The sequence below is a fragment of the Pogona vitticeps genome, chromosome 4 (assembly GCF_051106095.1).
Source record: "Pogona vitticeps strain Pit_001003342236 chromosome 4, PviZW2.1, whole genome shotgun sequence".
NCBI classification, from domain to species: domain Eukaryota; kingdom Metazoa; phylum Chordata; class Lepidosauria; order Squamata; family Agamidae; genus Pogona; species Pogona vitticeps.
This window is the reverse complement of record NC_135786.1, coordinates 18,734,956-18,879,134: the sequence shown is the minus strand read 5'-3', so window position 1 is coordinate 18,879,134 and position 144,179 is coordinate 18,734,956. Positions and strand designations below refer to the sequence as shown.

Sequence of the window (144,179 nt, the reverse complement as noted above, 5' to 3'; positions counted from 1 at the left end):
GAGGCTTCTGCGGTTTAGCCCACAGCGCCACCACATCCCTGGGGTGGGTGGGTACCAAGTTGCAAGTCTGAGTCATTGAAAAAAAAAACTTGACTCGAATCTGATTTGGATCACTGGTGCGACTTAAATTTGACTTGGCAGCAAGTCCCATGACTCAAGTTGCCATCCCTGGTGATTATGATGGTCACAATCAACAATGTGTGAAGTTTTTTATTCCTTGTCGCATAGAAAGGTGTTTTTTTAATTTTTAAAATTCTGACAAGCCCCCAGAACTATAGAATTCTGTAATCACGTTGGCAAACAAACTAGGGATTGTCCCTTGTCGTTGTTCCTCTTCTGCCAGACACTGGACATGATCAAGGGTATATTAACTTTGGATGTCACAACTCTAAACAATAGTATTGTGTAGCATCCAAGCAAATCTCCAAGGTTCTTCAGCCAGGAAATTCTTTTCCTTCTTTTGCCTTTTATTTTACCTGGATTGATCTACGGTAACAAAATATACTTTTTGTTTCTCATTACATGATAAATATATTTTAGCTTTCTGCACCACGTGTGTTATGATTTCTTCATCTTTATGCATGCTTTTCAGTACTTCTTTGTTGTTCACCTTCTCGACCCCTCCAAAATTCTTATTGTCATTAAATAAATCTACATTATGAATGCTTTAAAAAAAAAAAGTAGCTGTATTGAAGTCCATGACTCCATGCCATCAAACAGAACCAAGAACATGCATGGCATTCTACAATGTGCATGCTTAGAACCAGCTTTAATTTTTTGTTTTGTTTCATATTACGTACATTTCTCATTTTAAGAAAGCTGTTCTGAGTCATCTCTGGTCTGACTTTTAGTGCATAGTTCTGATCCTAATGTTCATGCGACCAAATTCCAAGGTATTTCTATTTATTGAAATGTTCCATAGTTTCATTTTGTATGTTTTAACTGCATGACTTTGGCTGCTTGCTTTTTACTGATTACCAGGAAGCTGCCTGTCCATGATTACATCACTGTCCTCAATTTAAAAGGAGAACAGCCCTGCAGTGCAGGAAGTTGACAGAAGTGCATCTTTTTCTTCAAATTTCCTGATTAATTTACTGTTTTGAAATGTTCAGCAATGCCATCTTCTCCTTTCTCCAGGAAAAAAAAAGGTTGACATGTTGTTTCATTTCAGAAACTTGTCAGTGATCAGCAAAGAAAATTTCATGGCAGCATAAGGAGGAAATGAAGGAAAAATAATGTTTTAAAAAGCATGGTGGAAGCTTCTTAGTGTGATATACTCCTGGCCTACTTTTGACCCCTCATATAGCCTAATAATGGAAGATTCTTGGTAGAAAAGTCTATGGTTATATCAAATTAATTTCTTTCAGTGTCATACACATTTAATATATCCATCTAACTTTATACTGTAATGTGCTTCTGGGCATTAGTGACGGCAGTGGTGAAGCCTTTGATACTGACTTGGTTCCTCCAGATGTTTTAGACTACCGCTCCCATCATGCTTTCTGTTGATGAGGCTGATGTATGCTATTGACCAGGGGGTGCATCCCCATCCCTGGATTATTCACTGTCCGGTACAGTTTGGAGCTATGTGGCTAAAGCAAAGCAAAATGTGCTGCTTATATACCATCCCATAGAACTTAAGGCACTCTCTGGGTGGTCTGCAATTTAATAATACGGGTTACACCTTGCCTCCTCCTTCCTCCTCCTCCCCCCACAAGTTGGATACTGAAGTTTCTGACCTCGGAAGGATGGAAGGCTGAGTCAACCTTAAGCCGGCTACTTGAGCCCGTTGGGACTGAAGTTCTAGGAGCCACATTTTGTCGCCCATGTAGATGGTTAGATCACACCAAAATAGAGCTGTGGGCAGTGTTATTTGAGGTGACAACCCTGTGATGTATTTGGTGGGTTGTACCTCTTCTATTATTTTAACGTGTGTGTGTTTTTCAAAATATATATTTTCTATTGATGCAACAATATTCTAGATAAACCAGCTGCGTTGGCAGTATTATGTGTACCATGCTAGGTAGATGCATTGCTTTTTCACTATGTCACTTGGTTTATTTAACAACCAACAAAGGAAAGTTGCCGTGGCCCACTGAATGAATGCTGTGGAAAAACAGCACAGAAAGGGGTGAGTAGGGCCGTGACATTAATCAAAATGGGGATGAATTGGGGCAATCCAAAGACCTGTCTGGACCTTTCTCAATGGAGAAAAAATATGTTGATCAGTGTGAATGGAAGGCTCACTCAAGTGAGAGATAAAATAGATTGCACTAAAGTTGCTGGATGCTTCTCCTCAGAAGATGAATTAAATGACATTGAACTGAAATATGCATCCACAGTTTGAAATGATACAGATTGAATTCACCCTCCTCTTCACTACCCCAGCCACTACGTTTCAGCTCATTTACATTCCATGTAGTTCTCAAGTGCAAAAGCTCATTACTTAATTGTTATTACTGACAGGTACAGTATGTTCACCTGGTGAGGAAGTTCTCTGGAAGAGCTGACTGGCAGTCATCATTTCACCCATCTGAACTAGAACGTGATCCTTGCTATTATTACTGCATAATTGTGTGCATTAGATGTCATCAGTCATTGAAGTGGGGATTAAAGAAAGGAGAAAAGAAAGTATTTTAGAAATAGTAATCAGGACTCCTTAGGAGGATCACAGAGAGGTAGGAGAGTTTAATACCTTGGACTGGTATCAGCATTAGTCAATCTTGGGCAACACAGCCAGGAAAAGTTACTTTTTTGGACAACAATAGGCACTTTTTTTTTCATAGCTGCTTGAGCATAACTTGATGTAATATCAGCGGTAGCTATAATAGTGCCAAGGTAGAAGTGCTGTCCATGAAGAACTTCTGTTGGCATATTGCTCCACCCTTGCAATGGGAATTGCATGCCCAATTGAGCAATCAAATTGACAATACCTTGTTGCAAGTCATAGTGCCTGGCACACATCTGGGCATAATTTTACATTATGCCTGCATGAACAGGATTTTGCCCATTGGAGGAAGAAGGGCACAATAAATAATGAGTATTCCAGCATGATGATTATAAGGATATGGAAGAAATATGTTGGGGAAAAAAATACCGTAGTTAAATTTTCATCACTTTTACAATATGACACCAAAAAGACACTCCCAATAAAGAGAGGGAGATTGAACTTTATTTTAAAAAACAAGCTGTTTCCAAATATGTACACTCTAAAGAAAATAACCGTATACAGCTAAAAATATCAGAGAAACAGAAAATTGAAGAGTTGGAAGGAATCCATAGGGTCATTTATTCCCCCTCATTTACAGTATTTAGGAAGTCTAAAGCAAAAAGATCCCAGATAGTTGAAAACTCAAATTCAGAAAACTTAAGTCCTTTGCATCTACCTATAGGCAGGATAGCAAGAATGTTAATATAATCAACATTTTGAATGTTCATTGACTGTGTTAATCATGCCATAGTCACCTTGGACGTTCATTACCAGCTGTCATCTTCTATTTCCAATTCCACTTGGTCCCATTTCCATCTCTGCACCATATCGATGACCTTAGCACAAACACTTCCTGAAAATTCAAGACCTGAGAACTCAAGTCATCTGCTTCTACTTGTTCCAAGGTTTTCCAGGACATTAATGATATCAACACCTTGAATGCTCATGACTTATATTAATTATAATGCTATTGACACCTTGGAAGCTCACTACCGAGTATTAAAATGCAATTGACGTTTTCTGTTTTCTGTTCCACTTAGCCCCACTCCTATTCCTACACCATGTGCAGTGTCTATTTCCCTCTTACCCAAACCTACATTTGAAAAACTGGACTGTATTCCACAAAAAGTCACACTGCAATACATGCTTGTCCACTGTTTTTTTGGTTATGTAGTTTTGGTTATGTAGTTTGGTTATGTAGTTTTTTGGCGGTGGGGGTAGAACATGCCCGCGTAAGAGAAGAGAGGTTAGATATCTTACATCTATCCCCTCTTCTAGTTCTACCCCCAACCAGATGGTATCAGGTGACCATATCAGCAAACCCGCGGGCCACACGGTGCTGTTGATGAACGCCAGGTCAGTACAAAATAAAACTGCCCTCATCCATGATGTAATTCTGGATGAGGGGGCTGACCTGGCGTGCATTACTGAGACCTGGGTGGGAGAGGAGGGTGGTGTTCCCCTCTCCCAGCTGTGTCCGCCTGAGTACTCAGTCCAGCACCAAGGTCGCTCGGAGGGTCGGGGAGGGGGAGTTGCTATAGTCTATAGGAGTTCTATCTCCTTGACCAGGCTTCCTATCTCTTTGAGAGGAGGTCTCGAGGGCCTGTATTGTGTGTTGGGCTCGCGAGACAGGTTAGGGATTCTGTTGGTGTACCACCCACCCTGCTGCGTACCAACAGTCTCCCTGCCTGAGCTGACGGAGGTAGTCTCGGACCTGGTGTTGAGGACTCCCAGGCTGTTGGTGCTGGGGGACCTCAACATTCATGCCGGGGCTCCCTTGACTGGGGCAGCTCAGGACTTCATGGCTGCCATGACAACCATGGGGCTGTCTCAACGTGTCATCGGCCCAACGCATGAGAAGGGCCATACCTTGGACCTGGTTTTCTCAACAGGACTGGAAGATGGTGGTTTGGATGTGGAGGGGCTGGTCGTGACCCCATTGTCATGGTCAGACCACTTCCTGGTCAAGTTTAGTCTATTAGCTTCTTCTTCCCTCTGCAAGGGTGGGGGATCTATTAAGATGATCCGCCCTCGGAGACTAATGGATCCAGATGGATTCCTGAATGCTCTGGGGGATTATCCGTCTGATATGGTCGGCGCTCCTGTCGAAGCTCAGGTCACCCTATGGAATAAGGAGATGACCCGGGCTGTTGACACGATTGCGCCTAAGCGCCCTCTCCCTGCTCGCCGAGCCCAGACAGCCCCTTGGTATACTTCTGAACTGCGGGCGATGAAGCGAGAGGGGAGACGGCTGGAGCGCAGCTGGGAGTCCGACCGAACACGACTTAGAGCCCATTATCGGGCCTATTTCGTGGCAATATGGCTGGCGAAACGGCAATATTTCTCCAGCCGTATTGCTTCCTCAGAATGTCGTCCAGCCGAGCTGTTTCGGGTGGTCCAGGATATTCTTCAACCGGGAAATCCGGTGGAGGTCCTGGACTGCTCATCAGCTCGTTGTGATGAGTTTGCCATCCATTTTGAGGAAAAAATCGCTCAGATTCGCAGTGGGTTGGACTCCACAGTTACTGCAGAGTCAGAGGATGTATCCAGCGCACCGTGCTTTGGTCAGGTATTAATGGATGAGTTTCAATTGTTGAGACCTGAGGATGTGGACAGGGTGCTTGGATCTGTCCGTTCTACCACAACTCCGCTCGACCCTTGCCCATCCTGGCTAATTAGAAGATCAGCCAGGGGGGTTCGCACCTGGGTCCAGGAGGCCGTGAACGCCTCTTTGAGAGAGGGAGTGGTCCCTACCACCTTGAAAGAGGCGGTAATTCGACCACTCCTTTAAAAGCCAAACCTGGACCCAAGGCTGGTGGCTAACTACCGACCAGTAGCGAACCTCCCTTATTTGGGCAAAGTGTTGGAGCGGGTTGTGGCTGGGCAACTCCAGGCGCTGCTGGATGAAACTGATTTTCTAGATCCATTTCAATCGTGTTTCAGGCCGGGTTTTGGTACAGAGACTGCCTTGGTCGCCCTGTATGATGACCTTTGCCGGGAGAGAGACAGGGGGAGTGTGACCCTGTTGATACTCCTGGACCTCTCAGCGACTTTCGACACCATCGACCATGGTGTCCTTCTGGATAGGCTGGCTGGGTTGGGAGTTGGGGGCACTGTTTTACAGTGGTTCCGCTCCTTCCTGGCTGACCGTGTCCAGAGAGTGGTGCTGGGGGACAGTTGCTCTGCCCCATGGCATTCATGTCATGGGGTTCCTCAGGGCTCGATACTGTCCCCCATGCTGTTTAACATCTACATGAAACCGCTGGGAGAGGTCATCAGGAGGTTTGGGCTGAGGAGTCAGCAATATGCTGACGACACTCAGCTCTACCTCTCGTTTTCCACCAATCCAGGTGAGGCGGTTTCTGTGCTGAACTCGTGTCTGGACCTGATAATGGACTGGATGAGGGTCAATAAATTGAAACTCAATCCAGACAAGACGGAAGTGCTGTTAGTGGGTGCTTCGCCAGACAGGCTGAAGGGCCATCTCCCTGCCCTGAATGGGGTTACACTCCCCCTAAGGGACAGGGTCCACAGCTTGGGGGTGCTCCTGGACCCCAGTCTAACACTGGAAGCCCAGGTGGACTCAGTGGCCAGGGGCACCTTCCTCCAGCTGCGGAAACTATACCAGCTACGGCCCTACCTGGAAGAGCGGAGTCTCATGACAGTTACACATGCACTGGTAACATCCCGTATAGATTACTGCAATGCGCTTTACGTGGGGCTGCCTTTGAAGATGGTCCGGCGACTGCAGCTGGTCCAGAATCGAGCGGCGCAGCTGGTGAGTGGTGTGGCCGCCAGGGAACATATCAAGCCGATTCTGTATAAGTTACATTGGCTACCAGTTGCTGCCCGGGCCCAATTCAAAGTGCTTGTTTTGACATATAAAGCCCTAAGCGGCTTGGGCCCTGGATACCTGAAGGACCGCCTCCTTCCATATGAGCCTACCCGGCAGTTAAGATCTAGCCAGGGGGCCCTTTTGAAAGAGCCGTCCCTCAAGGAGGTAAGAGGGACGGCTTGTAGACAAAGGGCCTTTTCAGCAGCTGCCCCCAGACTATGGAATGCCCTCCCGACTGAGATTCGTCTGGCGCCGACACTGATGACATTTCGGCGCCAGGTCAAAACCTTCCTGTTCCAGAAGGCTTTTAACTGAAATAATATTAGCTGTGGGTCCGATGGCAATTTTATATATATTTTAATTGTATTTTAATTGCTACATAACTTTATTGTATTTTAAATGCTGTAAGCCGCCCAGAGACCTTTGGGTAGTGTGGGCGGCATATAAATTAAATAAATAAATAAATAAAATAAATAAATTTCAAAACTCTGCATGTAGTACACCATAAGATAAAATTTATTAGTGTTCTAGAGACATGATTCAAGCAGTCCTTCGAAACAGCCTGTGTTTATTTCCTGATGATCCAACACAAAGAAAACAAACACATTTGCAGTTCTGAAAAGCTCCTGCCATGATAATCAGGCATCTCAAATCTCTGAGAATCCCCTCTTGCAGCGATGCAGTACTGCAACATCTAGTTTGACCCTGAATTTCTTTCTTTCTATTTACATTCCAGATTCCTGTTTAAAAAGGCGGGAAATCCCCACCTGAGACACTATTGACTTAAAATGCCAGAACAGTTTTTACCTGAAAAGCCATTGATGTAAATGCTGGCTGTAGCAAAGCAGAATGGGATACCATCACAGAAAAAAACCATTCCCCAGAACCTATATGCTTGATGTGGACAACTAGAAGAAACTTGCCATCAGCCACGTCTGTAGCCATAAAGGACAGTCAGGGTCATGCACGGAGTTTAGAAGAATTATCTTTTTTGGAAGAAAACTCCAAGAATCCTCTTGCCAGTTATGTTTATCAGATGACCAAACAGGAGCACAGAAACGTATTATGTATGAAAGCTGTATTAGGGCCATACTTACTATGCTGGTTAAGGGTAATGGTCTGCTAGCTATAATCCAAAAAAAGTAACTTTCCAAGCCCTGTAATTTCAGAGGTAACGAATCCTTGAAGTATCTTTCTCCTAAGCAGAACCTGGAATATCAACTTGTCGAAAGTCCTTTTCTGGGCTGCGTAATAATAAAAATGAGGATTTGGTGTCAAGTCAGTTCTGACACATGGTAGTCCTTCTCAGGCTTCTCTAGGTACAGTATATCACAGAAGTGAGTACACCCCCTCACTTCATTTTTACTGTATCTTTTCATGTGACAACACTGAAGAAATGACACTTGGCTACAGTGTAAAGCAGTGAGTATACAGCTTGTATAACAATGTAAATGTGCTGTCCCCTTAAAATAACACACAGCCATTAATGTCTAAACCGCTGGCAACAAAAGTGAGTACACCCCTAAGTGACAATGTCCAAATTGGACCCAAGTAGCCATTTTCCCTCCCTGGTGTCATTAGACCTGTTAGTGTCACAAGTCTCAGGTGTGAAGGGGGAGCAGATGTTATCACTCTCACTCTCTCAGACTGGTCACTGCAAGTTCCGCATGGCACCTCATGGTAATGATCTATCTGAGGATCTGAAAAAAAGAATTGTTGCTCTGCATAAAGATGGGCTAAACTATAAGAAGTTTGCCAAAAACCTGAAACTGAGCTGCAGCACAGTGGCCAAGACCATAGAGCAGTTTAACAGGACAAGTTCCACTAAGAACAGGCCTCGCCATGGTCGACCAAAAAAGTTGAGTGCCCGTGCTCAGCATCATATCCAGAGGTTGGCTTTGGGAAATAGACGTATGAGTGCTGTCAGCATTGCTGCAGAGGTTGAGGGGAGGGGGTCAGCCTGTCACTGCTCAGACCATACACTGCACACTGCATCAAATTGGTCTCCAGGGCTGTCATCCCAGAAGGACGCCTCTTCTAAAGATGATGCACAAGAAAGCCCGCATACAGTTTGCTGCGGACAAACTAAGGACATGGATTTCTGGATCCGATGTCCCCCAGTGAGGGTCCTTTGAATATCATAGTGATTATGGGTAGAGGGAGATATGGTGTTCACACAGCCCCTACTCATTGCAGAAGAACGGTGAACAGATGTTTGAAGGCTGTTCACTGTTCTGGCACTGTGAACAACTGTCAGACTCGAGGTAGTCAGACCAGCTGTCCCTCCACTCTAAATCTGGTGCTGCTTAACACCAGGTCTGTATCCAATAAATTCCAAATTATTCAAGACCTTATCCTGGAGGAGGATGCAGACCTGGCATGCATGACTGAGACGGATGGGCGGGGAAAGGGGGTGTTTCCCTGTCCTTCGCCTGCCCTCCAGCTTCTGCAGTCCAGCACCAGGGTAGACTGGAGGGGCGGGCAGGGGAGTAGCCATTGTATATAAAAACACTCTAGAGTTTGTTAGGTGCTCCGCGGTGGTGACACCAGGTCTTTTGGTGTTGATTGTTAACGCCAGGTCTGTAGTCAACAAATTGTCGATTGGGGCCAGGAATGGTATTGGTATCTTGCTGGGTTACCGCGCTTCCCACAACCTAGCCATTTCCTTACCGAAGCTGGTGGACTTTGTCTCCACAGCACTGTTGGAATCCCCGAGGCTTTTGGTCTTGGGTGATTTCAACAACCATGTGGAGGCAATAGTTTCCAGTCCGGCTTCCTTGGACATGTCCCAACATGACAATGGCCCCACCCATGTGGGCGGCCACACCTTAGACCTGGTGTTCTCCCCTGAGCGGAGAGAGTGTGGTCTGATGGTGACTGACCTTGTGTCAGTCCCCTTGTCATGTTCAGTTCATCACCTAATTAAATGTAACCTTTCTGTGGCTCTCCCTCCCTGCAGGGAGCAAGGACCTATAACCCTCGAAGACTACTGGATCCTATAGAATTCTAGGATTCTATGAGAGGGATTTCAGCTGACCTGACTGGCGCTCCTGTTGAGGCTCTGGTTGATGGCTGGCTCGCCGCTGCTACCAGGGCTGTTGACATGATTGCAGCTAAATGCCCTCTCCATTGCAGAGCTCGTCCAGTGCCCTGGTTTAACCAGTGAGCTATGAAGTAGAACAGGAGAAGGCTAGAGTGCAATTGGAGACGGAACCTGATGGAATATAATTGGAAAGCTGTCAGGATTGCAACTAACCATTACCTTACTAAGGTGAGGGCTGCCAGTTGAGCTCACTTCACTGTCCAGATAAGCGAAGCTTCAAATCAGTTCATTGAGAGAACCATGAATGTCAACATGTACTGTGACATACTGAAGCAGAGTATGATCCCCTCCCTTCAGAGACTGGCCACAGGGCAGTATTCCAACATGATAACAACCCCAAACACACCTCCAAAATGACCACTGCATTGCTAAAGAAGCTGAGGGTAAAGGTGATGGACTGGCCAAGCATGTCTCCAGACCTAAACCCTATTGAGCATCTGTGGGGCATCCTGAAATGGAAGGTGGAGGTGCGCAAGGTCTCTAACATCCACCAGCTCTGTGATGCTGTCATGGAGGAGTGGAAGAGGACTCCAGTGGCAACCTATGAAGCTCTGGGGAAATCTAAGCTCAAGAGGGTTAAGGCAGTGCTGGAAAATAATGGTGGCCAGACAAAATATTTACATGGTTGTTCTCTGTCCTCTGAAGATGCCGGCCACAGAGACTGGCGAAACGTCAGGAAGAACAACCTTCAGAACACGGCCAAAGAGCCCGAAAAACCCAGAACAACCATTAGATCCCGGCCGTGAAAGCCTTCGTGAAAATATTTACACTTTCTGCCCAATTTGGACATTGTCACTTAAAGGTGTACTCACTTTTGTTACCAGCGGTTTAGACATTAACGGCTGTATTGCGATATTTTGAGCACATTTACACTGTTATACAAGCTATATACTCCCTGCTTTATATTGTAGCCAAGTGTCGTTTCTTCAGTGTTGTCACATGAAAAGATATACTAAAATATTTATGAAATGTGAGGGGGTGTACTCACTTCTGTGATATATATGTGTATATAATGTATGAAGTACTCCGAAGCAGAGACGTGCCATTCAGATTATTTTGATTTCAGACCCACAGCTACAACTACTTACACATGGCTTACCTACAAAAAGGTCTAGCTGGAAGACTTCATGGCCTGTCTTCATGGCCTAGCTTCCTAGTAAAAGAGGAAGCTGCCCCTATGCTTGCTGGGAGAAGCATTTTTTTTTTCAACAGGAAGAGTCTGTATTGTGGGTCCTTTAGGTGGAAAATCCCGGATGGAGAATTTTGAGAAGTGAAGTACCAACAGCCTGAATATCACATCCCTATTCAGTAGCAGTTTTTATCAGTGCCTTATTCTAGGCCACGATGGGACCGTGTAGCTTGCCCAAAACTACACAGGTCCTAGGAGGCACAGTGGGGAGGTGAAATCTTGACCCCCTTCTTCTTACTAAGTTATCCAGTTAGAGCTGCACAGAGCTCAATAGATAACAAATACGTTTGTGACCCCGTTTTCTTATCATCCTCAATCCCTCTGAAATGGAGGCTGAAGCATAGAAGACCCACACCGTCACATTTAGAAGTTGATAATCCCTCCAAAGGCAAATGCCAGGCCAATGCAAAGCCTGTGTTTGCTTTCTTATGAGAAAGAAAGCAAAATACAGTGTTGCCTCGCAAGACAAATTTAATTCGTTCCACGAGTAGCGCTGTCTTGTGAAAAAAATGTCTTGCAAAAAGCGGTTTCCCAATGGGAACCTCGCAAGACTAATGAATTTTTTTCATCTTGCAAGGCATCGCTCTCGGGGGGGGGAACCCGTCTTGCGAAGCACGGCCATAGAAGAAGCCATCTTGCGAGGCACCATAGCGATCGCAAAAACCAATAGTCTTGCGGGTTTTTCATCTCGCGAGGCATTCATCATGCAAGGCACCACTGTACAGGGAATGTATAAAGTGTAGGAGCATGACAAGCTTGAGCTAAGATGGAGAACCACCTTCTACCCCTTGAGGGATGTTTTCCTTCTAATGATATTGTGTAGCTTGGCCCTGATGCACTTGAAGATATCAGGTCAAAAGATGGCCTTGAAGAAAAGGGAAAGAAAACCATTCATTCAATTGTTTTTGCACTATTGTAATTATTATTTTTTTCTGATTGCAGGACAAATGCCTTAACTCCCCCCCTCCCCAGCCCTCCTCCCTGGACTGAACCTCTTGAGCCCTCTTTCATCCGCTTCTGACATTGAACTCCCAACAACCCGGACCGAGAAGACTGCTGAAAGAATAATAAAAATCTCCAGCTATTCTTCTTCATCCTCACTAACAATTTGGTAATGAAGTATTGATTTCCACTCCCCTGCTTATGGACGATATTAGATTTTCATTGATAAACTGCACTGAGACTTTCTGGTCTCCACTGTCCCTTTTTGCTGTCACTAAAACAAAGTACCGCTGAAGTAGGATAATGACTGAAAACATTGATGTACTTATTTTGTCAATTTGTAACACTTGACAGGAAAGGGGGTGGGGAAGAATAATTCTTCATAGTTTAATGTCCAGGCGTGTTCCACAAGATGCAGTCACACTGGAAGCTTTGCTTTTTCATGGTAATGTCTGTTTCCTATTTATAACCCCTTTGGGATAGTTTGTCTAAAGGAAATGTTTCAACTCAGTGCAGCTATTACTGATGCACCTGGGTTGCCCAATCCACTCATTGCACTAGGGATCAATACATCACAGTAAGTAGAAGAATTATTAAGTTAAAACAGATTCAGAGCCAAAAAAACTCAGAACAGTGTTAATCTTCCCAAGCAAGTTGTTCAAATAGTTATGTGTTGCTGCCAAAGATTTGTTAAAAATGGATTGTTTTCCGGGTCTTATCATTCATGTTTCTTTCTATTCCTTCTTTCCTTTCCTTTCCTTTTAATTTAAAATCTCCACACCTCTGTATTTCGATATGTATGCGATGGAGTGATTTTTCAAACAAACAAAAGCAAAAAAAAATCATCATCATGACATGTTTTTAACATGTTTATTAAGAGTTAAAACTGCACATCACATTTGTTGAGAAAATGATGCTAAAGTTCCACTCCGTAATATGACCAAGCACATTAGATATACCTGAAGTTGCTTCTTACCTTCAAGTTAGTTTTAAAAGGAGCAGAGTTGTCTTGACATGGGGGCAAAAGCAAGCTGCTGTTTAAAAATGGTCCTTTTAACTTTTTTTCTCCATTAAAACTTCTAAGTTTCCAATTTTAATTTGTGGAATATTCACGTTAATAATGAGACCTAATTAAGACATCCATTAAAAGCCCGTTAAAGTTGATTTAACGTAAAAATTCCAATAGAACTGTATTAGATTTTCTCCATTAAATTAACGTTATGGATTTTTAACGGATGTCTTAATTATATGTTATTATTAACAGGAATACTGTATTACGCAGATTAAAATCAGGTTCTAAGTCAACTCAGAAAAGCTTCCAAGACGTTTTGATGGCGAAAATTTCCCATTGCCGATGTGCTGTTGTAGGGGTTAAGTACAGGCACAACCTTCTTTTCACCATGAAGCATTTTTAGTACAAAAACGCCACCCCATAAAACTTAATCCACCTGTAAATTTCCAGAACAAGTTTCCTTAGCCTTAAAGGAAAAATAAGAGTGCATCAAATAATAAAATATTACTTGAACAACAAATGACATGTTTAAGGTAAGCTAGGCATAAAGCCAAAAATATTTTAGAAGAAATAACTAGAGAACAAAATAAGGCTAAACTAAACATAAAGCTGGACACAGGATTTTGTGTGTGTGTGTCTGTGTGTGTGTGTGTGTGCGTGCATGCGCGCGCATGTGCTCACAAACACACACACAAGGTCATATCCATTTAGTATTTCTTCCAGTTTTCAGGAGCAGAAAAATCCTCCCTCAGAATTGTCTGAGGAATTTTGACATGATCCCTAAACTCAACATGGCGAGTGGAGGGGAGGGGGGGGCATACGAATCCTCTCCTTATTTACCTCCTAGGGAAAGTGTTGCCCTTATGCCACATATAATAGCAAATTGCTTTTTTTATGGCATGCATAACCTAGATGGGAAAAAATATGGCGCTTGAGGGAAGGAGGGGAAAAGTAAATGAAGTTCCAGGAATGTCATTCTGAAGTAATGAGGCATGGACGGAAAGTATACCCCTCACATCATCGGATTGAGATGGCAGTCGAAATAGCTTCATTGAAGTGTCAGCACTCATCCATCAATCAATCATCCACAAGGAAAAAGAACGACAGTACAACGGGGCAGCTTTTATGGGATTTACTCATGGGCATAGGGAATCGCAGCTCAAATGTAGTTCTGACATGAAAAGCAAGGTGCTGATATTATTTTTTATGATGGGAGGATCATAAAGTGAATTGAGAACAGTGAGGTCTGTCTTTGCTTAACCTATTCAACTGGAAACAAACAGAACTCAACTGGAAACGAGCAGAGCCTTCGGATGGGTTAAGATTGAAGCAGGCATGCGATGCGGCAGGGGCGGGCCACTGGCCATTGACAGCAGACATTCTATTAAAGCCAAATCAATGCATTAGCATTGGGTTTCCTCTGAAGCTGTTAAATTGCACTACGCCAAGGCCAGGATTATTAAATGCAGTTATGTAACGCAAATTTTTGCCGCATGAGCTGTGAGTCGGCAGGGAGTGGGAGCGATGCCAGAGCGGCCCATTTCACTTTGGGGAAACATGGTGTCGATTCTCCGTGCAAAAAGCAAAACAAAACAAAAAAACCAACAAAAAACAAAAAAAAACCCACACTATTTGTAGTCTCCATCTTCCCTTTCTCTAGAAGCAAATTTTATAGCTTAAAACAGATTTTGCAAGGATTGTGGGCCTGTTTTTCAATCATGCAGCAGGTACAAATTTCTTCTGGCTTGACATTGCAAAAGTATAGAGTTTTTGTGTAGAGTTCAGAATCCATCTCACTGGGAAGGTCTGGAGCGCAAGGAAGGGCCATTGAAAGACTGAGTGGTTAGCTGTTGTTAGGTGTCCTCAGGTTGCTCCTGACTCTATTGTGAGCCCTATGAGTGAGTGATCTCCAAAATATCCTGTCCTCAACAGCTCTGCTAAGTTCTTGCAAGACTGTGGCTTCCTTTGAGTTAACCCATCTCATATTTGGTTTGAGGCCTTTAATTTTTCCTAGCATTATCGTCTTTTGTAGTTCTCTGGTTCAGTTTTCCCTCCCTAAAATCAGCCAGTGGCGCGAAGTTAATTTGCCTTCTTCCAGCCTCAGTCTCCACATCAGCAAAATGTGGGCAATACAGACTTGCTTTATAGGTTTGTTGTAAAGGTTCCAGCAGGGTAACATATGGTAAGGCAGTATATAAATGCTGAAGAATTATTTATTACTAACGTGCTGTTGTGCAGTTCTTGTTCATTTCAAAGGAGTGCATGCATAATAAGTTCCTAGAGCATTATGTCCTAAATATGCAAACTGGTGTGTTTTACAGTATGTTGGTAATTTATATGCTGTTTGGTATCAGCAGAACATTTTGTAAGTTCATTCAGGAGACTGATTAAATGCATCAGATTCTGCCATTTGGAACATGGTCAATGCAGAAAGCCATTGTCCTTGGGGGAAAACTGCTATATTGCTTTCAGTGGTTATGAATCTGTCCCAGCAAAAAGAAGATATGAATCAAAGGAAGCCAGAAGCAGAATTCTCTGAAATCAAAGGACAGTCTTTTTAAGGATCTGCAAGCTTAGAGGGTGATCTAACATAATCTTTGGGTACAATTGTGTTACTAAGCGACTGAGCTGGGAGCTAGGCCTTCAATTTTCACTATTGCTACAGACTCAAAAGGATGAAATCCTGTTGCTTAGCATAGTAGATTGCAGTGGGGATTGAATCAGTGGGGATTTGGTAAGTCAGCTTCTCTGTAGATTCCTTTGAGTCAAATGGCCTACTCTAATTGTGACTTACTTTAGGACGGTAAATCACACTAGAGCAGGCCCATTTGAACAGATGGAATTTCCAAAAGAGCTGACTCACAAAATCCCCGCTGGTTCATCGGGACCACTCTACTATGACTTATTATGCGAAGTAATAGGATCTAAGACAGTAAGTAACCATAGGATAGTTTCTGTCTCCCAACTCTGAAATATAATAATAATAATATTTAGCTTAGATATCTGGGCTGGGAAGCCAGAGTTTGGGAGTTCTATTCTCCACTGTGCCTCCTTGATAGGGGTGAGACTCAATGATCCATAGGGTCCCGTCCAGCTCTGCAATTCCAAAATGATGATTCCCTTACACTCTAACTATGTGTTCTAGTCAATGCGCAGTGTTGTTGTTTTCCTTCATACAAAAAGAGGTGTGTGGAAACTTGGTCCAGTTCAGGACCACAGCACACCAAGATGGTAGGTTTCACCCTTCCCTCTTGAATGACACCCACCCGATCCTGCCTCACCAGTTAGATGGCAACACGGGAAACACTCCCAGTGACACCAATGGGAGCTATGCTTCCCTCAGCCAGGTTTTTGCTTGCTTGTTTGTTTGTATTTAACTACTGCACTGGGAAGAAAATAGCGGATGGAAGGGAATAAAACCTTGTTCCCTGTGTGGTGTAATACCAGTTTGTATCGGTGCCCTACTTCAATTATTTTAAACAAAGAGAAAACACAAAAGGAGATACATACTATGTACAATGGTTTGCATTCTAGGTTCCTGTAATTGTTTCACGCACCATTTTTAGTGAGGTAGAAAGACGGCGACATAGAATCCATACCTAAATGCTTTTTACATTTACTACCACATGGGTGGGGCTGTAGCTGTGGAGAGAAGCATTAAACCACTCCCATTTGCCTATTTCCATCCTGACAACCTCACATGAACATTATTTTCAAAGCAAAACATTTTGGACTACAGCTCCCAGAATTCCCCACTCAAGTCACCTGGTTACCGTCTACCCCTACTTGCAAAGCTATTTAGGACCACAGCTCCCACAAATCCTCAACTAGTATAACTAGTGGCCAAGCTGGCTGGGCATTCTGGGACCTGTAGTTCATTCCCCCCCCACCTTTCCAATCTCTGACAAAACGCTAGCATGATAATTAACCATCCTTTGAGTGGCTCTTGGCAGCACCAGCTATTTTACATCCCCCCTCCCTCAGCTAGAGGACCAAGTAAGAACCTTAACTTTGCATCTAACATCTAAGAAGAACAAGCATAGACAGAATAAAACTCTAAATTTCTTTTGAAAAGTTACCTATAAATGACAATATCACCTTATTAAAACTCTGCTTGTTTTGTCTGCACTTGCTCTCCTTTGGGAACATTTTAGATGCACATTTGAATTAAGTGGTCTTGTTTGAGACAATATGTTCTTAAAAATAAAATAAAAATATTGCCTCTCTTTCACACTTATTTCTTTTCTTTCTTGGTATAAACCTGGATGAGCTGATGGTTTATTTGTCATATAAATCAGGGAAGAATAGAGGGGGGGAATATTGTTGCCTCTTTTCTGTGTCACCTCCACTCAATATTATCTCGACTTTTATTCTTATTGGAGATCATGAAAACATTAATTAAAAAAACTGGTGATCAAACAAGCTAGATATTTATGATTTGCATTCCTCCTTATTAACAGGTGGCACGTTGATATACCATACATCCAAGCTGCTTATTCTCTCGTGCTGCAATAAAGCAAGAGAAATTGTCACCATCACCTACAGCTAGAAAAGATTTACTCAGAAATGTGGGCTCCTTTTTTTGTTGTTTACTGTCAGCATATGACACTCTTAAAAATGGGAAAGGGGAGATTTAGATTATGCCCTTCATATTGTTTCACATCCCACTTGACCAGCTTACCATGGACATGATGTTATTGTAGCTACAAGGGGTCAGCCTACATCCCAAATATGTTTTGTTCGTAGTGTCAAAGTCATCCGACCTACCTAACCAGTACTGATGGACAAACGCAAGCTTACATCACACATCTGTTAACAGCTTCCTCTAGAAAAAGCACACATCCTCCATAACTTGGAAAGAAGGCAGATCAGGAGAACATCTCTACAGAACTCTGGTCAATTTTTAAGGGCCTTTGCTGCATTGCATTTGCATGTACCTTTTCTTTCTTGGAATAACTCTGAAAACAATCACATATACCTCTATTTTCGGTAGTTCTGTAAATTTGTGGTGCCTTCTGACTGTGGATGGTGCTGATTGGCTAGCAACAATTCCTTCAAAATACTTCCCCTCAAACATGGGAACAATTTTTGCACGCTCTCTCTCCTCTCTCTTGTTACAGACAGAAAGCAAGCATGCAAGTTGAACCCCCCAAAAATCACCTACCTGATGTATGAGGAAGATGTTTAATGCTGTTTACTGTATTAGGCTTTGATGTGCTAAAATGGATGCCTGTGTGAGAAGAATTTCAGAATGACCACGCTGGATTATACCAAAGACCTTCCTAGTCCAACATTCTGTTTCCACAATAGTGAATGTGTTGTCCAGGGGAAGCCTGTAGAGCATGACCAACAGCAGCCTCTTGTTCATGCACCCAGAAACTAATTTATAGAGGCATGTTGCTTCTGATACTCTGGGAGGGCCCAAACTCCCCTGCTGCTTCGAGTGGGAAACAATGTGCCACTTTACTCCCACTGCCAGCTGGACACCTTGCAGGATAGAAAGGCACTTTCCTACCCCTTATCAGAGAGGGAAAAAAGGGATTTCTAAGAGCAACGACAATGCCTCCCAGTGCAGGGCATTGAGGGAGAAAGAAGCAGAACCATGCCACGCAGGAGAAAGATCAGGAGGGATTGCAAAAGAAAATGCCTTGCTTTGGAGAAAAGATGGATGGCAAGCAGCAGGGGACCAGTTTTATCTTATAAGCCACATCCCAAAGTTGTTCCTTAATGAGATCAAAGGCTGCTGGCAGGAGTGGCTGAAGATGTGTCGCTGAACTCCCGCTGCCTGAAAAGAAGGAATGGGCTTCCGTTGTGGCATCTTCCCCACTAAGAGCCAGCTTTATTCAGAACATGTGATCTCCACAATTCCAGGCCATTAGGTGTCCTCCTTGAATGCAAGGCCATGTAGGAGGATTGATTAGGAAAATCGCCTGCTGGGACACTCAAGAGATGCTCTTCCTAATTCCTTTTCTGTCAGAGCCACCACACACAAAGCAGCTCACGTCCATTATAAGCTGCTCCATATAAACATGGGGAAAAGCTTAGAACGCAGGAACAAAAAAGAAAAGCAAAAACCCAAATAAAGCAAACAAATCAGTTTACTCGAAAAAGCCTGTCGGCCTAATGCAACTTCCCTTTCTATTACTCCACTATAATTCCTTGTCCAACTTTCATACGAGATTTTTGGATAGGAAAAAAAACATCATGGCTCTGTATATGTTCCTTCCTTTGGCATTACTCCTTTCCTTCAAAAATAAGAACATCCATTCTCATTAGCTTTCGGGTTCCTTTTACTGTCTGATATAAAATAAATGTATAGATGGGTTCTTTTCAACCCAAATAGCAAAAGGAGCAGAACATCTGAATGGACTGTCCCTCTCCCTCCCTCTCTGTATATATTCTCAAGCCATTAAACCCTAAACCCAATATCAGGTTATGTCTTGCCTACTACAAAAAAATCACAAAGCTCTGCTTATATGAGATGGTATTCTTTGCATTAAATGCTTGTTCAAGATTAACTCATCTTGTTTCCTTTGAAATCTTAAAGGACATTCAAAAAATCAATAAGTTACATATTAATGCCTCTCCAAAAGCGTTTGCAGGGGAATGCTTCTCGTCAAAGATACTTCCAACAATATAAATGAAGCAGCGCTGGCTTCTTTCTTTATTACTTAACAATAAATAAAGCACCATATGTACTGTGATATAAATACACTAAGCAGAATTAGACTTTTACAGCAAATGTTAATTTCACCTTCCCACACAAAGGGATAAAAACAAATCCATCAACAAGAAAAATGTAGACATAAGTAAAGTCATGAACTATCTGCTTTAAAACTTATTTCTCTTCTTTAAAACAGAAAAGTAAAAACACACATCATTCGTGGATGTAAAGACATTTGCAATTTTAAATTTTTGACACATAATGTTGACCGTTTACATTTTGGCATCATAATAAACCTTTTACCCTTTTAGAGTTCCAGCACCTACTGCCATTAAATAATTTTTGCCTGACCTCTTAATTTTGCAGACTGGTAAAATTTTCAGTAGATTTTTTTTAAAGGAAAGGAAAGCTCTAAAAAGCTGTAATTTTCTGACAACGGGAGAACTGAAATTAATATGTATTAGGGAGACTGATTAAAATAATCATCAATATGATTTCTGGGAATTTTGTTTGGGGGAAAACCCTCCAAGTTTGTGGTGAATCAGAAGCCACTGGCAATGGTGCGGCTAAAAAATATTGTAAATAAATAAATAAATAAATAATAAAAATTAGTAGCTGCAAAAAGATGAATTAGAATCAAATAAATTATTGGTTATTTCTCTGGAGATCTCATCAGGAGAGCAGGGATGAGTAAACTGTGGCTTGAGTTCCATGTGTCAACCCCCTATAGTCCCCAGTACAGTCACCCCAGATGTTCCCCATGCCTGGTTCCACTGTTATTCCCCCATAAAAACTTTTCTCTCTGTGTAAAAATAGCTTATCATATGAGGTCCCCAAATGAGAGAGGAAAATAGATCAAACAAACCAGAGATATCCATATGGTCCTTAACACAATCCAAATGTAGAAGAGGTGGTACCTTTATTTATTAATTAAATGTTTGACTTTTAGTGGACTAAATCAGTGGTTTCCAACCTTGGGAAACCCAGGTGTTACAATCATAGGATCATGCAATAATTGAATCATTGAGTTGGAAGGGGCCTATAAGGCCATCAAGTCCAACTCTCTGCTCAGTACAGAAATCCAAGTCAAAGCAGATCTGACAGATAGTTGCCCAATTTTCTCTTGAATGCCTCCATTGTTGGAATGCTCACTACCTCCCGTGGTTCCATTGTTGTACTGCTCTAACAGTTATGAAGTTTTTCTTGATATTCAGTCTAACTAGCTTCCTGTAGCTTGAGTGCATTATTATGTGTCCTGCACTCTGGAATTACTGAGAACAGATGCTGCCCCTCCTCTGTATACTTTCAAGTATTTGAAAAGTGCTGTCATATCTCCCCTCAGTCTTCTTTTCTCAAGGCTAAACATGACCAGTTCTTTCCGTCTTTCCTCATAGATTTTGGCATCCATCTTTAAATGTGGTGTCCAGAACCAGATACAGTACTCTAGATGGCTCCTAACTGGTGCTGAACAGAGGGGAGCTAGTACGTACCTCATGGGATTTGGAGACCAAAATAGCATTTGCTTTTTTTACAGCCACATCACACTGTTGACTGCTATGTATTTGGCTTTTGATCTACAACAATTCCAAGATCCTTCTCACTTGTAGTATTACTGAGCCAAGTATCTCCCCTCCTGTAACTGTGGTCTGTGCAACTCCAAGAAACCCCAGCCAGCACAGCTGGTGGTTAAAGGTTCTGGGAATTGCAATCCATGAACACGCTGAGTTACCCGAAGTTGGAAACCATAGATCTAAATAAAGGTATCACCTATCCTACATTTGGATATAGATTTGTTATGGCCAACATTTCAAAGCGATCCTTAAACCTTCTTACGAGTGAGAACGTCAACATTTAGAGGCCATGATGTTGTTGATGATCTTTCTCCAAAGCTACACCAATCTCTCCTTATGCCAACCTTCTTCAACTAAAACTTCTCCCCCTTTACCATGCTTTACTTCAATGGGTGGCAGAGAGCAGTTACAATGGAGAAGCACCATGTTCCATTCGGTATATGAGGGCTCATCCACACAAAGCATAGGTCCTTTGATAAGTACATGATTGGTCAATGAGATTCTCATTTTTTTACATGTTGTTCAGATGACACAAGCGTTGTGTTGGTATCATCTGAGACTTTCTAAATTTCTTTGTTTCCTCTGCAAAGCATTGTTTTTTTTAAAACTCACATCGTCCTGGAGAGAGTGGACTTTAGAGCTATAGCAATTCCTTGTTTATTTCCATGGGTAGAGATTCCTGGTCTGTAGCTTCCGATAATTGGAGTCAAAAAGCCAAAAACAAACATGCAAACAAACAATTTTTAGATTCCAAGGATTCCAAGTTGTTCTTCTCAGGGAATATTTCAGTTTATTTTATTTTATTTTTATTTTTTTAGACGAGAGAAGCAGAAATTGATGAACCTGGAAATGTAGTTCCAGATACTATTAAAAAAACCAAATGCTATGGTGGGACTCTTTTGTTACTTGCAACACAGTGGGGGGGGGGGGGAAGTTGAGGAAAAGCAACAAGAAAGTGAAAATTAAACTTGTGGTTTAAACAAACAAGCAAACAAACAAACCGTGTCCCAATTCAAACCATATGAAAGTACATGGGAGTTTTGCACCAGGATTTATGGCTTCTGTAGTGGCAAACTGCCTCTATGGCAGCCTATGGAATGATTCACTGAGTGATAAGTTCCACCAATGGGGAGAGCAACAAGATAAGCAGGGATATCAGCCACTGTTCTAAGGAAGGAGATGGCGCAGTGTGCATGTACTGGCCCGCCTCCCCTCCTTATTTCAGTGACCCATGAGCATGCTTAGGGTTACTGGTTATGGATGCTATTACTGTCTTCTCTATCCTCTGTTGCCTCTCCGTGTTTGCTGGTAATAAGGAAATGTGTTTTCCCTCTCTGCGTGTGCCTCTTAGCAGCAGCTGAATATACCTACCCAATATCAAGAGCGTGAGAAAGTTACTTGTGTGTATTACAAATGCCGGTGTATTTTTGTGTATTACACATCCCTCAGGATTCGGGATTCCAGGGAATGTAAAGCACTTCTTGGTGAACATATAAAAAGAGCTCTCCTTGCCACTAGACATTAAGATGAAGGTTTTTTGTTTGGTTTTGTTTTTTGTCAATCAGAGAGAATTTGCTCACTTGCAGGATTGATTTTTGCACATGTGGAAGGTTTGAAACTTTGACCTTCTTGTGTGGATTTTTAAAAGCATTGAATGGTTTTTTCTTATCCCTGTGAGCAATCAGCCTGTCCCTCTGTGCTTGCTGTTGTGTGTGCTTAGGTTTGCAGGGGGAAAAGATGCTCAGGATACAAATTGGAGTCTCACTCTTATGCTGTAGGTGAAATCTCTCCAGGGAGCTTGAGACATCTCAAACAGCACAGCCCGTTTAAAAAGATAGCTCTAAACACTGGAGAAATTTCTTGACATCCCTTGCCCGCAGTACAAAACATACATTTTCTAAGCATTAGCCCATACACAGCAATGCTCCCTTCAGATTTACTTGTACCCTGGTACCTTTGCATGTATGCAATTCTTCCTTCTACCGAAGTGAAAGCCATAGCTGGTGTGGTAGTGGCACAGCAAGCAGCTCCCTGGATTGGCATAATTGGAGTTTGTGCATGGAGAAGGCACTGCATTGCAATATACCCAATAGGGGAGAAAGGAGGGATCAAAAATCAAATCAAATCAATGGACTGAATAATCAATACACTCACCCGCATATTCCATGATTCTGCCAAACTGCACCCTAATCCCCCTTTTAATGTTGATTGGCTATTCGAAGAGCTGATAATATTTTTATTTAATTTATTTATTCTGTTTAGGCTTTTATTTATGAAGGATAAGTAGCAGAGGTACCCAGTGCAAATGAGATTGTATAGGAGTATAATGCTTTTCATTCGACACACCTCTGTCCAGCCCATTCTTGCTAAAGAACTTTCTATTAGCAAAGTTGGTTTTCAGTTATTCATTAGTGGAGAATTATGAAATGAAGTCAGAGGCTCATTCTGGCTTTGGAAATATCCGCAAGCACTTGTAAGAATGTCTGCATGAAGAAGCAAATTAAGCAGCACTGTTAGTCTTGCTTCTCTTTATGTTCTTAACTGTGCCAACTATTCTTAGTGGTATCTAGAAAGAAACCAACGGGAGCAAAAAAAAATCACAATAGAAAATCACTTTAAATTGTTGAGGGTGAAGGTAATAAGATCTCTTTCCCCCTCCAACTTCACTGCATTGTGCATGAGTCATGAGCACGCTGAAATCACCTTTAATCAGCTGGGATTTGCCCTAATTGCAGGCAATTTGATGCCACTACTATCATTCCTATTGCACATGTGGAACTGTGCAACAGGATTTCAGCCACTATCTGTAATGTATATGTGGCCACCAATGGTTCATAATGCATGATGGGAGGTATTTATGAATGGATAGGTTCCTGTATTGTCTCCAAATTTATAAGCAAATTTTAACTGAGATTAGGCAAAGTATTGTCTTTGCTTATACAGAAAAGATTCTCTGACTTCTAAACTAACAAACAAGCAGCACAGTGTAATGGAAGGAAATCCCACAATTCTCTGTAGGGTTTGCATCTCGTGCCCTTACTTCTGCCCGATCACTCACACACTGTTTTGAGACCTTCACCATAAGAATAGGAAGGCATCCGAAAACACAAACGTTGATCAATTTTATCCAGCACTCAACAAAAATTTTGGTACCTATTTCATTCTGCTGTATAGATTCAAATGATGAAACCTGAATAATTTCCATTCTATGCAGAGTTCTTATCAAATAATCTCTTGTGCAATGCAGCTTTTTGTCATCCATGATGTCTTCTGAGTCATTCTGCCTCACCCCCCAAATACACAGGCAGTTTTCTTCCCTGTGTTACATATTGATAACAGAAATTTCTTTCTGTTTTATACAAAAGAATCGTGGCAATGTGGAGACTAGCAAAAATGGTCAGCTGTTTGTAAAGCTGATGGTTTTGGTGCAGTAACAGATGAAAGAGCAGCACCACAGTTAGAAGCTGGGCTGTCTTAAGAAGAAAAGTATGTCCAGTTATCTTCTAGCATTTTTTTACAGCTTCGCCAATTTGCAAATTGGCTAGATTTCCTTGATTTCTTGGAGGTGTTATAGATCACCTGTGAAGAGCAAGTTCTCGAAAGTGTACTCCTCTTGAACCAGGTGTGTGAGCTACCTAGGACATTTTCATTTTCTCTTTTCCTCTGTCTGTCTCTCTCTGTCCCCACCTCGCCTTACACATCTGCGGAGAACAGACCTCCTTTTTAACAAACACAACTCTTAAAAGTTCCCACCTGAGATTCCTTTTCTTTCCATAAGAAACTGCAGCAAGTGTATCTGTCAGAATGTTTCGGTGCATCTGAGGCACTACTTTTGTTACAAGTTGCATGCTGTATAGATTATATATTGCCTGTAGACTTGGGGCAAAGGGTAGAGGGTGGCTTGGGGGTGGGGGAAAAGGAAGCAATGGTGGAATGAGGAAAAGCAAGCTGCTTTTCTATGTGCGTGCACTGCAGCTTGAACGGATGGAAATTGAAGCCTTTGATGCATTTTTTATACTGTACATATTTGTATATAATTAACTATATTGCCATGTTAATGAACACAAATTTTTTGTTATATTTGCTTGTTTCTGTTTCCTAAAAAAAAGAAGAAGAAGAAAAAGAAAGGGGGAAAAAACAGTCCCCCAAACCCCGGCCCATTATGTTTGCTATTTCCATTGTCACGATTACTGGTGTTGTTTTCTTTGCTCATCGGCTCTTAATTCCACTACAAGGAATTAAAACTGAGTTTACAGAGAAACAATGGAGAAAACAAATCTGTATCTGCATGAGACCTGCCCGGTGCTGGAGACAGCGAACATCATAATGATAATGATGATGATAATAATGCTAAAATGACATCCAGGTTTTGCTTTGAAGAAATATTTATCCCTCCCCGAGGAAACGCATACATGTACAATGACCCTTTTTGTATTTTATCTAACAATGCCTGAATTTATTTATTTTTTCTTTTAAAAAAACGGAGGGGGGGAGTCTTTTCCAGAGAACAATTCGTAATTGTCAAAATTTGAAACATTAGCTTAATTTTGTTTTCATGACCTCACATTTCTCCTTCTTATTTATTTTCTGGCTGTTCTAATGGGCCCCAAGGCCACAGCTGCCTTGTAGTACCGTTCTTCCACATTAAGGATGTTTTTAAAATTACAAAGATTATTGAGCCAACAGGCTGTTTTAATCAAAACCATGTTTCACTTGGTTTTTGATGATTATGAATGGTCCTTACAGTTAAATTTAAAAAAAAAATTAAAAAGGAAAGCAAATTGAACCACAGGGCCCTGACATTAAGGAATAGAGCACCATCCAGTGGTAAAAAAAAAAGAGTTATTCGCAAACTAGTCTAATCTGAGCATAAATATTTTCTCGCTTCAGACAACAGGAGGTTTTAAAATATGCCAGCCTACTTGATGGGTGGTGGCCACCCTCCACACACTTCTCTAGAGTAAGCTTCCTTTGAATTTATCAGACTGAATGTGCCTGATTGGATTCCAGCAATAGTTAGGAGAAGATTTTAAAAAAACACAAAAACCAGCCCAGAAAATGTCAGCCACTATATGAGGAACTCAACTGCTAGATATTCAGGATTGATAATCTTGTAGTAAACAAATTATCATCAGTGTTATGGAATCAGATCTAAATATATCTGGGATAAAACCTTTCATGGACAACTGTTTTTCAATTAAACGCACCTTGGCTATTGCGAGGAGAAGCATTTTTACGTCCAGTTTCAATCTCTTGTTATCTAGAGATAATAATATGCAATGAATTTGAGATTTAGATTTAAATGGACTTAGATAAAGCTACTTTGCCACATTCAGTTCTGCAGCACATTCCAGGGATCTCCCCTCACCTGAACCACTTTATTTTAAAAAAAAACCTGGAAAATACAGATTCAGAAATACTTGGCTATTTGAAAATAAAACCATTCCAGTTTCACAGTAGTAATTAAAGTCTGAAATAATAGACAAATTGCTCGTCTTTCACCAATGTGTTCAGAAGGAGGAGGGTTACCTCTACTATGCATTTAATCCTGAACGCTTCATTTCCATTACAAAATGTTTCCATATGTATATTATTTACATTTTTTAAAAATAAGAAACATGGCAAGTCTTTGCTTTGTGGCAGGCCAGGAAAAAAAAAGGGGGGGGGGAAAGAAACACCGCATCTTTTTCTCACCGCAGTTATTGTTCTCATCTGAAGTGTTATCATAATTTGCATCAGGAAATCCGACTGCAGACATTAAGGGCTTGGGTGTGTTCAATTATGATTTTGCTGGAGGCTGTCCCTCATTTTAATGCCTTCCTCATTGAACTACCTTTCTGAAATCTAGCTGATACGGTTTGCCATAGACACGCTCCACAACATCATTAGCTTTGCAAATAGCTTCATTTCAGTCAAGGCAGACTTCAGTTTGGGCCAATTGTAAAATGGAAATTTGAAGAAGGAATAATAATTAAAAAAAAACAGATGCACTTAAAAACATGAAAAGAATTATTTATATGATAAAAATATATTTAGATTTTCAAAGCACAAGACGGAACGGAAGTGCTCTTTTTATGCTTTCTGAAGATGTTAAAAGTCTTTCTACATCAGGCTTAATAAATCTGTAATGACATTTGATGGATTGATTTCTCACTCTGTCTGCATCTATGTGTATGTGTGTGTGTATTTACACAGCCTGTATGTGTGTGGGTTTTTCTCTCTTCATTTAGAAACAGAAGAGAGGGAGAATCCTCTGACTTCACTAAGAAACAAGTCCAGAGTCTGTGTCTACAAGAGACTTGTTTTTAATTCTCTTATCTCTTGGATTTCCTACCGTTGTGGCATTAGATTGGATATCACATAAGTCAAGTGAGGAGACAAATGTGTTCTGATGTCATCATTCCTATTTCCTCACTTGTGTTATTAGAAATACCATGTCCATTAATTTCCACTGCTGGAGAACCAAAAGAAAAATCCAGCTGTGATTCCCCCCCCCTCCCGTGGTTAAAAAAAGGGGGTGTTGATTAAGCGCTTTCACAATGATTGTCTTCCAGATCAAGGCCACAATCCTGAGGTGTCTTTGTAAGAAGGTGATTCTGATGGCATGGTTCAGCTATGGCTCACAGGATCAAAATATCAAGATGTTTTGATTAGCAGAAAACACTTATCTCCACCCTCACTTAAGCGTCCTGATTCTTTTTAGCATTTCCTCAATATAGCTGCGGACAAGGGTGACACACAAATTTTTCTGAGTAAAAGCAAAATTGAGCAACAACACTGTGAGCTGTCTCTGTTATAATGCAAAGTACTTTATCTTCGTTTCAACCGTAATAGCCATTCAGTCTTACTTGTTCTTGCTGTGTTCTTCTCTGCCACCAAGTCACTTTCAGCTTATGGCATGGCCACGATAGACTTCAAGGTATGTGGAACGATCGTTTTCCCTAGTTTATCCCAGTGAATTTCCATAGTCAGGTATAGAATTGAACCTAGGTCTCCTAAGTCTGAGTCTGAGCTTCCATCCACTACACCATATGTGTTTTGAGACCTAGTAGCTTTACAAAAGGGGAGGTGGTGGCGCTGTGGGCTAAACCACAGAAGCCTGTGCTGCAGGGTCAGAAGACCAGCAGTCGTAAGATCGAATCCACATGACGGAGTGAGTGTCCGTCGTTTGTCCCAGCTCCCACCAACCTAGCGGTTCGAAAGCAAGTAAATGCAAGTAGATAAATAGGGACCACCTCGGTGGGAAGGTAACAGCGTTCCGTGTCTAAGTTGCACTGGCCATGTGACCACGGAAGATTGTCTTCGGACAAAACGCTGGCTCTACGGCTGGGAAACGGGGATGAGCACTGCCCCCTAGAGTCGAACACGACTGGACAAAAATTGTCAAGGGGAACCTTTACCTTCACCTAGCTTTACAAAAATTGCTAGTACTAATTTGTTGACATTGATCAACCGAGGTATCTGCATCTCTGTATCTTTTTTTGGTACATGATTGCCTTGATGAGTACCTACAATTCAGCATTTACAATGACACCAACCTGTTTGGGATAAGGTGCAGTTGGTCTGGGACTGAAGCATTCCATTCAGTGCCGCAGAAACAGTCATTGCTCCTTTGAAAGAATATGCACACTGAATGACTCACTTGGCTGCTGTGAATGGGGCAGCCCTTGGATCTAGGAGATTCTCATTTAAATCTTTGGTTAGGTTAAATAGCTATTCATTCAAACAAGCAAGCAAGCAAGCAAACAAACACAAAGCTCATGCCAGCACGGCTGTGCAGATTAATGGAATACCCTCTTTCAGATTTCACAGATGAAAGCAGGGACATGCTGCTTAACACTCCTACTCGCGTTCCAAGAATCACAGCCTGAGCCTACTCAAAGTGCTACAGCATGCTGATAGTTCAGCTCTGCTGGCTAGATGCTGTTATTTGTCCATATTACATAATAGTCTGTCCTGTATTGACTTAGACGTTGCTATTCTTTTTATGGTTCTCATGTCGCTTCCAATTTATCATGACCGTAATAAGGTTTCTGAGGAATGTGAGATGTGCCTTACCATTGTTACTTGCCAGTGAATTTTTGTGGCTGTGATTTGAATCCAGGTCTACTGACATCTAGTCCAACACTCTATCCCACATTGACTCTTGACTTAGAGGTTAAGAAGTCTCTTTGGAAAACAAAGGAAAAAGAACAATGTAAAACCTAAACATTTCCTTGTAAAATCTTTTATCAGAAGGCAGTTAAGAAGTTGGAGGTGGTGTGCTGTGTGGTACTTTTGCGCATGAGAGAAAAGATGTGTGCACACACGGAGGGATTTTACAGCACACTTCCTGACACTTGGCCAGATACCTTCTGGATGTTTTCGATTGCGGCTTCCATCATCTCCATCCTGGAGGCCTCACTTAAAAACTTCCGCAACAGAGCGGAATCTCAAACAATGGACAACTGTTGAAACTATGGCAACATTTTAGCAAGCTATAGAAAAAACTGATATATGGAAATAAGTGGAGTTGCACTCACTCCAAATGCCTAGACCAGTGAGATGTTCCATAGGTATAGCACTAATCTCTGGATCTGGTGTCGTTCAGAAGGCATTCTCTCATGATAATTTATAAAAGCCAGAATCCTACGGTGTTGTTGATCAATGCTGGTATAAGTGCAATAGTATATGATTTTTGTCATTTTCTGTTAATTGATTTTTAATTTATTTTATTATAATTGTATATATGTTCCTGTTAGCCGCTCAGAGTGGTATAGATTTACCAGATGAGCGGGATATAAATCAAATAAATAAAATAAATAAATAAATACAGGCACTCCTCACTTACCAACCTACCTGTTTAATGACCTCCTTTCCATTGGACTATTTCAGTGATGTGGAGAGGGGGGATTTGCTGCTTGGGTAACAGCCTATCCATATTATTTTACCCAGGCTTCGTGCTCTGGAGAGGACACTCCAGCTTCGCATACAGCGTTGAAGTCCTCCATACACAGCACGTTACCATAGTCTCTCGGGACTGAAGGATGCCTATGAAGATGATGATGATGATTACCCTCATAAGTCCCCATAATTTATTACTCCCTTGTACACTATTATTGCTCTTCTAGTCGTAAGAATGGAACTCAGTTGTTAAGTGAGGAGTGCCTGTACATTAGGGCAGCTAATTGCCTCTGATTAATGAGTTGCCACTTGCATTTCTAGTCATACACCAAGTCATGTGATTGGCATGCAAGTAGGAATGCCACTCATTGATTAGAGGCAATTCACTACAGTTAGTTATGCCATTGTCCTTATGCCAAAATAAACCAGTAAGGGATTCTGGACCCTAAGGATGAGTTTATTTATAAATATAGGAGATGAGCACAGAAAGAGAGTTACATATCTCCAACAGAAGGGATCACCTACTGAGACACATCAACCTTCCAGAGAAAAATGCCATTCGCTTACCAAGCCCAACTTTTCTCTCTCTCCCTTTGTCTGTCAGAGCTAAACTACATGCCACGTTAAATGTGCCACATGCAGATGAGATTCCTTTTCTTTCTTTTTGCTTACAAATAAAGTGTATGTTGGGGTCTGATCCACTTCAGGACTGTCATGCATAGAGAGGCAACATTTGAACCTTCACCCAAGCTGCTTCCTCCTTTTCTTCTTTGTGCATTATGTGCCATCAAGTCAGAACCGACAGCGGCACTAATCGTGTTTTCTAGGTAAGTGAAAAATATAAAACACTTTTTTGGGTAAAAATAACAGTTATAATCTGTAATGGCAGATTCTGAATCAGGAATAGTTGTCCCAGGTAAACAGGAAGACCTGGATCATGCAATTTAGCTCTATCAAATCATTTCTTTTAAGAATGGCTGGCCTGCCCCTGCTCCTGGCGGATTCCAGGACAGCATACAGAAATGAAGACAGGATATAATTAAAAACAACATGACATTTCACATCACCTTTCACAGAAGGATAAAACTGAATTATATTTCCTCCATACTGCCCGCTGTGTTAACTACATTCACCAACTTCAAGAACAACGTTACATAAAATAAAAACAAAAATGAAACAGACATTTATGTGCTTGACTCATTCCTTTTCTTCCAGTCCTGTACTGTCTTAGTTTTATGCAATTCAATAGCCAAGGCAACTCTCTCCCACCTCTCTTACTCCCAGTGTTAGTTTCTACACCTTTTCCCATTCTCTCATTTAGATTCTCTGACCACTGCGGACTTGGGTTATTTATGATGCAATCTATGTAAGGCACTGGTTTGCTGTCACACAAATTCAAGGATCGTGGGCCATAAACCAGCCATGATTGAGACAACAGTACTGTCCTCTGCTCTGCTCTGCTCTGCTTCAGACAAATGGCCCTATTTAACACTTAGTTTCCCTAAGCACTCCCTCGTTTCCCTTAATGTTCTCAACGAATTGGGTGATGCTTCACATCCTGGAGTTCTTAGGCAGAAACCAATACTCAGAAAGGAATAATTTAGTTTGGGGCAGGGGTTCTTCCTCCCCTTTCTCTCTTATTTCCTTACTGCAGACAGACTGGAGAAACAGAGAGGACAGAAACTTCCAAAGACTTCTCATTATATTAGGATCAATGCCATTGTATGGAACAGCAGCACACTGCAGACTTCTTCCTCCTAAACCCTTTTAACTATTTATCATCAAAGGATTTCTGAAAAAAACTTAGGGCTGAAAAAGAGAGGTTACCTACCCGTAACCATGGTTCTTCCAATGGTCCAACTTGAAGAACAATGTTACATAAAATAGAAACAAAAATGAAACAGACATTTTCACACAATCCACACAATTGGGTTGTTCTGTGCCAGCGCAGGACCTCTTGGAAGTTTCTAGAGCTTAAAAACGTGATTAGTAGGACGTTACCCCATGGAGTGCATGCTCCGTCCACCAGAAGTCTCATCAGTTCCTGTAAAAGTCTGTCGCTGTCAAAGAAATATATATTTTTTAAAAAGACAATGTGACAGATAGAGGGGAAGATGGGCAGGATGTGTGGATTCACAGAGGACTACTAGAAGAATCAAGGTTACGGGTAGGTAACCTCTCTTTCTTCTTTGTGGCCTCTGAATGCACAGGGTGACTGACAATGCATTGGGTGACTGACAAGCTCACTTACCAGATGGTGGATCGTCACGGTAAAATGGAGGTAAAAACAGCTTTGCCAAAAGCAGCATCATATTTTGCCCGGACATCAAGACAGTAATATCTTGCAAAGGTCAATGGAGTAGACCATGTAGCTGCACAGCAGATCTGAGGAAGTTCTATTCCCCACTGGAAGGCAGTAGAAGTTGACAGCGCTCTGGTAGAACGAGCCTTAAAGTGTTCAGGCAGTGTTTTGCCTGCTAGCTCGTACGCCAATGAAATGGTTTGAACGATCTATCGAGAGACAGTTTGAGGTGAAGCTGGAGCACCCTTATGGGGGCCATGAAAACATAGAAAAGTCTTGGTGATTTTCTGAATGATTTGTTCCTATCAATGTAGAATGCCAAGGAGCATCCTACATCAAGCATGTGGAGCATGCGCTCAATAGATGTAGAAAGAGATGGAAATAAAGTAGTTAGCATTATTGGCTGATTAAAGTGGAATTCAGAGACAATTTTAGGTAAAAATGATACATCAAAATAAAGGGTGACCTTATCCGGATGGAATTGAAGGGTGGATCTGGTCTTAGGGCTGCAAGTTCACTAGCACACTTAGCAGATGTTATTGCTACAAGGAAGGATGTTTTCACAGAAAGTAATTTGAGATTCAAAGTAGCCATTGGTTCAAAGGGTGGTCAAGTGAGTACGTTGCGTCAAAGGTTTTCGAGCTTGATCAAGTATGTCTCCACGCAGTCAGTTTCAGAGAGTCTACATCCGGGTGGTAAGTCATCCTGTTTTCCTGAGTGAGAAGGTTGGGGATCGACGGGAGATGGAACATGTCCGTTGACATTGACCTCAGGTGTGTGAACCACAGTTGTTGCGGCCACCATGGAGCGAGGAGGATGGCATTCGACTGGAACTGTTGAAGTCAAATGATGGTTCATTGTATGAGCGGTATCAGAGGAAATAGGTAAAGTAGGTCTCTGGCTCAAGAGCAATATCTGTGACATTTGGTGTTGGTCTCAGAAGCAAAGACATTGATGGATGGAACACCCCACTTGTGGCAAAGCAGATCGAAAACGCTGTCGTCTAGTGACCACTCATGTGTTTGTATGGTAAGGCGGCTCAGACAGTCTGTTACAAGGTTGTCATCTGTGGTGACATGGACAGCTACTGGGAAGATGTGGTGTAGGTAACATCATTCCCAGAGTTCAACAGCAGGCGGGAGAAGAGTGCCTTTGAGAGCTGATTTGGACGGGATCAACATGCGGTGTGTCGATGTCTGGTACATAGTAGAAGGACGATGTCGGTGTCCTGGTGGTGAAGGCGAAGTGAATGGTGAATGCTGAGATGGATAAACATATCTCACTCTTTTAGGCTCATCACAATATGCATGCTCAATCAAGTTGTCAGGGTAATAGGGGTCATAGCAATGGTATGGATCCCCCTGTTCATATCTAGGTTGGTATCGAGATGGTTCAGGATAATAATTATATTCCCTTTCCGGTGGGTCATATTGGACCGGCAACAAGTGTCGCCTCTTTGCCCAATATTTTCTAAGAGACTGGTTAGATGATTCAGATCCAGAGACTGGAATAGGTATCATCCACCCTAAAGATGTAGAGCTTGAATGGGCCGAGGCTGGGATGGAATGAAAAACAGCCAGAGATAGGCCAGTACTTGGTGAAAGGCTGGCAATAGAAGCAGCAGCCTGAGGCGATGTTAAAGTCTGATTGTCTCTATCAGAGCCAGGGGTGTCTCTAGACAACTCCTCAAGGATTGGTGATGGTAATATTGATTGAGGTGGATCAATATGGGTCGATTTTGTTGGTTTTTTGGTCTTTTAGGTTTATCTTTTTTTCTTAGAAGAGTCATCAGGATGAGTTGGGGCCTTCGATGTGAATGTCAAGCTTGACTTCAAATGTTCCTTTTGCTGAGGCGAAGGATTCGTTAAGCTCAATATCGGGCGAGGAATTTCATGACGTTCACGAGTTGGAGATGTCAGCGGATTTATGGGAGCCAGATTTAAAGTTTTTTTCCCAGAGGTAAGAGTAGAGCCTTTGAAGTCATAATTTTAAGGCGGGTTTTGTAAGCTTTTTACACTTGGGACAGGAGTGTATTTGATATTATTCTCCAAGACAAAAAAGGTAATGGTCGTGTCCATCGGTAAGTGGGATCTTATTCGTGCAGAGCACACACCGCTTGAAGGGCCCGGGAGGGGCCATAAAAGGTCAGGGAAAGAAAATGGAGAAAGGTGGGGGGGAGGGAAAAATACCATGGGAAGAGTGAAAAATGAATAAATTGAAAGGGGAAAACAGATAACTCAAGTGGAAAAACGTCCAAAGAAAGACGATTGAAAAATAAAGGATCTCAATGATCAACAATCTCAACAATAGCGCGATTGCTCTAATGTTCCACAATAGGTCCGATCTAAGCGGCTGCAAAAAATAACTGAGAAGACTTCTGGCAGGTGGAGAATGCGCTCCACGGGGGAACGTCCAACTAATCACAGAACAACCGAATTGTGTGCATTCACGGAAGCCACAAAGAAGAACCTTGGTTTGGGAGAGAAACAGGGTCAACTTACACCTGACACCCTGGAGTTAATGATCTACACGGCCATGTGGTATTGGCTGAGGAGAGAAAAAACAGCCAACTAACCTTTCCATTCCTCCACCATGCCGGATGGAATTTTGAGCACTGCAGTTCTAAAAAGTAGCTTCTCCAAATGTTCCCTACACATTGACCAGCTGTGTCAATGTGGGGTTTGCAAGCCTCCCTCGTTTTGCTCCCTACATGGAGAAACAAAATCGAGCTGGCCTATCAAATGCATGGCTGGCCCCAGCGTGCAGCAGAGGCACTAACGGAGAGTTCTGCAGCCCAGATTCTTCCATTGGTAAAATAGCTACCTGACAGCCTGGATAGAAAAAAGGGGGCTCAGTCCAGGAATGGTCTGAGAAGACCATTACATGTGTCAGCAGAAGATTTGGGTATCACTGTCCATGCGGAAAACTCTAGCTCTCCTAGAGTCTCCTAAGGACATAGGAAAGTCTCCTAAGTACATAGAAGAGGAGTGGGGCAATTATGGCCCTGCAGCTGTTTTTGGATGCAGCACCCACAATGCCTTGCTAAGAGTTATGGTAGTTAAGGACTGATGGGAGCTGCAGGCCCAAAACCTCTGGAGGCCTGGTATGTTCCCCCCACCTTGGGATAGATAGAGTCCATGTCGTACGTGTACAATAACCATAGACCCAAATTCATACCAGATCAATGGAAGAAACTAAAAAGTGGAAGTCATACAAGGCCACCCGCCCCCCTGCTGTAACACTCATTGTCATGGAACTTGGACAAACTCTAACTTCTCAGAAAGAAAACATCCCTTGCACATAAACAAAGAGGGTACCGATTAAGAGGCACATGCACGTCAGTTTGGCTGGAAGGAAAACATCTGAATAAACCCAGAAGAAATAAGGCGCAGTGGAGATGGAACCCCCTAAAAATGTTTCTCAATAAATATCATACAAATTTGTAACGCACATAATGCACATACAATCCTCAATGCTTTGTTTATTTGGAAAAAGAATAAAAACACCCTGAGAATTGTTTTAGGTCTTTCAGGTTTTCTACATTACTTTGTTTAAGCTTCTTACTGTTCTTGCTGCCTGTTTTGTATGTACAGCCATCTATCTGTCTACCCTGTTTCCCCGAAAATAAGACCTAACCTGAAAATAAGCGCTAGTATGATTTTTCAGGATGCTCTTAATATAAGCCCTACCCCCGAAATAAGCCCTAGTTAAGTGAAAAACCCCGCCCTCCACCCTTGTGCAGCAACCAGAAGATGACATGACTGCAAAATACAGTAAAACATCCCCTGAAAATGAGCCCTAATGCGTTTTTTGAGCAAAAATTAATATAAGACCCCATCTTATTTTCGGGAAAACACGGTATCTATCTATCATCTATCTATCTATCTATCTATCTATCTATCTATCTATCTATCTATCTATCTATCTATCTATCTATCTATCTATCTATCTATCTATCTATCTATCTATCTATCTATCTATCTATCTATCTATCTATCGTTTACCCACATTTCCCCTTAAAAAGGACCCAAGGTGGCTTACATAATTAAAAATGCGATATTTAAAAGCTAAAAACAGTAAGTATACAAATACTTTAAAAGTAGTAAACAAATATATTTAAAAAGGTAAGTAATAGCAATACTAAAAACACATTAAATAGCAACAAGGCACAATGCTCCATTAAAAACAAACAAATAAACAAACAAAACCACAGCCCTCTCAGACAACTAGTCATTCACAGAAAGCCTACCTGAAGAGAAATGTCTTCATCAGCCTGTAGAAGGTATATCAGAGATGGGCCCAGCCTGGCTTCCTGTGGGAGGGAGTTCCAGAGTCTGGAAACAGTGACAGAGACGACCCTCTCTCCCCACCAAACACCCTGCATTTCCTACAGCATGGCAGATATTAAATATACACGAGTGATGGGTGAATTTCAAAAATCACTTATAGACTCTGGATATTTGTGTCATTTATGCTATGCCATGGGTGGAATCATGTGATCCCTGAGCTATAAATGGCACCAAGACCATTTTTGTGGATACGTTCTAGAACATCCTCTCATTGACTTTTTTTTTTGCATGGGGAATTTGGAGAGTTGAAGTTCAAAAAGTAACTTTTCCCAGATTTCTGTATGTGGACAGAGAGACAGAAAGACAGACAGATCTGGCTTTATAAACTGGATAGACATAAGACAGAGAAGCAGGTGAAATTTCACATCACAGACAGCCATGTTGTAAAAATGTGGGGGAAAAGATCAAATGTGACATATTGCAAAATATCAGGAAGTCTTTGATAACAGGGCTGGTTGGAGGAGCCAAGTAGGTTCTCAGAAATGGGGTTCACAATTAAAGGCCATGCTCCCACATATCACATCAAAAGGGAAAACAAAAAAGGACCACCAAACCACCATCTTCTCTTTACCCAACTGGGACAAATTTCTGCCTTGCTGGCACTCTACCATTGCAGTCTTGACAGGCTCACGTTCAGCATTCTCAATAAAGATTCGTAGCAGGATTCCTCCTGGTATGGGAAGCCCTAGAGGCTGCATCAAACGAGCTGTGTGCACTTAACTCACTATATGTGAATACATCGCCCAGCACATTGCACACAATTAATCATTTGGCTGATGGAATTTTTTTGTGTACTGAGGATCAAAGCCTGTTGCCAGTGTTCCTTGGCAGGGGTGGCAGGGGTTGAACCCAGGACCACCAGGGGTTAACAATCTGCAGCACCAGGGGCGTGTGTGACTCATGGCCTAATTTCAAAAGCTCTGGGCAAGAGGAATGAGACCTGCTAAAAGGGCTGGAGCATCAGATGGCCATTCTTATAATCCTGCATGTTACTATAGTCCCTTGAGACTGAAGGATGCCTAACTAACTAACTGCAGTGAATTGCATTGAAGTAGGCCCATTGAACCAATTGTGACTTAGTGTTGCTACTACTCTGTAAGTTTCACTGATTGGACCTATTTCACTTCAACTTATTTTTGCATGGTTAAGTTGCAAAGTCATTTGAATCAGTGGAACTTATGGAGTATTCTTGTTGTTGTTGTTTAGTCGTTTAGTCATGTTCGACTCTTCGTGACCCCATGGATCAGAGCACGCCAGGCCCTCCTGTCTTCCACTGCCTCCCGGAGCTGGGTCAAATTCATGTTGGTCGCTTCGATGACACTGTCCAACCATCTCATCCTCTGTCGTCCCCTTCTACTCTTGCCCTCACACTTTCCTAACATCAGGGTCTTTTCCAGGGAGTCTTCTCTTCTCATGAGATGGCCAAAGTATTGGAGCCTCAGTTTCAGGATCTGTCCTTCCAGTGAGCACTCAGGGTTGATTTCCTTCAAGATGGATAGGTTTGTTCTCCTTGCAGTCCAGGGGACTCTCAAGAGCCTCCTCCAGCACCACAGTTCAAAAGCATCAATTCTGTGGCAGTGAGCTTTCTTTATGGTCCAGCTCTCACTTCCGTACATCACTAGTATTAGACCCACTGAATCCCACAGATTCAATGGACTTACTCTTGTGCAATGTAGTGCGCCAAGCGACAGGATTTTGGGCAATAAGTGTAAGTGTAATTAGCAAATATCCTAATCAGTTCAAAGATCCTAGTATTTATATAACACAAAAGTTATGAAGTGCACATTTTGGAATTGCTTTTCTGTTTACATTTTACAAGATCCCCCCATGGGTAAAATAAAACGCTTATACACAGAGAGATGGCTAAGAATAGCCAATGAATCATCGAAAGCTTGAGATAGGAAAGAAACATTAGATCATCCAGTTCATCTCTCAAGCAGGATGGGTCCCTGAAGAATGTGTCCCTGGGCTTTTGTCTAGCACACTTGAGTTAACTCCAGCTATGGAAATTTGGTCACTTTCCAAAGGAGATACAGTCAATTTCCTGGATGAGGTATGGTAATAAATACATACAAACCCAATAGCAGCAGCCAGAGGGACCTGTGCTGCGGTCCATGTAGTGTACATTCATGAGTTACTTATTTGTAGGCTAGTTCCATGTTGAAGCAGGAGTGGATCTGAATTTGTGAGCTTATCTGCAAACTACAGTGGTGCCTCGCTTAACTATTGCCTCATTAAACGACAAAACCGCTTGACAATGAAGTTTTTGCCATCGGAAAACGATGTTCCTATGGAGAAAATTCACTTAACGGTGATCGGTTCCCTGCTTCAGGAACCAATTTTTCGCTAAACGACGATTTAGAAACAGCTGATCGGCAGTTCTAAAATGGCCGCCTGCTGTGCAAAATGGCTCCCCACTGTGTTTTCAGGACGGATTCCCGGCTTTACAGGCAGCGCAAATGGCTGCCCCTATGGAGGGTCTTCGCTGGATGGTGAGTTTTCAGCCCACTGGAACGCATTGAACTGATTTCAATGCATTTCAATGGGCTTTTTCGTTTCGCAAGACGATGTTTTCATAAGACAGCGATTTTGGCGGAACGAATTAACATCGTCTTGCGAGACACCACTGTATATGGCTGTTTCCTCCAGTAATCAACATCTTGAGCATGGTTGTCGACCAGAAGACCCCAGCAGGTGAGAAGTGGGTGGGAAAATGTCAGGCAGCTTGCCATTAAGATTGCAAAGCTAATCTAAAGAGGTAGATCGATGGATTCCCACCCACCCATGAAGTCAGAGGAGCTTCCTGTTCTGTGCACACAGAAGAACAGAGCAATTCTCCTTGCTGCAAGGAGAAAGGAATAGTCTCTGTTAAGTGCAACAGAACAGTCCAGAGTGAATGCCCTTATCTCTGATCAGGAATAAGAAGAGGAGGGGTATATTTTTGATCACAGATAAGAGCAGAGATCAGGGAATAAATGGGATTAGCTCTCCAATGAGAGAGAACAGCAGGGATTCTGGTTTGTTTGTTTTTTCAGAGAGCAGCATCAGAACTGGCTGGGGGGAGAACCACAATGTATTTCCCTGAATTTTTCTGTCCTAATAATAAATGTCACACTGAAGGCAATGGAGCAATGGTAATGATAACACTGGCTTTGCTCCTGCAAAATGATACTGTAGTTTTAAAATATTAAAATATTATATTCTAAGCTGTGATGAAGATACATTTCTCTCTCTCTCTCTCCCTCTCTCTCTCTCTCTCTCTCACACACACACACACACACAGAGAGAGAGAGAGAGAGAGAGAAAGAGACAGAGAGAGAGAGAGCGCTTACACCCCAAGCAGCAATATGTCGTCGGGTAGATGAAATGCTTTTCGGAAGAGCTGGAAGATTAAGAGGAACAAAAGGGGGAAATATACTTTAAAGTCACTTTAGAGCCCTAGAACCCACTCCACTTATACTAGAATACTCAATTTATGGTCCATTTTGAATCCACGGGTAATTTACTGCCCTAAGTGCAGAGGAGATTTTAATACAAACCAATTTTTCCTGCCTTTTACTAGCTCCCTCCCCTTGTTGCTCTCCATTCGGTGGAGAAGGTGAACAAACAAATATTTCACATAAGAATCCAAGGCCCTGTTTTAAAGCGTTAAGCGGCTTCTGTCTACAGCCATGAAATGGAAGTCCCCTTCTTTGCTATAAACAACACTCTTCTGAAATGCTTGAAAAGCTTCGGTTTTTTTCGGACAATTAATCCAGAATCCCAAAGCCAGAATAACCACAGTAGCTTTTACAAGTTGTGTTAAAGAGATCCACAGATCTCAGAACAGATTTGCAAGTTTAATTGTTATAGCATCATGCCAACCTTATGAGATTTAGGAAGCTATGCAGGGTCAAGCTTAATTAGAAATTAGATGAGACCCTCAGATAGTATCCTGTCTGAACCCCTGGAAAGAACTATCAAAACTGGGTAGGTGAACTAAGTGTCTTAGTCATTATAAAGGCTCCTCTAGATGAGAAAAAAGATCTGCCCCGAATGGTCATGTTTGGTTTCAAATTGTTCTGCAGATAAGTGGTTATTACCAAGGTAAGTGTCTGAAAGGAGCTCTTGAAAGCGATATCACTTCCCTTTCTGCAGTGTGGAGCCGAGTTACATAGGGACTTGGAAAAAAAACTATGAGGTCTCATCTCCACAAGATTGTCTTCCAGGTTAGTCAACCCCCTTGTTTTGGCTGGCAGCAGTCCTAGGAAGACCTGGAATTTTTAGCATGTATACATTACTGAAACAGCGACATCTACGTTGGCTTCGGCATGTCATGAGAATGACTGATGGTCAGATTCCAAAAATATCTCTATGGTGAATTAGTGCAGGGAAAGCGCCCCAGGGGGAGATCGCAGCTGCAATACAAGGATATCTGCAAGCGGGATCTGAAGGCCTTAGGAATGCACCTCAACAGATGGGAAACCTTGACATCTGACCGTTCAGCCTGGAGGCAGGCAGTGCATCATGGCCTCTCCCAATTTGAAGACACCTTTGTCCAGCAGGCTGAGGCAAAGAGGCAGTCCGAAAACCAGCAAAATTAGGGAGCTGGAGAGGGGACAGATTGTATTTGTCTTCAGTGTGGAAAGGATTGTCATTCTTGAATTGGCCTTCCCAGCCACACTAGACACTGTTCCAAGTTCTCTAATCAGAGCATGTTGCCATAGTCTCTTGAGACTGAAGGATGCCTACTATAATCTACATTGGGGGTGAGAAAGACAGTCCTCTGGATGTTTTGGGGCTGCAGCTCAGAAGAGTTCCATCAGCCTGGAGGGATAGTGGAAAGTGCAGACGAACAGCATTTGATGGGGAGCATGTTCTCTACTCTGGCTCTCCTGGATGGAGAATTACTTTCCCTCCCTTTAGTGGTCCAAGTGGTGTTAGTCACCTAGTGATATAGTGGATGTAGGGCTTCCAGGGCCAGTCCCCTGGGATTTGCAGGGGCAAACTCCTCTGAGTCTTCCCTATTCCTTCTGAGCATAGCTGCAATCTTTAATGTGCTTGGGAGAAAACTGGGTTTCCTAAGAGAAGCATGTTGTTGTTGTTGTTGTTGTTGTTGTTGTTGTTGCTGTTGCTGTTGCTGTTGCTGTTGCTGTTGCTGTTGCTGTTGCTATTGTTGTTGTTTAAGTTATGTCCAACTCTTCGTGACCCCACGGACCAGAGCATGCCAGGCCCTCCTCTCTTCCACTGCCTCCTGGAGTTGTGTCAAATTCATGTTGGTTGCTTCGATGACACTGTCCAACCATCTTGTCCTCTGTTGTCCCCTTCTCTTCTTGCCTTCACACTTTCCCAACATCAGGGTCTTTACCAGGGAGTCTTCTCTTCTCATGAGATGGCCGAAGTCTAGGAGCCTCAGCTTCAAGATCTGTCTTTCCAGTGAGCACTCAGGGTTGATTTCCTTTAGAATGGATAGGTTTCTTCTCTTTGAAGTCCAGGGGACTCTCAAGAGTCTCCTCCAGCACCACAATTCAAAAGCATCAGTTCTTTGGCGGTCAGTCCTCTTTATAATCCAGCTCTCACTTCCATACATCACTACTGGAAAAATCATAGCTTTCACTATGCAGACCTTTGTCGGCAAGGTGATGTCTCTGCTTTTTAAGATACTGTCTAGGTTTGTCATCACTTTCCTCCCAAGAAGCAGGCATCTTTTAATTTCATGGCCACTTCTCCTGCAGCCTGAAAGCTGCCTGCCAGCTGTGTGAGAGGCAAGAGGAGTTGGGTCAGGAGATCCATGTTCTCCTGACAGTCCTGCCCACCATGGTGTCCTGCCTGGTGGAGCAGAAGGCCATTCTGGAGGACATCATGTCCTCCATGCCCATTCTGCCCAGGAGGAGAGAGGTGGGCATCACTGCCACAGATTGGCTGGCTCTCTCCCAGATGGTGGAGATGCTCAAGCTGTTCCTGCAAACCACAGACATCTTGTGTGATACGACAAGCCTGGGGCAGGTCATCCCCTTGATTCATGCCCTCCATCGGTCCCTGGAGACTGCTGTGGCACCAGGATCCTCCCTCCTTCTAGAGACCAGGGCTTTGGTGAAGAGGTTGCAGGCAGGCGTGCAGAAGCGACTCCATCCTGTCTACAGTGACAGAACTTACTGCATGGCCTGCCTGTGTGATCCTTGAATCAAGGGGGGCTTGGCAGCACACACCTCAGACCTGGAGGAGTGGGGAACAGAGCTCTCCACTGAGGTCTGCAGGGCATTGGGGGCACAATGCTTGTGTGGGGCAACGGGAATGTCAGGCCACAAGGAGCAGGGTGGTTTTCCCGAACCACAGGGAAAGACTTCACCTGGTGAAGGCTCCATTCACCACCAACATTACTGGAGCTCTGTGGTGACCTTGGCACTTGCCTCAGAGGAAAGACAGCCAGCTGAGGAGGATTCGGCAGAGTTAATGGTGCGAGAATATCTGGCTGAGACCCCTCAGCCCCACCAGTCAGATCCCCTCCATTACTGGGTTAGGAAACTAGTCATATGGCCGGAGTTGTCCAATATGGCCATCGACCTCCTTTCCATCCCCCCACCAGCGTCCAGAGCGAGCACATGTTCTTCCCTCTTGGAGACAGACTCTGATCACACCGCTTGCGTTTGGATCCTGTTACTGTGGAGAGATTGTCATTCATCATGGTGAACCTTCCCTTGTTGGGCTTCCCCTCACTGAACCTAAAGAAGTAGGGTTCCAATGACAGTCGCTCCCTTAACACACCACCTTCCTGCCTGCGCCCGCCTGTCTGGCCACCTGCCCACCCTCCAGTCATCCTGGGGGAAAAAGACCTGCCTACTTGCCTGCCAGCCTGTAAAACTGCCCCAACTCCAGCTGCCGATTCAAGTCGCCTCCTTGAGCGAAGTTCCAACCAAGTTCTACCTGCCTGCCTGCTGGGTTACATATTTCCAGTGGATTAAGTTTGCCTGCCTGCCTGGGAGGAGAGAACTCTTGCCTGACACAGGTTAAATGAACCACATCAGCTCTGCAATCGGAAGCCAGGCGATAGGGTGATGATGGGGTGACGCGAAGACAGCCTTTGGTTGGGGCAGACCCAGAGCCTGTCCTGGCACCCCCGAATGTGCCAAGAGGGCCAGCCTACCCTCTTGGCACACCCAGAACCTGTCCCGGCAGCACCCCCGGACGTGACAAGAGGGCCAGCCTGTTTCAGCCCCCCCAAAACCTCCGAGGACTATATCATATCTGCGTGGTCTCAGCAGCCAAGTTGCAATCCTGTCCCCAGCTTTCTAGTTCTAGTTTGTTGGAAGGTCATCAGCCAGTATGGTTAGATGTTGGTGACTCTGACAGGTGAATATCCTAGGCCTGGCCTGTCTCAGACCCACCAAAAGTCTGTCTGGGCGTTGCCCCATCGCTTGACTGCAGAGCTGAGCTAAGCTGTTTCTGACAGCCCTGCAGCCCTGTGGATTAACCGCTGTTAGTAGCACTGACTCTGTTCATCTGATGGTGCTACTGGAGCTGTTGGAAGTTGCAAGCAACCTCAGTTGCCTACTGGGGGCAAAAAAACCCCTTTCCTTTGCAAGCAAATCTGATGTTGCTGAAGATCAGTCACCAGAGTCTCCTGCGGCTGCCTTTTGCCTCAGTGCCCCGATGGGGCCAAAAGAACCTGTTTTCCAGCTGCCGTGCACCTGAGTGCCCAATGTAAACAAAAAGCCTGCTGTGCCTCCTTGCCTCCAATCCTCCTGAGGGCAAACTCTACTTCACTAGCAAATGTAATGTTGTGCTGATCTGAAGACAAACTCGATGCCTCATGCATGCCTCTGCCAAAGGGACCGCTCATTCTGCAGGGGGGGGGGACTCAATTTATGGGTGAATAACTTGGAGTTCCGATATCCAATTTTCACCAAACTTGGCAGGCATGTTGGGGAAAGACATAGGAAGCTCTGGTGTGATTCTGGAGTCTCTAAGTACCTGGGGGGAGCTTTCCTGGAGTGGTCCTATTTGTGACTATATAACTTGGTGGTCCATGATCCAATGTTCACGAAACTTTCAGGAGTTGTAGACATGCATCTGAGAAAGCTTCCTTGTAGGTTTGGTGTCTCTTGATCATTGGGGGCCAGTGTTATAGCTGCTTAAAGCACAGCTGAATCGACGAATTGATTCATCAATTTGTCGGAGAATATTCGTATATTCGTATTCGTTGATTTGTTAACCTTGACAAATAATGGATCAAAACGAATCACTATTTTTTTAATTCATCCCCATCTCTAATTTACACATTTCCCCTCTTCTTCCCTTGCTAAATATCTTCCCTGTCTCACATGAATTGTAAGGATCCAAACTGTAAGCACACACTGCCACCACATGGTCACAAGACTCAAAAACATATTCTTAAAAGAGAAAGGTTTTCACACAGCTGTGGATACATCAAGCTCACTTTCCCCAGTAATTACCTGCCCGAATCAAATGCTATTCACTTCAATTTCATTTTTTTTAAAATGAGACCTAAAAACGTAAGGTCAGTGTGCAACAATATCCACAGACGTAACCAGCAGTGATAAATAATGATTTATTAACTTGAAACACATATCCTACATTAATAAAGTTCATTGGCCACAGATGTTTGCTGTCCATGGGAAAACCAGCTTTTTTTGCTTCTGATGGATGGCTCAGTGTTAACCTTGGGTTACTCAGGAGTTTTGGACTGCAACTCCCAGAAGCCTTCACCACCAATTGTGCTGGCTGTGGTTTCTGGGAGTTGCAGTTCAAAAACATCTGAGTAACAAAGGTTAAGAACCATTGGTTTAGGTCAGTGGTCCCCAACCTTGGGCCTCCAGATGTTCTTGGACTTCAAGTCCCAGAAATCCTGGCCAGAAGAGTTGGTGGTGTAGGCTTCTGGAAATTCTAGTCCAAGAACATCTGGAGGCCCAAGGTTGGGGACCACTGGTTTAGGTATTTGGCTGCGGAGCCAGGGGTTGAGTATTCTATTCCCCACTGTGAGTAGAGCCAACCTGTGTAGCCTTGGGCAAGCTGCACAGACCCAGAAGGAAATGGTAAATCACTTCTGAAACCATGAAAAGGGTTGTCATAGGTCAGAATTGACCTGTTGGCACATTATTACTGTATTCTATTACTATGGACAAAGACAGCAAGCTTTTCACGGCTCCCCATCTGCTTGTGGGCTGTAGGGAAGGACAGTGGCGGCTGCACATCCTAATAGGAATGGTGGTAGCCACTGAGGGCCCTGGTGACATTTTGCTGCCTGATGAGCCCCTAAAATTATCTGTGTAGCTGGGATTTGCCTTGGTTGTGAGCCAATTTACCCAGAATTTTCCTGTGTTCTTTTGCACAAGCAAATAACTGAGTGGTTCCACTCTGAACCCTTACCTGTCCCCATCTCTGTGACTTGACAAGGACTGCCTATATAACATCACAAGGTTTCACTAACTTTGGCCTGAAATTTAAGTGAATGGCGTGCTGCTGATCTGGCAGCTCTAATCCTCTACCAAGCCTCAAGCAGCAATCTATGTTAGGGTGTCCAGATCATGCTGTTCTTGGCCACTAGGAGATGCAGGGTCAAACCCAGGAATGATTAGAAAGTAGTAGTAGTAGTAGTAGTAGTAGTAGTAGTAGTAGTAGTAGTTAGTAGCAGCAGCAGTAAATTCCTTCTTAGAGTAAATTCTATGTAGCTGTATTAGTTTTGTGAGCTACCTTTGACAAAGGGAACAATGTTGTGCCTTTTGGGGCAAGCCTGCACCAAGATCAAAGGGAAACGGTGAATCCATTCTACTGCTGATTTTAGCTAAACATTGCATAAAAAGAACTCTGTATGCTTTGTTTTCCTCTTTCCATTCCTTCTTTCTTATACCATACTTTCTCACTTCAGTTTAACCAAGTCCAAATAATGCATGGTAGCCATTTGTGAACATATTTATTTCATTGATGTATATATCGAGTCTTTACGTCTAGCATGAAAACCAATTGAAAATAACTGCTCTAATGCAATCCTCTCCTTCAGTTTCTCAGGATTTTTCTACAAAATGATCTTCAGGTAGAATTTATTATTATTCCAAGGTGTAACACCCCTCTGGAGGTGGAAAAGACCACGATACTCTCCCAAAATAAATCCAGAATGAACAAGGAAAAAGGCTGTGTGGTCTCTCTCTCTCTCTCTCTCTCTCTCTCTCTCTCTCTCTCTCTCTCTCTCACACACACACACACACACACACACACACACACACACACACACACACACACACACACACACACACACACACACACACATACACACACACACACACACACACACACTATAGCCATAGTACACATAAACAATGAAAATTTTGTAAAAAAAAAAATCAAATACTTGAATTCACCTCTTTGGCCACATTCGCCTTCTTTGGCCTCACAGACTTGTAACTGCACCTCTCAGATAGCTGGCCAATTCGAAAAATGGCCCTTGGACCTGCTGAAATAGTCCCCATATTATACTAGCCCACACAGTTAGGAACCTGCAAAGACTCACAATTTTTAATCAGACCTGGGAAGCAAAAGGCCAAACATGGCTGTGTACACCCACTCCTCAACCACAACCCAACCTTTTAGAAACACCCAGTTCAGAGACCATTGTGCTCATAAATAAACAAGTAAGTCTAAATTTTTGTTCCCCAGATATAATTACTGCAGAATTGGTTTTAAAATAACAGGCAGCTTTCCTCGTGCTGTAGCAGGCTGGATAGCTCAGTGACTTGGAACACAAGGGCAGAGAGTTGGAGTCCTCAGTGTGCCTCTTGGGGAAGAACGCCCCAAGAAGACAGCACTAGTAAACCACTTCTGGGCACTTTTTATCTATAAAAAACTATAAGAAGGGCCACCATACGTTGGAGCTGACTTGACAGCACACAATTACTATTTTCTAATGATCCAATTCAACATCAAAAAATTAAGATCATGGCCACTGGTCCCATCAGCTCCTGGCAAATAGAAGGGTAAGAAATGGAGATAGTGACAGATTTTACTTTCTTGGGCTCCCTGGTCACTGCAGATGGTGATAGCAGCCACGAAATTAAAAGTCACCTGATTCTTGGGGGGAAAACAATGGCAAACATAGACAGTATCTTAAAAAGCAGAGACATCACCTTGCCAACAAAAGTCCGAATAGTCAAAGCTATGGTCTTTCCTGTAGTGATGTACGGAAGTGAGAGCTGGACCATAAAGAAAGCTGACAGCTGAAGAATTGATGCTTTTGAATTGTGGTGCTGGAGAGGCTCTTGAGAGTCCCCTGGACTGCAAGGAGAACAAACCTATCCATTCTAAAGGAAATCAACCCTGAGTGCTCACTGGAAGGCCAGATCCTGAAGCTGAGGCTCCAGTACTTTGGCCATCCCATGAGAAGAGAAGACTCCCTGGTAAAGACCCTGATGTTGGGAAAGTGTGAAGGCAAGAGGAGAAGGGGACAACAGAGGACGAGATGGTTGGACAGTGTCATTGAAGCTACCAACATGAATTTGACACAACTCCGGTAAGCAGTGGAAGACAGGAGGGCCTGGTGTGCTGTGGTCAATGGGGTCACGAAGAGTCGGACACGACTAAACAACTAAACAACAACAATGATCCATAAGCCGCCCAGAGACCTTTGGGTAGTGTGGGCGGCATATAAGTTAAATAAATAAATAAATAAACAAAAAACAAACAAATAAATAAATATGCAAGGGAGGACTCTGTTGTAGTTCACTTCTTAATTCCCCATTTGACCAAACTGTAACATCATTACACCTGAACTGATAAAGAATGGCCAAAATCTTGTAGTTTGGAACTTGAACACAGAGCCATTGCAAAATCTTCACCAAGGTGGATGTCATATTCAGAAAGCAGGAACAGGTAGAGCTGGATGACCAGTTGCCCAAATGCGTGGACTACTTGGGTGTAACTCCTTGTGAACTTCCGCAGGGGCAATTTTACACTACATCAAGTGCACCAGGATTTCAGCCAATGTTGTCTAAAAGCCTTCCAAACCACTGCCTTTACCAAATTGATCTGTCCATCTGGTTGAGTACGGTCTACACCAATTGGCAGATACTGTTCACAGATGGGAAACCCTACACCTGTCCCCCAGGACCTTAGGCAGAGATATCCCCATCATTTGCAACCCCATTTTTTAACAGGAAACACCAATGACTGAACCATGAACCGTTTGCCTGCAGAATATGGGCTTTCCCACTTGAGCACACAGCCCTTATTGAAACCAGGTTCACAAACCACAATTTGCAAACCTGATTTTAAGGAACAAGTACAAACTACATAACATGAATAATACTGGTTCATCAGCAACTAAAACCACAGCAAACTGCACTAAGTGAAAGGTGGGATAAGTGAATTAGAATAGAAAACAAGAGGGGGGAAATTGCTGTATTTTTCAGTTTATAATGAATGAAGCCAAACTCTCCCATCTTCTAGGTTGCTGTTTTCAGATCAGCAAATTCTTGCATGCATCCTGAAGTGGTGCATGCTGCTAGGAAAGCTCTTTTGTTTAATGTCAAACAGAGGTGGTGATAGAGATGGAGGATATATGGCATCAGGGCCTTTTAACACTCACGGCACACTTCTTTTTGAAAGCAAGCTTGTGTGTGCACTTGTAATATGTGTAAAACTACTTGCATAAAGCAGCTCTTGGGTATGCTAGGAATATTTGTCTCAGGGGCTCTTTATGGCAGCAATCCAAACAGCTGCAACATGACTCCTTCACCTGAACAATGTGTGTAACCAGCTCTGGTGGAATATCAGTCTCTTAAAAGACTTGCTTCCATTTCCCCCTCAAGTTAATGCTTAGCTTCAGCCTTCATACACAGGATAACCATATTGCTAGGTAACACTATTTTCCTCATTGTAAGGGGAACTTTCATGTCATTACTGTGAGGAAGAGATGTATCCTTGTTTCTAATGAAACCCATTATTTTACGGAACATTAAAAAAAATCCCCCAAATTAAGCAGAGTATCAATGCCTTGTAATTTGTTGGAGCTGGCTTTGTACAGAATGGAAAGGTTTTTTTATTTAATTTGAAAACCCATTCACCAAGTAACCAGGCAGATACACTGCAGGAACACAAGATAGACAAAACTGAGGACCAGTCCCTTCAATCTGTCTATGGCCTAAGGCAGTGGTTCCCAATCTTTTTCAAGTCAGATCCCCTTTTATAATAGTCAAATAACCTGCACCCATCACATTTGCATAAATAGGTCACCATTGATGCTTCCGCTGCTGACTCAGTCACCACTTCAAAACTTCTGTCCCCTACACCCAATTTCCCAAAATTCGGTTCTTTGAATCCTACTTTTGTGTTTCAGTCACCTATGATTATAAACATATCTTATTCTGGTGCGTGTTCAATGCTTGCATAAAGGCTTTCAATTTCATCTTCTTCATCTGTACTTGGGAGTAGACTTGAATGATGGTTATGTTGATAGGTTTTCCAGTCTGATATTCAGCTCAGACATTGCATTTTAGTTCCTAACTACCCATGCTACATCTTGCTGCAGTATTAGAGCCACTCAGTTTCTTCTGGGTTTGGCATTTCCACAGTAAAACACAGCTGCCTGAATGAAAATATCCCATTCCATTTTTACACCAAGCACCACAATGCTTATAAGTTCCATTTTTTGTTTTATAATTTGTACTTTACCTTGATTCATACTTCTCATGTCCCATGTTCCAATTATGTGTTGTGCAGCATTGGACTTTCCTTTAACTACAGTGCTTGTCACTCATTTGACATACTTTCAGTTTTACTCTATTTGTGTCATTAGCAGCAGCACTAGTCATACCTGTCCTCTGCTCTTCCCAGGTAGCTGATTGAATGTAGCTGACCTGGGAGTTTCATCTTTCAGCACTGAGTGTCACTACTGTTGCCTCCTCCACTACTGTCACATTGAATAACCACTGCTGGACAATAGCTATCTTGAAAAGAAACCATCTTAATCTGGTTTCTCAGTTCCAACCATTCCACCTTTGGTGACCCTGCTAGTAGATCAGGTTCACAATGGAATCTAGTCTCCTGACAGCAGTGCTCTCAGCTTCACTGACACACTCAAACCCCTTCACAGACGCACTTCACAGCTCAGAATTTCTCTTCCCTTAGCTCACGTGGTGATGGTTAATTTGTGAAGATCTGTATGTATTATTTATTTTTAAATAAATGCAGATAAAAACTAAACTTGTCCTTAAAACACAGTGACAAAACTGGCCTGCAAAATACGTTTAAATGCTGTCAACAAACAAAACAAGGACAACACATGTATTTGCAAAAGCACCAAGTCTGTATTTACATCCACATGTAATAACATACTCCACTAAATTGAGAACACATCATAAATTAAAATGACTTATATGTTGTCTACAGCTCAACCATGTAAGAGTTGCACAATTAAAATAAATCAAGGATGAAGGAAATAAATATAACAAATCAACAACTTGTACCAATATACTCACTATTGTCAACACCTTGAAAGAACCCCCCCCCCCAAAAAAAAACCACAGTAGTATGCCATAGTTAATACTGATGTGTAGAACCTACTACAGATATCAGGATGGTAATCTACAAAGCACTGCTGCAGCAAATCTGTTACAACAGGCCCTGCATAGCACTTCCATGCAGCAGTGTCTTATGGACTGCACCTTATGGCTGCAGCTAAGGCTCCTTTCATGCTATCTTCACAGTGTGAGAATTGCTTCATCATGTACGGCACAGGTGCCAACAGAAGCCCAGATGACATGAGAGCCATCCACATTATGACTCCTGTTTCCAAAAGTGCCATTGACACTGGTATAGGCAGGAGGAAGTACACAGGCCAGTGCTTTTGATATCACTTTTAAAGGGCAGCAAGACGCTTGTGCTGTAGTGACTCTCATGATAACAGAAGATGTCCCGAATCAGACTGGAAACCATGGCCTGTGTTTACTCATTTGCTCCCAAACTAAGAAAGCCTGAAAGCTTCAGAAAGACTGCACCATCTCAAAAGAAGTTTGTTTTAATAAGAATGTTACTGAACATAGCTCTGGCCTTTTGTATTTTCTAAGATTGGTCATGGGGGGGGCGAGGAGGAGAAAGCAAGACAAACAGATAAGTTACAGTATAATCCTGTAAGACTCATTGAAGGATTAGGTGAAAATAGAGTAACCATCTTCCAAGTGTATTCATCTTCAAAAATAGGCTATAAAAGTGCAAAACTAGGAAAACAAATCTAGATTTTATATACATATGGCTCAGCTTATGAACAGGAAAAGGATAAATTGTGTACAATTTCCTGATACACAGCACTTCATTACATTGCCAGTTTTACAGAGACATCAAAATTACATATTCTTTAATACACAGGAAGTAAAAAAAACTTAAAATGCCTCTAAGTTGCATATTGGGATATGGGGAATGTTTAGGTTCTTCTTTTTACATCTAATAAGAAAAACATATTCAACAGTGCAAAAATATTTTTGAAACCATTTTTGTCCTGGGAATAGTTGAATGTAAAACTCAAAAAATTAAGGTGTTGTTAAAGGCCTTACAAGCAGCTTGGAAAAATCATCATCAACAACAACTTCTTGGCTCCTAAGACAATTCTTCTACTCAAAATTCATTCATGTGCAATGGAAAATCTATTGGGTCCACACGGTAACTGTTCCTCAGTAAACCAACTTGGGGCTGGATTGTTCACACAACATTCGCACAGGTGCAGAAAAGGGTCCTTCCGGAAGGCTAGTGAGACACACCCATTCCCCTTGAAGGCTTTGGCAAACATAGCACCAGGCACACTGGAATAGGCAAGCTGTGGTCTTCAAACTGGAAATATCTACAGATGGGCTGAACATGCAACCTTGCAGAGAAGCATGGCTGCTGGATCTCCCTATGTGAGTCGGTATCCACTGAAGGTAACAGTGAATGCACTGTAATACACTTGACACTATAATCTCACCCAGAAATGACTTCGGGGTTGGGGTAGGATATGGAACTAGAATTGAAGTAGACTTCTTTACAATCAGAAGGGCAAAGACTATGTAGGGGAATCCTGCTCATTTCCTCCAACTAACACTTCCCATTTGAAAAGGCAAATTTTCTTTGCTTGCTCCTCACCATCCAATAGGATGGCGAGGGAAGGTGAAAGGACCTTGTCTCTGAAGTGCACCATGCTGCTCTGTGTTTTGAGAAACTGCAAGTGATTGCTAGGGAGTGGGTGAGGTAAGAGCTGCCTTTAATGTCATGTGGGCTACCAGACTGCTTCTGGGCCAATCTGCCCTCTAGGATCAAACTGCCCCCAATTCCTGCTTCAGGTGCTAGACATACAAGGGCTACAATGCTTGCAAATAAAGAAAAATGAGATTCATCACTATTTGAATTCTTCTTCTTCTTCTTCTTTTTGCTTCAGGCTTATGTACAAAACAAGTTTAAAGCTATATCTTCTTAAAACATAAAGCATGTGTTGAGCCAAAGGCTGACTATTAAGGAAAAAGGCGTTAAACTGAATCCTGGCACCTCCTACTCCAGCAACAGCTAGATGCTAAAGGCTATTCAGTTAGAAAAATTGTACTCACATTGTAAGGGAAGAATTGTGACTTCATGCCAAGGTTTGTGAGATCTTACTCCCTCTTAAAGTGAGCACAATCAAATGAAAATTCACTTTCTCAGAAAATATTTTAAAAACAATATCAACCTGAAAAGCACATTTGTTTGATCAGATCATGGTCTTTGTCTGGTGTTCATGTCCATACCTAACTCTTAAGGGGCAATTAAATGGTGCATAACATGAACAAAAAAGGTAATTTTTCATTTGGAAACTCTAAAAATATACATAGTTTAAAGCACAAAGCAGGACTTGACAAACTGTTGACCTTATACAAAAATCCTCCCAGTACTTAAATGGGACGAACACAATGCGCAAATTTACCTGAGGTGCAAGTATTACATACAACTTCAAAAATGATATCTCTTTTCAGCAGTACTCAAGTATGCAAAATATATACTTTATGTTGAATATTTGGTCTATGATACTTCTAAGAAAATATTACTCAAGATCAAGAATTGATTCACACATTTGCCAGTTCTTCACAACCCAGTTACAGAAAATGTTTTACACCTATATCATACAAATGGGATTGATCAGACCTTCCATTACAGAACTGTAGTGTTTTTCTCTTCACATAGTACAATCACAGTTTGGTAGCTTTCAACTTTCATTATTCTCAAGAAGTGAACTGCAAGGGAATTCAAAACTTGCATCTTCATACCTGGAACAAACAAATAACAAGGTTTGGTTGCTATGACTCCCTCACAACAGATACAAAAACAACACATCTGGTAATGGATAAATTTGAGATCTTGATTATATCTACATTCTGAAAGTTTCAAATAAAAACTAAAATTTATGGCCTAAATTCAACTGCTAGGACCAACTATAGCAGAACCACTGAATGAACCGGATTCAGGTAAGTGTTGAATTTACTCTACAGCAATTGGTTTAATGGGTCTACTCTAGATAGCATCAGTGATTAGATTTAAACCTCTGGGCTAAATGTTTTATATCAAAGGACTACCATGGGAACAAGCATTTCCATGCATTTTTTCACCATTACAACAAAAAGCTTTATCCTCACCAGTATATTGTCAGACAGAATTTCCCCAACTGCTGCAAGTGAAAGTGATTGGTCACCTACTAAAATTAAGTCCTAGGTCTCATGTTGCAGTTAGCAGGTTTAATCACAAAACCACCCTCACTGATCATCCTGTAAACAAGTGATTAATGGTCAATTATATGGCCAAACAACACAGATGAAGGACGTAGATTTCAACTAAGCAAGGAGACATTTCCTGGAAGGGAAAGATTTTCAAAAACACTGTGACCCAAGAATACTATTGAAGGGAAGTCAACAGGAAACTATTCCCAGAATTATTAGGAAGTGGCAATATGTATGTATTTCTTATTATAGTATAGTAACTTGTATGGCACACACAATAGGTATGTGAGGCAAACTATTGGGGTAGCGATACAGGATCTGACCACTATCAGGGCATACGGCATGTCAAGGCAAACCAACCTAATGTATTTTTACTCTCAAGAAGTCTAGTAAGAGCAAATGGCAACTCAAACTGATATATACATATCAGTCGTCTCTGGGGAACTTGCCTAAATTCAGGATTGTATCCTAGGTTTTAAAGAAGAGATCAACAGGGCTTCCTTTTTGCCTATTTGGCTGTAATATTATGCCAACAGAACAGATTTTAGCCCTCTAAGCAACCGTTTCAAGGATGCAGTATGACACTAGAACCAGTTACCTCAGGAGCTGGTGAGTGCTCCAACACTGGAGGCATTCAAGAAAAACTTAGATAAGCACCTGGCAGATATGCTTTGATTGTATTCCTGCATTGAGCAGGAGTTTGGACTTGATGGCCTTATAGGCCTCTTCCAACTTCATTTTCTATAATTATATGAACAGTAGGCCTGAACAAACAAAAGTATCAGTTAGACACCACCACTAGCCTCCAGTTAAGAGTGACAGAAAGACTATGGTAGAGAAACAGGCTGACACAACATACAGCTAGCTGTCAACATACTGGACAAAAACCTTACTTTTTGTTCTTTTTATGTTTTTAACCATAAAGTAACATAAAATGTCATTCCTTCTCCAATATTTCTACATACACCTTCCAACACTTGAGAACTAGAAAAGAAAAAATATGGTTTATATGTATATATTCTATATTTTTTTCTAAAAGTAATTTACCATTCATTGAAGCCACTCATGTTCTTTTATCACTCGTTCGATTTTGTGTATTGCCAATAAAGCTCTCATAACTTCGCTTCTGTAGTATGGAGTTAGACAAGTGTTGATACGACACCGGCCTTTTTCCTAATAAAAACAATCATTGGAAGATATTATAAATAAGGCTAGAAACAATCATAATTTCAGGATTTCAAGACAAAAAGTACTATTTCAGAGCAGAGTTCAAAGTAAGTCCTCTATACAGTATCTTTCTTATCCCACCCCTCAGGTGCATACCTGTCTCTTTCACATTAAGTTTGTGAAATAAGGCATTGATCATTCTTGCAAACGTTAATAGGCCAGTGAAACAGACTAAACCTTCTCCCTCCCCCAGTGTGAAAGGCTGGAAGAATAAAGCTGAAAGTTATTTCAAATTATTACACTTAATAATATTGGCATATATTAATTATTAATATAAGTCAATTTCCAGGGTTTACCATTCTCTTCTAACGGCACTCTGCAGCTTGCTCAAAGCTCATCTAGCTTCCAGTCTCTAGCTCCATAGCCAGATACCCAACTCAGAATGCAGTTACATTAGTGAAATACTTCAGAATATGTGGTGGTATTATTGAAATCAATTTAAAGTCATGTAGCACTTGTGTGGAATTTGAATTGCCCTGTGCATTCCCTTGGGGCAATAGTTTTTATTTATTTTATTTATATCCCGCCTATCTGATCGGATCAGGACCACTCTAGGCGGCTGTAATTTAGAAAAGTAATTTCTAAATTACTTTTAGAAAAAAAGTCCTATACTGACAAAGACTACACTTGCAATTCAAATTGTTTATTTAATTGTTGCATTTCCAAGACACTTGCAGATCTTTCTCTTTTTGTTTAATATTTCAAAGTGACATAGCACTATAATGATATGGAAAACAGGCAGGTGAACTTGCCAGACAGCTAACTGGCAGGCAGGTGGTAAACCCACTGAACAACTGATTGGTGTACTGGAGCCCACCAGGAGCAAGAAGGTGGGCAGAGCCACTGAACAGCTGATTGCCAAACCACAGAAGAAAGGAAGAACCAGCATCACTTGCTGCAGAGAGCAGGTAAGTGGGCAGGTCAGCTGATCAGCTCACCCTACAAACAGTCAAGTGGCTCCTGCCCAGAAGCAGGTGCCACACTGGAAAGAGAAATCCAGATCCTATGGGAGGACTGAGCAGCGCCAGCACCAACAGAGAACAGGGCAAAGCTCTGTTTTAATTTTTTTCCCAGTGCCATTCTCTTCTAGCACTATACCAGATGGAAAGAATAAAAAGTAATAAATTAAAAAAAAAAAACAAGAGCAGCAGGGGCTGTGAGAAGTAGTAGGCACAAGGGCTCATAAAAATTTAACACCAAAAAAGGCATTCACATATGGCGAACCAATTAAAATTAAATTGATTCAACATCTGAGTTAAAATAAACAGTTTTCTGGAGGAAAAGCAAAATACCTCACTTCCAATGAAAAAAACTCAATTTTCTAACAAAACAATCTGCACTTCTACATGCATAATGTAGTCACCTTTTAAAGCACTGACTTAAAAAATGCTAACCCTGATTCAAAACCCAAGGTTTCTTTGAGAGAGAAAGTGTGTGTTATACTAATGCTACTGCACTCTCACTATTCAGCCAACCACTATTCAACCAAATGAACTGGGGAACTGTATTCATGAGCCCAACCAATCTTGACGTTGGTGCTCCCTCAGAACTGACCAATTGTGGAAGGTGAGCAAATTAGCCTGTTTGAATTAAAAAAAATAAAACACCACCCTGTGCCTAAAAGAATAATCATAGCAATTCAGATTCTTTATAGCAAACAAGAATATTTATAGAACTTCAGCATGGACTACCAAACAAGGGTAGACAATACCTTTATTAGACCACTAAATTCTCAAAACCAGGCGCAGACTTTTAAGTCCAGCAGGACTCTAGACAATGTTGGACACTGCAGTGTTGGCAAGGGTTGGGTAGAAAGCAAAAATATCCAAAAGTCTCAATATTGGCCAGATGTTAAGGCTTGACTCTCCTGCTTAAACTGAGCTTCAAAATGGATCCTGCAACTTTTTAGAAACAGTTTGAGATTTCTAGTTTCATTCAGGCTCTGTTGATTTTATTGTCTTTCTGTAGTTCTATAAACAAAGGTCTGCCAATCTCTCAGCATCAGTCCCACTGAGAGATTGGCAGACCTTTGTTTATGGAACTAGAGAAAGACAATAAAAGCTACACAGCCTAACAGGAAACCAGATACTTTAAACCCTTCTGGAAGGTTATATTATCCATTCTGCAGCTCACTTTAAGCAAGAGAGTCAGGGCTCAACATCTGGTTAAGATTAATTTTGAGTCTTTGGGAAATTTTTGTTTTGTTGCCCTCCTCACCAGCTCTCTGATGCCTACTCTTACTAAGAGTCCTGCTGGACTCAAAAGCTTCCTTGTTTGTTTTCGAGATGTTGGTTGTTAAATAAATGCATTACACACCCTTGTTTTGCTATTTTGTATAGGGATCATGCTGTTGATTTTTTTTTCGAAAATTGGATTCAGTCCTTGTGTAGCTTAAGCCCCAATCTGCAGAAGCAAAGCCATCTTCAATACAAAGTGAATGTAGATGACTTTATGAACAATACAAAATAAAAATCCTAAGATCCAAATATGTGATGAAATCTATACTATCATTTAACTTTAAGAACTACTATCAGTGTTTGCTCCTCCTCTTCCCTTGCCTTTAATACCATTCCTTTAATATCTTGTAATTTAAATTGCACATGTGTGAACAGAGATTGTTCCTACCGATTTTAGGCAAACTCCTTCGTAAAGCCACAAAAAGGTAAAGGTTCCCCTTGACATTTAACCCAGTCGTATCCGACTCTAGGGCGCGGTGCTCATCCTCGTCTCCAAGCCGTAAAGCCAGCGTTTGTAGACAGTTTCCGTGGTCACAGGGCCAGCGCGACTAGACAGGGAACGCAGTTACCTTCCCACCATGGTGGTACCTATTTATCTACTCGCATTTACATGCTTTCGAATTGCTAGGTCGGCAGGAGCTGGGACAAGCAACGGGAGCTCACTCCGTCGTGTGGATTCGATCTTACGACTGCTGGTCTTCTGACCTTGCAGCACAGAGGCTTCTGCGGTTTAACCCACAGCGCCACCATGTCCCTTTAAAACCACATAGGAGGGGTCTAACGTTATAGAGAAAAAATGGTCAGCTTCAAAAGTCCCACTGTGGTGCAAGTGTGGACACAGAACTTCCTACAGATTTAGCTCCTTTCCTCGTGGTTACTATATTCTTGCTTGAATACTGCAAGGTTCTACGGCTTAGCGGCTTCTGAACTATTCAGATGTTAGCACGTTGGAAATCCTAGTCCAACCCTTCTAAGCTTTTGCACACTTAAGGTGGTACATCACAATATAGTGTCTGTAACAGAATGCCAGTGAACTTTAATAGGAACAGAAATAGAAAAGACCCCCTAATATTTTCTAACAAGCATGGCCTTGCCCAGGATTCTTTCAGATGTGAGGAGCCCAAGCTGCCAATTCATTCACCTCAGTCTCCCCCACAACTCGTACCCAGTAACACCAAACTTGTCATGGCTTTAGGTAGCAAATTGACACTCAGTCCTCAGTTTAATTATTTTAGGCTCTCTCTCAAACATGCACAAAGCTTCAAATTTTTTTTAAAATTCCTGCATGACTCAGGGGGAAGATGTGATCCTCCAGACGTTGCTATCCCACAGCTCTCAACATCCCTCATCACTGGTTGTGATTGTTAGTTGTAATGTGAATTGCTACCCAAAACAATTTGAGAGCTACATGGTCTATAATACACAAATGTTTATAAATCCTGCTTTCAACAAACACACCTGTATGCACTTCATAAATATATGTCAGTTACTCTACTTTAGGGCAGGATTAAATGAGCCAAGAACAATCACATGCCAGTTTAGACACTGATGATTTTGCATCAATCTAAAATAATTCTAGCTATCTCTCCTTTAGCCAAAGCAATTGCTTAAAGCTCTTTAATTTTATTCAGCAAATAGACAGCATTACTTTGCTTTAAAATATGCTTCACCCTCTAATTATTCATTGTTGAGAGAGAGTGTATACCTTCTTTTGAAGAGATGGGGACTTGGCCACTACTTGATCCACAGGAACTATAAAACGGCCCAGGACCATATGTTTCGTATGGCTTTAGAATAGTTACTGGATTTATAGCATCTACTTCAGAGCTCACAAGCCCCTGTTTGACTGGCAGGAATGCAGCAGCAGGTTTGATGGGTGAACATTCCTGAGATAGCAGACCTGTATATCTGCCTGCAACGTGTAATCTGCCGACATCATTCCCTCTTCGATACATGGAAGAATCAACCTGCTCTGAGGCCAAAAGATTAGGCCTCGTTCTTTTTGAAGGCGGTCCATCAAATTCCAAATTTATATTCCCTGAATGTCGGTTGCTGAAAAACTCAATTCCGCGATTGCTTGACCAGGCAGCTTCAGTCAACCGAGTCTCAGGAGAGCCAGTAGAGTTGCTGCTTACACCTGATTGAGATGCCAAAAATCTTGCTTTAGGACCCAGCCTTTTCCCTCTGTCTTGTCCTGGAGTGCTACTAGAAGTATGATGTATTTCATGTTGTTGTTTAGAACTATTCATCTGAACTCCAGTAATGTGAGATTTGCATGATTTCAAGTTACTTGGGGCAGAGTTGCTGGAATTTAACCCTAAAAGAATGGGTGTTTTGTTCTGAAGAGCAGGACATTGCTTTACCTTCTCCACGAATGAGGATTTTGATTGGGTAGGCAGAGATTTCATTTTCCCAGAATTAACAGGCAGAGGGGACACATCCTTGCCCAAAAGATATGGTGGGCATCCAGTACGCCTGGCTTTAAGAGCTGCCCTGGTTCTGATACTATTTTTATTAACAGCATTGGAGTTATTGGGAGGTTTATGCATCAGTCGCCGGTGCATTATTAGAACCTCTGGATATAATGTCCGGTAAGTACAAAAGGGACAGGTGCTGGTTGCTAAGGAGCCTCGAGAAGCAGAGGTCACTGTCGGATCCTGAAAAGAGCCTTTAGATAAATTTAAAGGCCTTTCTTGAACTATTAAACTGCATTTTGAGTTTTCTGTTTCACTCAGAAGATTCATATTTGTTCTGCCTTTGAAAGCACCAGTATAAAGCCCACTTTCTGGCAACACAGAATTCTTTTTCTCAGTCTTATCAACAAGACTATTCAGCTGATGCTCTGCTGTGTTTTTTTCTGATTTTGTATTTTCAAGACAGGAAACTGATGCACTTATATTCAAGCCATTACAGTCTGTACCATTGGTTGTGTCCTGAGTTATACTTTTCAGTGTACTTTGAAAGGAAGAAGGCATTTCTTTCTGCTGTTTAATAGGCGGGACTCTTTTTGAATCTTTGGCATCTTCAAGAAGCCTTTTTAGATTTTTGGTTTCTGGTACACGCCTGCCAATTGGCAAGAAACTCATCTCCTGGGAAGATAATATACTTTTATTGTCATTTTTCACATCAGCTGCAACTTCTGTGTGTTTATCCTTGTGATGTCTCTCCAAGTGATACCGCAAAGATGTCTTCTGGGCTGCTGCATACTCACAAAATTCACATTTGTATGGTTTTTCACCTGAAAGAGTTGTAAGTCAGAGATGAAAACTTCTATTATGTTACCTCTCAGTAAGTATACAAAATGTCCTCATCACTTCCATTAAAAATGCTAAGGAGATCAATATTTTTCCAAAAGCTAGAAACAATTCTGATAATTTCAGAGACATTTTTGGCATACAGGAAATTTTAGTTTTAGAAACTCAAGCTCGTATCTTGCTAAACATTGGGCTGGGGGGAGGTTGTGGGGAAAATATTAATAAAGACATTAGAAGACACAGTTCTAAGAACTACACAAAATCCCAGTCCTCTTCCAGGCACAAAAATGATACAGAACTCCACCCCAATGTTTTGTCATCTGTGCATGATTCCTGAAGAGCCTGTGGTTTGCTCGAAGAGCAAATCAAGTAGTACAAATGAATAGGTGGTAAGCCCAAAGGCTTTCAGTACACATTTCTGGGATAAGAACAAGTCCCACCCAGCTATTCTGGGTACCTAATCATCACAGCAATTGGTAACTTGACAATTTCCCCATCTATCTACCCACAAACTAAATACCTTCAGCTAGAATACAGAGTTTCAGCCATTTGCTTGAGAAGAGGTGCTAAACAAAAAAAGTTAACATACAAGATACCATAACTGATCTACAACAAGCTCTTCACCCAAACCACAACTACCCCTGAAGATCAGTTGCAAACAATATAAACAGACAAGAGAATTCAAAAGATGTCTCAAAAGACAAGCAGTCTCCTCAGCAGTGTGATCATTTACATATGTAGTCAGAAGCAATATCTATTGAGTTTTCCCAGGTAAACATTTACATGAATGTTGCTTACTTGTTGCCTATCTGTCCCAGTTCTAAGATCCATTCCAGATTTCAAAGAGCCTGCTTGTGATTCTGGACTTTTGAGGGTTTAGAAACAGCATGGTGCTTAACCACCCTGTCTGTCTGGAGATATCATTCTTTTTTTCATATTTTATTTGTACAGTGATGCCTCGACTTATGAACTTAATCTGTTCCAGAAGATGGTCGTAACTCGAAATGGTCGTAAGTCGAAACACCGTTTCCCATAGGAATGCATTGGAATGTGATTAATCCGTTCCAGACAAAAAAATTATTTCCCCCTCCAAAAACACCCCACTGGAACATGCCAGGGTCGGGGGGGGGGGGGAAACACCAAAACCTGCCAAAAAAACAATGCAAGCCCCATTGGAACGTGTCGGGGCAGGGAAAAAATCACCAAGCCCCCCAAAAAACAATGCAAGCCCCATTGGAACGCGTTGGGGCTGGGGGAAAAAAAACAAAAACCAAATAAAATAAAATAAAATAACAATGCAAGCCCCATTGGAATGTGCTGGGGCTGGAAAAAAATTACCCCAAAAACAAACAAACACCCCTCAACAACAACACAGCAAGCCTCATCGGAACACTCCGGGTCTGGCAAAAAAATCACCCAAACAACAACAACACAGCAAGCCCCATCAGAACGTGCTGGGACTGAAAAGAACCCCACCCCCACAAAACAGAGCAAGCCCCATTGGAATGTGCTGGGGCTGAAAAAAATAAAATTGCCAGAAAAACCAAACAAAAACCAACCAACCAAAAAAACCAACACAGCAAGCCCCATTGGAACGCACTGGGGCTGAAAATACACACACACACACACACACACACAAACAAACCAAACAGAGCATGCCCCATTGGAACGTGCTGGGGCTGGAAAAAAAAATACACACAAAAAACAAACAGAGCAAGCCCCATCGGAACACGCTGGGGCTGAAAAAACACGCACACCAAAACACACACAAAAATCACAGCACAGAAGCATAACCCCCCAGCCCAAACCCACCCTGCAAAACCCTGTATGTACTCACTCAGAAGCAGAAAGCAGCACCAGGCAGTCCAAAGCCTCTCTGCAAACGCTCACACTCTAACTGTTGGGGCGAAAGAGCTACAAAGCAGCAGCCTCTTTAAATTCCCCACCTTTCCCCCTGGTCATAACTCAAAGCTCCGGCTGCAAGCAGAAGCGAAATTTTGTGGCCAGAGCTGGTCATAACTTGAAATGGTCATAAGTTGGGACATTCGTAAGTTGAGGCACCATTGTATTTCATTCTAGCCGCCTAGAGTGGTCGTTTGACTAGATAGGTGGGGTATAAATAGAATAAATAAAAAATAAAATAAATAAATTTACACTTTCCAGCTGAAAACCTGTGGACTGCTATCAAGATATATAACTAGCACAATTGCCAAATCAAAAGATCCAAACTGATGACCAATGTGACCCCTGAATGAGTTGTTTCCTTAAAGTATTATAAACTCCAAAGCCAAACTATTCTACCATAATGAAATGGCTTCCCTTTAAGAACCCAAGCCCGCCTGAAGCTTTCAATTTCCTTACCTGTGTGAGTTCTGAGATGTATATTGAGGTAATAGTTTGAGCGGAAATACTTCCCACAATATCTGCATTCTCTTGAGGCTCCAAGGCTTTTAATTTTTGCTCTTTCCATGCCATCTTCATTTTTATCTTTAGATTGATGGTGGGATAAGGTGTGAGAAAGACAAAAAGCTTACATTATAAAGTTATACAATGTATAACAGCCATCACGACAACAGGATACGGTTTGTTTGTTTTTACTTTTAGATCTGTGTTTGAGACATACATTTTTAATGCCCCAAGTATTCTGAATAGCCTAACTACCATTTTCTTAATGCCAAAATGATGCAACAATGATATGATGCAACAGTGAGCAAGGGATTGGTAAGGAACAACCACGGTTTGCTCCTCAAAAAATGATTCACAGGCCATTGTGTCAGACTCATTTCATATTTAATAAAACAACAGTATTCACATGATGATGAAATGCTGAAACTGCAACACACGGAAACACAAGTACTTAGGAAATAAAGCATGAATTTTGGTGCAAACCTGCCTTCTGGATGGTAAAGTAATGGATTCTTATATGGTGGCTTGAGAATGGGACTGAAATATTCATGGGTAGTTCTATATGGTTCAACACAGTTCTAAATAGAGACGGCCACTCAGAGAAGGAAGCAGGACAGGGATTGCTGCTGCGCTGCCTTTGATTGGGCAGCTGCTGGAGAAGGCGGAGAAAGGAAGGCTGTGCTGAAACAACTGGAGATGGAGCAGAGTATGCTCCAGCTGGTGAGTGAGGGAATCTATCCAGGGAGTCAGGGGACAGGGCTGAATGGCACCTGTGGTACTGGTACGACAATACAGTGCAATCCAACAATCCAGGTTCGTGACCCTACTTCTAAGTGATAAATACAATAAATTCAATACTTCTATTCAATCATTACAAAAAGTGTGTGGACAGCATATGCAGGTGAGTGCACTAGTTCCACCTCCTCTGTTTTGAGTTTATGCACAAAAAACATTGCGGTCCTGGCTCACGTGAAGACCTTACAGGGACACAATGACACTTCAGAATGTCCTTTTTTCATTACCAAAGCAACAACAGAATGGGACACTGTTACTTCATTCCCCTCATTGCATGTGCTCTCCATAAATTTCAGATTAACTGCAATCCTAGTACTTCAAAAATACATCAGTGCCATACTGGCACACAATTTGAAGTTAGGGGTTTTAAAGAACCACATCATACTATCCATCCAAAACTAGAAAATAGGCCACAGAGGAAACATTTTCTCTACAAGAGAACAATGTTAAACTGGGCAGCATACACACACACACACACACACACATATATATAGCCACTATTGTGATGCCAGGGTTTCAAGAGCCACAAATCCAGAGTAGTACCCTCAACAACTTAAATTAACTCCACTGATCTTAATGCCACCTAGAGTGGTCCGGTGGGCCAGATAGGCGGGATAATAAATAAATAAATAAATAAATAAATAGGTAGACAGTGATGCAAAGTTAAATACACAATTTCCCATGCCAATGTTTTAGTTCAATAGAAAAGATGGTTTCAGAAGATTTATTATTTTATTTATTTATTTATTTATTGGACTTATATACCGCCCCATAGCGCTACAAGCACTCTCCGGGTGGTTTACAATTTTAATTATACAGGCTACACATTGCCCCCCTCCCCAGCAAGCTGGGTACTCATTAGACTCATTTTATGAGATAAAATATTCCAATGTGCAAGTGTAAACATCTTTCATTACTTGGACACAAACTAATTTTTCTCTTTAGAGGATCAGTTGTGTCTGAGTAAGAAAAAGTTCATCCTGTCAAGCTCATCATTTCCTACATTATGAGATGCCAAACACATAAATAAGGGATCTCTGTTGTTTGTTCAAATTAATTTGATCTCCATGACTCTCACATTAATTCCAGTTCAGTGGAAATAGAAATTTTTGGGTTTCCTCTCCCCCCTACCGCCCCACTGATTCTTAACTTGCAGCTTTCAGAATTTACCACTAGAGGGTAGCAAGCACACAATTAAGTTCAACAGCAGTATTTCTGCTTCTTTCAGGTCTATTTTGTTACCAATTGCACAAAGGACTAATTATTGTTTCAATGACCAAGTGCATAATAATTGTGAGAACAGGGCAAGAAACCAATCTAGAAATAACAAGTAATTTCATTAAAATGAATAATTGAGCTTGGCCTTCTGAATATTTTCATAGTTTTTACTGAAATTCTGACTGTATTTGAAACCTCTGGAGTTAGACGCTGCCAATTACAAACCTTTAAGAACCAACAATTATTATTTTAATGCTTATGGCTCAATGTCACAAATAACTAGCAGAACTGCCATAAACTAATAAACAGTTACAGCATTACATAAACAGGACTATACAGTATTTAAAATCAACAAAATGCATATTTGCTCACTACTACCATCCTAAACTACAGGGTTGCCTATTGTAGGAGAGGGCAACATGCAATCAATCTTGTGTACATGTAACATGCTGTATGCTATGTCAGTAACAGGACTGTACAAACCAGCCCTTTCCTTAAGTGCAGATATATGAAATACATTATGCCATTATATGAACACCAAAACACTGAAATCATGTCCTAGGAAGATGGGTATCGATATTATATTGGCAAAACCTCCACTTTTATTAAAAAGCTTTATCATGATTACTTAGGTTTTGCAGATGGAAATAGCAAAACATTCTCTTGTAAATATCTCTCAGTAGATCTCACCTAGAGTCTCTATCAGGCCATCTTCTGATCCGTCCTCGGAGCCCCCTTCTGCTTGTTCTCCCACTCCATTGTCATCCAGGATTACAATGTCCGGAAGATCTGCTTTTGGCTGCTTTCCTTCAGTACAACTGCCCTCTAAACCATTCTTTCGGTCTCTCTTGTGGACTCTTGAGTGAAGGACTAGCTGGTGGTATGTTCGAAAGGCTTTGCCACACTCTGAACAATGTGTGGGCTTATCTTTGTTTTGGGACAACTTAGAGTCTATCTCCATGGAAGGCACTTCACGGCAGGGATATTTCAATTTCTCTTGTGGCATGCTACCAATCCCTGCATACCGGTAATTTCCATTTCTGCTTGCCTTGGTCCTCCCGGTGCTTTCAGTTTGGCTCACTTTATTTGTGTTCCAAATTTCCCCAAGCTCCTCTTTATCAGAGCATGAGTCATCATTGTCTGTACTTCCTTCTTGCCCTGGTTCTTTTATTTGTCCATGGCCAATAGCGATTTTACCTTTGGTAGCCAACTGCCATGCCTGATATGTACTGAATGGATCTAACTCTGCTATCCATTTTACAGGTTTTTCTTGTTTGCTGTCACTAGGTGGTGAACGTGGCTTTAAGTTTAAAAACTGCAAAAACTCTTCTCCTGGTGTTCTGCTTCCTTTGTCACTTTTGTCAGCTTGCGAACCAACAATGTTGGCTACTGCATCTTTGGTATGTACTTTGCTGTGCTCTATTAAACTTTCCTTATTGTGAAACAGAAAACCACAAACCATGCAGATTTTATAAGGTGATGTGAAGCTCTCTGTTACTTGGTCCTGTACAACCTCATTTATTGTTATGGGGCTCTCCGAACCTTGTGGGGCCTTGCTTCTAGAGCCAGGCTTACCAGTATGTGTTCTCATATGATTTTTGAGGAACCAAGGCTCCTTAAATCTCCTTCCGCACACGTTGCACCAATAAGTGAAAGAGTCCTTATGCTTCCTCATGTGGGTCTCAACATCAAAAGCCTCCTCAAATGCTTGCCCGCAGACCACACAGCTGAAATCTTGGCTATCCTTTTCATTTATATCTGAGGATGGCAAATCTGGTTTTATTTGCCCCTTATCAACATGGCTCAGATATTCTGCTTCTACACGCAAAACGGCTGGTTCACAAAGTGTTGGCCTGTGCTGTGTTAACACATGCTTACCAAGGTCTTCTGGATGCTTAAAAGTCTGATCGCAAAACATGCAATCGAAAGGCATGCATCCGTCACCCTGCATTAAGAATTTGTCCTGCAAGTTCTTGCATGAGATTGTATTGGCCCCTTTTATTGGCATAGTGGCATCATTGTTCTCCATTCGAGATCCAACAGTACTGGCTATACTATCTGGCCCATCTATGTATACTAAGAGAGGTTGAGTCGGCATGCTTTTGTTTTTGTTTTTTAAAATTGCAGGGATCTTTTATGTTGGAAATAAGGACACTTCAATAGTTTCCCACCTATTCACTTACAACTGTTGGAGAAGACAACTCCTTCAAGAAATGTTTGCTGAATGTTTATGCTCATCTGCAGATGCAGCTAACCATACACAATACAAACTATTTATAAAATTATTCATTTCTGCACCTATGGAAGATACTGAATTGCTTGTGTTCCTCTCCAGTTCCTTTATCTTGCCTTCAGAAGTCCACTTATATCTCCACATGTAATTATTCAGATCTTCTAAAGCCTGAAGAAATGTGGAAATGGTTCAGCAGCAGCACCAGCACCACCTAAAAGGGGGGGGGGGAGAAATACATATAAAGAGTAACTGAAGAAGCAAAGCAGAAGAGCCACATCTAGTATACTTTATACATTACCAATAAAGTCTTTTAAAAAACTTAGTTTAATAGGATGCCTTCAATAATCCAGTGAACTCAGAATCTGACTGATTTTAAAGTTCTCCCAACACAGAGACAGTGCATAACCAGCATATTTCCTGGATTTCTAATAATACTTTGTCCTTAAGCAACAGTTTGCCTAGGTACTTGGAAAAAAAAATCCTTAAATGAACCATGTTTAAAGGAAGAGCAATAGAACTACTGAATCCAGATTTCACTAAATATTTATCTGGAAAATGATGCAACTATCAAAGGAAATTACTAACCTCTGCAAGGAAACTGCCTTAGGGAGTTACTGTGTAACACTCACATTATCTTTTACAGTCACATGGAGGAACCGCCTCAGTGAGAGCAGTCTAATTAGACACTTCTGCCTCTAGAATGTTATAAATCTACACTTCAGGTGTAATATTCCTGCTGCTTTACTTTCAACCGTACCACCTTCTGGCTTATTTTCTGCAAGCTCAAACCTCACAAAAATGATCAACCTGTTTAGAATTGCTTTACTCAGTCTTAAACATATTTATACATGACAACATGCTACTGATAATGCCTATTTAGCAACCATTTTAATTCTAAATTGGTGCCTCAGCAACTATCAGTTGCAAAACTGGAATCTGGACTACTTAACAGCACATCAGTGGCAGTCCTCATCAGACAGAAAACTATTGTAAGTCTTGGTATCCTTAATATGTAAATATAGTATCCTTTCTATGTATTCAGCTCTTTAAATATTAAGAATACATCAGAGATAAGCAAGCAAAACAGATACTACTTACTTTTATGGCCTAATACAGCTACTAACTCACCCTTGAAATCAAGTTTTTTTCTGACAAGTACAGAAAGTGAAAGCTTATCCAGGTATTAAAAGAAACAAGGGCTACAGTGCATCATGTTTTAATTCAGCATAATAAAAATACTGTAGGTATATTTCATATAATTATTCATCAGTTCAGATTTACACAAAATATTCTAATCAGCCAGAATGAAGCAAATGGGAGAGTAAGACCTGAGTTAGAAAGCACATCTCTTGCTAGTCTAAATATTGTATTTGTGGTTAAAACAACAAGGAGGAAGCCATGTTAGTCTGTTGTAACAGGAGTTCTATGGAGTCTGGTATAAACAGACATTTATACATTGGTAGGGAGGGCAGAAGATTAAATGTATTGGAAACACAACATTCTATGAATCTGAAAAAGTGAACTACAGTCCACTAAATCCTATGTAAAAAAACACAAAATCCCTTGTTAGCAATTAAGGGTACCACAGAGCTCTTTGTTCTTTTTGAATTCATGGTGAGATGCAAACAGAGGACTATTCATTTTATAGTTCAGTCTTAGCCATGTCAACATGCCAAAATATGTATTCCAATTTGTTTCCCCTTTCCCCTTTGTTTGTGGACATTACTTGTATTTACATCCATCTTTACATTCCTGGCTTGCGAGAAATAGTTGCACACTGCTTCAAAGCTTTCCAAATGGTTAATGAATCTGTTCCATTAAGAACAATCATCTGAACCATATGGATGTGTGTGGGCTTTTTGTTTTTTTGCAATTCACACATTTGATAAATTTACTCAACTCTTTTTTTAAGAATCTGTTTTGAATCTTTACTACAACGTTTTACCACTGAAAGTTACTATCGCAGAACAAGGTGGCTTTAAAACCAATGATGTAGAATTTGAACAAATGTCTATATCAGGGGTCTCAAACTCAATTTACATGAGGGCCGCTGGGGGCAGAGTCTGGGTGAGGATGGGCCACATCAGATTTTTCCGCCAAGCGGAACAAGAGCCTGAGGAAGCTGCCCAGAGTTTCCTTAGCCCGGCTGGGCCTCCGAGGAGGAGGAGGAGGAGGGGCGCGCGAGCCTTCATCGCCAGCCACGACCCCCTCCGGCTCCTTCTTCACCACCACCACCACCACCAGCAGGACAAAGAAGCAGAGAAGGGAGGGAGTGCCGGAGACTGCCTAGTGGGGGGGAGGAGGGCATGACATAAATTTTTTAGAAACCTCACAGAATCGCCTTGCCAAAGGAGAAAAGCTCCCATCTGTACCCGTGAAATTAAACAGAATGGGGTGGCCCCCCCACAGGTACACACACAAGCATGCAGGAGCACACACACACAGGTCCGGCAACCTTCCCCTGAGGGCCCCCCTCAAAACAAGGCACACTCAGCAGGAGCAGCTACTCCCACCACAACAGAAGAGCAAACTTTGCAAGGAGAGCCCAGGCAGCCTCCAGAGCTGAGGCGGCTGAAGCAGGAGGAGGAAACACCGCCGGGCGCTGAGGCGGCCACTGGCCGGGCTGGTGTTGGGGGTGCCGAGAGAGAAAGAGAACCAGAGAGCTGCTTCCCTGGAAGAGGCGGCGGCACCTGTTGTTGGCGGCTTGGAGGCGCTCTTCGTGGATGGGCCGGGAGTGGGTTCCGCTCTCAGGCATCGCTCAGTGGCGGCTCAGGCACTTGGGGAAAAGGGCAAGCAGCATGCCTCGTTTGCCAGCTCTCCCTTAAGACAGCGTCTCTTGCACCCTCCACCTGGAACTGCAGTCTGCCAGCCAGCAGACAGGTTGGATAGCTGGCAGGCTGCAGTTCTGGATGGAGGGTGCAAGAGGCGCTGTCTTAGGGGAGAGCCAGCGAGCAAGGCAAGGCTTTTTTTTTACTCTTGACAGCAGAGGATGCGTGGGTGGTTCAGGGTGGGCAGGCAAGGTGGGGGCCACAAACTACTATCTGGAGGGCCACAAATGGCCCCTGAGCTGCATGTCTGAGACCCCTGGTCTACATAGAAGCTTCTACTGTCTTCTGTGTACATGGAAAAAAAAGCTTAATTCAGGAACACTGTTTACTGGCAGTGTTTGGTATGTGATTTGGCAGTGTTTGGTATGTGATTAACTGCATATATAGCTAGGAACTGCCATGACAAAACAGATGAAATATCACATTTCAATACCGGAAAACTAGGTAAAAATTCATAAAAATTCTTCATAAAAATTATACAAGGTGGCATATCACTATTTCTTGGCCTTGGCTACTTTACACTGTAGCTGAAAAAGTAAACTGACTCAATGTATCTGAGAAGAACACAAGACAGTTGCTTGGATAACCAAGAAAGCAGAATATAGAATCTTGAATTTTCTCTTCCTCCCACTTTCTTCTGGACCATAACTGCTTGTTAGAGAACAGCTGCATTTACACTAACCAGGGTTACTATTTAACACAGCATCTGAAATTATTTTAAAAGTAACACTTACTGTTTTACATCATACTTTTCCCTCAAAGCATTGTACCTGACTCTTTCCTCTTCCTATTTTATAACAGTCCTGTGAGAAAGATCAAACTAACTGTGAATAAGTTTCATGGTTAAGTGGGCATTTGAACTCAGGTTCCTCTAGCAGCAAACTGCTAGATAGTTCAGTGAGGTATCTGGCTGAGGAGTCAGGGTATAGTAGTTCAGTTCCCTACTGTTCATCCCAGAAGAGCAAACCTGTGTAGCCTTGTGCAAGCTGCACAATCCCAGGACCCCCCCCCCCAAAAAAAAGAAGGGAATGGTAAACTCCTACTGAGTACTCTCTACCTAGAAAATCCTGAAAAGGGTTAATGGAAGTCAGAATTGACTTGACAGCACACTGTTCTCTAGCCCTAGTCTGATAATCTATAAATACTATATCACACTGTTTTGTTTAATCAAGAGAATAAAGAAACGAAAATAATATTATATATCAGTCATTGGATTCCTATTACCTTTTGTAAATTTAAGCATTCTTTGGTTGCAGATCCATATTGCCAACAAGCCAGAATGTACGTATTAGTAGAAATTGTGCACAGTATTGCCATGCATAACAGCTTCCAAGTCTAGAACAACCTGGGCACACCACATACAGGCAAACCACACACATTCCTAGTATTATGAAAGTAAAATTCTAATTACTGTAGAAGCAAACTCCAAAGCAGAGTTTCAATGTTCATTTTATTAGAATTTATAACCACTAAGAACTATTGGAAATCCTGTATCAGATTTTATTCAACTGGGATGTGTTTAAATTTAGGGTTTATAAGTTTCAGTCTTCAAAACGAAGAAGCTGGAATGGGCTAAAGCTTTGTAAAATAAAGTTGCTACTTCCAAAATCAGCATAAATATGTATCTTCCATTAGTTCATACTCTAATGGCTTCATTGTAACATGGAGCAGATGATAACCAGCGTTTAAGCGTAAATGTACAAAGATGGAAATAATTTGACAGCAGCTTCAGGATCTCTCCCATGTTTTCTAGACAGGAAGCTTTTAAGATAAAAAACTGAACTTCCTATGTGGAAATAACACCCAAGTACACCACAAATTGTACTGAAAACTGAAGCAGGACCAGGGTGGATTAAAAAACCAGTTATTTTTTTTAAAAAAAATCAAATAAATTTTAAACATGATTTAAATTAAAAAAATACTTTTTAAAATTTAAATCATCCCAAAAATGGATAATTGTGCCCAGCCTGTCAAGGAGGAACACTGCAGAATCAAACTCCCAAACTCTCAGACAGATATATAAACCACTGAGTTATCCAGCAGTTAATTGCTACCCCATTTTTAAAAAATGTGTGCAAAATAACATGAATTCTGCAGTCTTGGTAGTAGGAGAGGCAATGATACTGATAGCCTGGACCAAACCACTACACTACTGCCATTTCACTGGGATCTAAATTTTCAAACACAAATTTTAGTTCTATTTTCAAGTAGATCTTTTTACATGTTCTTTTTACATAGAAAACAGATTATCAGGAAGCAGAATTTGTGCCCATTACCAATGGGCACTCTTGCCAAAAGTCAGTGTCTGTGCTGCTCTATATCAGGGTTGGGCACCATGTGGCCCTGCAGATGTTGCTGGATTGCAATTTCCATCAGCCCTCATTATTGATTATACTGGCTATCACTAATGGGAGTTGCACTCTAAGCACATCTGGATTGCTACACATTTCCCACTCCTGCTTTATGTACAGATAAACAAATCTGCTGGCAAACCCAACATCTGCCAGTGGATACTGACGGGGGAATGGGAAAGAGAAAAGAAAGAGAATTGAACACTTCCAAACTGACAGATCCCCTTCACGTATTGCTGCCTTGTTGTGGCGAAGGGGCTTGAGTAATTCAGAGAAGCTATGGGCTATGCCGTGCAGGGACACCCAAGACGGACAGGTCATAGTGGAGAGTTCTGACTAAACGTGATCCACCTGGAGCAGGAACTGACAAGCCATTCCAGTATCTTTGCCAAGAAAACTCCATGGACATAAACAAAAGACTAAAAGATATGACGCTCGAAGATGAGCCCCTCAGGTCGGAAGGCATCCAACATGCTACTGAGAAGAGCACAGGACAAGGACAAGTAGCTCCAGAGCTAATGAAGTGACTGGACCAAAGTTGAAAGGATGCTCAGCTGTGGACGTGCCTGGAAGTAAAAGGAAAGTCGGATGCTGCAAAGAAAAATACTGCATAGGAACCTGGAATGTAAGATGTATGAACTTTGGGAACCTAGATGTGGTCAAACAGGAGATGGCAAGAATAAACATTGACATCCTAGGCGTCAGTGAACTAAAATGGACAGGAATGGGTGAATTCAATTCAGACTATTACCATATCTGCTACTGTGGGCAAGAATCCTGTGGAAGAAATGGAGTAGCCCTCATAGTAAACAAAAGAGTGGGAAAAGCTGTGCTGGGATACAATCTCAAAAATGATAGAATGATTTCAATACAAATCCAAGGCAGACCTTTCAACATCACAGTTATCCATCCAACAATGCTGAAGAGGCTGAACTTGATTAGTTCTATGAAGACTTACAACACCTTCTAGAACTGACACCAAAGAAAGCTGTTCTTGTCATTATAGGGGACTGGAATGCTAAAGTAGGGCGTCAAGAGATGAAAGGAACAACAGGTAAGTTTGGCCTTGGAGTTCAAAATGAAGCAGGGCAAAGGCTAATAAGAGTTTTGTCAAGAGAACAAGCTGGTCATCACGAACACTCTTTTCCAACAACACAACAGGCAACTCTACACATGAACATCACCAGATGGGCAATACTGAAAACAGATTGATTATATTCTCTGCAGCCAAAGATGGAGAAGCTCTATACAGTCAGCCAAAACAAGACCTGGAGCTGATTGTGGCTCTGATCATCAGCTTCTTATAGCAAAACTCAACAGGATTGGAAAAGATCAGTCTACATCCCAATCCCAAAGAAGGGCAGTGCCAAAGAATGCTCCAACTAACGTACAATTGCACTCATTTAACACGCTAGCAAGTTTATACTCAAAATCCTCCAGGGTAAGCTTCAGCAGTATGTGCAACGAGAAGTACAAGCTGGATTTCGAAAGGGCAGAGGAACTAGAGATCAAATTGCTAACATGTGCTGGATTATGGAGAAGTCAGAGAGTACCAGTAAGGGTGGGGGATCGATTAAGATGATCCGCCCCCGGAGACTAATGGATCCGGATGGTTTCCTGAATGCTCTGGGGGATTATCCGTCTGATATGGTCGGCGCTCCTGTCGAAGCTCAGGTCACCCTATGGAATAGGGAGATGACCCGGGCGGTTGACACGATTGCGCCTAAGCGCCCTCTCCCTGCTCGCCGAGCCCAGACAGCTCCTTGGTATACTTCTGAACTGCGGGCGATGAAGCGAGAGGGGAGACGGCTAGAGCGCAGGTGGAGGAAGTCCCGCTGGGAATCCGATCGAACACGACTTAGAGCCCATTATCGGGCCTATTTCGTGGCAATACGGCTGGCGAAACGGCAATATTTCTCCAGCCGCATTGCTTCCTCAGAATATCGTCCAGCAGAGCTGTTTCGGGTGGTCCGGGATCTTCTTCAACCGGGAAACCTGGTGGAGGTCCCGGACTGCTCATCAGCTCGCTGTGATGAGTTTGCTATTCATTTTGAGGAAAAAATCGCTCAGATTCGCAGTGGGCTGGACTCCACTGTTACTGCAAAATCGGAAGATGTGTCCAGTGTGCCGTGCTTAGGTCAAACTTTAATGGATGAGTTTCAATTGTTGAGACCCGAGGATGTGGACAGGGTGCTTGGATCTGTCCGTTCTACCACCACGCCGCTCGACTCTTGCCCATCTTGGCTAATTGGAAGATCTGCCAGGGGGGTTCGCACTTGGGTCCAGGAGGCCGTGAACGCCTCTCTGAGAGAGGGAGTGGTCCCTACCGCCTTGAAAGAGGCGGTAATTCGACCACTCCTTAAAAAGCCTAACCTGGACCCAAGGCTGGTGGTCAACTACCGACCAGTGGCGAACCTCCCTTATTTGGGCAAGGTGTTGGAGCGGGTTGTGGCCGGGCAACTCCAGGCGCTGCTGGATGAAACGGATTTTCTGGATCCATTTCAATCGGGTTTCAGGCCGGGTTTTGGTACAGAGACAGCCTTGGTCGCCCTGTATGATGACCTTTGCCGGGAGAGAGACAGGGGGAGTGTGACCCTGTTAATACTCCTGGACCTCTCAGCGGCTTTCGACACCATCGACCATGGTGTCCTTCTGGATAGGCTGGCTGGGTTAGGAGTTGGGGGCACTGTTTTACGGTGGTTCCGCTCCTTCCTAGCTGACCGTGTCCAGAAGGTGGTGCTGGGGGACAGTTGCTCTGCCCCATGGCATTTATGTCATGGGGTTCCTCAGGGCTCGATACTGTCCCCCATGCTGTTTAACATCTACATGAAACCGCTGGGAGAGGTCATCAGGAGGTTTGGGCTGAGGAGTCAGCAATATGCTGACGACACTCAGCTCTACCTCTCGTTTTCCACCAATCCAGGTGAGGCGGTTTCTGTGCTGAACTCGTGTCTGGACCTGATAATGGACTGGATGAGGGTTAATAAATTGAAACTCAATCCAGACAAGACGGAAGTGCTGTTAGTGGGTGCTTCGCCGGACAGGTTGGAGGGCCATTTCCCTGCCCTGAATGGGGTTACACTCCCCCTAAGGGACAGGGTCCGCAGCCTGGGGGTGCTCCTGGACCCCAGTCTAACTTTGGAAGCCCAGGTGGACTCGGTGGCCAGAGGCGCCTTCCTTCAGCTGCGGAAATTATACCAGCTGCGGCCCTACCTGGACGAGCGGAGTCTCATGACAGTTACACACGCACTGGTAACATCTCGTATAGATTATTGCAATGCGCTCTATGTGGGGCTGCCTTTGAAGACGGTCCGGCGACTGCAACTGGTCCAGAATCGAGCTGCGCGGCTGGTGAGTGGTGGAGCCGCTAGAGATCACATCAAGCCAATTCTGTTCAATTTACATTGGTTACCAGTTGCTGCCCGAGCCCAATTCAAAGTGCTTGTTTTGACATATAAAGCCCTAAACGGCTTGGGCCCTGGATACTTGAAGGACCGCCTCCTTCCATATGAGCCTACCCGGCAGTTAAGATCTAGCCAGGGGGCCCTTTTGAAAGAGCCATCCCTCAAAGAGGTAAGAGGGATGGCTTGTAGACAAAGGGCCTTTTCGGCAGCTGCCCCCAGACTATGGAACGCCCTCCCAACTGAAATCCGTCTGGCGCCGACGTTGATGACATTTCGGCGCCAGGTCAAAACCTTCCTGTTCCAGAAGGCTTTTAATTGAAATAACAACTGTGGGTCCTGATGATGGCAATTTTAATTGTATTTTAATTGTATTATAATTGTATTTTAATCATCTTATTGTATTGAATTTTAATTATTGTAAGCCGCCCAGAGACCTCTGGGTAGAGTGGGCGGCATATAAATAAAATAAATAAATAAATAAATAAATAAATAAATAAATAAATAAAACATCTACTTCTGTTTCATTGACGACACAAAAGCCTTTGATTGTGTGGACCACAGCAAACTATGGCAAGTTCTTAAAGAAATTGGAGTGCCTGACCACCTTATCTATCTCCTGAGAAATCTATACGTGGGACAGGAAGCAGCAGTTAGAACTGGATATGGAATAACTGATTGGTTCAAAATTGGGAAAGGAATACGACAAGGCTGTATATTGTCTCCCAGCTTATTTAACATATGCAGAATACATCATGTGAGAGGCTGAACTGGATGAATCCAAGCCAGAATTAAGATTGCCAGAAGAAATATCAACAACCTCCGATATGCAGATGATACCACTCTGATGGCAGAAAGTGAGGAGGAATTAAAGAACCTTGTAATGGGGGTGAAAGAGGAGAGCACAAAAAATTGTCTGAAGATCAACATCAAAAAAACTAAAATCATGGCCAATGGTCCCATCACCTTCTGGCAAAGAGAAGGGGAAGATATGGAGGCAGTGACAGATCTTACTTTCTTGGGCTCCATGATCACTGCAGATGGTGACAGCAGCCATGAAATTAAAAGACACCTGCTTCTTGGGAGGAAAGCATTGACAAACCTATAGACAACATCTTAAAAAGCAGAGACATTGCCTTGCCGACAAAGGTCTGCATAGTCAAAGCTATGGTTTTTCCAGTAGCGATGTGTGGAAGTGAGAGCTGGACCATAAGGAAGGCTGACCGCTGAAGAATTTATGCTTTTAAATTGTGGTGCTGGAGGAGACTCTTGAGAGTCCCCTGCACTGCAAAGAGAACAAACCTATCCATTCTGAAGGAAATCAACCCTGAGTGCTCACTGGAACAACAGATCTTGAAGCTGAGGCTCCAATACTTTGGCCATCTCATGAGAAGAGAAGACTCCCTGGAAAAGACCCTGATGTTGGAAATGTGTGAAGGCAAGAGGAGAAGGGGATGACAGAGGACGAGATGGTTGGACAGTATCATCAAAGCTACCAACATGAATTTGACCAAACTCTGGGAGGCAATGGAAGAGAGGAGGGCCTGGCGTTCTCTGGGCCATGGGGTCACGAAGACTCTGACATGACTTAATGACTAAACAACAACAACAAAAGTGACAGATAAGATTTCAGATCATGGCTTCACAGACAAAGGAAACCTGTGTACACTATTGCAGGGGTACCCAACCACTGGTCTGCGGCCTGGTGCTGGTCCGTGGCCTTGGCTGGACCGGGCCGCAGACACAAATCTTCCGCCCCATGCGCTCCCCCCCACAGCCCCTTCGTGCATGTGTGCGAGTGCGCATGGGTGCCCTGTGAGCACCCCACCCCTTTGTTCGTGTGTGTGTGTGTGTGCCACACAACTGCCCCATTCCCTTTGCGCATGTGCGCGAGTGCCTGTGTGCCAATGCAAGCAAACACTGCTTCTTCACACATGTGTGCACATGTAGGGTGTCCCACCCCCATGCACGTTCCCCCCAATTGGTCCTTGGTATCAAAATGGTTGGAGACCACTGCACCACTGGATGGACCTCTTTTTAAAAACTGTGTGATTTGAATTCATCTATCATAGTGTGTCCACACTTACATTTAAAAATGTCTAGGTATCCTGATAAATGGAAGAAAAGATTCTCATTTTATTTTAAACACTTCAGCCTGTAAGATTCTGTCAGGAAAATAAAGTAATTAGCACTCAGGGCTTTTTCAGAGACTTTCAAAAGCAATGGTTCAATCAGTCATCCTCCACCTCTACTCTAGTAGATTTTATCAAGTCTCTTGAAAATTTTTTTGTCTTAATTGTGATATTCTATCCTCATTTTGTTAAGCATTTACCCATAACGCATCAGAAAACTTTGTTCCCCTAATATGCCAAACAATTGCCAACCAAAATATGTGCTGAGTTTTATCACTGTATTTAGCTTCGGACATCATTCTTCAATTCCTCTCATATTTAATCTGATTTATTCCAAGAACTGGAGGCATGTCCAATTTCAATAAAGAAAAGGATTTGAGGATCCACAAATGTACCTCTTTTTGTCAACTGTGCCCAGCATCCGGGATATGCAGTGATCATTTTCACCTCTACAAAGTCCTCAGAAGAGGGCACACTTGCTTCACACCGCTGTTTTAGGAAAAAAGAAGGATGGCAAAGATCACTGCTCCATACCTGTGGAGGGGACAATCTACAGATACAGCAAATAGGTTTGTGGACCTCTGTTGGAAGCCTCTTGATATATTTGTATAAACAATACAGGGTCTGAAACCAGAGCCGTAACAGAAAATCTTAGTATGCTTCTCTCTGCGTGATACTTAAGTAGCACAGTTTTAAAGAGATAAGACAATATACATTTAAACAAATAAACTCCAATTTCAAAATTACTTTACTAAATTCTCATAATGCAATATGCACATTCAAGACATCAAACAATGCCAAATTCTAGTAATGAAATACTGATATAGTGCATATTTGACACATGCAGTAATAATTCATTGTATAATATACAGCTTAGAAATAGTCCTCAAAATGTTTCTCATCTCTCTTCAATCTCACAAGTAACCACAAGTTCCTCCTCACCAGATCAGTGATATTCAGACTGGTATATATCAAATGTTATCCTCCAAAATTAGTGGTTTATTTTGTTCACATTTTCTTAAACAGTAGTTTCTTTCCCTTAGCTATCACACAATCCAGATTCATTCTATATTCACTGTACAGGGAAAGTTAACATCTAGATAAGAGCTACTGACAGTACACCGCAGCACTAAAAAAAAATATAGTAATATTTTTTTCTCTCATCCCCCCATTTCATGAAAACATTTACTACTTTTTTACTTAAGTATTCAGTTATGGAACTAAACGTTTAAAATATTTGCAGTCCTTTGCAAATGTATCTTATACTTTCCTATATTATTTCTACAAACCTCCTTCTTATATGCAGCTTTCCCCAGCCTGTGAGAAATATTTTGGAAATGGTAGGTAAGCAATTAAGGAAGTCCAAAACATCTGGAAGGAACCAGATTGGGGAAGTATACTATATAATACAATTGTGTTTACAGCTAGTAGAAACAATTCTTGTTAGCAGGACCCTCACTGCAAAAAAAGGCTACTCTATACTTATACTGTATTTCTCTGATCTGCAGAGTTTTGTTACATTTGTTGTTTGGTACAGTCAAGTTACTTTTGATGTACAGTGGGATCTTGACTTGAGAACTTAATCCGTATTGGAAGGCGGTTCTCAAGTCAAAAAGTCTGTAAGTCAAGTCTCCATTGACCTACAGTGCATTGAAAACCGATTAATCCCCTAACAGGCCGTTTTTGTTCCATTTTGGTTTTTTTCTGGTCTGTAAGTCAAATCTCAGTCTGCAAGTCAAACCTAAATTTTGCGGCCAGAGAAGTCTGTAACTCAAAAAGTCTGTAAGTCAAGCCGTCTGTAAGTCAAGGGTCCACTGTATAGCAACCAGAATACAATTTTGAAAGGACATGAAGGAATAGTTTAATATTGCCACACCCTTCTGAGTGTCCATACATGGAATGGGGATTCAAAATCCAATCTCTGGAGTCCTACTCTATGCCATCTTATCACACTGTCTCACTTTGTTAAGCTTCCATTTTGTAAAACAAGGCTTTAGAAGTTCTTACATAATCTGAGATCACCATTCTGTGGTATGGGGAGGGGAGTATATGTTCCTGTTCTACTGCTGGCAAATCAATTTCAAATACATTAAATATATGTGTTTGTTACTAGTTGCTATTTACATACTTATGAAGTCATCGTAATTATGCAAGGGAAGGTACATTTGGTGATAAAAATTACATTTACATACATTATGCTGATGAACAGAGACTTCTAGATAGCTTTAATAATAATGTACTACAGTGCTGTTACAGGTACAATTGTCAGATGCCCGGTATCCTTTATTTGAAAAGGTATGACATGAATTCCAGAACAGCTTCACAAACCACAACCAATGTACTTAATTCCAGAACACTTTTCTGAAAGTTATGAAGAACAGATTGCCCTGTAAGTATTGCTTAATTATGACCTGGCATTCTCTCCTATTTTTGACCTGCCAATGTAATGCCCAATAAATACTCTACTCACAATTTAAAAGGACACTGAAATACTTGTTTTAGACTGCACAATACACCTGTACAAGAAAAAGACATTTTAATGACATAAGGGCAGTTTTACATGTTGATTCAAGCATCAATAGCACAGCTTCAGCTTAAAGTAAACTGGAGTTTTTCATCTGACTATACCGAGTTTACATGTTAGCCTTTCAGCAACAAGACACTATGTTACAAAAGCTTCCCAAAGCTTGTACGTTGCATCAGTTCTGAGAATAATCAGGAGTCTTAAGGAGATTGTCATTCCAGTCCCCAACTCACCTGTATTTTGGTGCAGAATAGATTATACCCTGGTAACCTTTCTGCATGATCACAGTTTTTCAGACAAAAAAGAAAGCTCTTCCCCTGCCATTTTCCTTCTCTGTTCTCTCTGCCATCTGCTGCTATTCCCCATAACAACTGCAAGCAAAACAGCTGGCTTCAGACAGCAAAACAGTTGGAAAGTAACTTCCTGGTGTCTCTCAGCCACTCTAAGTTATGGAAGGCTTAAGAGAGTGATTCATTAAAAGGCATAAGTGTGAACAAAGCCTGTATCTGTTTGAATGAAGACATTTTAGTTTAGAGTTGATAGTACAGTTAAGAACATAACATAAACTGGAAAACATATAAATCTTGGAACAATTAAGATGCATTTGTAAGGAGTCAAAACTCACTATACATCACAATACCTTCCTACATCTCACTGAGAAGTGTTCTACACCAAAATAGAATAATGAGGAACAATAGTAAAAATACTCTTACTCTCTAGGAAGTCTATTCATTATATACAATTTAAATTTGAGAGTTAAGAATTAGATTGCATTCTGTACTAAAAGGTATCTTCATATAATCTGGTTAGATTTCCATGTTTATGAAATCATATAGAAGAACAGCTGAAAAGCATTCAAATAGAAGGCAATAAAAGGAATAAATGTTCTGTATCAAACTTCTTCAAAACTATTTTCTCAAATTAATATTTTGTATGACAACATTCTGAGAGGAAAGTGCTCTAGGCATAAAGTAATGTCTCCTTTTTAGAGGGGTATTAAATATGATATTGATACTGTAGTCTACGGTTTCTGTAGGACTTATACACAATCTAGTTTGGAATATTTTATTCTTGTGTTTGTACAAATATACTTAAAGAGTATTTGATTTAAAAGGTTACAATCCATTTTAAGACATTAAAATCACTGTTTTGCAAGGAAATGAAGGTGTACATTCTGTTACAGATGCAGAAGAGATCAAAACATAATAATTTTGAAGTCTGGTCATTTGATTCTCTAGCCCGTATGCAATCATTTGTAGAAGCTCCATAATTTTAACTTCAGAATGATCTGATAACACATTGGTCATACAGCAAAGCCACCCCATGCAAATATCACTGTATGTTTTAAACTCACTGTCAGCCACACCCTGTTGAAAGTGCATTACATTTTAATTACATTTTCATTTTATGTTGTATTTTTAAGTTTCCAATTGGAAATATCGAACTGTTCCTTACTCGGATGATTTGGTGTAAATGTTATATCCAAACACATTCAAAGTTTTTTTTTTTTGGACATTATTTCACGAGAATATTTGTAATAATGTGAAAAGAATAACATACTTCCCTTATGTTTAACAAACATTTCACAACTGAAAGAACACTATTTTTCTAAGGAAACATACTGAAAGAACACTGTACCTGATGTATCAACAGTTAACTACTCTTTTGCTGTACGTAGTACCTTCAGTACCTTCATTCACACACACTCTGCACTACTTTTCCGTTCTATTTCAAACTAAGAAAAATCTGATTCAGTACAACTAGATGAACTTCCTATTTCACTAAAAGATGGATGTGAGTCTTGGGTGCAGAGAACTTCTCACATTTTGTCTCAACTATTTGTATTTGTTATTGAGAAAGAAGAGACTGTACAATACAGAAACAAGCTTAGCAGTGTTCACTTTAGTCTATTCCCTCTTTTCCATCTTTGTTAAACTGAAAGCCTTGTACAGTACTGTACGTAGTTCCTTTCACAAGAAGCTGCTGTTGGTGGAATGCTTAGAACCCTTATGGCAATTCTGGAAAACAGCCATACATTGCAGTATCTTTTCCACCACATGAGAAGAGTATATATGATGTAGGGGAAAAAAAATCACGGGAATATATAGTGTAGGAAATTTTTCCACCACACATTTCTGGCTGTAGCAGATTAAGATTTACGGTTGCATACATTTCATGAACCAGAACTGATTTTGTCAGATGAATGAAACAGGATTTGCTGTTAGCTGTTTCTAGAAAACAAACCCACAATAGGTCAAAATTTCAACTGATGGTAGTAGATCATGTTTCCTTTATTTAGTTCTACCAGCTGTTTAAATGTACATTTATAGAAACCGGGTATATAAAATTGTGTAATCTATATTTCTACATATCTCCCAAGTATATATACACTGAAAGAGCAAGATTCACAGCAATAGTCACTGTGTGATTAATATTTTCCTTCTCTCCATTTTGTAAGAAAGAAACTAGCCAACCTAGTTCCATCCAAAACCAAATCAAATTGGCTAAGAAATTCTATTTTTTTTCACAATAATCTGTTTGAGGATCAGCAAATTTAATATGGACTTAACTGAAAGGTTCCTTTCCCTCTGACAACAGCTAAACTGAAATTGACCCATTTCTGTTTCCCCTAAAACTAATTTAACCTGAAAATAAGCCCTAGCATGATTTTTCATGATGTTCGTAATATAAGCCCTACCCCAAAAATAAGCCCCAGTTAAGTGAAACCCCACCCTCCATCATTGTGCAGCAACCAGAAGAAGATGACATGACTGTATTTGAATAACTGTAGATTGTTGGACATGAAAAAATAAGACATCCCCTGAAAATAAGGCCTAATGCGTTTTTTGGAGCAAAAAATAATATAAGACCCTGTCTTATTTTCAGGGAAACAGGGTAGACTGGTGCCATGTCATAGACCTACTACTGCCCTTTTAATTATTATTTTCTTACAGTTTGCATTGCTTTCACCAACTAACTATAGCTGTGTGGAGGCATATTAATAACTTCTGCCAACTAACACTTTACACATCAAACAAAGCATACTCTAATCCAGAAGAGATTATACTACGCATTTGCCAGTTCTTAAAAAGTGCCATGTAACTACATACACAGAGTGTTATGTACCAAATGATGCTGCAGTCTTGTTTAAACTAAATATTATAGACAAATACATATGTCTTCTAGCACATGATATTCAGATATTCAGTAAAAATAATCTGGCTAAATGCCAGTCCTACATCCACCTTAAAACAAATTGTATCTATAAATATTTAAGCTGCCATTTAAACCAAATCAGTACACACAAGAGACCAAAGATTTCTCTTCTCCACATATTCTGTCTTTTGGGGTGCACTGAACAAGATCCATAGAAATTGCTTAATTTGTCTCTCATCCCCAAGTGACTGTGGGATAAAGGAGTGAATGTTGTATTTTACAACTAACAAAAAACTTGCATAAGTAGTTTGCATTGTGCTTTTGTGGACTGTTATTGGGTGTGAGGTGTGTGTTTAATTTTCTACTGGAATTTGTAACCTGTACTAGCCCAATTAACACTTGCAACCTCTCCTTCTCTATCTCTGACCCTATCACCCATTTATATCAACATAACAGTTACCTGCAGGAAATAACTATCAATTAATAGCTAGAAACTGTTCATGATACAGTATGTAATGTGCCTAAGATTCATGAAAAAGAGGTTGCAGAACTTCATATTAAATCACGTCTCCTTTATCTTAGTTTATTTTTATCTCATCTGCTCCCCCCCCCCCCCCCAAGATTCAGAGAAAAGAGTATGGTTGTGCAGGGATAGTCTCATGACAAAGTATATCTGTGTGCAGTTCTGAACAAGCCACATTCTAATTAGGACTGGAAGTTCCACAAAAATGAAATTTTTTAAAAAAAGGACTGGTAGTTCCAGCTCATTCCAGTTAATTCAGTCAACCTGACCCAGGGCAAAAACCAACAGCTAAAACCTCTCTTCTGTCTCTTATAGGATGTATAGATTAGCCACCCAATTATTGCATATTAGAAAGTGGGGGCATAATTATACAGATTACATCTGAAACAGTCTCATTATATGTGAAACCATAAAAGTATACTGTTAAAATATTTCAGAATTAGAAAGTGAAACATTAATGTTGATGAAAACTATACAGTACTCATCTAAGTGAACTCTAGGACATATTATTACTTAGTAACAATTTATTTGTAAGAGGGAGAGAAAAAAAGAATTGCCGTAATTTCAGTCCTCTCCTGTATAGTATATGGCAGCGGTCCCCAAACTTTTTAGCTCAGCAGACTGGCTGGGGAAGGTGGGGCATCTCGTGTGGGCACGCTTGTGTGCAAAGGAGCAGGGGTGCTCATGTGGGTGCAAACACACTCATGTACATGCACAAAGGGGCGGCACAGTGCTCACGCACAGGTACAAACAGGCTGTGTGTGGGGGCAGTGTGTGTGGGAGGTCTGTCTCTGCGGCCCAGTCTGGCTCAGGCCGTGGACCGGCACCAGGCCGTGGACTGGGGTTGGGGACCTCTGGTATATGGCACATGTTCTCTTTTTTAAAAAAGAGATTCTCCTGGTGTGCAAGCATTCAAGTTGGCAAGATTCTTAAATAGTGCAATGATCTTACAATTTCCTTACTTTGGAAGGAAGTCTGTGCCATGCAACATTAAGAAGCACCTAAATACTTCTGCATCTTAGGCAAAATTTTCCCACTCTCTCTATGAAGAGTCTTGTGGTGCAGTCGTGAAACTGCAGTACTGAAGCGAAGACTCTACTCACCACCTGAGTTTAATCCCAGGCTCAAGTAGTGGTTCAAGGTTGACTCAACCTTCCTTCCTTCTCAGTTCAGTAAACTGAGTATCCAGTTCATTGTGGGGGCAATGTGTAGCTTTAAGCACTACAGAGTGGTATATAAACAGTATGCTTTTTAAAAAAAAAAACTTTGCTTTGTTTCATGAACAGGAGTTCACAAATTTATTTTCCCAGATAAGCCTGCTATGACAATATTTTACACATATAATGTACCTTCCCCCTTTTTGAAAACAATTATTTTAATAGTGCCATCAAACTCTTTTAAACACTCATCAGATATAATTCTATGATCAGAAGAAATGATTCCCTATGAAGATCCTTACCCAATGTAGAAGAGTCCGTTTATATACTGAAGCAATTTTATTATTATACTTCAGAGGGTAATTTTTTTTTAACATGGAATAGCCTAATCTTTGAGACTCCAAAGAGCAAGAATATTTGCAAACCCAAGACTGGCTCATCACTATTTGGTGATTTATGCACATATAAAGTAAACTGCTTAATCCACTGTGGTGAACTGCCACTAACAAGACACCACTTGCATTACTACGTGCACACCTGTTGTGTAATTGGGTACATGCCTTATAATGCAACCAGTGCCTTGTTAGTTAGTGGCATTTTACCACTATAAATTACACAATTTGACTTACACATGCATAAACTAGCAACAGCTACTCTTAAGGCAGAACAGCACTAAGAATCAGTATGTTTAGTTGCTCTGTCAGACCAATATACACATTTAAATAAATTATCTGCCATTGATAGTGAATCGTGCTTTGGAATTGTACTGCATGTCAAAATGCCTTGCTCATGGAAAACAGTGGCCTAAACCAATTATTAATCTCCTCTAGTCTCAGTGGTTCTTGGTAAGTGTTAACAAGTCCAGTTCACTCAACTTATCTACTCTGTTTGGAACAACAACTGCATTTAAACATTTATCAGAGAGATGACTGCAGCCTATCATTTTCCCCAATGTGGCCTATGAAGTGAGGGGGTTTCCTCCCCACATGGGGCAGTATACAATTCATCATTTGCAGTCCAAATAGTTAATTGCAAGAATTCTGTGCCACTTTATTCATTGGATGTGTTAACTGGCTCTCTGTCAAATGTAAAACAGGCTTGGCATACAATATAATAGTTTAATTAAGAGCCAAGTGATCAGTAGCATCATAGAATTAGTCTGCTGCCAGATCATACCACTTCACACTACAGGTGAATAAATCAGATCTTTGACTGCTTCACCTGTTTTTAAAATGCCAGTTTCTGATAGGTACAGAAATTTGCTACTTTTAATGTGACAAACCTATTTAGATGTTTGATTCCCACAGCCAGTTTTAACTGGTAGAGTAATCAGCGCCTTCATTACTTAGGGAGACACAAAATAAATTTATCCCTCTGAAGTGGTAACTTTCACTCATTACAGAAAAGATAGCTGGGGATCTCTACCAGAATAATTCAGCAAGTGCAGAAAGATTGCAATTCTAAAATCAATATGCTTACATGTATCTGTCAGAAACAAAATAAGGCTGAATGTGGAGATATTCAGAGATTAGAACTGCTCTGATGATTTAGCAGATTAAGATATATTCAAGTTAATATTTGAATTATTATTGCCCCCTCCCATTTTTATTAATTTAAATGAAGCTATTGCAAACATTCACATTGCCTCCCTACATGAATCAGCCCCCAGGTAATTTCAAGTCATCATCTCACTGAAAGTGCAGTACAATTAATATTTAACAAGCTGTTTAGTTTGTCCTTTGAGAGGACTGTTATGCCCATCCCGCCATGATAAGAGGGCAACAGTACTAGTTTCTATGCCTTGACCAAGTGACCCACAACTCATTAAAATGGTTAATCCCTCCTTCCCTCCCTTGCACCACGATATATGCTACAAGCAGTTCACCAACCATTCATATAGTCACCCAGCTTTCACAAGTATTAAAATTATAATTATATGTTCAATGTAACATTCAAGGCATCTGTGTAGTCAGAGCCCAGGCATCCCTAGAAACAAGATACAAAGAATTCCTATTAAATGATTTACAGTACTGCACTCTATGGCTATGATGTGTCTATATACATCTAAGTGTCATGTGAAAATTTTGCAATGAATTTGGTTTTATTCCAAGTTCTTTTTCCTAGTTTTCTCTGTGACACCAATAAACAAGATATGTTTATGAAGGAAGGACAATATGATGATCTGAATTTTAAAGTACTGTAGTGGCTAACACAATCCTTTAATTGATGAAAGACTAAATTAATATTCTTTTAGTTTATATCTAGAAATGAGAAGCAACCAAAAGCAGTCACTGACTGTCAACAAGACTCTAACCCCATTTTTTTGTGTAGGTCAATTTTAGCACACCAGTACAGTACTATATTGAGTTTTTAGACGTTTATATCCCTCATGATTTATTAAGCTTCTGAACAATGTGTCTGGAACAAAGTCGTCAGACTTAAAATTTGTGGACAAGGACCCTGAGAAATTCTAGACATGTTAATTTAAAATCCCACCTATGTTCAGTGACACTTACTTGCCATGTAAGTGTGCAGACTGTGTCTTGATAGCAAGTTCTACAAATTCTAAACCAAGCTGAGTATTTTGAGTATTGAAAAGTCTTTTTTCATCAGCTCTAGTGGCTAAAAGGCAGAGGTTTGTCACGTTACCCAAACTGTCAAGAACTGTTTGCAGAAAAGTAATACACTACTATAAAGTGAATATAGACAAATTTAAGTTAGTGTTGGAAAAATAGCTTTTACCCAACACCCACATGTGCACACACCACTCAGTAAGTACTATTTACTGACTACTTTTGCTATGTCATCTAAGGATTTTAAACTAAAATTGCTGATATGGCTGCTGCAAACAGCTCATAGACGTTGAAAAAGGAGACATTCTTAATCTTGGAGTTCTTCCAATTCTTGGACAGACCCAAGGATGTCTTGCTTAGAGAAAAATATTCCTTTAAGTTTATTATGCACCAATCTTTTTTAAAGTAAAAAGCAAGAATTCAACTAACTCTGATCACACTCACACACACACACACACAAAGAGAAAGCACTTTAAGAACAACCACATGTGGCCACAGACTACAAGTAGGAACATAAATAGAAGTGTTGCCAGCTCACTAGTTTTGGGCTAGTAAACTTTAATTTACAACTGTTAAGCCATATTTACACACACAAGCTGTACAGATTGCTCACTCCACTTCTAAGGTTCAGAAACTCTATAAACACAATTACAAATACATGATATCCATTGATTCATATCTGAAGAGATTGTCTACCATTTTACTTGTACTTTTTTGTGTTACTTCACTGCTAATTTTTATTTGCTAGAAGTCTTCACAAAAGTTGTGAGTCATTAAAAATGCTAAAAAGTGTTCATTATGAACAAATATCCTCTATGCCAAAGGCGTAGCAAATGTAATTATGTGAAGGAGAGAGTTGGAGGGACCAATTGTATTGGACTCCTGATGCTCTAATCAAGAGAATGAGAATAAAGGAGGGCTTGTAAGCTTAGTAATGGCAGCCCCGCTGTGGCAGAAATTTTTGCTGATTTTCTACATTTAAACAGAAAGCTGAACTAGAAAGGATGACATAAGATAAATAAGAAAACTACAGTCCAAGATCCTTTAGTTGTAGAAACAAGTAAATCCAAAGGTTAAGCTTCTTTCTCAAATTTGCCTAAAGATAGGAAAGCTTAGTCATTTTAAATATAGGAAAAGGACAGGACATTAGCCCCAATGTGAATTAGCAATACATTTTAACCATTATTATTTAGTCTATTCTGTGGTGTGTACATCATTTCAACTATATGAAAGTAAGTTCTCTCTTCTCCTGCTAATGTTTTAAAAGATTAAATTATATTTATTACTATTTCTTCAACATATGAAGTTTAATTATGAAGCCACAATTTTATACCACTATTAACCATCCAAAAAACAAAAAAAACAAAATGAGATTTGTAATTCCCTTCCAACTCCTAGGAAACTATGCAATAATTTGCGCCTTGATGCTTTACACACTATTTGGAAGTACATCACACTAAAAAGAGCAGGACTTACTTCAAAGTAATATAATTAGCATAAGGAACATGCTTTTCACAGTGGTTTTGTATACAGTTGAAACAAATATTGAACTAATGCAATGTGGTAGATGCAAGTTACAGAAAGAGTCCTAAGTAATGTAGATTAGTATGAAGAGACTGAGAGCTTGATAAAGAAACCTCAGATGAAACAAATCAGTTAAGTTAGTAATCAACAGTACCTTGTTTCTTCCAGTCACCTCCCCCCCCCCAAGCCATTCCATTCGTCACCAAAACAAAGGAGATATTCCAAGCCATCCCTAGCTCTCCATCTGGAATCTAATTCAATGAAAGAGTCAGTAGCCATCCTAATAAAATCCCTATAAATATTTCCTTTTCAATTATACTTTTTTTGAAACCAGAAGTTTATAAATAACAGGCTTTTAATTAAAACAAATCCAGATAATGGTTCTTCATCTACTCAAAAATGAGTTACTGTAACCTGTGTTCAAAAAAACAGAAGCCACACCATTCCAATCAGAAAACCCCACCATCTCTGGGTCATGAGACAGTTATTGCATTGTATCTTTGTAGAAAAAGGACTTCTACTTTAAAATATGCATGCCACATACAGAGTTTGGGGTAGGGGGGGCACACACAATGGTCTTTATTTTCTTTCAGATAACATGGATAAACTTCATGGAAAAAGGTCCTCCATTAATCAGTTTAAAGTCAATTCCTTCTATGAAAAGGATATTCAGTGGTGTAATTTTGCTTCATAGAATTTCCAGAGACATGCATACCAAAAATAAGACTTGTTTCCCAGCAAGAATCGTCAGCTGCTATTAAAGCCACACCTTAAAAAGTTCTTACCACACAGCAACTGAGCAAGTACAAACTAGTGGTGTTTTTTTTCCAGCCAAAAAAGCAGCACTGTTAAAAAGTTAGGATGATTCAGTATTTTAAGATCAGATCTATAAGAAGACACAAATATATGCCATCACCTTTTTGAAAAGCTCTAAATACCAAGGGTGTGTATGTGTTTTTACATAAGTGTAGTCTAACACCCTTTCACAGGAATATAAATATTTAACATTTAAACCTGACAACACAGCACTAACAGATAAAATGCCTTCCTGCTAAGAGTAATAGTGCCTCAGAACTGGAAGGCAGCTGTTGTTCTCTTGCCTTCTCTTTTGTTGCATCTAATCTCATGTCAAGTCATTCAAGCAGCTCCAAAGCGATGAAGACATAATTGAATCAACCTTATACAAAAAACACACTATTGAGAAATAGCAATATGCACACATTAAAGATTACAAAACACCCATAACACTATTCTCCTTTTCCAAAATACCTAAAAACAAAACAAAGTAACACAGAAAAAACTAAGCCAGCCGGCCTGCATTCACACACAATCACTACTACAAAAACAAAAATGAAATCAATTCTTGGACTTTGCATTGGATAATATAACCAGGTAGGTCAGTTCACTCAATATTCTACTGTAGTTATCTCAACTAGGGCTATTTGTTATGCCTGGTTATAACCTGGAATTTAAGGCCAGCTTGTCTATTCAAGAAATCAAGATTTCTTTCCCCTTCTCCATTAGATTTTCAAATAACGTTTTAGAATTTTTCAAGTTAAAGATAGTTACATACTCTTACTAGAAAGGACTAATGACAAACTGGCATTGCTATCACAAATCTTAAATACTGACTCATCAATTTACATAAAAGTAATGGGGGGGAATGAATCAAACTCCACCCACTTCCCTTCCCCCACCTCCAAAGCAGGCAGTTTAACCTACTTGAGTCTGTCCTCTCTTGTTGCCCAAGAATACATCCAGGCATGAGCACAGTCATTGTCTTATTTTTCCAAAAAATATTTCCACAAGACCCCTTGAAGGAGGCGAGAAAACATTTCCAAGCCACTGTTACAAGCACAGTGCCCAGATACCTTTGCAGACACAAAAATAGCCAGCAAAACATAAGCAGCGGTCAGCAAGTCAATGTCTGGTATTTTGCTTGTAATCTGGCATGTTAGTGTTTTTTTTTAACCTCCCTCATCTTATCAGGCAATATTTCAAGGCCTAATACATTGTGAAGAACTGCATAAATAAATCTTCCCCCCTCCTTTGAAAGTGTGTTATTTCCTTCTGTTCTTTCACACACAGAAACTTCCCTTTTCATGTTCTTTTGTAAAAAAATTTCACTTCATCTACAAACCTAAGTTCCTATTTCTGCTTTTTCACTATGTACTGGATTCTTTCTTCTGCTAACCCTTCTCCCTTCCACCTCAGGAGAAATTTAAAGGTTTCAAGGTCATTTTAGAAAGGACAGTTCTATAAAATAAACAACATAACAGACTTTTTTCCCATATAACTTCTAAACAGCACTTCTGAACAACAAAACCCACATTATTATGACATCCAAATGCTTTTTCAGGAGGAAGCCCAGCAGAAAAATATACTGGCCATTACTTCAAAAACTCTTACACTTCAATTCAGATACTCACAAGGGGATTCTCACACAGCATGGGGGAGGAGGTGAGCAGGGGTTCATGGGATTGCATGTCGAAAGGCTGCATTTGGCGATAGAATTTCTGGACTCAAACAAAACCAAACACACCCCAACTGAAGCAGATTAGCAAAGAATTAATCTGTTCCCATACACAGGTAAGGTATTAGCATACGGAAGTGAAATCATACTGCTACTCTTTATGAATTCACATTCTTCTAGCAAACTCTATTGTTGCTGCCAAGAGCCAAGTAGGTAGGCTATTTCAAAACAGTTTTCCCCACCTTTAAAAAACAAACAAACAATAGTATCTGCTCCATTAGTGTTTGTAGATTTTTTTAAAGAAAAAAGGTATATCAAATACTCAATAATTAAATTCTGCATAAGAATCATTCAAAATGAAACTGACAAAACAGATCAATAAACTTTTCATTAGCAAATCTGACCCTCCCCCTCCCCAATCTTGAGTCCAATACATACACTACAAACCTTGCTTCCAGGAACATCCATTACTCACAAAGAGATCTTCCGTTTTCCTCCCTCCACCCTTTAAAATCGACATAGTGAGTCCTGAAATAATATATCTCAATGGAAGTTTCACAAACACTAATTGGATAAGAACAAGGAAAAAAAGAGAGGATGGGATAAAGAGGCTGCAGGCAGCAGAAACGAGGCAGAAATCACACACGGCAAGAAGTTTAGAGGAAGCAAAGAAGCTATCTATAAATTTCCTCTTCCTCATCTATCGCCCTCCCTCTTTTGGAGAGGGAGGCGGGTTTAAAAAAAAAAAGAAAGAGGAAGAAATCTAGCATTGGGAGACCTTTTCATAAGGTGTATTTTTGGAAAGAGGGTTTCTTTACCTGCTGCTGGTTCTCCTCTGCCTAGCGGTGGCGGAGGAGGAGGAGGAAAAAGATAAAACTGACACAACAGGAGTTGCTGCGTTTGAATGAGAAAGGAGAGAGGGAGGAGGGATTCTTGAGGGAGGGGGAAGTGGAGGAGGAGGAGGAAGGAGGGCTATTGGGAGTTTTTGAGGCCGGTTGCGTGAGCTACTGGCACACACACACACACCTGATCCTTCTGCCTTCTGTCCTCCTGACACCAAGGGGTGAGGGGGGAGAAGAGGTTTTAGAAAAAGGGAGGGCAATCCCGGGAACGATCCATACAGGAAGACGCTGGGATGCGATACTGTACTGAGAATACACTCAGAATGCAATCAGGAAGCCACAATAGAGAAAAGGTGTATGCCCCCTTCTGTAAACACACGTGCCCATTTTTATTGGGGCAAAGGGAAGGTGAACAGGGTCAGCTCAATGGGAGGGGGGATGTCTTGTTCTATTATTAATATTCATATCCTGCTTTTCTGCATTGAAGACTTTTCCAAGGTGGCTTGCACACGAGTAATCCATCAGAAGAGCCGGGTTAGCTATTAACTCACCACCCCAAGCGTTCATCTGGTGCTCTAGGGTAGTTTTTGAATGGGATAATCCCACAGATTTCAAGGTGGGATTATGATCCCTCCTATAATTTACTTCTCGTGGGATTCTGAGCCCTTAGTAATACTGCACAGTATATATATTTAACATGAGAGAGCTATATTTGCCCGCCTTCTCCTTTCCCTAGTTTATTATCTATTGACGACTAAACGCCTTGGGGCAGAGATCTAGGCAATGGCATAGCTCACTCAGAGTAAATTTAAGTGTTGCCTCCAAGGAGAGGATCTGTAACCCAGTAAAGGTCATGCCCCAAATTAAAATTTTCCAGACCCATTTCACCCCTTTTTTGAATCTCTTGGGTAAATTGAAAAGACTGCTCAGAGTTGGATAATCTCTCCCATAACTCCACCTTCCCTTTCAGGGACAGGTTTTCTTTTTTAAACCCCTCGAAAAAGACACCGCCCCGAAAATGCTCCTCAGGGCTGCAATCCTATATCCCTTTACATGGAAGTAAAAAGCTCACTGAACTCCATGAGGGCCAGTTTCTCAGTAGACAAGGACTTTACACCTTCGTCTTTTGTTATTCAAAGTGAAAAATAATTGCTTTTTATTTCCCCCCTGATAATTTTATTTTACTCCTCGGAGATCCATTGTGAAGAGAAAGTGGGAATGGCCACCAACCTCCTCCGCTTTTGAAAAGAGAAACATCCCTTTTCAAGAGAGAGAGAGAGAAGGTAAATCCCATCCTGAAATATGGAGGGCCTTTCTTCGCCACTCACACAACCAAACACGTGTACACGTCTTCACACCTAACCTTCGCTTCAGGGCGACAGGTACCTTCACAAACACACGTGTCGTCGTAGCTGAGGGGATAACTGGTAGTCAGGAAGAGAAAGAAAGTAACCGGAGCCACTGAGCTCCCTTGGGTTTTCTTTACCCCACAAATGGTAGTGGGGGGGGGGCTCTTTCCCCTTGAGCCGCCAGGCCTCTTCTTGTTGACCCACCTTCCCCCGGTCTCTCCTTCCCCTCCTTGCTCTCGGAGTTAGGGATGATCTGAGGGAAAAGGCGGGAACCTAAACACGGCCCAGGAACGGCGAGAGAAGTGGCCTATGCCCACGGGTGACCGGAGCGGTTTAGGGACTATTGACGATGGCGAGCGTGGGCTTAAAATGGTGGACGAGGGAAGGATGTTGGTGCGCGTGAGCGTTCGAGCTCTGTGAGGGAGATGGCAGGTGAATGAAACGTTATTATCTATAGGGGAACGAGTGGTGAATCCTAAAATAAATGGCAGGCCTTTGTTCTCTTCGCTTCCCCCCCCCTTCTCACCCATGCATTTGAGAAGGGAAAATGGGGGTGTTCAGGCATTGAGGAAGAGGGAGCTGAGAAAGTGGCCTGGGACGAAGTTAAAGCGGCTTTCTGTACAACAAGGGCTGCTTTTGAGGAGAAAATAGACCTGGTGGAACAGTTTTGAGAAGTACCTGTTGCAGGAAAAATAACAAGGAGGCTTTCAGCACCGTGGAAGTTTAGGACCCTGGCTTAAAGGTGACAGAAGACTTGCCAGCTTTAATAGTGGCTTTCTATTTCATGGCTGTTGTTTCTGTCCTTCATTTTGCCCTCAAATCTGTCGGTACTGTACTTTCAAGGCTCTCATATGTGGCTCTGGCCTCTTACATCTTTAAAGTGAATTTTGTCAATTGGTTCAAGGTCGAGTATAAGTACTGTAAAAGAGACGTACTGTGAGATTAACGGATTTAGCATTGATTTGTACTGGAAGTTTATGAGTAAGGACATGATAGAAGTTTTGAACTCAAGACAGGCTATCCATTGCTCTCTTGATTTCTTACATGTGGTTCTTTTATATGTGGTATGTTTATTTATTTATTTTATATACCACCCTTTAAGTGCAATGCACCATTTTGGACAGCTTACAGATGAACAAAAACACAATAAAGATTGGTCAAATAAAAACTGAGGTGGCGATTATAAAGTGTGGCATGGGGAATATCAGCGGGCAAAGCAGAAAAGAAAATGTTAACCAAGTATAAACTTTGAATGCTTTGCATTATCTCAGTAATCAATGAAACAACCCTGCATAGTAGGCCAGCATTATTTCAAATTGCAGGTCATGTGCTGAAGGTGTTAAATCTTAATATTTTATATTCACGACAACACATTAAGTTAAATTAAGCTGAAAAATAATGGCTATGAAGGTCTGTAATCTACTCATGGTTTTCGGGGGGCGCGTCCTGTTGCAATCAATGGGGCTGGCTTCTGATTAGACACCTTGCCCTCTGAGAATTTAATAAATAAACAAGGATTTGATTCCAGGTTGCCAATATAAAATGGAGAGGAGAGTCATGTTACCATATATGCTACTTTGCAGGAAGAATAAAGGTTCCCGCCTTTACTTAGCTAAAAGTAATAAATAAATAAATAACTTTATACCATGCCTAATGATGTTGAGAAGGCAGAGTGATTTAGATTTTGAGAAATGGTAAGTAACACCGACCCACACACATTCAAAGTTTCTTCTCTATCAATCATGCACTTCTAGTGTAGGTGTAATACAATAGCCCAGCATTTGCCTGTATATTACTGTGGGGTGGGTGTTTTTTGTGTGTGTGTGCGCTTGGGGGAGGACAGCAGAAAGATAAGGTGAAAAAGAGGTACTAGAAGTAAAGCAGAAATCAGAGAGAGTCTAGTTCATAAAACTAGCTTGTACACTTTCCTGTGTGTATTTGCTAGTGAGGGTTCAAAATAAAATTACCTGGATTCCCCTGTGAATGAAGGTTGTAGGGTGGACTAAACAGGGTCTGATGTGGTGGGGAGGATTTTTTTTAAGGGAGTGGAGGACACTCAAAAATGAGAGACAGAGGAGTCAATGGTAGCAGTTGTGGTTAGAGTGTTGTAATTTATTTTCTGGTCCTGTAATTTGGGCAGAGAAAGGTCCTCAGTCAAGAGTCTGCTGGTATCCAATACCTGCCAGCATACATCTTGAGCTGTTGTACTTCCAGTGGATGCAAGATGGGACTAAGCATCCCCATAAACACAAGCTTTCCCAGTATTGCTTTGAAGAAGGCATATTAAAAACACTTGAATTGTTTCTTTATACAGTATGTGTGTTTTGAGATACAGTAGCTCTTCTAGCGTATGTACATATCTATGCATTTTAATCTCTTCTTTTAAGGAATACACTAATAATAAATGATATTTTATTCCTCTCACCTGACATCCTTTGTCACATTTCAGATAAATATATGTACAAACGATAGCCATTTTACCAGTGTTGTATCATTCAAATCTAAAATAAAATAATTAAATTTTTAAAATACTGTATCATTCTAAGCTAATAAAGGTAACAGAACAGAATAAACAACAGCTGGACATTTTAAAAGAACTGTTTTACAGTGATACTGATTTCCATTCTGTACCTACCACATCCTGTCCCTTGTGTTGTACATACAAGATTTCTATAGATAGGAAGCTTATGTTTGAATTCAGAAGAGATTACATTTTTTCCACATTTGTTGGGAATGAGCCAAACAGCTAAGGAAGACATTTTCCTAATGGCTAGATAGATAGCCTTAGGCCCAAAAGTGCATGTGATCTAAATCTTTTAATGGGTCTCCCCATTTACTGTGATCCCTTAGGGTTCCAATCTGATGTTTCTTGATGTAAAGTAAACTTGTGTGTGTGTGTGTTGGGTGGAGTTCATGTAAAGAAAACAGGTAGATAGGCACCATCAAGCTTCTATTTCAAATGGGCCTTGAACATGTTCAGTGACATGTAGTGTGGGGGGAATCACTTAATTTTCATTATGATGGCCTCTACTCATGAGCTCAGCTAACTTTTTCAACAAAAACACCATTTACAACAAAATCTTTCCACAAGTGGTGGAAGGGAAGGGTACAAAAAATTATTAGAACCCACAGAAGGACAAAATACCTCAGAATGTGTAAGGACATAGGTCTCAAAACTACTCAAAGTTGAGTTGAGAAGGGTATGAGAAAGTTGAGTTGAGAAGAGTATGGTAAAGGTAAAGGTTCCCTTGACATTTAGTCCAGTCATGTCCAACTCTTGGGTGCAGTGCTCATCCCCATCTCCAAGCCGTAGAGCCAGCGTTTGTAGATGGTTTCCGTGGTCACGTGGCCAGCGCGATTAGACATGGAACGCCGTTACCTTCCCACCATGGTGGTCCCTATTTACTTGCATTTACATGCTTTCGAACTGCTAGGTTGTCAGGAGCTGGGACAAGCGTTGAGAGGTCACTCAGTTGCGTGGATTCGATCTTACGACTGCAGGTCTACTGACCTTGCAGCACAAAGGCTTCTGCGGTTTAACCCGCAGCGCCACCACGTGAGAAGAGTATGAGAAAGAGGTAATTGTGGGGAAAAGCATTCCATTGAGACTGGACTTGTTCTCTAGATTTCAGCTAGTAGCATCATACATGCAGCAGCAGAAGCTGTGCAAGCTGTGCAGTGCACATACTGTGATATGGTGAGACAGTCCATGTATCTTCAGGCAGGAACAAGATGAGCATTTGTGACTTGAAAGAAAGAAACCATTATTGTCCTCCATGTTGAGATCAGCAGAACAGCCACTGTTATAACTCTTATGCAATGTTTTCAAAGAATTCATATCCTGTTCCTGAAAATACTATGTTACTGATACGTAGCTAGTGGCAACTAAGCTTTGCATAGATTTCTTGCTTTCTTCTAGATGTAATAAAGTGTCAGTAAACATGAGGGAAGAGCTATTATTTTATTAGTGTTGTTGCTTGAGTCCTACAAATTGCACCATGGAAACCTTGTTTGTGCTTGTTACCTTTTTTTTTTTTTTTTGCATAGGCTCTAAACTTTTAAACTTGCATAAATTTACTCACTTGAGTAAAGGTAAAGGTTCCCCTTGACAATTTTTGTCCAGTCGTGTACGACTCTAGGGGGCGGTGCTCATCCCTTTTTCCAAACCATAGAGCCAGCGTTTTTGTCCGAAGACAATCTTCCGTGGTCGCATGGCCAGTGCGACTTAGACACGGAACGCTGTTACCTTCCCACCGAAGTGGTCCCTATTTATCTACTTGCATTTGCATGCTTTCGAACCGCTAGGTTGGCGGAAGCTGGGACAAGCAACGGGCGCTCGCTCCGTTGCAAGGATTCGATCTTACGACTGCTTGGTCTTCTGACCCTGCAACACAGGCTTCTGCGGTTTAGCCCGCAGCACCACCACGTCCCTACTCACTTGAGTAGCCTTTTGCAAACAAAATCTGCTGCTGGAAATATTGTGACGACAGTGTTTTATTCCCTGGTGATTAAATATGACATACAGTACTATTTAAAAACCATCTTCAGAGCTGAAGCACCATTCCTAGAATGAAATTTCCAGAGTTCTACAAAAAGTGTAGCTCTTCTACAAACTCACAATCTTCCTAGGAAACCTAGCCATCTTTTTTCCTCTTCGAACTATGAGCTTTTGAATTCATGAGAATCTTGGCTTGTATTAAAGGTGACAAGGCAAAGTGTGACCCTTCATGTTCTTGGACTACAAAGGTCATCAACCCACAGTAGCACAGCTGGACTGCAATCCAACAATATCCAGAGGACTACACTTTTCCCATCATTGCATTAAAGAAAGAAATAGTCAAATCCTCCTTGAGGGGAGCAAACCTAATGACAATACAAATATGAGCGTGCACATTCAGTATCCGCTGGGCAAATGACAGGACCCTCTCAGCTAATGCTTCCACTCTGGAAGCACCTTCATATTGCTTCTGACATGAACAAAGAAGATTTGAACATTTTTAAATCTGTCTTATTTTAGAAAAGATACGTAATTTCCGTGATTTTTCTAGGTAACAAGCTATTTTAACAAATTATTCTAAAACAAAATATATATTGAAACTGAATAATGTGTAAGAAAAGGAATTAATGGTTGAAATCCAGTATAAGTAACAACTTGAGTACTGTAGATCCATTGAAACAGTGGAACCTAATGGAAGAGATGACTCACCAAATCTCAGTTGAGACTTAACACCAGATTTCAGCTAATGGGAAGGAATTGTAGCTTTGTGATAGAATGCTTGTTCTGTATAAAAAATGTCCTAGTCCACACCTGTAGGTTAAAAGAGCACGTGGTCAAAAACTCTTGCCTAAGACCCTGTAAAACTGCTTTGAACTGAATTAGGCTATATCGGTGTACACAGGGCTGGTGGAGTTACCGAGATCAGGTTCCCCACCCTTGCCCCATTATTCATCCCGGGAAGGTGGTGGCTCCCAATTCTGAAAAATACAGCCTGCAAAAGTTCAACGAACTCTACCCAGCCACAAGGGCCAGGGATCATTGCACAAAAAAGACCAGCTAATGACAGCCATCAATCACAGTGACGGATAATCTCTCCCTCCCTTATCACAACAAAAACATGCTGATCACCCTATCTCATGAAAAAAGACAAAAGCTGTTCCCACAGCTATAAATACTTAACTATCCAACAAACAGCAACAGAGCATGGACAGAGTTCTTACTCCAGTCCTCCGAAGATACCAGCCACAGAGACTGGCGAAACATCAGGAAGAACAACATTCAGAACACGGCCAAAGAACCCAAAAAACCCACAACAGCCATCAGATCCCGGTCGTGAAAGTCTTCGAGAATATATTACCACGTATTGACATCAGCAAGACTTGCGATCAAAGAAAAGTAAAGGAATTTGCCCAAGCGCTTGAGGAACCCCTTCCAGGCCCGGCTGATGCAAATGTACCTGAACGATGGGAACATTTCAAGAATGTTGTTTATAACACCACCTTGTCCACATTTGGCAAGAAGACCAAAGAGATGGTAGACTGGTTTGAAGCCCATTTGGAGGAGCTGATACCAGCCATTGAGGAAAAGAAGAGAGCTCTAACAGCGTACAAAGCCTGTCTAGTGAACACAACTTGCAGGTTCTTTAAGCTGCTCGCAGCCAAGTCCAACAGGCTGCCAGGAGATGTGCCAACAATTATTGGCTTCAGCTCTGCTCTCAGATACAGATAGCAGTGGGCACAGGTAACATCAAGGGAATGTATGATGGTATCAAGCAGGCTTTAGGTCCAATACAGAAGAAATCTGCTCCTTTGAAGAGTGCTACAGGTGTGATCATCCAGGACCAAGCAAAGCAGATGGAACGCTGGGTGCAGCACTACTCTTATATTCTAGAGAGAATGTAGTAACAGAAGAGGCATTAAATAACTAGTGTCTGTCTGTCTTGGAAGAGTTGGACAGCAAACCAACTATAGCAGAAATAAAAGCGGCCTTGGATTTCCTCACCTTCGGCAAGGCATCTGGGAAGGATAACATCCCTGTTGAAGTGCTGAAGTGCTGTAAAGAGATCGTCACCACTCAGCTGTATGAAATCTTTTCTCATTGCTGGAGGGAGGGTGGAGTACCACAGGACATGAAAGATGCAAACATCATCACATTGTATAAGAACAAAGGAGATAGGGGTGACTGCAATAACTACTGTGGCATCTCTTTTTTCAGCGTTGTAGGGAAGCTGCTTGCCCATGTTGTGCTGAAGAGACTCCAGGTGCTTGCAGAAACAGTCTATCCAGAATCACAGTGTGGATTTCAAGCTAATAGATCCACCCCTGACATGGTATTCTCCCTCAGACAGTTGAAGGAGAAATGTAAGGAACGACAGCCACTCTTTGTGGCCATCATAGATCTCACAAAGGCCTTTGATTTGGTTAGGAGGGATGGCCTTTTTACAATACTTCCCAAGATTGGATGTCCACCTCGACTCCTTAACATCGTTAGGTCCTTTCAGGAGGAAATGAAAGGCACTGTAGTTTTTTATGGCTCAACATCAGATCCCTTTGACATCCAAAGTGGAGTGAAACATGACTGTGTCCTCGCACTGACCCTGTTTGGGATTTTTTTTTGCTGTCATGCTGAAGTACGCTTTTGGAACTGCAACAGAAGGTGTCGCCCTCCAGACTAGATCAGGTGGAAAGCTCTTTAATCTCTCTAGATTGAGTAAACCAAAATCCAGCTGAAATGTATGCAAGAGTTCCTCTTCACTGATGATGCAGCCATTGTTGCCCATTCTGCTGAAGAGCTCCAGCACTTTATGAACCGTTTTAGTAAGGCCTGCCAAGATTTTGGATTAACAATCAGCCTAAAGAAAACACAAGTCATGGGCCAGGGCATGGACACACCTCCCTCTGTTACCATTTCTACACAAGAACTGGAGGTTGTTCACAATTTCGTGTTCGTTCATTCGTTTAGTCGTTTAGTTGTGTCCGACTCTTCGTGACCCCATGGACCAGAACACACCAGGCCCTCCTATCTTCCACTGCCTCCCGGAGTTGGGTCAGATTCATGTTGGTTGCTTCGGTGACACTGTCCAACCATCTCATCCTCTATCGTCCCCTTCTCCTCTTTCCTTCACACTTTCCCAACATTAAGGTCTTTTCCAGGGAGTCCTCTCTTCTCATGAGATGGCCAACGTATTGGAGCCTCAGCTTCAGGATCTGTCCTTCCAGTGAGCACTCAGGGATGATTTCCTTTAGAATGGATAGTTTTGTTCTCCTTGCAGTCCAGGGGACTCTCAAGAGCCTCCTCCAGCACCACAATTCAAAGGCATCAATTCTTCGGCGGTCAGCTTTCTTTAGGGTCCAGCTCTCACTTCCATACATCACTACAGGAAAAACCATAGCTTTGACTATTTGGACTTTTGTTGGCAAGGTGATATCTCTGCTTTTCAAGATGCTGTCATCGCTTTCCTCCCAAGAAGCAGGCGTCTTTTAATTTCATGGCTGCTGTCTCCATCTGCAGTGATTATGGAGCCCAAGAAGGTAAAATCTGTCACTGCCTCCATATCTTCCCCTTCTATTTGCCAGGACGTGATGGGGCCAGTGGCCATGATCTTAGTTTTTTTGATGTTGAGTTTAAGACCGTTTTTTGCACTCTCCTCTTTCACCCTCATTACAAGGTTCTTTAGTTCCTCCTCACTTTCTGCCATCAGAGTGGTATCATCTGCATATCGGTTGATATTTCTTCCGGCAATCTTAATTCCGGCTTGGGATTCCTCTAGTCCAGCCTTCCGCATGATGTATTCTGCATATAAATTAAATAAGCTGGGGGACAATATACAGCCTTGTCGTACTCCTTACAGCCTTGTCGTACACGTACCAATTTCGTGTACCTAGGCTCAACGGTCTGACACACTCTCTCTAGATGTCGAGCTGAATAGACGCATTGGCAAAGCAGCTACCATGTTCTGTAGACTCACAAAAGCAAAGTGTGCTGCTTTGTATGGCTTAATAAGAAGCTGATGGCATATACCAAGATCCAGGTCTATAGAACCTGTGCCCTGAGTACACTCCTGTACTGGAGTGAGTCCTGGACCCTTTGTGCACGGCAGGAGAGGAAGTTGAGCATGTTCCATATGTGTTGTCTCTGACACATTTTTGGTATCACCTGGCAGGACAAAGTTCCAAATAGAGTAGTCCTAGAATGAGCTGGAATTTTTAGCATGTATACATTAGTAAGACAGTGACATCTATGTTGGCTTGGGCATTTTGTGAGAATGGCTGATGGTCAGATTCCAAAAGATCTCCTGTATGGAGGATTAGTGCAGGGAAAGCACCCCAGAGGGAGACCACAGCTGCAATACAAGGATACGTATCTGCAAGCGGGATCTGAAGGCCTTAACAGATGGGAAACCTTGACATCTGAGTGTTGAGCCTGGAGGCAGGCGGTGCAGCATGGCCTCTCCCAATTTGAAGAGACACTTGTTCAGCAAAGAGGCAGTCCGGAAACCAGCAAAATCAGGGAACTGGACAGGGGATAGATTGTATTTGTCTTCAGTGTATAAGCGATCGTCACTCCCGAATTGGCCTTCTCAGCCACACTAGATGCTGTTCCAAGACCTCTATTCAGAGCACGTTACCATAGTCTCTCGAGGCTGAAGGATGCCTACTATTATTGGTACCCTGGGTGGCTTGTTGAGGAAGGAGGGCCCAGTCTGACTGCCACACTGCCAAGGAACAGAGTAAGAACTCAATCTCACACCAAGGCAACAGGGCTGGAAGTGGAGGAGCCCCCCCCCCAACTGTGCATGGAGAGGTTGGGAATTATGTGTACACCATATGGAAAGGTCACTTTGAGGGTGGGCTGTATAAAGGAGGAGGGTGGTTGTACAGAGAGAGAGAAAAAAAAGAGGTGAGGCAGAATGGACTGAAGTCCCATGGCAAGAGAATTGTACCTTTTTCAACCTTCCCAGTGTCATCTGGTGTTGGTCTACATCCTGCCTGAACTGAAGCAAAGAAAGAAGTATCCTTCCCTGACCCAGAAGGAGTGGTAGCATCATCAAAAGGCGGACCGGGCAACTCCACGACTAGCTGAACTAAAGGACTGTTACAGTTAAGGTGCCTAGTGGGGTGCAGCTCATACTTAGCTGAGGCAAGGTACCCAACATGGGCCAGGTATGGCCTTGGGAGGGTGAATAGTACTACTTGTGGACATGCTAGTGGGAATGGAGAGAGATACCTGAGGAGGCAAACTGAAGCACTATACATTGAGAATGCCAAAAAAGGGCAAGGGGGCGACAAGACTACCTCTTCTAAAACTATGCTAAATTAATTCTCTTAATGAAGTTGACAAGACGTCCATCCTCTCTGACCAGTGTAACATCATGACCAGAATATTTTTCTGGCACCAGTGACTTCATATAGAAAGCTTACTACCAGCAACAGAGCAGCTGCCTTTGCAGACAAACAAAACACTCCAAAACACTTAATTTGACAATAAATTTCTATTTGGCTACAGTGTGTAGTCAAACTACAAAGTATGATGGTACTCATACATATTGGAATTCAAGCTGTGCTAAACTGTAAAGTGGTGGGATCAGAATCCAGTTTGAGATTCTGACCTGGAATCTGATAGTAGAAGAAAGTGTTCAACCATATACTGTATTGATTTGCTTCTACATATTATTCTCTTGAGTCTTTTTTTTCCTCCTAGACAGGTTTCCTTCCTTCCTTCCTTCCTTCCTTCCTTCCTTCCTTCCTTCCTTCCTTCCTTCCTTCCTTCCTTCCTTCCTCCCTCCCTCCTTTCTTTCTTTCTTTCTTTCTTTCTTTCTTTCTTTCTTTCTTTCTTTCTTTCTTTCTTTCTTTCTTTCTTTCTTTCTTTCTTTCTTTCTTTCTTTCTTTCTTTCTTTCTTTCTTTCTTTCTTTCTTTCTTTCTTTCTATTTTTACCTGCCATTCTCCTTAAAAGGATCCAAAGGCTGAGATCATATTACATGGAAATATGATTTACTAGATTCAGAAAAAGAAGAGGCACTCGAGATCATATTGCAAACATCCACTGTTTACTAGTGAGCACCAAATAATTTCAGTAGAAGATCAGTCTATGGTTTATGAGCTGCAGCAAAGCCTTTGAGGATCATGAGAAACAATGTTTTTTTCTGAAAGAAATGGGTGTAACTCATCACTTGATTGTCCTGATGCATAATCTGTATTGTGGACAAGAAGCTACTGTTAAGGCAGAATATGGAGAGACAGAACGGTTTCCAGTAGGCAAAGGTGTTAGACAAGGGTGCATTTTATCCCCTTACTGTACTGTATTTGTTAAATTTGTCTACAGAATGTATAATACGGAAAGCCAGACTAGATGAAGGAGGAGTGAAAATTGATAAATTAAGATATGCAGATGGCACCATCTTAGTGGTAGAAAGTAGCAATGACTTGAAATGACTGTTAGGGAAAGTGAAAAAAGAAAGTGTCAAAGCAGGACTGCAGTTGAACATGAAGAAGACAAAAATCATGATTACAGATGAACTACAGAACTTTAGCATTGACAATAAAGAAACTGAAATAGGTAGAAATTTTGCAAACCTTGGTTCAATCATCAATCCAAGTGGCAATTGCAGCCAAGAAATCAGAAGAAGATGGAGACTCAAAAGGGCAAAAATGAAGGAATTAGAAAAGATAATAAAGTGTAAGGATCTATTGCTGGAGACCGAGACCAAGATCATCCACACTCTTATATTTCCAATCACCATGTATGGGTGTGAAAGCTGGAAAGTTAAGAAAGCGGACAGGAAAAGTACTGATTTGTTTGAAATGTGGTGCTGGAGGAGAGCTTTATAAATACCCTGGACTGCCAGAAAGATAAAATGAATCCTTGATCAAATCAAGCCTGAACTTTCCCTGGAGGCAAAAATAAAACTGATGCTGTCCTGCTTTGGCTATATCATGAGAAGGCAGGATTCTCTGAAAAAATACAATAATGCTGAGAAAGGTGGAAGGCAGCAGGAAAAGAGGAAGAGTAAATGCAAGATGGACTGACTCCCTAAGGAAGCCACAGCCTTGAGTTTACAGGAGCTGAGCAGTCCAGTTGAGGACAGGACATTTTGGATATTGCTTATTCATAGGGTCTCTATAAGTTGGAGGTGACTTGACAGCACATAACAACAACAATGATATTATGGCAGTAATTCCACTCTTAGAACACAGGGTAAGTAAATCAGCTGAAAAGAGGTTGAGGAAGGTAGTTGTGCAGAAAAGCATGAAACAGGATGTTTTAGCAATCTTGGCTTAATTACACTATCTCCGATGCTGCCACTTAAATTAAGCTGTCTGGTGCAACAGCAACCCATAATTCCTAAGTTTGATCTTTCCTTCCATACAAAAATATGCTTTGTTTTAAAGTTCTAATCACATCAGAAGCCTGAAATCCCCAACCCATTGCTTTTGGAATTAGAGGCATTTAAATCAATCAGTGTTCTGCTTGGAATTGAAGTGTAAATTGATGAATAGAAATAGGCAGGAAATAAGCCATTCTTCCCCATTCCTCCACAAGCCCCCAAAGATCCAAGTGGCTTTTTAATGGCTTTTTGAGGATGTATAGTTTTAAAATGTCTGTGTTGTTTGCCTAAAGCACACAATTACAGATTTGCAGAAATTTTCTTAAAACATTTAAAATAACAGCACAGAGAGTTCATTAATTGGCAGATAACAAGAACAGAGAAAAGTGAAACAGTAGTGCATTGCCCATGCATTGACAACAGAGTTTTATGGCCCTGTCCATTTGAAAACATGGGAACTTTCAACATGTACAAATATACATTTCTGTATTTCCTTTTGCCTTTGCTGGGGAATCCTCTCCATCTTTTTTAGAGATAACTGCTGAGGAAAATAAAACCTAGTTGAATATATAGGAGAGCATAATCACAGTAGTTTTTTCATTAAGTGTCAGAATGGCTGTCTATTACCAACTTGAAACATACATTAGAAAAGTGCTTTTAAAAACAGCAGATCCATTCTCTGTATTTTATATAAACAGGAGAACAGAACTGTAGCTTTAGGGTTGGGAGAATTGTCTTACCTGTCCTTCCTACTAATAGGCAGCTAATAATTCAAAATAGTTATTTGAATTGTATGTAAGCGAAAACCTAAATTACAGTTCAAAGTTTGGAAGATCAAAGAAAAACTTAATGACTTATAATTGTTAGTACATTTATATAGCATTTAATGCTTTTGCACAGTGTTCTACATAGATAAATGAAAACATTCTGCCAAAGAACATTTTTTGTCTCTAGACACCCCAAAGTTTACGTGTCTATTAGTAAATTTATTGTTTATTATCTTTTTACCCTGTTTCCCTGAAAATAAGACCTAACCTCTGAAAATAAGCCCTAGTGTGATTTTTCAGGATGCTAGTAATATAAGCCCTACCCCAAAAATAAGCCCCAGTTAAGTGAAACCCCACCCTCCACCACTGTGCAGCAACCAGAAGAATATTGCATGACTATTTGAATAAATGTAGATTGTTGTACATGAAAAAAAATAAAACATCCCCTGAAAATAAGCCCTTATGTGTTTTTGGAGCAAAAATTAATATAAGACCCTGTCTTATTTTTGGGGAAACACTGTAGGTATGTACAAGCTGTATACCTTTCTATATCTGGAGTAGGAATTCTATCCCTCTCATGGTGGCTGCTAAGATGTCTCTTAGCTTAAAATGTCCACTTTGCTTAATAGCTACTATCTCTGAATGTAACATGGCCCCTCCCCACCACCACAATCTCATTACCAATTAAAAATATATATACATTGCAGTTTCTATACAGTACAGTATTTCCCATATAATAGCATGACCCACTTTCCAGCATTTCTACTATACCCCTGAACACCAATCTATCTTTTTACTCTTTTTATTTAACCTAACATCCTGCATGTTAAACATAACACCCTCCTTTTATAGTCTTCCTGAATAGTTAACACATCTGGACCATATCAATCAATGAACAATGCCCTATGGACACCATAGAACCCAAACAGTACAGTGGTGCCTTGATTTACGAATGTCCTGACATATGACCATTTCGAGTTACGGCCAGCTCTGTCCGCAAAATTTTGCTTCTACTTGCGACCGGAACTTCAAGTTACAACCAGAAAAAGGCAGGGAAAACAGGCGGGGAATTCAAGTTGCTAACCGTTGGTGGCAAAGAGGCTGCTTTTTTGTAGCTCTTTAGCCCCAGCAGTTAGAGAGTGTGTGATTGGAGGAGGCTTCAGACTGCCTGGTAAGGTAAGGTACGGCTTTCTACTTTTAAAAAACTGTTCTGGGTGGGTTTTGCAGCGTGGTTTTAGGCTGGGTGGTGGGAATATGTTTCTATGCTGTGATGGGTCTGGGGGGGGGTTGTTTGGTTTTTTCCCAGTTTCCGATGGGTCTTGCAGGATTTGTTTGTTTGTTTTTTCCATTTATGATGGGTCTTGCAGGGTTTGTTTGCTTTTTGGGGGTTTCCCCCCATTTCCGATGGGTCTTGCAGGGTTTGTTCCCCCCCCCCCATTTCCGATGGATCTTTCAGGGTTTGTTTCCTTTTTGCTTTGCTTTGCTTTTTTTTTTTTTTTTTTTTTTTTGCATTTCCAAAGGTTCTTGCACGGTTTGTTTGCTTTTTGCATTTCTGAAGAGTCTTGCACGGTTTGTTTGCTTTCTGCTTTGCTTTTTTTGCATTTCTGAAGGGTCTTGCACGGTCTGTTTGCGTTTAGCTTTGCTTTTTATGCATTTCCAAAGGGTCTTGCACAGTTTGTTTGCTCCCCCTCCCCTTCGGCCAGAACGGGTTAATCGTGTTTCCGATGGATCTTGCAGTTTTGTTTGTTTGTTTTTTGGTGTTGTTTTTCTTCGGCCAGAATGGATTAATTGCATTTCAGTGCATTCCTATGGGAAATGGTTCTTCGACGTACGACCAATTCGAGTTACAACCGGAGTTCCGGAACCAATTAAGTTCGTAAGCGAGGCACCACTGTACATAACTGAAAGCAGGAAATGGAGAACACACACACACACACACACACAGAGAGAGAGAGAGATAGAGAGAGAGAGAGGTTCCAAGGCTCAGGGAATATATTGCATAGGGTGTTTCTTATCAGTATGGATAGATGTGTGAGCAAAGATAAGACTTAATGCAAACAAAACCTGTTCTTTCTTTTTATATTCTCCAGGCAAAAATTATCATTCTATGCCAGTTCAATGGAAAGTTGGGGCACTTTTATTTTTTTTATGCTTTATTTTATTGCTCCAGTGCTGGCACTGTGACAAGTTGCATAAGGAAATTTAAATGCACATATTGAATTCTTCTTTGGCCTTCATTAAGTATACCCAGTTGTATGTTTACAGGAAGTGCTGGTTATATAGGCAGCTGCAAGTCTTGATGTGGTAGCTGTTTGACTAATAGTCTCACATGATTACATTTCCAAAACTGCAGACAAGGGCTTGGATGAGAGGGGTTCAAGTCACTGCATTCTTGAACTAGCAACTAATCACAGGATTAACCACACTGGACGTTTTGTTCTATTTTCTTGGTCATCAGCAAAGAGGCATATGGCTATCAGGATCTTCCCCACCCTGAGAATGTAATTTATATTCCTGTGGATATTTCACATTTCTTTTATTAGAGATTTATTCAGTACTTTCTCAAAGGGAGCTCTTGATTCTCTTTCTGTCCACCCACTTAAGTCTCACAATCAGTCTGCAAGTAGATTAGGCTGGAACTAAGGTTGTTTACCAATCAGGTTCATGAAAATGCAGAAGCTGGATTTTTAAGATGTCTAAATTCTTGGGTGCCAGTTTATACATCACCAAGAAAGGAATTAAAGGGGGGGGTAGCATTCAGATTGCTATTAGGTATATAGTTTTTCAAAAAAATGCACAGTGTACATAATTGCCAGTACTAGGTTATAGGTACATATAATAACAAATTAACTAGCTGATGTAATTATTATCGTGAGATAATATACTTCGAGGAGGATTATTACCACTCTGCATTGCGCTTGTTCTGTCTGCTGGCCAGGTGCTGCCAGTAGGCAACTCTAAGGTTTCCCCTTCTTGCATTTCTTTATCTTTAAGTTGGACTTGGACAGCAGTCTTTCAGAAAGGAGACCTTCTTCTCTGAAGACAGCCTTAAATGTGAGCCAGCCAGCATGTTAACCTCCCCACTACACCAGCTTCTTCAACAACTGGAGGCCTCTGTAACACAGAAGCATGGCAGATTGTTCCCATCCCCCAAATTTCACTCTATCACTCTTAGAAAATCTGTCAACTGTGCTTTGATGTGGGGAAACCGAACTTTTAAAAGAATTAGCGATGAATATCACAAGAATGTAGATACAGCATTTTGGCAGCGATTGTAGAATCAAATGCTTTGCTCTATGTTTAACCATCACCACATGTTTTCTTCTTACAGCTGGTGACGATCATTGGTGTTCAACTTCTTGTTTGCTTATCACGGCAGAGCCAAAGGCAAAGGTGGTAATAAAAGTTAAGCCTCTTTCCTGCCAGCACAAGCTAAAAATGAAGCATAATTTTTAAAGTCTTGTGCCCCAGCAAAAAGTTTTCAAAGGCTGATCCTCACTATTTCAGGAAAGCTGTGCTCTGTTCTCTTTCCACTTTGTTCTTTATTGATTAAAAAGATAATAGTGCCTGATAACTTCATTTAAGAGCAAATCCTTTCAAAATAACTATCAGAATTCTTTTGATATTAGCAAGTACTTAAGGTGATGTTTTTGATGGTATAGAAAATATGCATTCATTTAACCTCCTTGGTTAAATTATTTTGTATTTCTAGCAAGAAAATGCATTTACCTGGTGGTTTGAAAAAGAATGCTGGAGCTTTATCTTCGGTTTACATGTTTCCTTTATTTGATCTGGGACAAAATGTACCACACATTCAGCTAGATTTTTGATTGCACACACATTCTTTCTACCTAATATATCTTGAATATGCACTGTCAACAATTAAGTACTGTAAACACATTCCCATGGAATGATCCAGAAGATTCATGAAACTGAACAATTTAGGCTTTTGTTAGATCTTTTGTAGGCTTTGTGTTTTTCATGTGATGTGTGCTAGTTATTACATTTGGCAATGAGCTACGTACTTTAAATCCTTATACAGAGAGTCTAACTAATTGTAGTAGCAAACCCAAATTAAAACTACCATGTGCAAATACTATAGTATCCATTGGGCAAGGAGGGGCTCATGCCCAGATTTCTCTAAACTGGCAGAGCCTTAAACTGGCATAGTTCATCTACATGGTATAGTGTGTAGAAGCAGAGAATGGCGCTTCACTTAAATGTTTCATTTTTACAAGTGGCCAACTGTTTGCAGAAATGTGGAAAAACCTGAACAGGAGTAAACTCAGAGGCAACCAGTGATAATGGTTATAATCAAGGAATTCAAATCATGACCAACTTCAGGCCAGTTTATTTCAGTGGGTTTACTCAGAGTAGGAGTAACATGGATTCAACCCATATATTATTTATATTTGAGCAGTCAACTATAGAAGTGTTTACAACAGGATTTATTAAAATGCTTGGGCCATGCATTTTACAAAGTGAAATGCCGTGCAAAATTAGTTCTCTCTTCCCTTCTCCATTGTTTTCCAACGAAGCAGGAAATAGGCTCACAACTACTCAGAAATAGTGCCCTAAGTGTGTGTTTTGCATTAAAGAAAAGAAAGCTAAACACATTTTTGAATATTGATTTCATCATGCAAATATTTTCTTTGTATGGAGGCTAAACCCTGATTGCCTATCAGCTGTGGAACTCAGAACATAAAGGTGAAGAAAGAATAAACTGAGGAATAGTGATTGCATAAGAGAGAAAATACAAATATTTCATTAATATAATCTAGGGAAGGGCAGCTGTTGTCACCCATGTATTGCATGTTGCTGTAGCTTTCACCAGCATAACCAGTGGTGAGGGATTATGGGAAGTGCAGTCTGAAAACATCTGAACAGCCCTAGTACTTGCCCTGATGTTATTCAAGGGCATATTTTGAAAGTATGTATGCATGCATGCATGCTAACCTTATTAAATGAAGTAAACAAGACACCTCGAACACAACGTAACTAGAAATGATTTTTAAGAAAGAGTGTGTAGCCCTGTGGATTTATTACATACTGCCAGTGATTATAGCAGGAACTGAATATGAATTAAGTCTATATCACTGCTCAGCAAATTAGCACTGCAGGCATTCTATTGTAGGACAGTAACAGTTGTATTCCCTTATAATTCTTTATACTAAATACTGTAGGAACCTGTAAAACATTGACATGTGGGAGACAGTTCATCATTTTTAAATTAAAAGGCTTTATTGTGAATTGACCTGTTTATGAAACTATTTTACAATTGTTTTATAAAAACTATATATGTTATAAAATTGTTCTCTTTAGCTCCGTTGATCCCTGGTGCGAGGCTTTAAAAAAAAGAGAGAGATAAAACAGCATTGTTTTTGTTATGTGTCATCATGTTGCTTCCAATTTCTGGTAACCTTATGAATTACTTGTGTGGAAGCACCCTTGTACATGCAGGATGTTGTTACATGCCATCAAGTCACCCCCAACTCATGGTGACTTTTGTAAACTCAAGCCTGTGGTTTCCTTTAGTGAGTCAGTCCATCTCTTCCTCTGTTTGGTCTTCCTCTTTTCCTGCTGCTTTCCACCTTTCCCAGCATTATTTCCTTTTTAAAAGATGTCCCCCAAATTTTTGCCTCCAAAGATAGTTCAGGCTTGATTTGCTCTAGACCAGGGGTGAGCAATTAATTTCTATAGGGGGCCACATGAAAAATCTGAACTGTGTTTGGGGGCTGAACCAACTTTACTTAAAAATAAAATGAAACAGTGATGTTATGATTGTTTTTATTTTAAACTTGTTAATCTTCACAAATACGAAAGAGTTTTTTTGCGGTATGTTAAAGATAAGCAACTGATCAACTTTAGACAAAAAGCTGTAAATGGTTTTGATGTTCAGCTTATTCAGTGATAGAAATCAAGTCTGTCTTGGGCTTGAACAAGTGCTTGAACACCAAACTGGAGCGACGACTGGTCCTTGGGTCGCCCTTTGCCCAGGTCTGCTCTAGACTCACTTCGTTGTAAACCTCCCAGAGAGTTTGTGCACTATGGAGTGGAATATAAAGTGAAATAATATTTTTTCTCTCCTTTCTGGCAGTCCAGTATCTGCAAAGCAATCCTCAAGCACCATATTTCAAACAAATCTTTTTTTGCTCTCTCAGCTTTCCTTACTATATAGCTTTCACACTCATTTATGGTGATCAGGAATACAAGAGTGTGGATGACCTTGGCCTTGTAGAGTTGGGCACAAACCACTAAACTGGAGGTTCATGCCAGTTAATCCTTTGGCTGGACAGGTGTTTAGTGCTTCCCAGACCTGCCTCCTCTGGTGGGTCTCCGCTCAGAGGCAGTGCCTGGAGACGGTGGGGCAAGGAAGCTGGCATGCTGCCTCTGAGTGGGTGTCTGCTGGAGGAGACTGGGCTGGGAAGTGGCAAACACCTGTTTGGCCGAACGACAAACTGCAGGTTCAACAGTTCGTGCCCATCTCTCCAGTGATGCATCCTTCCTTCATTGCTGCTCTTTAAAGTTTCGGTTTCCTTCTGATTTCTTGCTTGCACTCTCCATTTGAATGATGCTTGAGTTTTTAAAAGTATTAATTTCAGTTTCTTGTCAGCATTAAATGATGAAAACAACAACAATAATTATATTGTTCCTTAGACGATATATCTGGCTTCAACTGTTGCTCTTTTGGTTCATGTCAATTAAGTTTAGTAATTCTAATCTGTTCTTTATGTGACATTAAATTCATCAGGAATTTTGTTTAAATTATATTTTGGCACTAAGATTCTTTTAATATTCTTTTCCAGCTTTACTTTAATGTTGCATATTAACGGTTTATGGTCAGTACCACAATTTGTTCCTAGTCTTGTTTTGGCAGACAGAATACAGCTTCTCCATTTCCTGCTTTCAGTTACATAGTCTGAGTTCTATGGTGTCAATAGGGCATTGTTCATTGATTGATATGGTCCAGATGTGTTAACTGTTCAGGCAGACTATAAAAGGAGGGTGTTATGTTTAACTTGCAAGATGTTAGGTTAAATAAAAAGAGTAAAAAGATAGATTGGTGTTCAGGGGTATAGTAGCAATGCTGGAAAGTGGATCATGGTATGATGTGGGAAATATAGAAACTGCAATGTATATTTTTTTAATTAGTCATGAGATTGTGGTGGTGGGGAGGAGCCATGTTACATTCAGAGATAGTAGCTATTAAGCAAAGTGGGATTTAAAGCTAAGAGACATCTTGGTGATGGATGAAAGAAAATGGTAGTTGGAAAACAATGCTTGTTTGCACTACAGTTCCCAGAATCCCCCAATGGGAATGTTGGTGTTCAAAACTAACTTTTCTAGTTTATGTGTTGTTATCCTCTCCCAAACCCATAGTTAGCCCTGATCTCACACAACACAAATGTGAAAAGAGCTCTATGTACCTATTCCCCTTTCCAAGCAGTAAACGTTTAAGGGATGGAGGAAACAATTCTAAAAACACCCCAAAAGATCTTCTTGCAACATCATAGTTTTTATTTTTAAAAAGTCCAGTGTTGAACAAACTGGCAGTGGTCTGTCTATCGAACATCTTGGCACTACAGTACTAAATGCTCCTAGTTGGAAGTAAACCTCATAGAATTCAGTGGTGTTTATTGCCAGGGAAGTGTGCTGAGAAGTTAATTTGATTTGGGCTGTGATCCAAGGACTTTGACTTTCTGTGGCTGTGGATTTAAAAAAAGCAAAACAAAGGAGTGCAGGGAAGAAGAAGGGGAAAAAACCCTCTGAGATATATTAATGTAGTATTTTAGTTTCAGGTCAGATAGGGGGCTGCAGTCCATGAAAGCTTATGCCAAATAAAATTTGTTAACCTTTAAGATACTACAAGGCTCCTTTTTTATTTGTTATATTTTATTTTTTGCTTCAATAGGCTAACACATGGCTACCTCCTTGTAGATTTATGATGTCAGTAGGGCACTGTTCATGGATTGATATGGTTCAGAAATGTTAAAACTGTTGGGGCAGACAGTAAAAGGAGAAATTATGTTTTAAGCCAGTTTATGATTTCCAGTGCAGTTAAAAGTTGCATGGTTTGCCAGTCAGCAGTGTGAAGGAGTTCTTCAGCAGCAAAAGAAGTGCCTCCTCCCACGTAATCCCCATGGGGATTCAACATTCTTGCTGCCTGTAGTTTCAGAGAATGTTCCCAAGTCAGCTTCTATCTTTTGAAATTCGTTTCATATGCTTCTTTTAACAGTGGCCCTTGTCCCACTTTTTTTTTTTTTGCTGTTTTTCTCAAAACACAGCCTTTAGAAAATACTGTACCTATGTGTCAATAATATGTCTTTTAAGATGTTTTGAACAGGACTTTGACAAACATAAACTATTAGGAAAGTGGTAAAAAGACAAGGGTCTGTTGAAAATAGGGACAGAGGAAGAATTCACAAAGGCAGGGCTAATTACTTGGTTCCAGAGGTGTTGAAAAGAAGGAAGGATAAGCAGACACATGTTAATTCAAGCAAAATCCAATGAAACAAAACAAAGCAAAAAGAGAGAGAGAGAGAGAGAGAGAAACATGGGGCACCTTAAAGACTAACTATTATATTTTAATGTGAGCTTTTGTTTTGTTTTGTTTTATTTTGCCTGGTATGCTTGCACAGACAAACCCCGGCTACCTCTTCTAAAGTTAATTCAGATACTTTTTGGGTGTGCTGCCAGCCCTGTCACAATGCAGCCTCTTTCATTAATTTGCAAGTCTGTAAATACGAAATGAGTAAAGTAAATTGTTTATTTTGAATAAAGTTTCTAACCCTCATGACTGAGGATAAACCCCAAGTTCAGCAAGACTTCCCATAATCAAAGGACATCCAGCGTGTACTTCCTGGAGTTCTTGGTCCACATACTGCTGAAGCCTTCCTTGTCGGATTTTGAGCCTAACCTTGCTAGCGTGTGAAATAAGTGCAATTGTACAGTCGTTGGAGCATTCTTTGGCACTGCCCTTCTTTGGGATTGGGATATAGACTGATCTTTTCCAATCCTCTAGCCACTGCTGAGTTTTCCAAACTTGCTAGCATATTAACTGTAGCACCTTAACAGCATTATCTTTTAAAATTTTAAATAGTTCAACTGGAATGTCATCACCTGCACTGGCCTTGTTGTTAGCCATGCTTTCTAAGGCCCACTTGACTTCACTCTCTAGGATGTCTAGCTTAAGGCCAGCAACCACACTATCCGTGTTGTCCGGGACATCCAGATCTTTCTGGTATAATTCCTCTGTGTATTCTTGCCACCTCTTCTTGATGTCTTCTGCTTCTGTGAAGTCCCTACCATTTTTGTCCTTCATCATGTTCAGCTTTGCGCAAAAAGTTCCTTTAATATCTCCAATTTTCTTGAACAGATCTCTGGTTTTTCCCTTTCTATTATTTTCCTCTATTTCTTTGCACTGTTCATTTAAGAAGGCCCTTTTGTCTCTCCTTGCTATTCTTTGGAAGTCTGCATTCTATTTTCTGTAACTTTCCCTATCTCCCTTGCATTTTGTTTCCCTTCTCTTCTCTGCTATTTGTAAGGCCTCATTGGACAGCCACTTTGCTTTCTTGCATTTCCTTTGGCATAGTTTTTGTTACTGCCTGCTATACAATGTTACAAACCTCCATCCATAGTTCTTCAGGCATTCTGTCCAAAAAAATAAAAGTTACATTATACTGCTCTTTAAATTGTCATTGCTGGGGCAATTGATTTGAAGCATTTTATACTGTCCTTTAGCTTAATGTTTCCATTATTATTTCAAAATAATTGAGAAAACTCAGTTTTGAAATGTGATAGAAATCTCTGAAGTAAAATACGCATATATGAACAAACCTGATCAAGTATAGTACTCTCTTCTCTATCGTTCATTACCTGTACTGTTCCCTGTATAACCTGCAGTTCTAGCACCAGCAGACTAAACTATGCAAGATATGCAAATACATTACTGTATATATTAGTGCTGTAATCTTTCTGCAATATAAATCACAGCAGTAGCTCATGTGGAACTGAAAATGAGAAGTATTTTGGAATGCAATCAGGTACAGAATGCAGCAGTAACAGCTTTGACTGTTTACTGGGAAGGTTTGTCATAATCAAACATAATTAAGCATGGCTGATATATCCAACCTTCCCCAACCTGATGCCTTTTCCTTTATATTGGACTACAACTTTCATTTTCTCCAGTCAGCAGGATAGATTGCTTTCTTGGTTGAGTGATAGCAGTAGTCCAACCTTTGAATGTACTGGGTTGGAGGTAAACTGACTGTATACTATTTCATACCAACAGTAACCCTCTTTTTGCCAGGTAGAACAGACTCTATGAAAAAAAAGTGAATGCACACAAACCTGATATTTCAGAAGCTGAACAGCAGGAGAACATTTCAATTTCTCAGGGGGGGAAAATCAAGAAAGGAAATTAAGTGGAGTGACTTGGTAGGGCATCTTATTATGTTGTTTCTGGTAAGGATTGTTATCACAGCAAAGCTTGGATAATTGTGTTATCAATAACTGCTGTTACAGGCTATTGTGCACTTTTTGAATATATTTGAAGCTTTTTATTAGATTATCTCTTGCACTTACTGTCATTTTGTTCCATAGTTTACATTCATTACCACTGCTTCCTCCATGCCCAGGGATAGGCTTTTTGTGTTACAAACCGCACAATTCTCCATTCTGGAAGTTCTGCCTGAAAGACAAATACCTAAATGTGGCTCACCTGGGAGAAAGGCCTCAAGTGAAAAGCTTCCAGTCTTTGCTCCTGCACGGGCTGGAAACTTTCTGAACAAGGAAGCTAGATGGAGCTAGGCTTAGCCTAGCCTCTGAGCCTTACAGTTGAGGCCTTTCTCCCAGATGAGCCACATTTAGGTGTCTACTGTGAGAAAGAACTCCCAGAATAGGGAATTATGGGGTTTGTAGTCGAAAAAATTCTCAACAGTCCCATCCCTATCACCCAAGCACAAGTTCACAAACATACGGTACCTGTCAACTGAGAGTAACAATTTAAAAAGCGTGCTGCTTATATACCGCCCCATAGCTCTTCAAGCACCCTCTGGGCAGTTTACAAGTTAATTATGCAGGCTACACATTGCCTCCCCCAAGCGAGCTGGGTACTCATTTTACCGACCTCAGAAGAAGGCTGAGTCAACCTTAAGCCGCTACCTGGGATTGAACCCCAGGTCGTGAGCAGAGTTTTGACTGCAGTACAGCAGTTTAACCACTGCGCCACGAGGCCATATTTACATATAGAATGCAAAATATTTTAGTCCATGAAAATATATGGCACTGTTTCCCAAGTTAGTACCTTTCAGATACTTTAGACTGCAATTTTCATCAGCTTTAGCATTTTGTCAGTGGTGAGATTAAGCAGAATTCCAAATGTCTGGAAAACTCTGCATTAAGGATAGCAAGTGCCACCAAGACAGAGAAAGAAAAAGCAGTCAACAGAGAGACAGAGCTCTCTTTTGAAATCAAAGGCTGGAAGAAATGATTGGTTAGTGCCAGATAGATATACAGACACCTCAGCCTGGAAAAGTCTCTCTCAGTCATACAAACTACAGATAACATGCAAGGTTGCAAATGTCTCTCCCTCAGGCAAGCAACAAGAGGCAGGCAGGCAGCCAGCCAAGCACTCACTCTTTTATAAATACCATGAGGGCTTCTGCCTCATAAAAAGAGGAAGGCAAGAGTGGGTGCCTCGGAGTAACTTGATCCTGAATGGCAGGTAAGAATGCAGAACTGGGCTTTTTTGTTGTGGCACCTTAACTGCAGATGCCCCTGCTGCTGAAAAGCTCATGCATACATCTTTATTGTGCAATTCAAGTTGTGATAAATTGTGTTTCTGAGAAATTCATATGGACTCTTCCCAGTGAGTTTGAATGTCTGCATATTTACACATTCACTCACTCCTTCTCTGTTCTTTTTCCTCTTAATATATTAGACATCATATTAGACATCACTGCTATATTAGACATCATATTAGACATCACTGCTATTCTGACTTGGGGTTTAGCCTCTTAAAACAATGATGTTGTGTTGCATCCATATTGGCCTCCAAGGTTTTTCAGCCAAAAAGGTCTTATCCTTTCTGTCTCTTTGCATTTATTTTTCCCTCAGGTGTTACAATCGTACCTTCTCTGCTGAGAACTGATCTTTTATCTGTTCCGATGTTTTATGTCCTAGATCGGTGGTTCCCAAACTTGGGCAACCCAGGTGTTCTTGGACTGCAGCTCCCAGAAGCCTTCACACCAGCTATGCTGGCCCGGTTTTCAGGGAACAGCAGTCCAAGAATACTTGGGTTACCCACAGTTGGTAACTATCCTAGATAAATATCTTGATCATATTACATTTTTTTTAAAAAAATGGTTTTCTGACTGGAAGTAATTGTATGGGTTCCCTTGATAGCATAGGAATAGGAAAGATAATTAAAAAAAATTAACAAGCAATGAAATCTGCTTAAATAGTCATATGTTTTCATTGGGAACTGTCCCTCTCTTAGGTGAGGTGGGGTTAGGGACGAGAAAATATTTGTCACCAACTCTACCAAATCAGGGTTTTTCCTTATCATCCCTCCTGATAATTCTGTGAATGCCAACCCCACTGGATGCTTTTGCATGAAGCTGCATGCCAATCACACAATCACCTGTCATCTTCTGGTTGACCTTGTGACTTCAGACCCTTGCTTTCGGGGGTGAGAGTTCATTGGCGGTTCATGATACTGAAACCAGGCAAACAACATCTGCAAGGATTTGCTTCCATTGCCTACAGCAATTGTGGGAATTGTTTTAGGCCAGAGACTGCAAAAGTTACTTTTTGAATTATAGTACCCAGAAGCTGAGTAGGGAAGTCTAGAAGCTCTAAACTCTGACCTGTGTTAAACTCATTACATTGCTTCCTAGTTGTTAAATTTAGCTCTCCCCTCCCCTCAAAAAAAATATTTTTGGGGGGATTTATAATGAGATGGCCTAAAAATTGAAATAATCCTATGATTCTTCCTGCCTTCCTGCTCACGTTTTGAGGGAGAACCTGCTGCTGAAGGCCACTGGGGTTGATGAAGTAGACAGCACAGCAACCAGTGATGAGTGGAGCCAGAGACAAATATATAATTCCAAATCTGGATTTCAGCTGGATACCCAGAGTTGTGTAATGGGTAAAGTGATGGATTGGATTCAAGAGATCTGGATTTGTATCCCCTCTTAGTCATAGAAACTCATTGGTGGGGGTGGCACTGATGAAACTTAATTTGAAAGCCCTGTTAAGGTTGCTGTACATTGGTTCACACTTGACAGCACAAAACAACAGTGCCAAAGACAAAATATTTCTGCTATTAGCCCGTTGTGTCCCTCACTGCTGCCTGCTTATTTGTTAATGAGTTTCTTAGATTTATATCATGACCTGCATCCAAGCCATCAAACATGGGTCTCTTCCTCCACATGTTTTCCTTGCAACAATCCAGATGGTAGGCCATGCAGTTCCAAAGTCACTGAGTGAATTTTGTGACTGAAACCCTATCCAGGCATTAAAACATCAAGTTTACTCAATGCTCAAGGCAGAGAGCACCTCCAGCCTGCCAACTCTGCTGCCACATTCTTCACAGGACAACTGCCGAGTTTGAAGAGGAGATGTTCCCGCTTGTGTGGATTTCCTTTTCAGATGTATCAGTCATTGTGCGGAGAAAGCTGGGATGGAGGAACATAGGACTAGATGCTTGCCTCCTCGTGTGTTAAGTAAACCACATAATATAATGCCTGAATAGGACTATAATGACACCTTGAACCTCAATCTCTTAACATTTAGTTTAACACTCTATTACAACACAATGGTACAAGAATTTATTGGCATTGGGTTAACTTGAAAACATAATAACTAGGCCCCTATAAACTGAAATTTGTTGACATTCCCAAGAGAATTTTATTTTTGTTATTTTTATCATTTTTATTAAACTTATATACTATCCCATAGTGCTAGAGCACTCCCTGGGCAGTTTGCAACACAATTATGCAGGAATACTTGGTTATCATGTGTTTTCTCACATTCATATGCCATTGGTATGTATCACTGCCACATCCTGAAGTATCCCAGCATTGCTGGGACTATTAAATGGCTTACAAATAATTTTAGCCAGATGCAGCTTTCCAGCAGATGCAAGATGTGCTTTCCACCACCTGGCCAGTAAAATAACAACTTGTAACAAAAGTTGGCAAAAGTTACCTTTCTTTCTAGGAATTGCAGTCAAAAAGTAATTTTTCTAAGCTCTGGACATTGGTAGGCATCTATCTCTTAAAGGAGGTCTGAGCAATTCAGATAGACTTGGGACCAAATTTATGACCTTGACTCCCATTGTGAACAGCATGGATCCAAAAGTGGTCATATTTCGCCATTTTTAAAACAGTAAACAGATGGGTACTTTCAGTACCATTGTGTGGGGATAGGAGGCCTTAAGAGACCCCCGAGGCCCAAGCAATGAAAACTCCTGCTTCTGAAGGCCTCCAGCAGCAGAAAATCACAATTTTTATTTAAAAAATTTAAGAGAGCTGCAAGGGAAGGACACACCTTGTTGTGTTGTTTTTAGTCATTAAGTCATGTCCAACTCTTCGTGACCCCATGGACCAGAGAATGCCAGGCTCTCCTGTCTTCTACTGCCTCCCAGAGTTTTGTCAAATTCATTTTGGTTACTTCGATGACACTGTCCAACCATCTCATTCTCTGTCGTCCCCTTCTCCTCCTGCCTTCACACTTTCCTAACATCTGGGTCTTTTCCAGGGAGTCTTCTCATGAGATGGCCAAAGTATTGGAGCCTCAGCTTCAAGATCTGTCCTTCCAGTGAGCACTCAGGGTTGATTTCTTTCAAAATTGATAGGTTTGTTCTCCTTGCAGTCCAGGGGACTCTCAAGAGTCTCCTCTAGCACCACAGTTCAAAAGCATCAATTCTTCGGTGGTCAGCCTTCTTTATGGTCCAGCCCTCACTTCCATACATTGCTACTGGAAAAAACATAGCTTTGACTATGCGGACCTTTGTTGGCAAGGTGATGTATCTGCTTTTTAAGATGCTGTTTAGGTTTGTTATTGCTTTCCTCCCAAGAAGCAGGCATCTTTTAATTTCGTGGCTGCTGTCACCATCTGCAGTGATCATAGAGCCCAAGAAAGTAAAATTTCTCAATGCCTCCATATCTTTGCCTTCTATTTGCCAGGAGATTTTGGAATCAGTGGCTATGATTTTAGTTTTTTTGATGTTGAGCTTCAGATCATTTTTTGCATTCTCCTCTTTCACTCTTATTAAGAGGTTCTTTAATTCCTCATCACTTTCTGCCATCAGAGTGCTTTCATCTGTGTATCTGAAGTTGTTGATATTTCTTCCAGCAATTTTAATTCCGGCACCTTGTCCATACTGATCTAAAAAAGATATGTGCAAAGAACTGGTGTCAGCCAGTGACTTATTGCTTTTAGTTACATTGAATTGGAGGGCTGGATTTGAAGGTTAATTATAAAACAAAGAGAATTAATTTAAGAGAAGCAGAACACATTCAAATAACTACTTGTAAATGTATTCATCCTAAGAAAAATTCCCACAAATGTGTCAAATGTATAGGGAAACCAATTTTTTTTTAAAAAAAGTATGATGATCCATGTTGCATTTTTAAAATTTATCCTTTGGCTTGCACAAAGGCTGTTGTTTTTTAGATACAGCTATATTTTATGTAGAAACTGAATATACAATAAGAAATTTTAAAATGCTTCCTGTTGCAGGCTTCCTGTATTTTTTTTAAATAGGAGGAGAAGCTTACAACACATTTTCCCACAAACATTTACCACCATCGTTCTGTGTCATAAAGGGATCATTTGTTAGAAAAACGGACTGAACATGAGAATAGGTTGTAACAAGACAAAATTGTCACTCTGCATGTTGAATCTGGATTTAAAATGTTTTCTTTCAGTTAAAAATATAGGAGGGCTAGGAATTTGTTTTCTTATTGTGGTAGAAACTCAACTCAACCTTCACAGCAAACAGTATGACTTTATTTCCCCTTCCTCATTCATTTTCTTTTTTATGTTATCCAACTCCCCTCTCCCCCACCCCCGCTCTTTCTGTTTAGATTTGCCACTTTGCATGCTATAGCCTACAGTGGTCTCTGCCCAAGCATATTCACTTAAGACATACTGATATGTTCTCTTCCCTTTTCTCTTACTTGTAAAATATTTAATGGGGCTCCAACGTTGATGGTTTGGAAAGAAGGAGCTAAAGGTAAGAGAGCTTGGAAAAATTACTCTTTTGCCTACAGCATCAAGTATTTCCCAGCCACAGGAACTTTTACCATGGAGGCTGGAGGACTTTGGGAACTGTTTTCAAAAAATTAACTCTTCCTACTTCTAATGATAATAATTGTGTGCCGTCAAGTCAATTCTGACTTATGTTTGTTGCATAATTTCTGGTAAAATTCTTTTTGCTTGACTAATAGAAGTACACATATCCACAGAGGAGAATAGCTTCAAGTACCCCAGATACTCCACCCCTTTCTCATTAGCTAGCACTCAAAGTCTCAGTAACTCACTCTGAGACATCTGTAGGAGAAAGAATAAAAATGTTTCATTAATTGCAGTTAGAATAGACAACAAAAAACTGACACCAACCCAGGAAAAATAGGGAAAGAGAATCAGCAGAGAGGTGGGACTTGAATTCAGAGGTTGGAAGGAACAATTAATTAATGCTGGATAGATTGACAGTCATCCCAACCCAGAAAAGTCTCTCCTAGTAAAACAAACTACAGGCAGCATTCAAGGTTGTAAAATCTCCAATAATGGTGACCTTTTTATCAGGGTTTTCTTGGTAGGGACTACTCAGAAGTGGTGTTCCATTCCCTTATTGTGGGGGTAACTTGGGGCTGTATAGTTTGCCCAAATCCACACAGGCCTTCTCCTTCTGGCATGCATAGTGAGGAACTGAACTCCCAACATCTGGCTCCACATCCAGATACTTAACTCACCGAGCTGTCCAGCAACCTCCTTTCCTACTTCTACCTAGAAAGCATTTTGTGGCATCTTCAACGCTAACTAATTTAGACCTTTTAGTCTATTTCATTGCAACAGATTGACATGGCCTCCCCTGTTGACATTTTTCCAAACTCTGAATATCAGAGCTGCCCCTATAAAACAATGGAAAAACATCTGTCTTTCCTTTCCATAATTTTATATTTATTAAAACAAAATGTTTTGTAGCACCAAGTAGCAAGGATTAAAAATAAAACTTTAAAGTGTCTAGAAGTTGACCTAGAAACTTCAGTATATAAGCTGAAGGCCTACAATAAGATGGTTTTACTCCCTGCTTAAATCCCATCAAGTATGAGAGTTGTCTGACCATTTTAGGAAGATAAACCTACAGTTGAGGTGCTGCCACAGAAAAGGCCCTGTCTTGCATCCTCACCAACTTTATTTCTTCAAGTAGTGGGACATAGCATGAAAATAATAAAATGTTCAGATTCATGTGAGAGGGACAATTCTCTCCCCCACCTCCACATCCAGGCCTTATGCTGTTTATGGCTTTATAATTAAGTTCACTATTTTTCTTCTTCCTTAAAGGATTAGCAAGCAACTGCATGATTAGGTGGTAGAAGCACATCAAAAGTCCATCTAAGATCAGTGTAATGTGGCAGAACTTGAAAACAGTACTTTTTCAGACAAAACTTCCCAGAATCCCCTTTCATGCTGGCTGGGGGATTCTGAGAATTGTAATGTAAAAAAAAAAGAAAAAAAAAGGTAACTTCTTCAAGCTATATAATGTGGATAGAGCTGCATGTACCAGAGCAGTATCTGCCACGTTTTGACCACCTATGGTTTCTGAACAGTTTCTAAGGGCAACCCCATATAGACTGTATTACAGTAATCTAATGTCACTAAGTATATCCATAGTAACTTCCAGAGCATTGGCTCTAGCAGTCCAGAAATAGTAGTAAGGTGCAACTAAAATGTTATGAGGCGCATGTTATGCAAATAAGCAAGAAAATAAAAAAGGAGGTAGAGAAAGACATTGAAACAGGACATGATGGAAAGGCCAGATTATACTAAGAAAGCAATATTCTTTAACTGCATTCAGATTTCTTACTGGTACATTTAAAGAACAATCTATATTTCATCAAAAATAGCAATTGCTTCTTGTTTCCTGTTAAGTTCCTGTTTTTATTTTTAGGAGACTACTTACTTTGGTGTTAATTGGCTTCGATGACAATCAGACATACAGTAATTAGATTAGATCCTGCTGGGTGCAAAACAGGTTTCAGGTTGCATCAAGGGCTGTTTCCATATGTAGATCATCCTTGATGATTCAGGGCAAATTGTCCCCACAAATAGGGGTCTTGGTCTAGAGAGGTACACAGTGCCTAGCTCACAAAAGAGCACATATATATATGATTTTACTGTTAAAATAAGACAGCATAAGAATGCATATAGGCATTTGTTGAATGCCTATATGCATTCTTATGCATGTCAACAAATGCCTATATGCATTATATATGCTGTCTTATTTTAACAGAAAAATCATTTTCTGGTATTTTCCCTTGGTAGAGCATGGCAGCTATTTTGCTGCAGTTCCTGGTCAAGTGACTATTTTAAGGGTTTATCCTTATAGAATAATAGCATACAGTAGTACCTTGGTTTGCGAACACATCAGTTTATGTAATTTTCTATTTACGAACCAAAATTTATAAGAAATAAAGCCCTGGTTTACGTTCTTTTCTTTTCGCACTATGAAAGGGTTTTCCCAGGGTTCATTGCACCTATAGCGCCGTCCCTTTCGTAGTGCAATTGGCATTTTGGTTTGCGAAATTTCTATAGTACGTAACGTCGTGTAGAACAGATCCATTTGGCCATTGAGTCCAACTATCAATGCAGGATCCAAATCTTTCTCTCAATATGTGTTTGTGTGTTATTGCATCCACTGGCTTTTCCTACTACCTCTTCCCCATAACATCCCATTCTGTTCTCATTGAGAAATATGTTTATGTGGTTAGAGTAGTAGAATAGAACTTGGGAGACTTGGTTCCAAATCCCTGCTCATGGAATTATCTTCTCCCAGTTCACAATCTGACTTTGATCTTAACGGGCTCAGGTAGCTGGCTCAAGGCTGACTCAGCCTTTCATCTTTCAAAGGTAAATTAAATACCGAGCTCACTGAAAGGGCCATGTATAACCTGCATAATTATTTTGCAAACCACACAGAGAGTGCTTTAAATGTTACCAACACATTTTGCTTCACTCAAGAAAGAAGGAACCACAAAATAACAAGCATCAGCAAAGTAACAAGTGTCACAAATGCCACATTCCCCATTGTACAAAAAAGTGAAAGTTTCCCTAGTAATGTACTGGGAATATATCCTTATACTGTATTTAGGATAAGAGTTATTGAAAAGGAACACAGTTATTTAAAAAATAGGAACTGTAGTGGTTGCTGTGGATTTTTCGGGCTCTTTGGCTGCGTTCTGAAGGTTGTTCTTCCTAACCTTTTCGCCAGTCTCTGTGGCCGGCATCTTCAGAGCACAAGAGCAGCACTCTGTGCTCTGGTGCAGTTTGTTTGGGAGTTGAATATTTATGGCTGTGAGGTCAGCTTTTGTCCTGCGAGAGGCCGTGTAGTGTTTTCCTGAACCATGAGTGCAGATTCACTATCCTGTTCACTAAGCAACATACAGATACACCTGTGAAATAGACGGGGTCACATGCTTTGAAAGCCTCTGGTTGAGAAATGCCGTTCATTCGGTGCCTTTAGTATTTTGTGTTTCCCCTCACTTTCCAGAAGTCAAGGCAATCTCTTCAGTCTTTCTCATGCTTCAACTAGCAGTTCTGTGGCCTTGAAAACTTCCTTTCCTCATTAATAACTATAATACAAAATATAACACTTTGTATTCTAGCCTACTTTAGCTAGGTCTTTACCTAGCTAAAGTAGGCAAATGTGAACTAAAAATGGAGACAACAGCATTGCATTTTGGGATTGATAAATAGTCAAGAAATAACTTTTAATTTTGAACAAGTTCAAATCTCCAGGGCTGAATGAATTGCCTCTGAAAATCTTGATGAAACTGATTGAAGAGATTGCAGAACCACTGTCTATTACTTTCTTGAAATTATGGACGATGGGCAAAATGCTGGGTGGCTGGAGGAGGGTTAATGCCTCTATCTTCAAAAAGGAGGAACCTGGGAACTGCAGACCAGACAACCTGATACCATTCCCAGGGAAAAATCTGGAGCAGATTATAAAGCAGTCACTCTGAAAACACCTTGGAAACAATGCAGTGATAACTAGAAGCCAACACGTATTTGTCAAGAACAAATCCTGCCAGACTAATCTTATCTAATTTTTTTTTATTGGGTTAAGGAGAAACAACAAAGTTTTAGAAACTTTGTTAATTTAAAAATCTTTAATATAATTTTAAAAATGTCAATTTCTCCCTTGAATTGCACGGATCTGAGCAGCATGGTTTTGGTTATACACTTCCCTTTTTAAATAAATAAATAAATAAATAAATAAATAAATAAATAAATAAATAAATAAATAAATAAATGCTGCACTGTTATTCCTCTCCAGGAGGTGGCCTGAGCAAGGTGGGTGTCAGGTTTATCTAGGGCCCTGTTGTTGCCAGTGTGGCAGCCCCTGGTCTGATGGTAGTGGCCTGGCTGGTCCCCTCTCCTGTCATGGTGGCTCCATGTGGTGGCAAGGGAGGGTGTTAGGGCATGCCGAGTAGCTGACATAAGTCAGGGGAAGAGCATGTGTGAATCAACTGTTTTTGCTTTGTAGTTACATTTGGGGAGCATAAGAGTTATACATAGATTTTGAACTATGGAGGGGGTCTGGTGCCCCTAACCCCTGTGTTGTTGAAGGGAGAAATGCAATCCTGGGTCTTTGTGTTTGGAAGCAAGTGCTACAATGTTCACTGGGTAAATGTAAGTAGGAGTGCCACCATAGGATACAAATGCAGTGGTGCCTTGCAAGACGAATTTAATTCGTTCTGCGGTTAATGTTGTCTTGTGAAAAATTTGTCTTGCGAAACGCGTTTTCCCATAGGAATGCATTGAAATTTAATTAATGCATTCCTATGGGCAAAAAAAGTCAGAACAAAGTCAAATTTGGTTTACAAAGGATTTATTAACTGCTCTTTAAAGCCATACATATTGTGCAGATGATTTTAAAAATTTCAGTAATTTTTTTTAACTTTTTAAACATCATAGAAAAACATTTAAAAATCAGCAAACGTGAGGTAGGAACAAAAACGGAAAACATTCATCTTGCGAAGCATGGCTATAGGAACATTGGTCTTGCGAGTTATCAACCCCATTGCCAAAACCATTTGTCTTGCGAGTTTTTTGTCCTGCGAGGCATTTGTCTTGCAAGGCACCACTGTACTTTAATTTCTTTAGATACTAGGTGAGATGTTAAACAATACAGAAAAGGCTACCATTTTCTGACTCAACATATAAATAGGAGAAGCTTGAGATATTACATCTGAATCTGAGACAACTGAGAAATGAAATGATAACATTTTGGTGCCTGAAATGGAGGACAAGGTGATCTATCCCTCACTCCCATACCAAATCCCTGTATTTATTTATTTCTTTAATTAAAGTAATCTACAGTATATTATTTATTACTTTATATGTACAGAAGTTCACCATACTCTGCACTGGCAGATGAACTTTCTTTCAACAATGTTGATGAAACACTATCTTTAGACATATCTGGAAGCAACAGAACAAGCAACTTAGCACATCCTACTGTATTTTCTAAAACTTTTTTGTTGCTCCTTAACCCTCAACATCTGACACATGAGGCGCTTCCCACATATGCCTAATAGTAGGGTCAGCCGTAACATTTATATCTCCCCTTTGAGTGCTAAGTACACACCACACACATTTTCCGCAGTAATCCAGGAAACAGTGCTAAGCAATGTCTGACCCTCCAGATGTTGCCAAACGTTAACTCCAATCAGCCTTAGCCAGCATGGGCACTGAATTATTTCAGAATTCCTTTTTAACTTTCTTCCAAATGTTGTCACCGAAGTGCATTGAAGATGGTATATTGAGTCCAAAGAGTAATGTGACTTTCTCCAAACTCTGAAGCAACTGATTCACCATAAAAGTATAACTGAAACTATCCTACCGGCTGATCACAAATACTACACGAGGGAACTAATTTGCAGAGGGTTTTCCAGATCAAAACCAAAAACAATGAGTTTTTTATGTCATCTATAAAACTAACAGATTGTTTATAACAACAGGTTTCATGGGCTACACTCCATCAGATACACAGTTCCCAGAAGCCTTAGCAATCATGCATGGTCAATGCTGAGGGATGGTGGGAATTATAGTCCTAAACATCTGCAAGGCTAGAGGTTCTCCCTGTTGTTCTGTAATATTACTCATGTGAGTTTAAGTTATAGCGGTTGCATTTCATAGCATATTAAGAGACCAGGCTTACACCATCTGGAAGTTACCAGTTGTCACAGCTATTCTAAACGGTTCTCATGCTGCCAGATGACTGTCAACCAATTTGCCAAGTATCTTAAATTGTGAGAAAGATCTTCCCATTTTAAAAATAAATGGCATTTTCTTTTGTTTAAACTAGAGGTTTCCTTTCAAATTTGAGAGCCAACACAGTTGTAATAACTTCTTTTCCTTAATCTTGTTTGAAAATATTTACAAAGACTGGTGGCATATGACAGTTCGTCTTAACCAAAATACATTGCTCAACTCACTGCAGGATGCCAAGAGAACAATTTTTTTAAAAAAAGAATATCATATTTATATCCATCTTTTCCTTCATGAAACTCAAGATTGCTAGCTTGATTTCCCATCAAGGCATGAAGCAGATTCTGAAGTTTCATACCATAATAAGCTTAGTGCATCATGTAAATTTCAGATTAGAGCCTGGGAACTTACTTTCAACAAGTAATTTGTTATATCTGAGGTTGCAAAGGTAGATACATTTTGAAATGCAACTCTACTTTCTCTATGTTGAAAAGTAACAAAAAGTGACTTCTAAAAAATTAGAATGCAACATCTGCAGTGTTGTTATTGTTATGCGCCATCAAGACAGAACCAACTTATAGCAACCCTAATAGGACTTTAAAGATAAGTGAGATATTTAAATAGTGGTTCTACCAGTTTCACACCCTCAGTAAGTTTCCATGGCAGTATGCATTACACTTAATAAGTGAGGCAAGTCCTGTAACTGTAGAAGTAATTTAAGAACCATATGCTCAGCATGTATGTAGAAACAGTGGTCTCTCAAGTGATAAAACATGTCTGTCATAGCACAGAGTTTTCATCATTCAGTATCTTGTACTCAGCCTGCTTTATTTTGTGAGTCGTCGTTGGAAGTTAAAAATGGGTTTCATCTGCAAGCCTTTTTGGCAAAATATGTCTCAGAGAAAATCACAGTAAGTGTTGGAGGAAGAAAGAGACTAATAGCAGGATATGGACAATCCCTTTAGCACCTAGTTTGGTGCTAAATCAGAGTGTGAATATATGGGGAAGTAGATTGCAGTTTGGACCGCTTATGAAATGGTTCAGTGTGATGTTTTTCATGGTGATCACATGACATACAGGAAAGTGCAATACAGCCTGACCCCATCCATGCTAAGATGTACCTTTTTAGTCCAGCTGTAAGTCTTCTACTTTTGGGGCCCAGGATGGAGCGATTCCCCAGCAAACAGAAAGGTTGCTTTAAGGCGGATTGCAAGTGTTTCTGGTGCAACCGGGCATGTCCTTTTACAGCTGTCTCATCACATCCCCAGTTATAGTTACAATGCAAGTGGAGTGGTGTCATCCCTAATTATACTAAAGTTGTAATGTAATTCCATTAAATCTTAGATGGGGGGAATCACTGTAAGTAACTTGTTATTTGTTACTAGGTTCTTTCAAGTCCTGCCACAGACTTGGTGAATGATGCTCATTTCCTGTTTTGTAGAGTTCAGCAGCAAAGGTATCATCTGTCACACCCCTTCTCTCTGATACCAATGTCAAACCTCCCTTTCTCTTGTCAATTGACTATTTAGGTAATGTCTCTTTAAATCACCACAGTAATAAAAGCGTTTTATTTAATAATCTCCCTTTATTTCCTCTCTTCCTCTTTCACTGCCACCAGCCTTTATCTGCTCCTATGTGTATGTCTAATCCTTCACCGAGGCCCTTATAACACCCTCCACAAAAATAGCCCTTAGGTACTTAACTCAGCACCATTCAGCTTGAAAATAACAAATTAGGATTTATTAAAGCAAAATGTGAAAAAGGATGTTGTATACTCCTACATTCATTCCAATCCCCTACTCTTATTACTTCCTGCTGTATCTTAAATTCACATTTTAACATTTTGGATTTATTGCCTTGCACGTTTATTGGTTTTATTGGTTTTACTGTTTTTAAATTTGTAATGCCGCCCAGAGTAGACCTTCGGTCTAGATGGGCGGGGTATAAATCTAATAAAATAAATAAATTAAATAAATACCTCTTCCTCCTCCTTTCAACCTTTTCTTAGACATCTCTCACAAACTCCGGACTCCAAAACCTCTTTCTCTCTCTCTCTCTCTGCTCTCTACACTAGTCTAGTCCACTTCAGACTTCTTCAAAAACATACTCCCTTCTCTTTATCTAGTTTCTCTCCCAGCCGATCAAAATATTCCATGGTTCTCATGCACCCCTTCACATCACATACATACCAGATCATACAAACCAGTGGTTCCCAACCTTGGATAACGTAGTTGTTCTTGGACTGCAATTCCCAGAAAAACACAACCAGTGCAGCTGGTGCTGAAGGCTTCTGGGAATTGCAGTCCAAGAACACCAGCAGTATTCTGCTGAATTTGCTCCCTGATCAGATAGGCAGTGTGTATTTAAAAGGCATCACATCAGCAGTAACTGGTCATATCCCTAATCTTCTGCCAACATCATGGTTTTAATGTGCTGTACTGTATTTGATGGCAGGCACAGAGCCAAAAAGGGGTGGCATAAAAGGGGGTGTTCACTACCTTTTTGTCTTTTTGTATTGCATAACTGAAAGATGGAAAGGGAAAGAAACCTCAAGAGAGACGTGGGTCTGTCTTTCAGAGGCAGGAGGGAACAATTGTTTAGTGCTCTATAGATTGATGGTCACCCAAACACAGAAAGCTTCCAACCACACCTACTCCTGGCAGCACACAAAGCTGTAAAAACTCCAATTGATTGCTTGAAAATGACAAAGCATTCTTCATGTGGATTTGTTACATTCCACTTTTACAACTGACATTCTGGCATTACTACTTCTGTTTTTATTTCAGCCATCTCAGGATGTTTCACGGGCTTCCATGTTCTCCTTATGCCCTTCTCCAGGTCACATTTGGGGTAGATGCCCGCATTGTTCTTCCCTTGTCCAGTGGGCAGTCCCTTATAAGCTGCAACACCTGTCCATGTGCCTTATAGCTGTTCTGAGCGTTCATCTGGCTATCTAAATCAGAGCCATATGGGCAATGCTGTGTGAAGGAGGAACATGGCTCTAACCAGACCCCCCCCCCCCGCCGAATTTCTAAGGAGGAGGGGATAATTGCAGCAGGAGCACTTCTGTGTGAAAAGAGTGACATGAAATATGTGAGCATGAACCAAACCCTAATCCGTCTGCCACGCCAGATGCAGGAGAATGGTAACTAGTTTGTCTGAAACTTATTAAGGAGTGCAGGAAGCTGCTGTAGAAGTGGACTTGGAAAAAGAAAGGAAAAGAGATGTGTAGGCTGTAATGGGGGGGGGGGGGGGAGTAGATTGTTTTTAATATTAAAGATTGCTTACGGGCCTCCTGAAGCACAGGGGGAAAATTTACACAGGCTTCTCTAGGATGCAAAACTCATCTCATTTCCCCAGCTGGTTTCGTATCACACAGGTTGAAAACAGCAGTTCTAGTTCCTCAGGTTCACAGATTTCTTGCTCTGACAACCTCCAATCCCATTTCCCGTTCATTTATCTCATCTACTTCATCTCCGGCTAGTTTTGACTGCTAACCAAGTAATTACAAAACAGCAATCAATCTGGCATCTTTTTTTAAAAAAAATACAGAGATGTTCTCTAACAAAGGAGAGAAAATCCTGGTGCAAATGCAAGGTGATATACAAAGAAAAATAAGAATCCCTTGATGACCAAACATTTTAATGTTTTTTCAGCCTGTCTCCTTCTTCTCCTCCTTTTCCATACCTCTTCCCCCATGCCCATTGCATTTCTGATGTCCATGATTAAATTGTGAAGTTGTAACTGAATTGTTTACGAATGCTGGAGGCTTTGGGGAGTCTAGGAATCTGAGAAACAAACAGATAAATAAAACAAAAGTAGGAACGAATAAAAATTGAACTGGAGGAATTTATGCTGGGGTTTATTTCCCCCACCACCAACAACAGCAACTTAACTGCTGAAGCAATTATCTGGAGTGGGAGGCTGGATGTATCATGGCAGAGGGTTGAAAATGTCACTTCACTCCTTTCACTCCCAGGGCAGACTGCAGGCGAGGGAGGTTTGGCAACATAACAGAATTTGGAAAAAAATACTGTGCATCTTTTTTTGGACTTTAGCTTCCAGAACTCCCCAGCTAGCATTGCAGTCACCCAAAAAGTCACTTTTCCAAGCTCTTATTATTTCACTAAAGAAGCAAACAAATTCAGACATGTCAAGAGCAGTTTAGACATTGCCTTGCAAGATTGCCAGAAAGGAAGAAACACATTGCTAAAAATGGGGATGCAAGTCTCTGCAACATTTTCAATTGTTAATCTAAATGTGCAGTTGTAAATGTTGAAATTATTACAGTAATTTAAAGAAAAATTAATCTCACCACAGGTTGCCACCTATGTAGCTGTGTAATCTGCTGTCCAGATAATTATGTGAGGCATTCTCCTGAATTTTCCAGTGTGGTTAGAGTGTTTGTTACATACACATTTTAAATGTTTTGTCTTCATTTTGTATTAAAATTCACCTCTTATACACATTCTAATTTCTTCCTTGTTTTGATTTCACTGAGTCACTAGGCTTAGGTTTGTTCCTCCCTCTCAACCCTTATCAGTGTTTCTTTCCCTCTCCCTCCCCCCCCCTCTCTCTCTCTCTGTGTGTGTGTGTAAGAGAGAAAATATACTTATTTTTCTCCCTATATCAGTCAGCCCAGCTCTACCCACAACTGGCTGCTGTGCTTTGTACTCTGAAGGCTCCTATAAGCACCACCTACTGCTGTATATGACAAAGCAAAAATAAAAACACAAGTATTAGATTAATAGATTTATTTCAGTATGAATATTCAGGAATTACAATCCATTTCCTCAGAGAGCACAGAAGGTCTGTGAAAAAGACCGAAGTCATGTGATCTTAGGTTGCCAGCATGCTTATTTCCTGATCTTTCAGCCCCAAAGCTGAAGCACAGAGAATGCAAAGGACCCCAAAGTCGGAATTTCAGAGCCAAAATCTAACACCCAGCAGCCCTAATTGATACAATAACCATTCCTTTGTTAAATTGAAAAGGAATTCATGATGGACAACTTGTTATTAGCAACCGCTTAGTATTTCCAACTCACTTGAGACTATGGTTCCCCTTGTTACCCTCCCCCACTTGCTTTAGGCTAGCAAATTTTTAAGTAATATCCAACATGCGGGCATAAAAATGCTTGTTTTTACCACATAAAGGCCTGAGCCTCCTTCAGTTTGAGTATATAACAATCTTTTCCTGTGTGCCCATGCAGATTTTTTAAAAAAGCTGAACAAGGAAAAGACCTAGATAAGGCTGTAACAGCATTTTCCTTCCAACATTCAATTAGCTCTTCAGTTATGGCTGTGCTCAAATTGGCTGACGCCGTCTTATTCCTAACCTGATAAGCCAGCTGTTTAGGCCTGGGAGAGGGTTCTTCTTTATTATTATGATTATGATTAAAATACAGTCACTGCAGAGTTGTCTCTTTTTCAAAACCTCTTGAAAGAATGTTTGGATATTTCTTGTAAGGCGATATCTCAGAGGAAGTTGCACTTTGTAAGCACTTCTTTTTATGACGACCAGTGGCTCAAAAACAAGCAGAGAGGAAGCTGTTGTTTTGGCTTTTTTGCTTTGTTCTGTGCAATTTTGCCAACCGTATTCTAAAACTACACAGTGAGTAGCAAGGAAAGGTATAAAGGATATTATAAAAATGAGATGTGGAAGGGTAAACAGATATTTTCCACTTAAAGCACAGCAGCAAATAATTTCCTGCTTTAAAAACATAGGGAAGTGGTTTACACAGTCATTTTTCCCCTGTCTTGTCTAGTATCTTCTACTTGTAAGCATTATTTGGTAATTACTGGTACAGCAAACTAGCTTAGTACTGTACTTAGTTTCTGAATACTCATGTAGGAATTAGCACTCCACAAACTGGTGGTAAGAAAAAAGAAAAAAATACTGAGCTAAGAAATCTATTTATAATAGTACAAAAAGAACTGTGTTTCTAAACTTAGTTACAGAAACCCCTTGACCTCCATGTGTGTTGGCTTTGGTTTCTCACTAAAGAAAATGGAGAAACAAGTAGGAATAGGAAATGACTGTAGAATAATGAGGAAGGAAGCCTAGGAGTTCTAGTCTGCATCTAGAACTACAGAAGACAAGAGTCAAACACCTCAATTATCTATCTGCCTATTATCCCTGGTGCATGTGTTTTTGCTCTGTTCCTACGTTACTAATTGGCAGGATCCCGAATAAAGTTTTCTCCTTCTACCTAATCAATTTAACAAGAACGGCTAGAAATACCAGGGAAAGAACTTGGGCTCTCTTGCATTAGTGAAAACACAAAGCAACCCTATATCTTTTTATGTGGCACATAATCATTAAGCAATGCTATTTTTTCATACAAGGTACCTATTGTGGTGTAGGGCATGGAGTAATGGATTAGGACTCGGGTGACCTGGGTTTAATTCTCTGACTCTGCCATGGAAACTCACTGTGGGTGGTGGTGAAACTGGAAAAACCACTCCTTAAATACCTCCTTTATCTCGAAAACCCTATTAGGGGTCGCAATAAGTTGGTTCTGACTTGATGGCACATAACAACAAATTCCTTCAGTGGAGCATATCTTCTTAGCAGAGGTACTTCGGTTAGATGCATTGCAGTTAGCAAGTAGAGTAAATCAAGCCAACCTATTACCATGGAGAATCGTCTATAATTATACAGTATCTGAATACATAATCTACCTTGCTAGTTTGTTGTGGGGATAAAGTGGAGATGAAAAGAGCTGTGTATTGTGCCTTGAGATCACTGGAGCAGATATGAATGTAATAAATAAATAAATAAATAAAATCTATTTTTCTGTTCGTCATACCATCATTTCAGCGCATGTTGCATGATAGTGAAGGAAAATGACCAGATTTTGTTAAATTTAATTCAGACACATCCTGCCAAAGGTTGTTGATAGCCATCAGCATTAGGTGTGTGTGTGGGGTGGAGGACAGCCTTACCTGCTTAGGGAAAACCTTTATAAATCAAAGCTTCTAGTATCTAACATGGGTAACATAATTTGTAATCAGTGTTCACAATCCCACTTCTAGATTAAACAAAACAAGATGTTCAGCATAGTATACAATAGAGATAAAAGCGGTAAAATTGAACTTTAAATAGTAATTTAAAACTGTTATTGGAAGAACAGAGCAAAAAGTGGTTGATTCTGGAAAAAGTCTTCATTCTTAGTTAGTTGTATGTTACAGGTGTATGGTATTGTATTGGAACTGAGGCTTATTAGAATGCAAGAATCTTTCTGAAAAGCTCTTCTATGAAGAACCTTGCTCAAAGAGGACATATTAGGTCTGGGTAATATAAGAGATAGATAAACAAGAGTAACTGCTCACTGGCAGTGAATGAAAATGATCAAAATCTGAGTAACAGGGTTCTGCTTCAATTCTGTGCCTCCTTTTTGCACATGGTAAATGTGTGCAGCATCTCTCTGGTTGTACTGAACATAAAGCACACTTGAATGTATAACTCAGGGATTCCCTCACCTGCCACAAGCCCCAGCAGAAGCTATATCAGGGCTAGCCCTAACAATTAGGGAAACTGAAGTGACTACCTTAGGCATAGATACTGTGACACAGGAGCAAAGTTTAAGACCACTGTGGATTATGTGGCTTTTCTGAAGTAAATCTGCTGCCTCCAGATGTGGTGGAGGATGGTCTACCCTTACCAGTGTTGAAGAACTATTCAACTGCCCTTCATTTGGCTCTTGTACATGGAATGGGGTGCCATCTTGTTATTTTGGAGGGCTGGAACCCAATTCCTTACTTTTTGAAAGCTATTTTTGCTATTTGATTGATTTCAGCCACTAATGTGGCTCATGTAAAACTGATTATATTGATCAGAAGGGCTTTTTTTAATCTTTAGAGGCTTCATGGCAATTTCGACAATGTATGAGATACTTCAAAGCTGAAAAGGGGGGGGTGTTAAGAGCACCATGGTGACCTTAATAGGGCATTTAGGTTATGTGAGACGTTTCAGAGTGGTTTTACCAAAATCATCTGCCAGTGAGTTTCCATGACTGAGCAGGGATTTGAACCCAGATCTCCTGATCTGACAATCTATCCACTAAAGGAGACTAAATCTCTTTAGTTGGAGTGCAGGGGCATATATATACACATGTAAGTTTCTTCTTCAGCTGTATTTTGAAGATGTGTGCAAATAAGGAACTGAGAATAAGGACATAACTTGAGCTTCATCATCTTCCACAGATTCCTGGACTGTATTCAGACAGATTGCCGTGATCCAATGTTATTTTTGGAACTTGCCGGGGATAGTAGTATAGAGGTTGCTAGCACTGACATGCCTTCCTCAACACCTGCCTCTACCGTGCTAGTTACAGAGGCATACTCATTGCCATGGAGTTATTATGAAGCAAGTCAATCTGTAGAATCAGAGCCATTTGTACAATCAGATCCATCTCTCTGCAAAGGACAATGACAGATCTGCAAAACCCATTGATCATCATCACCTTGGATTTCCAAGATCATGGGAGTGGGGAGGGATGTAGGGATAAGAGAAGATAGATCATAGGTGCTTCTGTTCAAATCTCATAAGACTATCCCTACAAATCCAGATAGACTGAATTCCCAGTTTGGGAATAATCTGCCCAGCACAGCCACAGCAGAGAAAGAGTTTCAGCTTATTTTTATTCACTGATTCCTGATTGAAATTGCTGCCTGATTTGGTAGATCAGCATTCTCCTACTTATCACCTTCCAGAAGTCATAAGCTTCCGACCTAGTCAGACATTACTAAATACTGTACTTGGGGTGGGAGTGGCTGAGCCCCAACTTCTCTGTAGTCACATTCTTCACTCTTTCATTGCTGTGTCTTAAGAGAAGTTCCTACCCATGTCTGGTCTCTACCCAGATTTTCCTAAGCTGTTGCTTGCATGTAGAACCTCCATACCTCTTCTCTTTAGACACAGCATTCCCAGTGTGATGAATGCAAGAACAGAGGGGGCAAGACTAGATTCTCCTCAACAAGCATGTTCAGAATGTCAGCTTCAGTAATGCTCAAGCAGCGCTCAGTTCTTGAACCTTGCTCAACTTGAAGGCAATCAGTTTATCCAGGAATTTTCTTGATTATTTCCTTAATTGTTACCATTATCGGCCACCCTGGACTAAACTGTTTTTAATGGATGTAACTATTCATACTATATCATCACGATACTGCTGTTTCTTTTTAATGGTATTTTGTATGTGGAAGCCACTTTGGGAATCCTAAAGGAAAATGGTAAAGAAATGCTCTAAAATGAAATGAAATACAAGCAGAGCTCAGAAAGCAACTTTTAAAAAGTAATTTATGACAATCATTCTAAACTAACTTGTTGTCATTATTCACTGCAAGTAATTATTAACTTTTTTGTTCTGCTTGTTATATGTAGCTTTTGGTCGTAGTTTTTTTTTAATTTAGGGTTTATAAGAAAATGGCACAAAACTTGAAAACTGTCAGTATCTCTGTAACTGTTTTAAATACTCTTAAAGAATAACTTCTGTGTGGAAGCAAGTTGCACCAGTTAAATAAGCCATTTACAAAGGGGTAGCTACGTTAATCTATTTTAGCATGTATAACAAAAACAAAATAAAGTCTTGTGTCACCTTTAAGACTTCCTGATTTATGACCTTGTTATACTCTAGTTTTTCAGTCACATATTCCCAGCTGTTACACTGATTTTGCAAAGCAATGGTGTTACACTTTCTTTACCCTCAAAATAACTCACTACTCATAACTACATTTTCTGTAATGTATTTTCAAGCTGTAACTACAACTCCCATCATCCATGTCCAGCATGGGATGGGATGGGTGGAAGTTGGCTTTGACCCACCCACAGACTTTCCTTTTCAGCTTTCTGTAGATTTACTCAACTTATTTCCAAAGCCGCCCCCTCCTCCAGCATGCAATTCCTAATAATTTAAAGCCCTGCAGTGTCTTGGGTCCACTGCCGATTTGAGAAGACAATCAGTATCCCTGATGGCAGGAGGCACTGAGGTGGTAGGAGGGTTAGTCCTTCTGAACCCAGGGATCATCTCCAATCTATTCTTCCCTGTGTCGTGGAGCCACATTCCATTATTTTCCAGGGCCTCGCGCCGGCAAAACACAGTAACCGTCTTATTAGAATGCATTACTGTTTGCTGGGTTGACAAATTGTGATGAGTCACCATTCCGGCAGTATGCAGCAGGGAACGGGTAGGAGACCTCTGTAGCAATCTGCTTTGGCTGGATGCCTAGTTCTGAAAACGAAAGCAGGTTCTCCAGCCAAACCCAGAGGTCAGCTTCTCCAAAGCAGCTTCCACTTCCACATGAGTAGGGCAACAGGCCCAAAAAAATACAGTGCAGCGGCTCAGAAAGACAGAAGAAAACAAAAAAAGAAGGAAGAAAGGGCTTAGACCTGGGCACCCAAAGATGACCGTGTTTACAAGCATAAAATTTGACTGCAACTGCCAGCTTGACACATTTTTCCAATCTGTGGCTAGTTACTTTCAAATTCAATCTGCTTTCCTCGAAATTTCCAGGTTCTAGTTTATTATTCCAGATTCAACTGCCTTGGATCTCAGTGTTCAATCCTTGCTTCCTTCATTCGGGAACTCCCGTGGTTATTTGCTGCTCTCAAGTCCCTCCTCCACCCAGTGGTGCAATTCTCTGAACCAATGTTTTTGAAACCAAACCAAACCAGTCATTTCTTTTTAAAAGCTGCTCAGTTTTGTGCAAATGCTGTTAAGGGCAATTTCTTTATGGAATGTTCTTGAAGGTGTTTCTTTACTATAATGTGATAATAAGATGGAGGTCCTGAGGGTGGGTGGCCCCTCCATTGATGGTTTGGGAAACTTCCTCTCTTTTGCAGGAGACTCTCACAGTGAAGAGTGAGGTTTGCAGCTTGGGGGTCCATCTGGATCCGGCGCTCACCGTGGAAACACAGGTGGTGTCAGTGGTCCACTCTGTCTATTTCCATCTGTGGCGGCTGCCCGTTCATTCCCACATTTATTTCAAAGTGTTAATGATGACATAATAAGCCCTAAATGGTTTAGGACCTCGATATCTAGCAGACCGCCTCCTCCCACCTAGATCTACCAGAACCACTCTTTCTAACCAGGAAGGGCGGCTGAGGGGCCTAACACCGAGGGAGGCCTGGAGAGAAAGAAGAAAAAAAGGGCCTTCTCGGCAGCGGCCCCTTACCTTTGGAACAGTCTGCCCCCAGAGATCTGTCTGTCTATCTCGCTGGGTATTTTTAAGAGCAAACTTAAGACTTGGCTCTTTAGGCAGGCTTTCCCTCCTGTCATCACCTAATTATTTTTCCCATCTTGAACTATATTGTTACTGTTGTTTTGTATTATATTATATTGTTTTTATTTTATCTATTATTGTTAGCCACCAAGAGTAGACTTTGGTCTAGATGGGTGGGGTATAAATGTAATAAATAAATAAGTAATAAATAAGCCAAATACAGTATACATTTATGGTTATTTGACCCCCTTTCCCCCATTATTCCCAAAACATCTCTCAAATAAAAGTGCCATATAACAGTACCTATTAATACTTACAAATCTCACATAAAATAATAACATTTTCAAAATTTGAAACCTTAAGGCAAGGTTGAAAAGCCTTGAAATCCAGCTCTTAAGAGACAGTGCATGGAAAAACATCAGAGCCACATTGGCTTGGGAGTTATGGGAACTGTAGTACAATACAGTGAGACTTTTCCAAGCTCTGAGAAGCCAATAAAATTATATCCAACACCCAGTGTGGTGTAGTGGATGGAGTGACGGACTAGGACTCAGGAGACCTGGGTTCAAATTCCCTCTCAGCCATGGAAGTTCGCTGGGGATGTGGAACTGGTAAAACTGGTTCTTAAGTATCTCACTTACCTTGAAAGCCCTGTTAAGCTATAAGTCGGTTCTGAGCCAATAGCACATAGCAAGAACAATTGTTGTGTCCACTGCTAAAATGTTGGCATAGTGTAACAGGATAGAATGTAGCCACTGCATTATTGCACTGGGGAGGCATGCATTCAAATCCCTCCTCAGCTATGAAACTCATTGGGTGACCTTCAGAAAAGTCACAGTCTCTTGGCCAGGCAACCTTTCAGGGCTTTGTTAGCATAAATAATACAAAGGACGAGTATGTATGCCACCTTGAGATATTGGCTGAAATCCTGTTGTCATTGCTGAGCAGTGGTGATATTCACAACTTAAAGAACCCCATTCCATGGCCCCCAGTGGCTTCCCCGCTGGGGAAGGCCTTGGATCCTTTGGGAAGGGATCCAAAAACCGCCTCAGCTCATGATGTCAACAGCCTTACATGGTGTAATTTGTGCAACAGGATTTCAGCCACAGCCAGAAAAGGCTGGCTGTAAAAGTAACAAATAAACAAATACTAATTAGTACTACTATTAGTTCACTGACTAGTTTGGCATACATTGATTTTCATTTCATAGTTAGAAATAGGCTGCTATTAAACATGTAGCTTAATTAGCTTAAACAGTGCCTGTTTGACCAATTTAAACTGCTTTAATTAATGAAGGTAATGTAGGCATGATAATTCAGTAAAATGAAAGCCGTACTAAGAAACTGAAGCCCTGAACTGAGAAACACTAGCCCCATTCGATTGTGCTGTAAGTGTATGCAATCCCTGTGCAGAGGCCCCAGGCCTCTCCATGGTTGCTTTTAAAACGCAAAAGCAATAATTTGAAGACTGGGAGATTGCTTTATCCAATTAGTCTCCTCACATGAACTAGAACCCGATCCTTGGTTCTGGTGATGATGGAGTGGGTGGATATAGGACATCCCTCCCCCCATTGTTTCATGATTATACGTGCTCATAATACAATTGAGGAAGACCTGTGCTTCCAGCACAGATGTTAGAACATTTCTATAGCTAAGATTGCTGTGTCTTGGGGAAACAGCAGCTAAATTGATCTAAGACTGCTTTATGTTCTCAAAGCGGATATAATGTATGTATATGTTTTCCTAAGCCCATATTGCCTCTTTGAACAGATATCATTTTGCACCTCTCAGTCTCTCTTCTCCCTTTCAGCCAACACAAACTGGCATAACTCATTCCAAGATGCTGCAGATTACATCTTAAAAACCGGTGCTAGAGCACTAGTTGTTGCAAACCATAATCATTTGGAACTTTGATAAATCCATGTATCCTACGTGAAAATGTGGTGAAAGGATTAAGGAAGTTATATTATGATGTTCTAAAGATATGTTCCAATATCAGACTATTAAACATTAGAAACACTCAAAGTTTAAAATGCATGCTTTAAATTAATGCCAGAACATTTGTCTGATCAGATGCCAGCGAAATTCCATGGACTGGTGCTGGTGACCTCAGGGTTGCTTTCTGTTGTGTTCTGATAGCTGAGATAAGGACCTCATTGAACATCACAAGAGTGCTTGCCTGCATTATTTGTCACAAATGTACAAATAGGGTAGGGCTGGAATCTATAGGTAACCATAGAATTAAACTGTTTTGAGTACTTGAGCTTATTTTTAAGAAGAATCAAGTTTCTAGGTCTTAATGATTGTGTTATTATCTTGAAAGCATGTAGACAATGGCTCTGCAGTCCACAGGGCATGGAAAAATGTCTGAATAAAATTTGCCAGTTGCAGTCTTACGCATAAGCATCAGGAAGTAAATCCCACTCAATTAAAGGCGGCTTATTTTTGAGTGGACATCTTGAAGATTACAAATAGGGCATCAGCAGTTTTCTGTCTATGACATGCAGAATGCAAGAATCTGTATAGAACAAAAGCATTTTTTCATGCAAATTTTATGCTGTCTTGTAATTTATTTTTATATGCAATAAGGCAGATGTCTCTATAGAGTTCTCCTACAGGAGTATCAAAAAGGCAGAAGGCCATGAAAAAAATGATGGTAATATTTTAAAAAGAGTTAATCAAACATCGATGTGTTCTGTCACTGATGATTTACTGCTTTGCATCTCATTTGAGACACTAAGGCAAACCCAGGATAACAAGATTTGGGTGAGGCAACGCAGAGTGAGGCTCCTGCTGCTGTGCATGATATACAAGGACAGTATGACAATGAGAATGAAGTTGTTTTTAGAATAGCTTCTTGATTCCAAAAGGCACTGTTTAACTAAGGAAGGTGACCTGTCAGAGAACAGAGCAGTAAAAACCCATTCACACATGCATGTCTACACCTGAATGATGATAGTATTCAGTGACAACTTGGATATGAATATGAGCCATCACACATACAGTACCATTAACAGAATGTGTGCTTCTGTAGCACAGTGGTTAAGAGCTTCGCGGCACAATGGTTAAACTGTTGTACTGCTGTAAGAACTCTGCTCACAACCTGGTTCAATCCAAGCAGATTCAGGTAAATGACTCAGGGTTGACTTAGCCTTCCATCCTTCCAAGGCTTGCAGTCTAAGTACCCAGTTTATGGGAGGAGGAGGCAATAGGTAATATGTAGTCTGCATAATTAAATTGTAAACCGCCCAGAGGGTTCTTGAAGCACTATGAGGTGGTATATAAGCAGAACACTTTGCTTTGCTTTTACTTCACATCTCACCCCCATATTTCTTGCTGGGATCGGTTTGCACAGCCCGGCTGCATTTCTGTATCCCACTGCCTTTGATTAAGCCTTGTGGA

At 41.0% G+C, this 144,179-nt stretch overlaps 2 protein-coding genes across 5 annotated transcripts in view; one reads left to right on the top strand and one right to left on the bottom strand.

Annotated features, from left to right (window-relative positions):
- TSHZ2 (teashirt zinc finger homeobox 2) overlaps positions 1-27,159 on the top strand; it is a 424,686-nt gene extending 397,527 nt beyond the window's left edge. For both annotated transcript variants that reach the window (XM_078392170.1, XM_078392167.1), the window contains exon 3: positions 11,780-27,159. In XM_078392170.1, the coding sequence (XP_078248296.1) occupies positions 11,780-11,781 (2 nt within the window). In that variant the 3' untranslated portion in view covers positions 11,782-27,159. The remainder of the gene's footprint in view (positions 1-11,779) is intronic.
- Positions 27,160-50,832: 23,673 nt separating this feature from the next.
- On the bottom strand, positions 50,833-93,204 carry ZNF217 (zinc finger protein 217). 3 transcript variants are annotated; one of them, XM_078392165.1, is made up of 6 exons: positions 93,090-93,204; positions 66,087-67,840; positions 63,339-63,464; positions 59,429-60,961; positions 55,307-55,432; positions 50,833-53,812 (listed from the first exon to the last, which is right to left on the bottom strand). In XM_078392165.1, the coding sequence occupies exons 2-5, from the start codon at positions 67,492-67,494 to the stop codon at positions 55,323-55,325; spliced, it is 3,177 nt and encodes a 1,058-aa protein (XP_078248291.1). In that variant the 5' UTR covers positions 67,495-67,840; positions 93,090-93,204; the 3' UTR covers positions 50,833-53,812; positions 55,307-55,322. The 3 variants fall into 3 exon arrangements, with proteins under 3 accessions (XP_078248291.1, XP_078248290.1, XP_078248292.1); XM_078392164.1 differs by lacking the exon at positions 93,090-93,204 and adding an exon at positions 92,719-93,057; XM_078392166.1 differs by lacking the exon at positions 93,090-93,204 and adding an exon at positions 68,728-69,863.
- Positions 93,205-144,179: the final 50,975 nt, after the last annotated feature.

What these genes read in the sequence shown, in the direction of transcription:
- ZNF217 (XM_078392165.1), bottom strand. Translation starts at nt 67,494, where the DNA reads ATGCCGACTCAACCTCTCTTAGTATACATAGATGGGCCAGATAGTATA. An exon ending in TGGCCTGATAGAGACTCTAG is followed by an intron (nt 63,465 to 66,086) that starts GTGAGATCTACT and finishes ATCAATCTAAAG; the next exon opens with ATAAAAATGAAGATGGCATG. An exon ending in ACATCTCAGAACTCACACAG is followed by an intron (nt 60,962 to 63,338) that starts GTAAGGAAATTG and finishes CAACTCTTTCAG; the next exon opens with GTGAAAAACCATACAAATGT.